The following is a 144,179-nucleotide window of genomic DNA, read 5'->3' as shown; positions in this document are numbered from 1 at the left end:
TCCCCTCTGCCTGTAATGGGCTGCTCGAGATATAAGTAATTCATTTCCTTGAACCTTGTTCATGCAGGCTGTCCCTGTGAGACCAGGGAATTACTTGAACTAGTCCTTGAACTCTCTCTAGGGAAGTGATGAGTAATGTCCTTTTTATAGCTTGGTGACCAACATTGCCGTCTTTTCAGTCTAATTTAGGATAACTTAACTTGAATAAGAATACCCACTTAAGAAAATAAATCAGTTTTATTTCCATCTTTGGTTTGCAATATTTCTTATTTCACCCCGCAGTTACCACTGCAGTTGTGGGGACCCCCAGATAGGGGGTGCTGTTGCAACTTATAACTTACACTGTGGGGTAGTGGGGAGAGAGCAATAGTTAGGCCCTGGATTCCAACCATGAATCTCGAAAGTTGTTAGTCTTCCCCTGTGCTCCAGATCAGCCTGCCACAAATGTTTAGGGGCAAATAATGTGTCACAAATGTAGCGGCCAGAATCGGTTGGGATTTATTGTTCAGGGGAAGCTATGTATTCATTCACGGATTGGAGTTAAACGAGGCGCTAAATTTGCTTTCATTGTGCATTAAGGGAAACGCGCTCACCAGCAGACTGTGTGTGACAGGGTTGTGTAATTGAACAAAACGCTTTCTTCTCCTCAGATAAAGACTTCATTTAATAAACTGGCAATATAAAGATAACTCAAAGCCTACAGAATTGAGTGGGCATCCTTTTAGTTTAATTTTTTTAGATTCCAGATATGCTTGCTATTTTGATCCAGTTTAACTCTGTCTCCCTGGCCAGAAAACAAAATAATTAAATGGCTTTGCTTTAATGAAAACATTAAAACAAAGGGAATATATAGGCTTGAGGAACCTCTTTGGAAAAATACTGGAGGTATAGGGCACTGGCTGTAAGTGACACAAGAGATGAGTTATGTTACATTTCTAGATCGGCTCACAAACTCAACATCCTGCAATCACACTCTTCAAAAACTGATTTATTTATCTTTTGTAGAAATGTAGCTTAATTGTGTCTCAGATTTTATTAACAGCAATGAATAGGAGAGCCATATCCCGATCCTTTCCACAGCAAAATTGTTGGATACCTATATTGGTCCACTTAAAAGCTGTCCAAAACAATAAACCCTCTTGCATCATTTTACAGTGTGAGTTAATAAAAACTATGTTCTGTGATTAACTTTGAAAACTGTGTGTGTGACCCCAACTTCGGCATATGCTCCGAATTAAATCTCTACACAATCTCTCTTCTGATTGGCTGAGGGAACATGCCAGTGACTGGACACTATGCTGACTTCAGATCCAGCACCTGTGTGGTTTGGCAGCTCAGTTACTCAGTATTGAGTCAGAAGGAGCCTCTCATTTCACATAAGGGTCTCCAAAGGGATCTATGAGAAATTATTATAGTTGTATATTTTCTCTTCTGGATTGACTTGAGGAGTTTAATGTATCTTTAATTTTCAATCCCAGCGATTAAAGCTCTTAATAAAGCTTTTTCCTTATCAGGGCCAAATTACAGTGTGCCAGAATGCTTTGGATCAAGGAGCTGGGATAATAGGAGCTCCGAATGTTTGTAATACAATTACAAACTGCACTAAACAAGCAGGGGGGTAATTTTCCTATTACACTGTCTGCAGGCTACATGACTTGTTTAGAAAATACATCTGCATGCTCCCGCTTCAGCTAGATACAGCAGCAGGTAAAAAAAAAAAGACAGCAACTAAAAGCACCATCTTTTTTGGGTGCTTTTCCCCCTTAAGGAAGGATTGGCATTTTGTTTTTTATGTTTTTTAAATCAATTTGTTTCAGCAATAGAATTCCTCCATTAGCAACATGCAAACCCCAGAAACTGTGCAAGTCCTATCAAATGATACAACTAGAGAAAACCTTGCATCTAGAAGCGTAGTTTGTAGGTCAATCCACATTATATGAGCTGTCAGTTCTGTGATTAGTCTAGGAGGGAGGAAGTGTGGCTGTAGTGGCCTCTTCTGGGGAGAGGCAGTACTGCACCTAAGGAAGACCACAGCACAAGCATTTGAATCCTCTAGTACCACTTGCAAAAACATACTTTTAAGTATTGCATAATGTCAGCCTCAGCTTTTGCCTGAAAAAGCCCATTGACTTGTGCTCAGAAACTGTCTGTAACATCCTTAAACTTTGGGGGACAGTTGGTCTTGAACCTGACTTAAAAAACAACAATCCCAAATTGTTATTCTATTTCTTAGCAGACTGCCTTATCCAGGGTGACGTATGCATTACATAATTTGTTCAGCCCTGGGGAGTTAAAGTGGCACAGGGGTTGTGATGTCATGGTGTTGGTGGTGCTGTCTGAGTGCACGGGAATCCCAAGCTAAGCTTTTTTCAGTGCTAGTTGAATTTTGCCTTTTTTGTGAAGTAATGATGGAATCTGGCGAGGAAAACAACCTGGATACAGATGAGCGATATTTATATGTCTGATAAGATATCTGTATGACTGGAATATGAAGTAGAAATCATGAGTGGAATCGTCCCTGGCAGGGTATATTTGGACATTTTAGTACTTTATTTATTTTGACTCGAGAGACCCTTTAAGTTCAGTTTTAATAATGAAATGATAGTGATAATATTACTAATCGCATTTATATGTCTTACAGCATTACCCAAAATAACTTGCGTTGACAAACACAGTTGCCTCAATTACTGTGTGAACATTTCTGTTGCTGTCTGTATCTTTGTCTTATTGTCCATTCTCCTACTAGATCAATAAGACCTGGCTTCCCCTGCCAGGAGTGGATTGTTTGTTCAAATGAAGCGATTGGTTGTCGTGACTGGCCAATCCACACTGTGTACCGTGCACGTACCCACCCCCTAAAACACGGTGTAACACATTTCAATCAGGCTGCAAGCCCATAAAACACTTCTGGGGTGAACTGGCATCAAGATCGCCTATACCCTGTGAAACACATAGGGAGCTTTTGGCTATTGTGTCTCTTCACAGTGTATCTTGTAAGCTCTGGTAATAGGCTTCCTATCTGAGTTGTGGAAGGCAAATCCGTAGCAACAGACCACAGATTCTAGCCTGAACCCAATGCAGTGACAGCTGCTGAATAAATTATGATGTGATGGATGAGGTTATTAGCTCAACAAGGGACATGGGGACTCGGCTGTTTTGTTAAACCCAGGTGATGTTTTGACTAGATGGTTCAACATTTTCCAAAGTCTCTCTCCCTCTCTCTCTCTCTCTCTCTCCCTCTCTCCCCCTCTCTCCGTCGCTCTCACTCTCCCAAATACACTCAAGCACACAACTGTGAAGCTGTGCCACATTAAACACATGACATCAGCTGAAGCCTTTTAGTCGGGCCGATTCAGTAAATACACAGCACAGATCTGTTTATACGCCAGTAATGGACTGGATTGATATCCTCTCCTGCGCTCTCCTTTGGTCTCAGTTGAAGTGTGTCTTTAGCAATACTCTTACTCTGTCATGGTGAATTTGTTCCGCCTTTAAACTTCACCCACAAATGCTGAAAAAAGCCATGGAAAAACATGTTAGGGTGGGGGGGGTGGGAAATACACGTGACGAAGTCTGAAGTCTGTGTCACACTTATTTGCTTCCCCATGACCCCATTTTGCCACCTTGTCTTTTTATTTATTTATGTATTTATTTATTTATTTAACTCACTGTGGTTAATCAGTTTCTCCTGATGTTCTGAGCAGAAAAATGAATAAGAAAACATTACTGACAATATGCAAAAGCCAGCCCTGTTATCTGTAGTTACACCGGGGATGTAATTTTATAGGAATTCATTTACCATTTTGTAAATTGTTTTAAGTGCACTTGACGTAACAGTGCAGTATAAATATTCATAAATGTTACCTCTACAAATTAATTAGATATTTTATAAACATGAATAAAGTTGACTTGTTGTACAGCTGACTGATATAATTTACTACACAGGAACTTGGGAATAGCATGATATGCCATGAGTTATATTTCTGAATAACAATTAATTAATGGTAAAATGCAGTAAAGGACATTGAAGGCATGGTTAAAATCATAGGAAACCACTGTAAAACTATGACACAACTTTAGTTAAACCACATTAAAAGGGCCACAATCCTATGGAATAAGTTCAACAGGCTAAACTTGTATACCAGTCAGAAGGCATAGCTAAGATTTTCTCAAATGTGAAGACAATTGCTGCCACCTAGAATATAAATGGTCTTAAACGCTCAAGGGTAAAATATATTTACTTTTTTTCTGCTTCTGTTTTTAAGAGGAGCATAATATGACCCAACAGGAGCCAGATGGTGACTTGATTGTTTTTCCAGCTATGTATGTTCCTTCAGTGAACAGGCATTTCTCTATCAGGTCTCTCTGAAGCAACCCCCAAAAAGTGCTTTCAGGTTGTACGTGTCCATAGAAAGCAAACCAGAGTACTGCATACAGGCTGAAGAAAAAAAAAGGTTATTGCAGACATACATGATATTTAGAGGGGATTGTTGGTATTTTAACCCACTGATTATAGACTTTGAAGAAGTAAACTTAAACTGACGGCAAGAAGTTGATCGTGAAAAGAGAGCAGTGTTACGCAGTCAGGAGGAAAAGCGGAAATCAGCCAACCCACGACCGATGTTATTCCCAGTGTCTCCGGAAAGCTGTCTCCTTTGCTGTTGTTTTCCTGGCTTGCAAGCGTGGGTTAGAGGCTGCTGTCTTTTCCACGGTGCTTAATAAGACACAACAAATTGCCTTCTTTGAATTCTATTTTTGGTCCGTCTGTTGCTGTCTAGACGTACTTTTTTCCAGTGGGGTGACGAGCAAATAATCTGATTGGCCACGCACTGGAGAACACATGGGAGCGGCCCATGCGCGTTTATATTCCCTTGTTGTGTGTTCTGGTTGCCCCGCTCGCCACGTGTTTCCGCATAGTTCGATCTGTGTTCATTTAACCGCCAGCAGCAGCCCGTGTGTGATTGAGGAGTGCCAGTTGCCAGTTGGCCTCCCTTCCCTAATTCATTGGAGGAAATCGTTGTACTGCAATAACAGCCTGCTGTGGCTGTGCAAATACACTTAATGTGCCGATCATCTGAAGCCAATGGACTGTCATCACTGTCATGACCATCATGTGTATTATTATTAATTTATTTCTCACTTTTATATATACAGTGGGGGAAAAAAGTATTTGATCCCCTGCTGATTTTGTATGTTTGCCCACTGACAAAGAAATGATCAGTCTATAATTTTAATGGTAGGTGTATTTGAACAGTGAGAGACAGAATAACAACAAAACAATCCAGAAAAACGCATTTCAAAAAAGTTATAAATTGATTTGCATGTTAATGAGGGAAATAAGTATTTGATCCCCTATCAATCAGCAAGATTTCTGGCTCCCAGGTGTCTTTTATACAGGTAACGAGCTGAGACTCTCTTAAAGGGAGTGCTCCTAATCTCAGCTCGTTACCTGTATAAAAGACACCTGTCCACAGAAGCAATCAATCAATCACATTCCAAACTCTCCACCATGGCCAAGACCAAAGAGCTGTCCAAGGATGTCAGGGACAAGATTGTAGACCTACACAAGGCTGGAATGGGCTACAAGACCATCGCCAAGCAGCTTGGTGAGAAGGTGACAACAGTTGGTGCGATTATTCACAAATGGAAGAAACACAAAATAACTGTCAGTCTCCCTCGGTCTGGGGCTCCATGCAAGATCTCACCTCGTGGAGTTTCAATGATCATGAGAACGGTGAGGAATCAGCCCAGAACTACACGGGAGGATCTTGTTAATGATCTCAAGGCAGCTGGGACCATAGTCACCAAGAAAACAATTGGTAACACACTACGCCATGAAGGACTGAAATCCTGCAGCGCCCGCAAGGTCCCCCTGCTCAAGAAAGCACATGTACAGGCCCGTCTGAAGTTTGCCAGTGAACATCTGAATGATTCAGAGGAGAACTGGGTGAAAGTGTTGTGGTCAGATGAGACCAAAATCAAGCTCTTTGGCATCAACTCAACTCGCCGTGTTTGGAGGAGGAGGAATGACCCCAAGAACGCCATCCCCACCGTCAAACATGGAGGTGGAAACATTATGCTTTGGGGGTGTTTTTCTGCTAAGGGGACAGGACAACTGCACCGCATCAATGGGACGATGGACGGGGCCATGTACCGTCAAATCTTGGGTAAGAACCTCCTTCCCTCAGCCAGGGCATTGAAAGTGGGTCGTGGATGGGTATTCCAGCATGACAATGACCCAAAACACACAGCCAAGGCAACAAAGGAGTGGCTCAAGAAGAAGCACATTAAGGTCCTGGAGTGGCCTAGCCAGTCTCCAGACCTTAATCCCATAGAAAATCTGTGGAGGGAGCTGAAGGTTCGAGTTGCCAAACATCAGCCTCGAAACGTTAATGACTTGGAGAGGATCTGCAAAGAGGAGTGGGACAAAATCCGTCCTGAGATGTGAGCAATCCTGGTGGCCAACTACAAGAAACGTCTGACCTCTGTGATCGCCAACAAGGGTTTTGCCAGTGTACTAAGTACTAAGTCGAAGGGGTCAAATACTTATTTCCCTCATTAACATGCAAATGAATTTATAACTGTTTTGAAATGCGTTTTTCTGGATTTTTTTGTTGTTATTCTGTCTCTCACTGTTAAAATACACCTACCATTAAAATTATAGACTGATCATTTCTTTGTCAGTGGGAAAACGAATAAAATCAGCAGGGGATCAAATACTTTTTTCCCTCACTGTATATATATACACTCACCTAAAGGATTATTAAGAACACCTGTTCAATTTCTCATTAATGCAATTATCTAACCAACCAATCACATGGCAGTTGCTTCAATGCATTTAGGGGTGTGGTCCTGGTCAAGACAATCTCCTGAACTCCAAACTGAATGTCTGAATGGGAAAGAAAGGTGATTTAAGCAATTTTGAGCGTGGCATGGTTGTTGGTGCCAGACGGGCCGCTCTGAGTATTTCACAATCTGCTCAGTTACTGAGATTTTCACGCACAACCATTTCTAGAGTTTACAAAGAATGGTGTGAAAAGGGAAAAACATCCAGTATGCGGCAGTCCTGTGGGCAAAAATGCCTTGTTGATGCTAGAGGTCAGAGGAGAATGGGCCGACTGATTCAAGCTGATAGAAGAGCAACTTTGACTGAAATAACCACTTGTTACAACCGAGGTATGCAGCAAAGCATTTGTGAAGCCACAACACGTACAACCTTGAGGCGGATGGGCTACAACAGCAGAAGACCCCACCGGGTACCACTCATCTCCACTACAAATAGGAAAAAGAGGCTACAATTTGCACAAGCTCACCAAAATTGGACAGTTGAAGACTGGAAAAATGTTGCCTGGTCTGATGAGTCTCGATTTCTGTTGAGACATTCAGATGGTAGAGTCAGAATTTGGCGTAAACAGAATGAGAACATGGATCCATCATGCCTTGTTACCAGTGTGCAGGCTGGTGGTGGTGGTGTAATGGTGTGGGGGATGTTTTCTTGGCACACTTTAGGCCCCTTAGTGCCAATTGGGCATCGTTTAAATGCCACGGCCTTCCTGAGCATTGTTTCTGACCATGTCTATCCCTTTATGACCACCATGTACCCATCCTCTGATGGCTACTTCCAGCAGGATAATGCACCATGTCACAAAGGTCAAATCATTTCAAATTGGTTTCTTGAACATGACAATGAGTTCACTGTACTAAACTGGCCCCCACAGTCACCAGATCTCAACCCAATAGAGCATCTTTGGGATGTGGTGGAACGGGAGCTTCGTGCCCTGGATGTGCATCCCACGAATCTCCATCAACTGCAAGATGCTATCCTATCAATATGGGCCAACATTTCTAAAGAATGCTTTCAGCACCTTGTTGAATCAATGCCACGTAGAATTAAGGCAGTTCTGAAGGCGAAAGGGGGTCAAACACAGTATTAGTATGGTGTTCCTAATAATCCTTTAGGTGAGTGTACTTTGTATAGTACATATAGTTTGTAACACATAGATTTAGTGAATTCCTACAATATATTTGTAAATCTATAAAATAAATGTGTGGATTCCAGGCCAAAATATGTTTCAAATATATCCCACATATTTCATTGAAAACAAAAAGGTGCCACATTTTTGGTTATTGAAAAATATAAGGATCTTACATTTCTACCATATAATTCAAATACATATTTGTTCCACATAGATAGCGCATGTGTGTCACTTAACAAATCTGGTCCTATATATCGCCAAGGCCAGAAACTTTACATCAGCGTTTGTCCACATGGCCTCCCTGCGGACCCTTTAGATTACAATTGGCACTTGTCTCATTCATAACTAATTGCTATTACAGTGCAGACTAATTGGAATTGTAGTGCAGCCACTGCACTCCTGCATAATCACCATCACTTAATCCCAGGGTTGATCCATTACTGTTTAATTAAACGTGTTAATGTCCTCTCTTTCATTGTTAATTGGATTAGCATACGCTATATTATGAGGTCAGGAGCTATGTAGAGGTGGTTGTTCGGTGCGACGACAAATTTCGGACATCTCCGGCCATAGTTCAGCCAGCACAATAATGCAGTCTGGGATAGCGTCACGTGGAGACCGGAGCTGATTGGCTCCTGCTGAACCCCCCCTGACTTGCAATTTTTACACAATATTACTTTTTAAATATTTTTTACATACACTCACCCATTTATACAACTTGGGTTTTTACTGGCGCAATCTAGATATAGTACCTTGCTCAAGGGTATGACAGCAGTGTCCACCACCTGGGACTGACCCCACGATCTTCTGATCCACAATCCTCTCTTATGATCTTATAAGTGAGATGCGGTTACCCAGAGTAACTTGAGCCGATGCTGGAAGGTGGTCCGGGACAGTGCGGTACTGACCCCGGTGGCTAGGTCGTCCCACCGCTCATGGCAGTAACAGCAGCAATTTAGGATTGACAGACATGTGTCAGCCCCATGTGTTAGAAAACAGAAGAGTGTAGGCCAGCAGCAGTCTGGAGGTGGGTGACCAGACAGTGTGTGCTGCCACTGACTAGTGCATGCTCCAAAAAAACAGGCTAATGGCAAGGATGCTGCTGTACTGCCTGGAACGGGGAAATCATATAAACCCCGTCAAATGAAGGCATCTGTTCCTCCCATTAGCAAAACCTACTTGCAATGTAACTAATATACAATAAGCCATTAAGCAGGGGAAGCTGAACATTTGCAGTGAGTGGCTCCTTGGCTACAGTGCCCTCGAGGGCCTTGGCCAGTTCGCAGTTAGGTCGGTGGTTTTCTCTTTAGATTTCCCATTCATACGGGTACTGCGCAGAATTTTTGGTATTTGAGCGAAAGAGAGAGAGAGAGTAAGAAAAGTTGATTGCATTCCTAAATATGAGTTCTTCCCAATGTGCAAGAAACATTGGATCTCCCTAACATTCTTCTCTCTTTCCTCAACCACTGGGCAGGATTCCAGAGAGGGATAAAATCGAAATGTTTGGCGCTTTGCTTACACATGCAGATTGCTTCTGGTGTGTGTGTGTGTGTGTGTGTGTGTGTGTGTGTGTTGTAAGGAAGAGATCAGACATCAAGTTAGGTTAGCATATCATCAAAAGGCAGCCCTCTGTGCAATTAGGCTGGTGCAGACAGGCTGCCATAGCAACCGAGCTCCGCAGTTCTCCTTTGCAATCTAACGCAGCGACGACAGATGCTTTTGTAAAGGAAGATCTGGGAAGAAATGGCAAGCAGGAAGTGTGGGTAGTGGGTAGGGGGTGTGGCCAACCTTGACAATTTACATCCACTTTACATGACATGACTTGCCTTTTACAGCTCGGCCTCGCTGGGACTAGAGCAGCATCGCTCTCTGAAAGCTGGGAGTGTATTGCGTCGCTTAAGTCTGTAGCCTGAGGACAAGACCGTGGCTTGCTTACTTAAAGGGAATCCAGTAGCGTCTCTTGGCTGGTGATGTGCTTTGAGGTTTATCTGCATTGCGTTTTCGTTTCGCACATATTTTCATCCTCCTGCTCCATAATCCACCAATGAAGGCCCCAGCATGAAGCACAGGTCTGGCCCTGTAGTTCAGAGATCAGTGCTTTGAAGGACCAGATAACATTATGGCAACCAGTGGTGTAGCCAGGAATTCACGAAGGGGTTGGCCGAAATGAGGGCGAAGAGGAATGACTCAAACATATCTTTGCTTCATAACCACATAGCACAATGGGACACATCCAGTGAGAAATCGTACATCAACTGACTTTATGCAGGAAACTAGACACAGTTTCTGGTGCTCCTTAATCAAAGAGATGTATTTCGGTGGAGCTCTGTATTTATTATTATTATTATTATTATTATTATTATTATTATTATTATTATTATTTTTATTTCTTGGCAGATGCCCTATGGGTGCATCCTCACCCTAATGGGTGAGGATGCACAGCTTTCGATTTGTGCGCCTGATAGAAATATGCGTTTTCTTTGGAAATCAGCTGTTTCTGCCGCTGATGTAGGAGTTTCTAGGACAATACAAGTTTCCTGTTTTGATGCTTGAATTCACCAATAACAACATAAAATAGTTTGAGGTCCTTATACAGGTGCACTAGCCCAAAGTCTTTCTTCTGTCATACTTTAGCACAAATATGTTTTGAGTAGTTTTAGCCACTGAATGATCACTCCCCTGTTGCTGTCATAACTGCTATGCTATATAAGCACAATATATGTAACATAACTCTCTGAAAAAAACAATAAGGTGTCTGAGGTGAGCAATCCATTCATACTTCTTTTTTTTTTAAATTGCCATGGTCCCAAGGGGGGGCCATGGCATCATGCCCCCCCCCAAAGTATGCCAAAGTTGCAACAAAGTGAATGTAGAGCAATATGAAGCTGTGGAGATCCCAATTCATAGACTCAAAAGGGTGTAAAATGTGTTTAGCTACATTCCAGATAAACAATATTCACAAATCTCAAAATACACAGCATAGAAAATAAAACTATACACAGCAATAAAAAGCTATATAGTGTAAAGTCTACACCCCCTGTCAAAAATGTAACCTTTTGTTGCCTTGGAATTAAAATGCATTAAAATCATTTAGTTTTTTTCATTAATTTACACATCCTATCCCACAACAAATATTCTAGAAATGTGTAGAAAATTAATTAATTAATTATATTAATTAATATAAATGGAAACAACTTGGTTGGATAAGTGTTCACCCGCCTTGTAATAGCAAATCCCAAACTAGAATGTTTAGTATCTGAAGATATTGTGTCTGCACGTGAGGGTATGTTTTGCAATACAGATGTTTGGGTAACACTTTACAATAGGTCTCCCTAATTACATAGCAGGTACTCAGTAACTACATCTTAGTTACTCATAATAACAGTGTTCTTATGCATTTGTTAACATGTAATGTGTAAAAATGATTAACGGTATATGAAGTACACATTTGTCTGGTCCCCCCCAATGTTGAGATAACCTCAGACTGTCCCCCTCAACATTGTATGTCGGCTCCAAAGGCATAGGGGACACATCCCCCCCGATATTGTCAGGGTCCCCCCCGATATTGACAGCGTCTCCCCCAGTTCTGAATCAAAACCTATGCCCCTGCCGCGCATGGTCCACTTTTTACAAATTAAGTACATGTTAACAAATGCATAATTACACTGTTTTTATGAGTAACTAAGATGTAGTTACTGAGTACCTACCATGGTAATACACTGTAATTATGGGGACCTATTGTAAAGTGTTACCCATACAATTCACGGACACAACAAAATGTGAATAAAGTTCAAAAGGGTGTAGACTTTTTATAGGTACTATATAACTGTGCTTGACATAACTTGTTGCTGTGTGACAATCAGAGAAATTTAATGATGCCGTGTGCTCAGGGTTAATACGTTTCTGAAGTTTGGACAACAATAAACTTGCCTCCAGTTGATGTAGTAAATGGTGAGGGCCTCACACATTTACAGACCCAATGACACATCCTGTTACAAAGCTGATAGAGCCACACTGCTTCGAGGAGATGGCATTGGCAACTAAAGGTGCTGCTGTCGACCCCGTAGAGCACCTCGATGACCTGGAGCCCACTTTCAGAGGAAATTGTCTTCTGCCTTTCAGGTATAATGACTTGGTACCGACCTTCGACCCTGCTCCAAACCTATGGATCTTACCCAATCGGAAGAATTCAGAAATAATTACTAAGCTCTTATTATTGAAAAAATGTGAGCCAATATTTTTTAAAATCCTTTTTAATAAAAACTCCTTTCCGAAGCTCTGCGTTTATTGATTTCTATAATTGCTGAAGTCAGAGGGGTTGTTTTTCTGCAGATATTAACTGCAATTAATCGTGCTGTTATTGGACGAGGTAGTCCTGGTCTCTGCGACAAGTAGGGCTTTCCCAAAAGAAATACAACCAAGATGACTGATGTGATCTGGTACTTGCAAGAGATTTTCTCTGCTCGGTTTGTCTTCCCAATCAAAGCACCACACTGCAAAAATCAAGCTGGGTAATGTGCACAGCTCTGGGGGATATGAGTCTGTGGGTCTCTGTGTGCATCTCTTGGGTCTCTGTGTCTCATGTCTGTGTGTGTGTCAGTGTGTGTTTCTCTATTACGACTCTCTGCATATCTGTGTCTCTGTCTCTCCCTCCGGGTTGCTACAGAAGTTAGAATGTGAAGCATTAAAGATGGGGGGGACTCAACGATAGACCAGGTAGCAGAGGACACACACCCAATCTACCTCCTTAAAACTCCACCTCCACTAACATCTCAGAAAGCAGCTTTTGTAAACTGTTGTTGATCACACTTACTTACTGACTTTGTTTCGCTGGGCCAGCTTTTATAGATGGCTTTCATTTTGTCTCATTTTGCCCTATGCCTGAACCTTGAGGGAGGCCGGCTCAGTGCTGGGTGGGCAGATGATTTATTCCACCTGCTTATTACCCGTCGTCTTCTCCCTTGGTGGTAGAAGGATACAGTTGGTTTGATAGCAGCCCATCACCTTGACACTAAATCCTAATTGTGGGCTGCAGGCAAAGAAAGGATTAGAGTCTGCATTTCATTGTTGTCTATTCCCTTATTAATTTACTCTGTAGGCCTCCCTGGATTACGAAATGCATGCCACTGGTTTAAAGGCTGCAAACAGGTATAATCTTTTAAGTATCTTCCTTTAGATGTGGTACCTTTTCTTTCCAAACCAAGCCCATTGACAATCTAAAGCAGGGTTCAGTAACTTCTGTGTTTCAATGGCATAATTTTAACCTGGTTTTGTGCTCAATTACATGTGGACAACAATCGTTAAAGGTCTTAAAATATTATTTTGATTGGAGGTTCCACCAACTGTAAAATAATCTGAAACGTGTAGAGAAGGGGGTCCTTGATCTAGTTTATCAGCTAATCAGATTGATCGAGCTAGTCTTGCTGACAAACCTCGTTCTGGAGGTTGTGGTTTGGTTTTGTTCAGGTTCCGACAAAGATGGCTTGAGAAAAGTCGTTAATGTTCTCTGTTGCACAATAATGTTGTCTGTACGTAACAATGCAACATTTCCAATTTACTTAAACTGTTTATTCTGTGTATTCTGGTTTCATCATCTGTGGATATTTTATATATGTCAGTGTTTAATGTTGTTTTGACAGCACCCTCCTGGATTTGACAAATTCCTGTTGCCACCACATCACTTCGTTCAGGGCTCACTTTATTTGCAATGTCTCCACAACATTATTGGAAGAAAGAAGAAAAGACAGGAGATACTTGTTGGAGATCTCTGATCTGACACTCTACAGTAGTCTTTGTTTTCTGAAGTCAGATCATGTAATAAGAGTGGCAGTAATAAGGGCACGTTACAAAAGGTGGGATCGATGTATATAATTTCTGAACTATCAGATTAATCACTGCACAAAAAATAATTCTCAGATGATGTTTCTGATTTAGTTTTTCTGGCAGAGATGCAGAGACACAGGGACTGAGGGGATTGAGATTTTAAATTGAAAAACAGCTGCGAGATGTTATGATATTGATCTGTAAGTCAGCAGCGTTCTGATATCCCTCCCCAGAAAACGCCCTCTGGTGCATCAATTAGTTTGATTTGGCACAAATCAGAACATGGGACCCGATTGAGAGTATAGTCTATCTATCTTTCTGAAGTCTCCCCACCCTACCTGTCCCACAGGGCAAACGGCAGCACTAGAGCATCATGGGACAGGACTGGTGCTGCACTGAGAACACAGACACAGAAGCCGAGGGAAACACCAACTGGATGCCCCTCCAACAAAATTAAAGCCCCCCCCCATCCTGTGGGGAATCCTGGTCCCAGTGAGGGGAGGCTTTTACTGGTTTTTATCCACAAAGCAGCCCCATGTCTTGACTTAAGGAGAACCAGACTCGCAATTGTTATTGTGGCTCCAATCTGCTTACATTATTACACTAATAAAAAGCTCTCCATTCAGAATGAATGTGCTTGCTTGAGGCCGATTCCATAAGCAATGCCTGTTTATTGCATTACTAGTCTGGTTGAGGGAAATCCATCCTTCCTCACACCAGCTTCCAAATCCAGTTAGATCAGACACATAGCAGCCGAGTCCTTCTGATGGTGTACATTAGTATAAAAAGAGAAATAGCTGTATTCTTTAGGCAGGAAATGTAACCCTTAAAGACGGTCTAGTACCTTTGAGCATGTGTGGAAATGAGCACATTTTTAAGCGGTTGTATTGGGAGGCTTGGTCACTTACACATAAAATTAAGGATCAACAACATTTTGAGATGTGTTAGTTTTAAAGGCGGCCATTTTATGACTTATGGTCTTAGTTGTTATCTTTGTCGGACCTGGGTTTCTAGGCTACGTCTGTAAAGAGCAGACCTGGATGCAACCTCTGTGATATCTCCTGTGTTCTTAGGCTGCGATCACCCAAAATGTATCGCAGCACACAATGAGAAAAAAAAAATCCGGTGTGAAAGTGCAAGGTTACCATAGCTGTGGTGCAGAAAAAACACAGCGGCACAATTGTCACTATAAAAAAAGAAATACTTCACCAGTTTCAAAACTACTGAAGGGCAAATTCAGTGTTAGTATCCTGCTTGTGTGTGGCTGAAAACGCATGGACACTTATTTGTGCGAGGTCAAGGCAACTGTTCTGCAATCACACACCGTTTTAAGCATAATAACGTTTTGGCGGAGCTGTAGCACAGCACAACACAACAAGTGATCCATCTGCTTCAATGTGGTGCCTGTAAATTGCTTTCTCTTCGCCTGGTCTCTTTAGGTGCCATCTTCCTGCTGCTCCTGCATTGAAGAGGGAATTTGTATTTCCATCATTATTCTTTCTTTCTTTTATGTTTTGTAACTCAATTCAGACTTTGCAGAGCGGTGCCATAGCAATTGATGCAGAAGTGACATAAATGTCAATTTAGACTGATGCATTTAAGGTACTTGCACTTTCGCCATTGTCTCCTCATCTTTTCTTGACTCACTGCTGGCTGATATATTGGAAGCTGTATTTCCACAACTTTAAACTACATCAAAAAGTTCATTTCTTCATTATAATTCTATGAGTATGTTTCTATCGCAAGGGTTTTCGGAAGCATTTCTTTGACAGTCTCTCTATATTGCCTGTGTACATTTTCAAACGGATTACAGTGTATTCCATCTGTGTTTCAAACAGCAAGGAAATGCAGATTGAGAGGTTCTACAGTATCAGGTTCAGGTCAAACCCTATAGGTTTAAGTTTTGTATGCGTTGATGGTCACCTGATAAATTCTGGGAGGAGGCTGTAGATATTGGAAGGTAGATTCAAGACATCAAACCACATTAAAATAGGAATGAAGGACACCCTCTAACACAAATTAGGGACACACAATGAGGTAACAATTGCAGTCTACAGGAAGAAACTAGGAGACATTTTAAATGAAATTTCTGAGCAGTGAGATCTGCCGATATGGGCATTGTAATCTAACAGCAGCGAGCAAATATTGCACTTAATAAAGGCTTTTGTTAAATATCCTCGGCTGGCACAGAGCGGGCAATGAAATCTGTCTCCGAAATGAAGGGAGTGAGTCTTTTTTGTTCCCCAGATTTGAATAATTTAGCGAAAAGCATTATGAAATGGGATCTCCATTTTTCATGGCACAGAAGATAATTGAATCAGAATCATGAATAATTCACTTTCACATTCCTGTTTGCAGAAGACTTTTAAAGACGTTCCTAATGACTTAACAAATACGCTAACATGACCCTAATTTGGTTTGGACACAGTGCCTTGTTCTTACCAAACTGTCCTACTTATCTTTCAAATAATGTGCTTGCTTAGGAAATCTGTATTAGCTGAGAGAAAGTAAAGACAAACTGGCATTTTTAAAACTCGGGTTCAAAGCCACCACACTCACTCACCATTTGGGAACTTTGCTGCGAGGTTGTGGTTTGCTTCTGGCAGACCTCACATCATTTCAAAATGAATAATCTATAATGCGATTTAAAAGGAAATAGAAAATGTATTGTTTGGTTAAGTGCTAGCAAATAGACTGACTTACACATTCTCTTTTGTAACGTTATTTTCCCAGTCTGAAAGAGATCAACCCTCTACACCATTGTCATCCTCAACCTTTTTATCTGTTCTGATATTCCCTAATGCCCGCCAATTATAAGTATTAACACACAGAACGGGCTCTAGCCATCTACTTAGAAACAGAAACAAATGTTTTGGAAAACCAGACTACTCAACTTAAGGACCTTTTGTTCTTTTTGCGAGTGAATTTTAATAACTTATGATTATGCCCCCCCACACCTGTATAGTGCTGTGGGATGTCACGTACACACACACACAAACCCAGACAGAATACTATTGCATAATGAATAAGTATTGTACTGAACAAACCTGTATTGTATTCAATTCCATTACAATCCCTGGAGCTCAGTTGCTGGTAGTGGAAAGGTAAGCCCAGGTAAACGAGGCTTTTTGCATAAGTAATCAGACCTAACTGGCAACACAATACTGCACAGTGTGTGTGCTGAATTTAAAATCGCGTTTAGTCTGTGGTGTGATTGCATATATGACACATTGAGTATAGAGTCATATCAGTGCTTTATTAAAGAGACTGACACAAAAAATTTATGGCTTATTAACAAACTTTGTTTAACTGGGTTTTCTTTTTTTTAGTTTTGTTTATTTGTTGTTGTAAAAATAGCTTTCTCTGTCTCTTTAAGCCAATCAAGATAGAGGGGAAACCTCAGTTTGTTTACCCCTGTTCGGTTGAATTTTCAAGTGGTCCTCAAAGACACAGAATAGCGCTGTTTACCAGCAGATCCCATAAAGCACTTCGGGTCTTACGTGAATAATTTACAAGGCCATGTTCACAATTGAATCCTAGCACACAGAACTCCTTTAAACTACATAAATGAATAAATAAATAAATAAACAAACAAACACACATATTGGAAAACATACATCAACTAAACATGTCTCGGTTCAGAGTACACTTAAAGCAAGTAATGTATACATATATCAGTAAAGTTTAAACCCCTTTGCCTTGCCTTATAATCTATTCATGAAGTCCTGGCAGTCTTTAAAGGGGATGTCGTGTTGCGGCCTAATCAACACCTCCCACCAAGCAAAGTGCTGAGCTGTGATGATCTCTTAAAGGGATCCTCCTGTGATGGTGTCTTATGTCATGTCTGCTTGTGTTGTCACTATCGATTTGTGTTTAGATAGTTTGCTAATAAGTCGAAGGCCTAGATCAGAACATTAACCTCCCCCACTGGTGAATTTCAAATTACAAACTTAAACCCTATCACTGCCCACCACCACCATATATATATATGTAAGCAGTAGTAAGTGGTTTCTGACAATAAAGAAAGAGCGATTGGGTTTGTAATTTGAAATTTGTAGGTGGGTCAGCGTTGAGAGGAAATAAAAATCTCGGGTGAGGGGTCTTTCATTTAAATGTGCTCACAACACTGACCACATTTTGCTTTTACAAGATGTATATGTACTTATGTATCTATCTATCTATACCTAATTTATCTATCAGGCACACACACAATCAGACTGGATACAGAGATTACATCTGTCTTGATTTACACCTTGCAAAGCTCTCCTGTTTTGTACTGTTGTCCTTTCAAGCTTCCTACTCCTCTTGAAGGCCTGAGGTAAAACCTGTTTAACCTGTCTGTTTATTTTAGATTTTAACACCTGTCGATCTAAATTGATCCATCATTTGCATGTGTTTTGATTTGGATAGCAGGCTGCCTACTAGTTTCTGCACCTGCTCAGTGGGCATATCCCTCCACAGCTGTTAGATATATGGAGTTAGCTGAAGATGGATATTTTGTAGATTTACTACCGTAAGAAAAACACAAACCGGAAAAAAAATAAAATAAAGAAGGTGCCGTCTTCCTTATGTTCCAACATCTTGTTATGTTGTGTTACCAGAGTTTCATTGCCGAGGGGAAGTAGTTTGCTGTGTTAGAGGGCAGGATGTGAGCTAATGTTTCCCCTATCTCACTCCACAGCTTCTGGATAGAGAGCTTGGTAAATTCCCCTTGAAGATGCCTTTAATATCCCAGGTGGTAGAAGCTGAATAAGAGTGAAAAAATAACACCAAAAGAGCAAGAACCCCCCCCCCCCCCAGATATCCTACCTTTCAGACCTCAACTGGATCTTTGATTAACCCCAAAAACCAGACAATCTTGCCTCAATAAGGGATGCCTCCACATCGCTCGGCAGGCTCAGCTCTCTCAACACAAATTGGCAGGGGGGGGAGGGGAGTTCAGCTCTCAGTGACGGATGTCAATAAGACACAAATTGCCATGGCGACTAGACTATTACGGGAGGCCTCCACATCCCCAGATAGGTCATTAATTCCTCGAAACAAACCTGCAGTTAAACAGGCAATTGAGATTCTTTATTTTCTGTAGCTTCACAGGTGTTTAGCATGTCCCTCCCCCCCCTCCTTTTTGTCCCTTACTCGAGGTCACTCATCTCCCGTTTCTCTTTTGTTTTTGTTTCTCTCATTTTCCTTTGATTGGGTTTGCCTCTTTTTCTTCTTGTTTTTTTTGCTTGTTGTTTGCTTTTGCTGTGCAGTCCTGCTCCGGTGTTTGAGCAGTTCCCAGGAATGGCATTGGTCTTTGAGCATTCTTTAACTTCTTTAACTTAAAGTCATTACTGGAGGCTGGGAGGCTCAGGTTGGGGAGTGGTGGTGGTGGGGAGGGCATTGGGGGGATAAAATAGAAATATGGGAAATAGAGAAAGGGAAGAATCAACAAGTGCTTAGAGTTTAAAGAACTGAGTGATGGAGGTAAGGAGGAAGGCAGTGGGGGGTTCTATCAGTTTGAGATTAAAATTGGACTGGTATTATAGGATTGAAAAAGTTTTTTACATGTTGGAGCTTCCTTCTTTCCAGGATTGTGTTTCCTGGGGGCCTTTTTAGGCGGACTGTGATTCTCCAAATGCCATATCTGCACCCAAATACAAATATGTGACTCATCCTGAAATGCTTCTCCAGTTCGTCCTTCCTACATGAGACCCAAGATCCTGAGCTAATCATATTCGTCAAATTTAAGGTGCGATGTCCAAATCTCCGCTCGACCACTGGGGTTTACACACAGATGAACACAACATGATTTGCCACACCCAGTACCCACAATGCATCTGTATTTTCCCCCCCCCACACCTTCTTTTGTCCCACTTCCTCTCATCAAATGTCCAGTTTTACCTTCTGCAGCCCTCCCTTCTCGGCAGGCAGAATGTGGAGTGGAGTGGGGTTGGGGGGGATATGTGATGGAAGCTGTCTATTTTCTTCCCAGTGTTGTTGTAAGCCTGTGTAATCCAACTCAAATGGGCTTTCTTGGGAGACAAATAGGCCTCGTCGGCATGGCAACCCACCTCACTGTAACGCTCTCACCAACTCTTCCGGGTCCGAGCTAATTTGGGATGTCAAGTTGGGGGGGGGATGGGGGTGTTGCAGGCCGACAGGTTGCAAACCTTTTAGCAGGACAGTGGAGGAACACACACAAACCTCTCACAAATAGCCTCACACAGAGTAAATGGAGCCGGAATAAGAGCAACACTTTTGTGTGTTGGGGGGGAGAGGAGCAAACAAAAAAGAAGAAAGAGCGAGCACGTTCTGTGGCCTACATCTCTCCACGCGCCTTATTATTCGTATCATTTCAATCTGAAGTTGCCAAGTGCCACGTGAGGCCTCCTATTTAAGGGTCTGTGATGTTGAAGTGCCTCTCAAACAGCCCTTCAGTGAGTTTCGGGAGCCTGCTGCTGGCATTGAGCCTTTTTTTTTTTTTTTTGCTGAAGGAGAACTTCTGAACAAATAAGGTTCCCCCTCAGGTCTGTAGGGTGGTAGAGAAAGGTTAAAAGGCCTCTCACACACACACGCACACACACACACACACACACACACACACACACACACACACACACACACACAGAGACACACACAGACACACACACCCTGGCTAAATAGTTGTTGAACAGCAGGGCAGAGTACCTTCCAACTGAGCGCACAATAAACAATATAGATCTTCTTTAATTGGCATCTTTTTAAGCTCAATCGAAAAAAATAATATACCGTGAGAAAAGCAGGATGGGAAACAGGTAGGCTGGTTTATTTATTTATTTGTTTATTTCTGTGCATCCAAGATTTGCCATTTGGTTTTTCAGATTTTCTACATCTGGCTCATTCTGTGTGTGTGTCTTGGTGTGTGTAGATGACACTTTTTAGTTTGATGCAAATATCCTCCTAAGTGTATGCAAAAGTTCATTTTATCCCCCCGTCCTGTAAATAAATACTCAATTTCAGATTTTGGTACAGCCATTTTGTGCTTAGCTTCTAGTCAGTGTTTGTTTGATTGCTGAGTGGTAGACTTGATTAGGAGGCTACTGGGTAATGTGGTGCCTGACCAGATTGTAGAGGTTTTTCTTGTGTGTTTTTTTTTTCTTTTCACAATGAACAAATTCTAAAAGCATTTTCCACAGACTTAATTAAGTAGTCTTTTGAAGTCTTGTGTGTCGTCCTTTTTTTTGTCCTTCCCCAAATGATGTTGTTGTTCTAGTATACCGAAGGACATGCATTACTTTGAGGGCTTTTGGAGATCTATAGAATGATCTCAAACCTGAAATTCTTGAACCTGAATATCTTTCACTGGCTGTGCATCACATTGATCGTATGTGTGGCTTTTTCTTTTTATTCATCGAACCATTTCAGTGACTTATGTTTTTCTATCCCCTGCAGTCTTAGAACCGCAATTTTACAAGACTTTGGGTACATATGAGGAGTTAAGGTTGGCAAGGAGAAGATGGTTGTGTGAACAAACAGAATTCTCACGATGTATCGTTCTTGACAAGCTCTGTACATCCTCAATGGATTACATTGGCATCTTCATCTCTGTGTTTATTGAAGACATGGCCCATGCTGTGTTTTACCTTGACATCGCTAAAATGGAGCAAGAGGTGTCTTCAGTTGCTGCACAGACTCTGCAAGACATACTGCAGGATTTCATTTTCGACAAATGAGGGGGACATATCAAACACTTTGCACTCAGACGAATGCATTTCCCGTTTCCCCTGGCCCTTGTAGTGCATAAATAATGCCATGTGGATAGATTGTTTTCATTTCATGAGCAACTGAATTTGTCCACGAATAAAACTATCACCCTGGAGTCGTGATTTAAATCCGATTATTTACTTTTATAGTTTATAGTCATAGCTCTGAAAGTCTTGCTAAAGTAGGTATTAATGTTTGGGGTTCTGGTGAAAAATAAATGCTGTTCCCTTTGGAAGGATCCCCTACAGATCACACCAGGAAACAGGATGAAATAGGTTAAGTCCTATTAAGAACTGAAAGCATTTAGCATATCTACTTAGCAGCCTATATAAACCATTTAGGGTATGCAGCATGGACACATGAACCAGGTTTATTTTGCATCCATGCATAGACAGGGGTGCACAAATGGACACGGCTCAATTTGACTTTTGGAAGGCAGCATGATTCTAATATTTGTCTCATGGATGAGATCTGGTCAAGGGCATCCCACACTTACTTGGTGGGGCTTACGTCCTGCAGGTTGCAGCCTGGCCACAGCCATGGGCGGCTGGTCTTTTGAAAGTTTATGTATCCTTATCATTTGCAGATTGCACACTTGCAGTTGGTAGAAGTAACTGATCCTGTCCACACAAGGTACTATGCTACTCCTGCTTTGCTGAAGCCACAGAAAACACTAATTAGTGCCTCATATTAGGAAAGAGTAATCTCTTCGGATTTTGGTGTCTGTTCCCTTAGATCTTGACTGTATGTGTGAAGTGTGCCTGTGCTTCTGCTGGCTTATTCCATTTGGGTTTGATAAGGGGTGACATTTCCATTTTACTAGCCTTTTTTAATTTGATTAGATTTTTTATTGGGTATTAGAAGAGTGTTCATGTTACATTTGTTCTGCTCCAGAAATGTACTTAATTGGATTAGAATGGCAGCATCATATTTTTTTCCCTTGTGATATAGGATTATGATTTTACACATTAATTAGAAATCCTCACAATTTGGAGTTGATTGAGTGTTGGACACACTGTAGTCATTTGCTTAAAAAATTGGTTATTTTGACATCAGCCTTGCCAAATGATAAAGGAGACATGATGGACGAAAATATCGTATCACTTGTAATGCTCTTAGATTGAAACCTCTGAAAAAGGTCCCACGCTTTTTGTCAGTTTCCCTTCCGGTACATTTGAAAATAGTTGCTCTGTGTGGTAACAGCATCTAGACAATCATGTCCCAATTTCATCAGTTTCCTAGAGGTTTCTAATACTGGGGGCAACATCAGATACGAAATCAAAAAAGGAAAAAGAAAAAGGAAAAATGACTCCTTATTCTATATATACAGAGAAAAAACGAACAAAAAATAATGGCGAGTCCTCTGTACATCTCAAAAGAAAAGTAAAATTTTCTTTGCTCTTTCATTTCGAGCCTGTGCTGTATTTCTGAAAAGGTCCCCCTGTTCCTTTTCGCACCGCAATTGTCCATGGCCTTACAGCTTCTTGTCAGTAACAAAGCGTTCGTCTCATCAGTAATAATGAAAGACTCGAACCAGGTTATCCTGTTCTGACATCTGTTATATAGGAAGAGACACAATACCAGTATGAGGATGGAGAGGATTACAAAAAAGGCTCTTTGTAAAACAAAATGAGTATCAGGATAAAACAGCTGCACACAATTACCTTGCGGATTTGAAGCCCCCATATTGCAGAATAAACTATTTGCGTTCTCAGTTCTTACCATCTTGTCCCCCTGATGTGGTGTGTGCACAGGCAGTGTAAGGTTTAGATGGTTAAATATATATACATATATACAGCTCTGAAAAAAATTTGAGACCATTTAACATTGACTTCTGAACTTGGAGTGGTCTCTTAATTTTTTCCAGAGTTGTGTATATGGAACAAATTAGTGTAGCATAGTGCTCTCCAATCCTGGTCTTGGAGATCCAGAAATCCAGCATTTTAATTAATTATTTGTTTGTTTCATTGTGATCAACAAATCGCTGGTTTCAATTCATTCGGTCACTTTGGGGAACCAGTTCTGTGAATAACTGATACTAGATGACCCTTCAATCTTCTCAGGGAAGTGGAGGTGCTTGTATTGAATGCTTCACTTCACTGACAAATACCTATGTGTTCCCAGTAGCTGGTAATGAAAGGGAAAACCTATAAATTTAACTGCCCTAGAAAGGGGAGGGGGAACACTCTTCCTGGATTGGAGGCCACTGATGTCTTGTATTGCCTTTCTCATCTTCTAGATAAATTGAATGACAAATCACATAAGTTGGAGGACCAGCCACCTGCATTCACAGGCTTGGCACTGTCTGAGAAGATGTAGGTCTGAAAGGAAGCTGCAGGCTCCTTATTAATGGGTTCCATTCACACACTGTACCAGGCAGTGCTGCTTTTGTTGCTGCTAGTCACCTCTGCCACTGACTGAAGTGTTTGCATGTCTTGGAGCAACACGTGTTCCTACTCCTGGCTGATGCAGGGAGATATGTCCTAAAAATGCATGATTTCCCCCAAACAAGAGAGAAAAACAGCAGTACAAATGATAGCCAGTGTGCATAAAAGTAAACTTTGGTTCTTTCCTACGGGGGAGCAGATGTGCTCTGGTACGGAAACGCACAGAAAAACGCTTAGAATTGCCAAACTCTCATCTAAAAACCCACTCCTGCGAATCCGAACCATCAGTCGGACAAGCCATCTGTCTTTTGCGTTCAAACCTCACCCAGTCCTCAACCTGCTTCCAGATAAAACTGTTGTGACTGACCCAGGGCCAGATTATGATGCACTGATGCCCTATGCTATATCAAGCTCAAGCAGTCCAGTAGCAATACCACAAAGAAAGGGTATTACTCTGACAGAAACAACTTGGGTTAACAACCATTGTTTTTAAACCCAAAGACGATTGTAGAATGCGAGTTTGTTCTTAATCGAATCATGCTTTCGTCTGATTGGATTACTGAACGACAACAGTGCATATTTGCGATGTAAAAACTGTCATTACTGTTCACGACTCATTTTAGTGTAACCGCTTACAACATTATAGTACTAAATAAGACTTTAATGAAACTTCTAGATGAATTATAGTTATTTCTGCTCAGATTTATGAACTCAATTTGACCAATAATTATGTTACCGTATAGGTTTCTGTCCAATCAGAAGGAAAATGTCTGCTGTAGAGAGCCTTTAGCCCGTCTCATTTGTTTTTCAAACGATCATGTAAAACTTGAAATGTAGTAATATTTTTCATATTTAGAGGCCCATCATAACGTGAAGCCTTAAGCTGTAGTTTACTTATGCCTTAATACAGGACTGGATTTATCAGTTAAACCCACTCTGTATCAAACAATGATCCAATACTCACAGCTGCATTATAACAGTGCTCCGATCAAATCCCAATATATTATCATATTAATCCAAACAGTAATCCGGATTTTCAGTCAGAAAATCTGGCTAACCTAGCTTGTATGTACAACATAAAACCTGGATACCTTGAGAAATCCTAACTGAATTACTCTTTTCTTTTTTCTCCTTGTTTCTTTTCTTGCTTCAGGCTGTTGAACAGACTGCAGCAGCCTAAGGTCGGTGAACGCGATCAGGGACCTGATTTTAATTACCCATTCGGCTCGCTAATTGGCTTTAATTAAGGATCATCATGGCGGCGTGGCGACAATCGGAGGGTCAGCACCCGCAATCAAAACACTCATTTCAGAGACTATAATTCAGCTAATTAAGACCGCATTAGACTTATCTTCAGAGCTGTTTTTTTTCTTTTTCTAAACCCTCATTATGCATTGTAGTCGGAGGGGGGGTTTTGATTGATTTGCTTATTTTTGTTATTTTTGTGCAGTGTGTTCAGTGTGTTCAGTGTCACAGTGCTGGGCTGCAGGGTGTTCAGCCTGGCAGTATCAGTGCTGGGCTGCTGGGTGTTCAGTGTGTCAGTATCAGTGCTGGGTTGCAGGGTGTTCAGTGTCACAGTGCTGGGCTGCAGGGTGTTCAGTGTGCCAGTGTCAGTGCTGGGTGTTCAGTGTGTCAGTATCAGTGCTGGGCTGTAGGGTGTTCAGTGTCACAGTGCTGGGCTGCAGAGTGTTCAGTATCACAGTGCTGGGCTGTAGGGTGTTCAGTATCACAGTGCTGGGCTGTAGGGTGTTCAGTGTCACAGTGCTGGGCTGTAGGGTGTTCACTGTCACAGTGCTAGGCTGCAGGATGTTCAGTGTGTCAGTATCAGTGCTGGGCTGCAGGATGTTCAGTGTGTCAGTATCAGCACTGGGCTGTAGGGTGTTCATTGTCACAGTGCTGGGCTGCAGGATGTTCAGTGTGTCAGTGCTGGGTGTTCAGTGTGTCAGTATTAGTGCTGGGCTGCTGGGTGTTTGGTGTGTCAGTATCAGTGCTGGACTGCTAAGTGTTCGGTGTGTCAGTATCAGTGCTGGGCTGCAGGGTGTTCAGTGTGTCAGTGCTGGGCTGCAGGGTGTTCAGTGTGTCAGTGTCACAGGGCTGGGCAGCAGTGTGTTCAGTAGCTCAGTGCCGGGCTGTAGTGCAGGAGACAGTGGGGGATTATAGTGATGAAAAGGAGATGTTAATAGCCAGCACTAGCAGTGGGCTGGAGTAAACTCAGAGGTGATATGCAGCCACAGCTATAGTGTAGCCGTGCAGTGGTGGTGTTTCGAGCTCATTGCTATGAAAGACACGCTTGCATTAAGTGTAGAGTGCAGACATACACAGCCATTCAGAGCAGGTCAGTCTGGGATTGTCTCAATACATGAGTTAAATACAAAGCACGAAGCACAGCGCGCCTCAAACTAGCTCTTTACAAGCCTGGCCTCCTCTCTCTTTGAAGATTATTAGGATCCATTATCTGTGCTATGATTCTCCTGCACCTTTTGCACTCCACACGCCTGATAACATGGAGCTGGGTGCGGGACTGGTGCCTCTTTGCATTGCTATTATCTGTGAGCCCTGGCGGACTGCATCTGTGAGTGACATGTAATGATGGCAGATAAGAGCTGGAATGCAGATCTAAAAATTCCTTTTCTTCTTCATTCCTCCACTCACGATCATAACATGCAAAGCCTCTGGACTCCTATATCAGTTATCACAGAACAACAGGTATATATCCTCACTCCACAGCTCCTCTCCTTCCATACTCGAATATCTGTGTCACCATGTGATTTTTATACAACCTTATTTTCCCCTCTGATACCCAGTTCACACATACAGCCACTTCATGTCGTCTCCCCATCCCATTCACAAACTGAAACAGCTTTATATAAAAACCATAGGTAAACCTTACGTCTGGAATATTCTTGGGACCGAGCTCCCAAAAATGCTGCCCTCAAAATCAGCCTAAAGCATGTTAATTTGCACTGTGGGAACATAATAGGGAACCAATTCTGCTCACAAATTAAATATTTGTATAAAGCAGCCCCTCAATTAGAATATAATGCATTTAGCTCAAGTGAATTAATTCCTCTGTTGTACCTTGACATCTGGTACACTGCAGGCTCCCCCCTCCTCCAAAAAAACACAGAAGGAGCTCAAGGGACAACAAATACATTTAAAAATCAAATGAAAGCAAGCCCCCCAGGTACCCCTGTCCTGGCTGGACAATGTACTGCGGTATTGGCCCTAGAAGTAGATGAATAAATCATGGCCTGCCTCCACTCCAGTGGTGTAGCAGAATCTGTGATGTGTCGCTATAGAAACAGTCAGGGCTCTTGAATGAGCTGTAGCAGGAGCTGGGGAAAGCCTGAGAAAGCTTGTTTACGAGTACTTAATCTGTCGGGGACCCCCATCGCCACAAGAAATGTATTTCCTTTGTTATTGTGTTTTTGTTTTCTTTATTTATTTCAGTGGCAGATCATCCTTTTAAACAGACAGTGGTGCAGATTTTGGAAGCAGCTCTTCTCTGTTTGAGCAGTGCTTTTTCCTTTTGCTGCGCCATGTCGAGGTTTAAACAAGTTTTCATCCTAACATCCTCCCCAGTTCAGATTTCCTGTTGTTAAAGGTCAAAAGCAGTATTAATTTGAAACCAATTATTTATAAATTAATGTTTTGCTTTTTGGTGTTCTGGAGCTACCTTTAATAATGAATGAATGCATGAATTAATGAATAGATAGATAAATGGAAAAGTATGTCACATGATGTATGATGGTATGATGTCACACACAGGGAGCAAAGTGGAGCTTCGATCACATATACAACACCAGCACTGTCTACCTGCTTCAAGTATAGGTATAGAGTATATCGATATTCAGTAATTGTATTTTCATGTGAAATCTGCTAATACTGGTTTCTGTGATTCTGTGTTCTGCAGTGTGCTTGCCCTGATTCTTAGGATCTGGCGTGACAGGCCGCAAACATACTTGAACATCGGACCTCTTGGTATTAAAGTGTTTAAATGATTGGGGCAAATAGACATAAAGTCCACTGTGTTTCTGTAATATTTGAGGAGTGCCGTATTGATTACAGCACAGTGAGCAAAGTGGTCTGTCTTCATGATGGAAGATGAGACCGTTGGGGATCATAAAGTATGTCTGGGCCCTGCATGAATGAGAGAGCGTGGAGTGATGTCAGTAGTGCCGGGCGCTGATGTCTTTAGTATTCATAGATTAATCACTGGCAGACTCAAAGCAACAGAAACGACCTGCATGGGAGACACTGGGGACTTCTGGGAGCTGTGGTGGTCCACACTGTCACTCTGTCCATGGTGCTGGCACCACCTCATCAATCACTGTGGCTTCGTTCAGGTCCTCTTTTGTCATTTTTCGCATTTGAAATAAGCGCTTGTTGGCCCCCGATTGGAGACAACCTATTGTCCATGTGTGTAAACAGGTCTTTCATTCTGCATTTGAGATGTAATTCGTCTCCTTTTGATTCTTATGATCAGCTCGAAGAACAGTAGAGATGGAGTGGATGGGAAATGTTTCCATCCGACTCGGGTTTTCAAAGGATTTGCAAAGACTTTTTTTAATACTGCTTTCACTGCTTTTTGTTGTCGGCTGTTCATGATCTTCACGACTGGGGGGTTACTTGATAGAACAGTGATTGAGTCTCCTGTTGATGAACAAGAGTGAAAACAAAACCTAAAGGTATTTTTTGGCCAAACCCAAATCTGGTGACCACAGTCTCAGGGAGGGAGATAAAATTTATGAAAAATAATGACCCTTCAAAGAAACTGTATGTGACGAGATGGGGGTGGTAATTTTTCCATCCTGGAGTGACTGTCTGATATCTATTAAAAGGAGGAAAGGACAAGACCAGACTGATCAATTCAAAGTTCAAGGTCAATACCCAGCACCGAATGCGCTGCTGATTACAATTGCATGTCAAATTTCTCCACATCAAAAGGAGACACGGCAGGCACGTCTCTGGGGGGGAATGCCAGTATGATGAGCAGGGTTTTCAGCCAGAGGAAAGGAAAGGAAAAAAGAGCAAGAAACTTTCTTCCAACTGCCAGAAAAGGCCCCCAGTGCCAATTTGCCATGAAGACTGTTCAGAAGAGCACAAGGAGCACAGGAGCCAGATTAAACCGATGTTTGAACTTTCTCTGCTCTGATATGAAACCGTGTCCATGAAAAACCAGCTGCAAGGATGACAAAATTCTTCTGGCGAACACGCTAGGTAGGCGTCTGATGAGAGGGAGCGAGTTGATGTTTTCTTTTTTTTTTTTTTAACTCCCCAAACCTGAGATGAAGGAAGAACAGAAGGCGTGGTTGTATGAGGAATATTATTATTATATATTGTTTTAATTGTAATTATTGAATTTAGCAGAGGCCATCAGACATCTGAGACAAGGCAGGACTGATGGACCTGTAAGAGACTGGCAGTAGGATGGAGCAGCGTGGGGAAGGGAGCGGTGTGTATGGACTGGGGTGTCAAATTTAATACAGGCAGTAGAGTAGAGTATAAAACAGAGGGAGAAGTATGAGAGAAAAGAAGACGGGTCATTCCTTCTGTCGGTTTGATAATGTGGCTGAAGCGTTTATTGTCTTATAATGCGATAATGGCCCTAAACAAACAGCCAACGCCAGATCTAAACAACTTTCCTCAGAAAGATTTTTATTTTTATTCTGTTATATAAAGTATGTGCAAATCAATTGCAAGGCTCAATGCAGTTCCTCTGCCTGTATAATACAATCTTATGAAAATGGACACCTGGGAATATCAAATGAGTTTCCTGAATTAAATGGCCCTGCAGTGTTTCTTTCCCAGAACTCAGCAAGGCAGGCGTCGCATTGGAGTCATTATGTGTGGACTCGCTTTGCTTCTCTATGTTTGTTTGGTTTCTGTATTTGGAATATATTCAACACAGGGAAGTGTGGAATATTTTGCCCAAGAGAAATGGACTAACATAAATGTTTGGGTAGGATTCAAGGCAAATAACAGCATTTTTTGTATAATATTTTGAAAATTAACTACAGTGTCAAATACAGTGTCCATTTGAGGCACTGGAGCAGAGCATACGAGTCCAGATTTATTGAAAAGCTATCTGTGTTTTAATAACCAATCAAGGGAGGGTCTATCCCTGTTCCTGGAGTGCCGCCATCCCGCAGGTTTTACAGGTTGCTAAATCAGCGATCTTTGGATACCTCGCAGCACATGGAACTGTGGACGAATTAGGCCCAACAACGGGCTCAATTGAGCAGCTTTGTTGAGTTGGTCAACACAATAAACAGATCAGCACCCCTGCTATAGAGGAAGCCTCCACTCCTGGTCAAGAAATGACAGAGTACTTTCGACTTTTTCCTCAGCCCAAGCCAGGAATTACCAGGGGATGATAAGGTTTTGAGATCCGCAGCCACCGTGGTTTGGTAAGACAGTACTCGAGTGGATTTGTTTGTTTCCCTGGAGGGTAGAGTAAAGAGTTAAGCAGCACTGCTGGCAGTGGAGTTGGTGAATGGGATAGGGGAGAAATACTCAGCGGATTGGTGAAAGCTAAAAGGGCATCTTAGCTTTTCTGCCTGCCACACAACAGCTTAAAAGGACTTAGGATAATGTTTATCGAAAAGAGACGAACGGGTAGATTATATATAATCATACTATTCGCCTACCTTTCTCTCTCTCTCTGTTCCCTCATCTATTCTCTCTCTCCCCCTCCCTCCATCTTGTTCCCTATCACTGTTCTTCCCCAACTGTGGGTGCTTGACTGCCGTTTGTACACGCGTCCTCCACCACCACTCTGCGCTCTTTCAGCTCTGACACACAGTGACAGGGCCTCCCCAGACGCAACACAAGTAAATTAACATCCTCTTCCAGCTTTGATGAGACTGATAGAGAGAGTGAGAGAGAGAGAGAGAGAGAGAGAGAGAGAGAGAGAGAGAGAGAGAGAGAAAGAGAGCAGTCATTATGAGTGTGTGATTTTGAGTGATTTGCTCTGTTTTTGTTGAGATGAAGTACATTTGGCTTATCTTAGAGGATTGGCAACTTGGGATTTGAAAAACATGTTTTAGTGTTTGTGTGTTTGCGTGAATTATCTCCTTAAATCAATCTATACCCAGCTGGGGATTTTTTTCCCTACTCGTTCTCCCTGCAGAAATTGGAAATTAATAATCTGCAATTTTGGATGCAAGGACAATTGTGGATGTGAGCTTCTTGATATAGCTGTCAGGGACTGTTCACAGACTGTATTTATATATCCCTCTGTTTCACGCTTTTGAAGGCCTCAGTTAGTCGCAAATTAGACATGCAAAAACTCAAACTGTATTGTTGTCTCAGTGGAGAAAAGACGAGTGCTATTTTCCCATTGTTAGGAGGGGATCTGTTTTGATTTTGCTTTTGTATACAAATCAAATCAAATCAAATAATAATAAAAAAAAAAAGTTATTGTCCATTAAATAGAATATCAATGGGAATTTGTCTTCAGCTCTCCATGACTCGGTAGAAAGACACCCAACAGTGTGCAACAGGATATAGATAGCAACAATAGATGGCAATCCATAATCAATAAGAATAATCAATAACACGTTATTATTATTATTATTATTATTATTATTATTATTATTATTATTATTATTATTTTATTTTTTATTTCTTGGCAGACACCCTTATCCAGGGCGACTTACAACATAAGTGCAAAAATACAGAGAAGTACAAGGCATCAATCATTACAAATTCAACTTAGCTAAAACATAGCAATTCAAAATAATACATTTTACAAATTACAATTACAATTTACACAAGTACAGTAAGTGACTTCCTACATCCTGGACAGTGAAAGCTAAGTGCTGTCAAGATGTAGGGTTACAGACAAGGGCTACGGGAAAGGGAGCAAGGAGGAAGACAATCAAGAACGCAAGGAGCATAATAAGCTGAAGTGCTATCTAACAGGGATAGAGGACTAATATTACAAGTGCTGTTGGAAGAGATGCGTCTTGAGTAAGCGCCAGAATGAGGTCAAGGGCTCTGCTGTTTTGACTTCAGTGGGCAGGTCGTTCCACCACTTAGGGGCCAGGGGTGAGAGTTAACAGCAGCAGCAACTCAATGTTGTCCAGCAACATACCATACACATACACAAACACAATCACACACACAACTACGCAATCAGTTGATCTATAAACGAACACTGATATTTCCCTGCTTTTCCCTTTTCTGTTTGAGAATCATATGGCTATATCTTGGCTTCTACCAAGATAAAAACCGAGACAAGTAATGCTTTGTGTTTTTTTTTTTTTTGTTTTTGTTTAAAAGAAACAACTTTAATATAAATACGAGACTGGATCCAAATCAAGCTTCCACACAAACAAGACTGAAAATGGTCATTGCCTGATGTCTTTCTGGGTTTGTTGTTACTAGCACAACCCCTGCACCCCCCAAAATAAATCGTCACCCACATTGTGGTATCACTGATTCTGTTTTCATACCCTGTTGACTTTCAAGCTCTGTCACCATTATGATTGACCAACATTGCTGCAATACAATATAATGAGGTAGGGACCTTTGATCGAAATCGTTTAACGTAAGCGTGACCTGACCGTGATCAACAAAAAGAGACGAAGCAGGTTCAGTTCACACCTTATTAATCCCCTCCTTATTGGCAAGAGGTGATAGAGTTCCCGCTTGTAAAAAAAAATATTTGTATTTAATAAAGGCGATATATTGAGTGAAGAGTGGATTGATTCTGGGAAGATATTGAGGCCAGCGAATTGAAAAGAAGAGGGGAGCAAAACAGAAAATCTTCCTTATGAAGACAGTTGTAAGAAGACAGCTGGAAAAATTGGCATCTCTTTAAAGATAATTGCACTGTCAATCTGCCACTGCTTTAATTAATCATACACATTTAACAAAGGATTCGAGCTCCATTTACCTGCTCTTTCAGTTTAGGAGAAGAGTTGAAAGCCAGTCTCTAATTGTCTGGGGGAGAGGGTGACCCTTTCGAGGGGAAGAACGAAACTTGACTTCACTGAATGGCACTAAACCCAAGAAAAAGACTGATTTTGCCGGAACCTTGTTGGGTTGAGAGGAATGTAATGTTTTACACCCCCCCCCCGCCCCTTTAATACATGTGATGTCAGCAATAGAGCTCTCTTTTTAAACTGCCACTTGAATCTGTGCAGTGTCTGAGTTGGTACAGTAGTGTGAAGAGATTCATTCAGGTCCACTGGAGTAAGTAAGTGAGTGAGTGAGTGTATGAATGTGTGTACGTGTGCTTGTGCATGTGCGTGTGTGTATGTGTGTGTGTCACCGCAGACCTGTCTAGGTTTTACAGAAGCTGGTGATTCCAATATAAGTAATTCCAGAATAATAATTGGTGAGTCTAAATTTAAGTAACGGAAGAAAGAAAGAAAAAAAAAAAAAAAAATATATATATATATATATATATATATATATATATATATATATATGACATGGAAGCTGTCTACGGTGTACTCCTCTTAAGATAGATAGAGCGCATAATTTCCTTTGAATCCCCCAGGCAGTGATTTGTATTAATATCGCTCCTGGTGAGTCTGACTTATTGGATACAGTGATTTTTTTGTAATGGCTCTTCCCTCTCTCCCCCTGCCTCTATCATTTGCCCTCTCACCACCTTTCCCTCACCCACTCTTTCTCTCTCACTCTTTCTCCCAATTCTCTCCCTCTCCTTCCCTCTCCTCTCTCTCTCATATCCTATCTTTCCTTTTCCCTCTCTCCCTCCCACAATCCCTCTCTCTCCCTCACACCCTCTCCCACTCTTCCTCTCCCTCTCCCCTTCTCTCTCACACCCTCCTTCCCATTCTCCCATCCTCTCACCCTCTCTTTCCCCCTCTCACTGTCTCCCTCTCCTTCCCTTCCCTCTCTCCGTCTCGTAGGGTGCAGGTCGAGTTCTACGTCAACGAGAACACTTTCAAGGAGAGGCTCAAGCTGTTCTTCATCAAAAACCAAAGATCGAGTGAGTGTGACCGTCCCTGTGATCCCACAAGACCATGGTTTGAGATGGGTGCTGGAATCAATCAATCAATCAATCAGTCAATCAATTTAAATTTATTATAGTCCCCCATATACACAAAATCGTCTCAGGGCACTGCACAAGACAGCAAGACGGTTAACAGACCTCCTGAGTAGTGTGTCAGTTGGTTTGCTTGTGGGGCTCTACTATTACCAGAGTGAGATACCTATTCCCAGCATGTAAAACAAAACATCCTAGGTTGACTTCTGTTCCCACTGAGATTTGGAAGGACTCTAAATGTGTCTTGTTCGCAGACATACAAAACATGCCAGGGGTCGGCTGTCCCGGCGCTTGTTTATGATGTCACTGTGGTGCTCGTGTTACTCTCACGTTGTTGATTGTTACTTGTTCAGAGTTGTAGTTTTGCAGATATGTTCCAGTTTCATCTTGCTTGGGGAAACCCCAGTCAAATAGGCAAAGTAAGTTTTCCTTTTAATAAGAAAAACTGAACCGGAAGTCAACTGCAGAAATTTTGTACACTGGGAATTCATATGTCTAATGCCAGATTTAGTCACAGGGGGTGGGCCCAGTGTATCAACGCTCATAGCTCATCACAGTGAGCTTCTCCAAGCTTGGCAGAGCGTTAAACCCCCGCGTCTGGGGACAGGTGTACTGGTGAAGTGGGTTTGTCTTTCTGCTGGTGAGGCTGTGTAGATCGGGCGCTGGGATGTCGGCCTGAAACGGCGGGTGGGATTCAAGTGGGGGGTCTGAGCTCACACGCTGTAGACGTGTAGCTGGTGCAGAGTAGAAGACAGATCTTCAGTGCCTCCCTGTGGTGTCTCGGGGGGGCCTGCTGGTTCAGGTCGGCAGTTTTTCAGGTTCAATTCCTCCGATTTGGGGAGGGCTGTGGGGTTTAATTCCTGACTCCAAATCGTTTTTTTTTTTTATCAAGAAATTTAGATTTCCAAATCCAACAAATGAAATAAAAAATAAATAAAAAAGTGAAGTGAAAGAAGCAACTGGCTGGGGACCAACACTGGATTTGCAGATGAAACATTTATTCTAAATATTAATTTGGAAATACATCTGAAAGCTTTTGACAGCAGGACAAATGTGAATAGTAAAAGTGCAGACTGGGTGCTGTCTTAACAGGGGTGTGGTGGGAGGTGACGTCTGTGTGTGTGTGTGCGCTGTGTGTTTCAGGTCTCCGGGTGCGACTGTTCAACTTCTCTCTGAAGCTGCTGAGCTGCCTGCTATACATCATCAGAGTCTTGCTGGACGACCCCCGGGAGGGCAGGGGGGGCTGGTGAGTGATCTGATCTAATTTATTAGGTCCCACATCTGGAATTAAGAACTGAGCACATTAAAAATGGTTGATCCCATTCTGGCTCTGTTGCTACATCCCCTCACAACTCTTTGTGTCAAGCAGCACCTCCTCTTGTCCTGTAAACTGTATTACCTCTTGTGACCCCCTCAGCCCTTGTTTGCATGGCTGATTTGACACTAACCCTTAGGGTTAATTTGACATGCCAGTTCCACACCCCCACAACTCTCCGGTGCCTTCTGTTCTCAGTCCTTCAATCATCTAATTCTTGATTTGTGTCTTCTGTTCAATGTGCCATGTTTAAAGCAGTCCTTGGGGTGGGTTTTGTTCACCCTCTTCAATATACGGCAGCCCAGTTCCTGTATTGCTTGTCATCTTCTAAAGGAAAACAAGATTCGGTTCCCCTTAATTGATCTACTTACGAGATTACATTAAGACGGAAATATATTGAGTCCCTCGTTTTCAAACTCCCGCCCAACATCAGGTCCAGTGAGACCCGGTAGCTCTTCCAGAATCAGGATTGGAGACCCAGTTCTTCAGGAGGCTATGGGTTGGCATTGTTAGCTTAACAGTAGAACTGCCAGTCACTCAGCCTTAAAAGGCCCCCTCACTCCACCCACACTGTTCGCACACACACATGGACACACGCACACACACCAGGAGTCCGCATCTGCTTAGACTGATCCTGATAAACAGCTGACATCAAAAAGAAGAAAAAGACAGCCGAGAAGCCACAGGGAGCAGGAGTGCTGGCTGAGCAGAGAAATCACTTTTATTCTTCTGCTGTTTCCAAGAGAAGAGAGACTTAGGAGGGTTATCAATGAATTTTTTTTCTCTTTGCTGTCAATGCCCCAAACCCAATCTTTTATTAGCAGCTGTCAGAGCGATCTGCAATATTCTGCATCGACCTGTATCCCGTGATCTGAAGAGAAATATAAGTACTGGAGGGGGGAGTGAAGTGGAGGATGGGGAGGGGGGGTTCAGTATCCTGAAAATGAAATGCGTAGGCAGTGTCTTCCTTTGCCAGTCTTTCAGGCTCCTGTGATTATCCTGGCTGCCTTGATTTCATGTTTCATTTTGTTTTTTTTAAGTGCTCAGAGTCTGCTCCAGCTCACATGGACTTCCAAAATATAGAGCAGGAGGGGAAAAAAAGTCTGGCGAGGAGTATTTTAGTGTCGCACAGAATGGGTCTTGGAAGTGTCACGCTATTTTTCTTCCCCCAATCCATAACACTTGCTGCCATTTTGTTTTCTCTGAGAACTAGCTAACATGGTCTAATGATTAGGCCTCAAAGTACAACCCTCCAAGTATTGTTTTAGTCTGTGAGTTTTCATGTCCTGAGCACCCAAATTTAAGCTTGACTCACTCCATGGATCATACTGGAATAAATCCAAATATAGGCAGAAAGACTGGGCAATCAGTAATGACTTATAGCTTATGTGTAGGGTTACCAGACATCCCTCCCACCCCACCACCACTCAAGAAATTGTCAGGTTAGAGATAAGCATTTATTGTCATCCCGAATAGGTTGAGAAACACTGATTTTAACAATTTGAGAGCTGTGACTGTCAGTTTCTAAAACTAAAATTAAAAAAAGTAAAAGTAAAATGCACATGGTGAACATTTCACCAGTACATGCATGTATCCATGTCTTTAATCTGTTATGGTTCCAAACTTCTTTTCACACTCCAGAAGTGATCTGCATAAACCATCTGTACCCCCCCCCAGAACTGGAATACCTTACATGGTGTTTTTTGGTTTGTTTGTTTTTTACATGTTAAGCTCTACACCTTTCAACCTAACAGCGCTGTGTGAAGTTTTAGTTTTTTCTGATAAATATGCTTGTAGAAATGTATGACTCCTGGAAACACATATATGTGTCATATATGTTCTGTGATTGTCACGAAGTAAAGCTGTCATGATTGATACAGACCCACCACCTCACAAAGAAATCACTGGATGCCATTTTGTAAATCTATTTCTTAATTAAAGGTGGGTTATTTTCAATGACATTAGATTGGGAGTAACGTAATTTAAACAGTATTTGTCTAGAAACAATCTGGGATCAATTCCGAATTATACGCTTGTGGGTTGGGAAACTGGTAAGTGTATCAACGTTTGTTAATTGAGGGGTGTCAGTAACGAATAATTTAATAACAAAATGGTGATTTCAGGAATAATTGTGGTTTCGTGTTCAGTCTGAGGTTTTAGAAAATAAATAAATACACAATTTAATGATGAAATCTTCAGTACTGGGAACAGATTCACCTTAATGGAAATGAGTCATTTTGTGTTAATTTAAATAATGTGTTTGTAAATGTTCTTATTCATTGTTGGAGACCTATATTGAGATTGCAGAGATTTTTTAAGTCTTGGCAATTATTTTTCCTGTAAACTGTGGGTTATATGGGTGAGCTACATTGTCAGTGAGGGGATGTACCTGAAAAGTGTGTGTATATTTTGGTCTGTCTGTTCTATGGGTAACTTTCTTGTTTGCCTTTGTTGCAGCTGGGACTGCCCCAAACAGAACACTTCTACCCAGCAGAGAAGTCAGTTTGACTGGTAAGTTAGCTGTTCGACAGCCACTTCCACAAGACAAGATAACCTTATTTTCCGTAAATGGATCCAAAATGGCTGCCTGACCTATTACCCACTCCTTTACCTAAAGATGAAGCCTAGAAAATCTTGTGGCTCCTTCTCCCCATACTGTAAACGCAATAGCTGACATATACACTATTGTAGAAGTTGCATTAGTTTCAGAGGATGCAAAACACACTGTTAATACATGGTAATCAAACTAATGGCACTTCACAAGGCTTTTATATGAGTGAACCTGCCTTTATATTACACCATACAGTCAGTCATTAGTAGGGGTCAGTCAGTGTCAGGTTAACAACACTTTATTAATAATCTCTCTATTTTTGGTTATGAAGTTTTTATAAATGTTGTATATTCTCCCTCATTGAAAGTGTGAATGTCAAAGCAAATAATAATAGTAATAATAATGCTGAGAGATTCTCCAAAAACATCACATCAAAAATATTGTGTGCTCTAGAATAGCAGTTTTGCATTTGAGAAGTACATAAAAAAATTAACTATGATACATTTCCTGGACATGTATTAATAGCAATACAATTCTATGGGCTGGGCCCTCCCTCAAGAACAGTATTGTTTTCTTGAAATCAACCTCATTAAAATCATTGCTAATCCCACAATCACATACTAGCTCTGTTTGACTTATGTCTCCTTTCCCCACACACTCAACTCTCAAAGATGCCTTCTTCTTTTGCCAATCAGAAATACATCTGACAGATTACTGATATCAGATGGATGAGGGAAGCCTGAGAGAACAGCATTCTGTTATTATGATGGGCATGATGCCTCCTTTTGTACTCAATGCCCAGTGTGTCATTTTGCAAAAGTGGTGTTCCTTACACATAGTTTTAGGGGTCTGGAACAAGCTACCTTGGCCAATGTAATTCAAATAGGCTTTTTTCAGGGAACCTTCAAGAACAAGTTGGACAGAATCCTTGGAAAGAATGTTTAAAAAAAACATTCCATCTGTACCAGCAGCTGGGTGGGATATTGGGGACAATGAGGACTGCTCAACATGTAAAAGCATGGCATAGGGAACCAGTCGGTTTAATGATAATGCTACTGGCATTCTGGTACTGTCAGTGATAATGCTCAATGCAAGGCATCCTGCCATGTCCAATTAGAATAAACTCAATGGTGCCAGCGTCTGGAAAGTACGCACTGTGGTGTAAGAAACTTCAGTGCTGGCACTTGGGTGTCAGGCATTGTTCCATGGAGGGCAGGCAAAAGGTAGGGAAAATGTGATTTTACGAAGCACAATGGCAGAAATAGCATCTGTTCCCCTACTGTAGCATTAGTTAATGAAACCTGCTGTAATCTGAAAAGAGGGGGAAAAAACTACAACAACAAAGCTGAATGGGAATCTGGAAGAGGTACAAAACCTATGATGTTGCCTGGTACCTAAACTGGGCAGTGGGGGCAAGTGACCGCCACAGGATTGTGTTGGCGTCACAATGGTTAGGGTGTTGGAAAGATCCCAGTCATGTCACATCATGCGCAGGCTGAGGTCTTGTTTTAATCCGCAGCGTGCATGCTACTGTTTGACCAAGAGAAGGCAGCTGATCAATACTTGGAGAGCTCTGTGTAAATTAATAAAGAGCAGAGAGAGAGAGACAGCACAGTCAGGCAGAACCATGTCTTGTCTCCAGTAATGGTCTGTCAATGGAGCCAAAGAAAAATACCACCTACCTTGAGCCCATTTATCAATTTGAAGATTTAAGATACCCTGCCTCGCTTCCAGTGCAGGACTATCTTAACCCTGGAGAGCTGCAGTGACTTCTGGATTTTATGAAATACACTCACGTCTGGTGTAAGGGAGGGGCTGGGGGTGAAGGGGGCATGATTATTTGTCTCCTCCTAAAAATGGTTTGGTCCATTATCAGACTACAGTTTGCCTACAATATTTTGGAAAGCTACCTCTTCTCAAATTTAAATGTATGCACCAGATTAGAGGTGTTGGCATGTTTGGGAAGGCTGCTCTGTGATTGGCTGCTTTCCAGACCATTCCAAGCACACCCAATTCAACTATTGGGCTTCATTAGCCACAGTGACCGCAATTATTATTTATTTCTTAGCATACGCCCTCGTACAGAGCAATGTCTTCAATGTGATTCAGTGATTTTTGATTTTGAGGGAGCTGTAAAGCCTGCATGATTGTGGCTCACTGGGATTGGGGTTGCCACTGCTGGACTATTGAAAGACCCTGGTGTGCCAAATGTAGAAGTGTGCTGGAGACTCCATGGTGACCATATACAACAGCACCTCCCTGTGGCTTCTCTGGCACCTGCAGGATCGGGTTGTCAGCAGTTTTTCTAGCTGCATCAAGTCCTCCGATTGGAGTTTCCTCTGAAAGCATGATTCAGAAAACAGGAGTTAAGCAAGCAACAGGTTCACAGTGTGTCACCCAGAGTGGATTTTCATGTCCCAGTAATGACAAACTAGGTTCATGCAACTTTCTCTTTCAATCCAGGTCTCTGATCATCTGGGTGAACAGACCGCTGCCACTCTGGGCACTACAGGTAAGAAGTAGCCACCAGCCACCTTTTTCAGAAATCGATTGGGTCATATATACAGGCTTGGTGCTCATCAGTGTTGATTTTTGATGTCCCTACTTGCCTTTAATGCAGTAATTAGTGTTGTTAAGCCAAGTATGTTTCTCTGCTTAATCACAGAGAATGACACACTGGCATTCATTACTCCTTATTACTTTCCATTTAAAGGATACTTAGGTGATACACATCAAAGCACCTATTTGTCATTGAATAGTCAGTGTGCTGTTGTGTAATTCTTCAAGTGAAAAGATAGACTCCTTACGAGCAGGTCCTGTCTGTTTACATTAAAAAACTACATCAATTTAAACACATTAAAAGGATTTGCTGTTTTTAAACTGGCCACGGAATGTTTGGATGCATGCCTCATTTCAAAGCTGTTATTCCTTCAAAGCGAACAAATGCCTGTGTTTGTATGACTGATTTTCACACTGACAGGCAGGTCTTTTAGATTAAAGGAATGGAGATCTAAAGTGGTCTGGCCAGCTGTGCCAGGCAATACATTTAAAAAAGAAGCATATAAACTAAAGTCTTCTTTGTCATCTAGGTGTTGGTGGCATTAATCAGCTTTTCAGAGACTATGCTACTGGTGTATCTCAGCTATAAGGTGAGTTTGGTTTGCACAACTGTCCTCACTCAATGCTGGACAATTCTCACCGCTCTCTGTCACTACCTCTACTTTCTGCTCGCCCAGCTCAACTCTCTCTAGGCAATTCCAGATATTAGTGTTTTGCGTTTATTTAAATCATCCAGAACTGAGCTTCAGAATGCGATACCCTCCTCAAAAACACAGACTGCATTCTGAAGCTGTATCAGTTTCTGTGCTCGATGTGTTATTTTGAGCAGCGCTATTAGGATGCGTACACTGTGTACACATTTTGAATCTCAAGGGGTTTTCTTTCAACACTTGTTCTAAGTAGATCACATCAAGCTCCAGTACAAAAGATAATTAACCTGAAAAACAATGCTTTGGAATACAATGGATTTAGTAAAAAAAAACAGAAAAAAAAACAGAAAGACAATCCAAAGCCTGGCATTTTTTAGCTGAAATTAATTTGGGAACTTGACTCCTTTGGCGAGCAGCTGTGTGTTTCTATTCCATAATGGACTGAATGCCTTTCAGTGAATTCTGATCATCGCTCTGGTTATTAATCGTATCACATAGCAAACTGGCTCACAGAGTCGCTTCCCCCAGGCTCCGTTTGGGTAAAGCTAGCCAGCCGACCTTTGACCCTTCCATCTTGACCTTTGACCCATGTGCCTGCCGTTTCCAGGGCAACGTGTGGGAGCAGGTGCTGAGGGTCCCTTTTATCTTGGAGATGATCAGCGCTGTGCCATTTGTCATCACAGTAAGTGATATTGATGTGTAATTCCCCACCCTAATTATGCACAACATTTCTGAACGTGGCTGTAATGTTCTGGCAGACGTAAACTTGTTGCATCATTTATGCAATAAATATAATATAATGTTGGATATAATGTTGCAGAAACGTAAGGGATTGCAGCTGTTTATGTCTCTCTAAATGACGTTACGAGTAGAGGCGTTTTAAACGCTTTACATCAACATAATTAACACTAATGTCTATTTATTTATTGATGTAATTGTGAAAACACATCTGTAATACATACCCATCTGTTAAAGTTGTTATATAATCAATCAATACTGTTTTTCATATTTCACAATATTTAAGATAATTTCAACACTAAGGGTAAATACTTGTTTTCTATTCATACTTAATACAAATACTTGATCTTTTAACTAACTGTGGCTGATTTTTCCAACATACACAACTTGATAGTAATGTCAGTGAATGACTGCAGAAAGATCTGTTTTTGTGTTCTCACTACGTTGGACTCAACCTTGTGCTGACATAGCTGCAAGTCTACGCATTAATGTTGCTGAAAAGTACTTTCACACAAGTGGAATGGTGTGACAGCATAGTGGCAACATGGAATTGTCTGGGTAGTGTCTGTATGGCTCAGTAGTCACCAAGACACTTTGAGAAGGATGAAATGTTGAAGTTGCCCTGAAATGGAAAGACACTAATGTGCCAATTTCGCATTCCATCTTGGCTGAGGTGAGTACTGGTTTGTAATCACCATAGCAAACAGGCAGCCATGATCAGCAATTAAATATTCCTGCCACCCATCAGACCGAGCGGACAGCTGATCAGCTCTCCTTACCCGACTGGGAAAGCAATTCGCTCTCCTGGTTGATTTATTATGAATTCACAAACAAGAAATAAACTTTATTTGACTTAAACTTATCCATAACTGCAAGCAACGGGAAAAAAATACACACAAGCAGTGCAAGTATGTTATGAGCCGTTTTTTCTGCGTTGCTCTTCCCATTATTTCTGCGCAGGGTACCTGAGTGCTGATACATAGTTTAGCGAGCAGTATATTACTTCAGTGCAATGTTAATGTCTTTCCTGAGCTCGCCGCTTGGCCTCAGTGCCTGCTGTAATCATTTTCAGATGTGATAAAGGGAATTGAGTGCTCTGCCAATACAGTGGACTGTCTCTGATATACATGCAAGCCACAATGCAATGCATTTTCTGGCTTCTAAGCGACTTCCCTGTTGTCTCTATACAGATACAAAGCACCACTGTAAAAAACAACAATGCATATATATGTATGACTGCTGTAATTGCCCTCCTGTCTAAAATCCAGTTTTTATTGGAATTGATCAGCACTGACTTCCAGATGTCATCTCTCCCTTGAGCCGTGATTGACAGTTCTCTAAAGGGAGCCTGTTAGGAAATCTCACCGTTTGGTTCAGCAGGTTCAAAAAAATCCACTTTATGTAATTTTTGCTTCTGCACAAGAAGTTTAATAAGATAGAGAGACATGGAGCTCGCGCAGTGAAGATAACCGGGCTGTGCGATTCGGAAATGCAGCAGTATATTTCTTAACCGCAATTACAGCACACATGCTTACATCAACTGGGTGTGCGTGGTAACTAGACAATTGTTAAAATTTGACCAGTTCCTTCAGATAGTTGTTACCATGAATACAGTCAAAGCATGTTTGTCTCTGAATAATTGTCTTAGGACGTCTTGCACTAAGTATCAGTGGCCTTCAAGACCTGCTCTAAGCTTTCCCAGCACTCTGTACAAAGATCACTCAACCTGCGACACTAAAAAACACACAATTAGCAAGATTGTATTTGGCACTCTACACTTCAGTTTTAGAGTGATAGAAAGTAAGAACGTTTAAAAAAAGCAAAATTACACATAAAAGATTTGTATATATCAGAGATAGTCCTCATAGGAAGAGGAAATGCTATATAGAATATATAATTCTGCAGACTTAAGATTAGGGTTTGGCAGTGGCAGACATAACCTTGTTGCAACATTTTATTTAATGTTGATGATTCAATTCAGATTTTTTATCATAAAATCACATCTGTAATCAATACCTATCTGTTCCAATCTATCATCAATCAATACTGTTGTTCACATTATTCAACAACATTTGCAGTCACTGAGCCATTGAGGTTGTTTTAAATGATTAAATGTCTAATTGCTTTTTATTACTGTTATGTTTGAACATATGTGTCCATCTCATGCTTAAAGTGTATTTCAAATCCTGGGCAGAACAGAAATATTAATTTTACAAAATACAAAACACTATATACTGTCTATGGCACCATGTACTGTGTATTTTTGAGTGTATGACATAGATATAGGATCTGTATGGAAAAAAGTATTTGGTTAAACGAGTTCAGATACAAAAATTATTTGCTTAGTGTCAGTACTTATTTGCAGTGAGCTTTTAAGTGTTGTAGATTTGTTTGTGCACTGAGTTGAGAGAGAGAGATCTTGGTGTCTAGTGAGCTGTGGAGAGCAATTATCGACAGAGGGAGGCAGGGGAAGATAACCCCTGGCTTCAGTTGGCCCCCTATCCCTCATGGACTTGAATTGAAAACTGTTTGCACCTTTTTTGGGAGGGAAAGTTGCACATTTTCAAGGACATCTTCACATTGAAACTTCACACAGTTTGTGTGAACTCAGTGACAGTTTAGAAATGCTTTGCATTACACAATAACCGCTTGAGATTTAGATATAACCTTTTTGATAGACATGTCCTAATTTTTTTCTCTGATTTCTCTGTAATTTACTCTCTCTCTCTCTTTCTCCCTCTCTCTCTCTATCTGTAGGTCATTTTGCCTTCCCTCAGGAACCTCTTCATCCCTGTTTTTCTAAACTGTTGGTTAGCCAAACACGCACTTGAAAACATGATTGTGAGTATACCATTAGTGTACACATTCCCAGCAATGGTCTGAGCACCCTGCAGCCCAGCATGGTGACACTGACACACTGAACACCCTGCAGCCCAGCACTGACACACTGAGCTACTGACAACTCTCTCTTCCTCTCACTCTCTCCGTCCTTGCCAAGCAAAAAGACAAAAAAAAAAGATTCAAACTGCCTCTGTACTCTATCCACCGACCCCACCAACCCCTCCCCTTTTCAAGGCCTCATAGTAGCAGTCATCTCGATGTAAAGTGCTTCAGGGACCAAGAGGTTGATGCACAAAATGTCAGACCTAATGAAACATTCACCTGTGGCTTGGCTCAGCAAAGTCTGTGTAATAAAATAATCAAATGAGATGCTGGGGGTAGCTGTATCACTGTCTGCATGCTTTTAGCACAAATCTAAAGGGCAGGTCTTAAGTTAGTGATGATTTAGCATTGGCCCTTCACAGGTAGATAAGATCAGGAACAGGAAGTTGATTGGGTTTAATTGGGAGAGCTGTGATTTGAAAGGGCAGGGATGTGACGGTCATGGCACATGCGTTTGACCCCCTCCCCCATTCTGATTATTGATAATTTAAACACAGATAATTACTCAGATTTCTCCAAATGATCACTACATGACAGATGGGCCAAATACCACCTGTTTTATAGATCAGAATTACATCTTTATCAAATCTTTATAAAACTGATCATTAATATGGTGACTATAAAACTTTCTGAATTTGGCCTCTCCATGACAAGGGTTTATTATATTTGATAAAACGACAGGCCCACTTTGCAATCCTGTTCTTGGAAACTCATTTATTTTCAGCTTTTTGCTCCATTTGAGCACCCAATTACTTTACCAATCCCTTAATCACATTCCCAGTTTGTGCTTTGCTTTACCCTTTTCAAACAGTGAGACTTCAAATGTGAGCCATTTATTTTTCTTCTCCTGCTAACTTGAAATCTGCAACTTTTTAGGACGCACAAACTCAGTAAACCTTTGGACTCCCCAGGACTGGGAAGGCTCTGTAATTAAAGTTTAGTCGCACACCTCCCTTAATTAAAGCGAGGGCGACGCAATGTCTTCTTTCCCACCAGTCCGACACCTCGCCTGGGTTTTTCCACTGGATTAGACTCCATAACCCTGCCAGCCTCTTTAAACAGAGACAAACGCTGTTCAAAAGCCCAATCAGAAAGTATACAACTCTAAATCGCGCTTTAATAAAGAAATAATTGGGACGTGTCACTTAGGATCCTTGTGAAATGCTCCTCTTTAGAATATGATAAAGAGCAAAGATCTTGTTAGCTCTTTCTTGGCGTCAGTAGCTGGAGGCTCTTTGCAGTCAAGGAGCAAAACCAATTAAACAGAACATGCTTAGCAGTTAATGGGCTTCTTTTGAGTTGAATCAGAAAGAAGAGGAAAAATTGGAACTAGTCATGAGAGACAGGTGGGTTTGTCAGGCATGACAAACTGAGAAAAAAAAATCTTTTGAACGCTCTTTTCTTAGTACCTGGGTAACAGGGATTTTTTTTTACAGCTACAAAAGCCACCCAACTGCATTTTCGAAGTACTGTCCTTTTAGAGGTTGACTGAACAGTATTTTGTGATACATGCAGTAATGATTAACAGGAAGCATTGTGTTTCCTTAGTAAGATTATGTAGTGTTTGTTTGGTGTATTGCCTTCTGGAGCTCTGAGCTCTTCTCTTAATGATTAAGGAATAAATAAATATTTTCCTACTAACCACTTTCTGTAAAACCACAAAGGGAAGGGGGGTGAGTCTAGAGGGATTAATGTCATCGTAGAATGCTAATTTTACACACTGTGAGTCCTGTTACACTAGTACAGACATAGTCATTATTAATAACTTCTTCCCAGGAAATACTAATATCAGCTTTTGTATACTTTTGAGTAACAATGTTGACTTGTTATTGTAGAGCGAACTCAGAATGAGGGGCACCAGTACAATTATTTTATTTATGTATTTATTTTACAGATTAGTCTTACAGACGATTTATATATTTTAAAATGGTTACAAAAATATCTACATAAAGCGTACTACATACACATAATTGATCTGTTTAAACTCACTGCGGCACACATTGGATTGTTAAACATATGTATGCACATTTAAAATATCTTCCTCTACGTAAACGCCCACAAATGAGGCATAACAGGAAAAATCAATGGGGAAGAAGAATGTGATTTGAAATGCAATTGACAGCCCCAGAAGAAATGATTATGGAATATTTCTTTGAAGTATTTTAAAATGCCTATGTTTTCCTGAGTAAATAATGATAATGATAATGGCAAACAAAGGAGGAAAGACATTAAAGTGAAGCGCATTTAAAGACAATCAAATTTAATATGAGCCTTTAGTCTCCTTGCAATGTATTGTAGACTGCATTATTAATAACCAGCAGGAGATAAAAATGCTATTTGATTCTGTTAATGCTTTAATACAATTTAAATAATGTGGTGAGCAGGGTGAGCAGGGAAGAAACCTTTGTGCAAGGGAGGAGATGGGGCACTGTGACTGGGAAACGATGCCATTGGTGAAAATGTTCTCTCTTATATTTCTCTCCCCTGACTCAAGGCCAAGTCCCTATATCTACCAAAGTGTTTTCTTAATCCATCCAGACTAGATGTGGACATTTCAGATTGTACCAGGTTGAGTTTAGGCCCAGTAACTTCAATGGCTCGCCCATTAGTACCCATAATGCTGCTTCTAAATCCTTTCACCTCTGAGCTTAATGTCATGGTAGTAACAGCTCATTGGATCACCACTGTCCAGGAGCATGTCTGAAATTAACTGTATCCTCGGGCCTACATTGCTCTTTGACAATACTCGCACCCTTTGTTGGAAACAATGTTATCTGGTGATTCAGCTGAGTTAGGATTTCTCCATTTATATCTTGGAGTTGATTGCAATTGATTGGTAGTCATATGTCAACACGACCCATTTACAGTTTCTGTAGGGTGCATCTGTGTCTCAGAAATTCTGAAAATGTATTGTGATGAATAGGTATAATATTTCTTCAGCTCAATGAAAGACTGAGTAACTGTTTCAACTGAGGGGTGTGAATACTTTGCAATGCAGCTTTATATATACCGTTAATAATATATTTATAAGTTTGCGGTTGTGCACCTGCAAGGTGTTTAGTAATTTTAGTGTATTAAAATGATCCCAGTACTCAACAATTACAGTATAATTGCTATACATTTTATATAACCCAATATAATATCATGTTAGATTGTGTGCTGTCATTTTTGTCATTACGTGGGGTATTAAAAATAGATCCTAACTGCCTCTTTTGTTTACCTGCTTGTTAAAAGAGATCATGAGTCACTTAACCATGAAATCCTGAATTAATTTCTCCCTCTAAAGCCAAGGAGAATCCTTTACCAACACAAGTAAAAATAAAAAATAGAAAGAAAAAACTGAAGCAGTACTTCACTGCAGTATTATTATTACTTTACTACTATACCAATGACTGTTGCTACATACAACCATGTCTTTGTGGTTAACCACATCCTCATTATAACTGCCAGAGTAGGATGGATACTAGGACATATCTTTTGAAATTAAAACCTGAGAAAATAGTAAAAGGGGTTCAATTTAAACCAAAGTTAAGTACTCCCAAATGTGCATAATCTCAAGTATCCTCCAGGGAATTAATCTGAAACCTGCCCATGTACAGAACACATGGAACCTTCTCCTGGGTCTAAAGTCTACAACCTGTCAATGAGTCAAATGATCCAAAAACATGTATTAACTGAGTGGAGGGAATAGAAAACTGACTTTAACCCACGCATCTCCTCTTATGTTGGGTTCAGTGCTAACTGTAGAGCTGTGCCCAGTCCAGTAACTTCCCTCTCGTTGATAGTTAAAATGACCAATCAATTTAACAGCTTGACGTGAAACCAGGTGAGATGTAGGAGGTGAGGGTAGGACAAAATCTGGATGGTAACCAATTTCACAATACGGTCTGAGTAGGATGCAGGAGCCTTCTGCATTGTGTGTCTCAAGAGCAGAGACATCTTTGATTGGAAAATGTGGGGTTGTGGGAATAGCCAGACTCAGCACAGCCCTAGTTGACAGCCCTTCTGGAGATGGAGCAGGTTCAGCCAGATGTCAAATCCCACGTGTTAATCCACATGTTCCTATGCTTGCGTGTCAGGTCGGTGTGTCTGTCTGTGTGTGTTTCAGAACGATCTCCACCGAGCCATCCAGAGGACACACTCCGCCATGTTCAACCAGGTCCTCATCCTCATCTGCACCCTGGTCTGCCTCATGTTTACCTGGTAGGTAATGGAAACCCTGAAGGTGTCAAGACCACCCCCTAAACTACATGGTCGTATCACTTATCTGTTAGTCATGAGTAACACCACATTGGTCTTGTTCTTTTGATAGTGAAACAGGTGGTATGAAATGGGAGCAGATCAGATCTGCCTGATGTTTGCCCCCTCTATCCCACTGTGACCTCTTGTCTTTTCCAATCTGAAACATTTGGATCTGGAAAGGTCATGCGAGGATGTCGTGTGGTTGCAGTTTGGGTTTGGCAAACTGAGGTCAGGAAAATGCAGAGTCCCCTGCCGAAAGCCACTGAACCCTGTTATCCTGATCACATGGTGTTGTTAATGTTCTCTGACTGCTGCACAGTAACGTTGTCTGTCCATTTCATAGGTCCATTTCAGGACACCTCACTGTGTGTGTATATAATCTCAAACTTTTCATTCTCTGTATTTTGTGACTAGTCAATATTTATTTCTCTGGAATGTAGTTATATCAATGTAAATATGTTATTTCGCTATGTTTCGACAACATCCCCTGGAGTCTGCAGATTTGCATTGCCGCAGTATTACATTCTGCTGTATTCACTTTTGTGTTTTACGATGATGCCACAACCTTATGTGTCTAGCTGGGCTAAAACCCCCCACCCACAAACTTAGCTCCCTCTGATTGCAACCACCCTTTCAAGGGGGGTGGGGGTAATTGTGTCAGCTTGGATATAGAGGTGACATGTCACTGCCCACCCAAAAAACAACCAAAACAACAAAACACAAAATCCTCCTGTCTGCACACACACCTTCCAGTCCTGCTTCATGCACACCCAGGGCACCTTTAGTTTAGTGAGTTGTGCATTTTGCAGAAGGAGGGGAAGCATAACTGGCTGCATTTACAGAGGAAGCATACCTGGAGAGAGAGGCAGCTTGACCTGTCTGACAGGGTTCTTGCCACCGGCTGAGTAATTGAATTAAACAGCCTGTAAAAGAGCCGGCTTCTCCCTCCGCCTGACCTTTTCAATGGGAGCAGCTGTGTGTTGACAGAGCAGGGAGCTGACAGTAAGTAAATATACCCTGTGAGCTCCCTCCGGCTCTGATCCCTGCTACACTAAACCCCCTGATGTGTGGGGCTGTCAGAGCAGGTGTGTGCAGCGTAAGGTACTTCAACAAGGGGTGTTTGAATCCATTAGTACTACTACTACTACTATCACTATTTTTTGGGGGGGAATCCAAATCCAAGATATTAGGTATGGCTTAAAAGTGCATCATAAGAAAAGCCAGAGGGTTTCTAGACAGGGCTTCTAAGTAAGGGTGATAATGTGGAGTTTTTGCTTTGATTTGTGTTGTCTGTTGCACTGCCTTCAAATCCAGGCCCAGGATATTAAAACTACCCTTCACGGTGCAGGATTACCACAGTGAATTTGCATGGTAATTTGACAGACTTTCCCCAGTCTACCCACGTACATTCTTGGCTCTGTCCTGGTTTTCCACCGTTTGGATCGTGTACTGCAGCTCTCTCTGCTTTACTGGCTTTTTACTATGCTTTCCTGCAATTTACTGCAGATTTGCAATAGCGTCACTCCCATGATATGTGCAGTGGTCATCTCTGTACACTTAATTTTACAGTGGCCACAGGGATGATGTGGGCACTGAAACTCGCAGTCTGACAAACTGGTCAAGCAAAAAGCAAAAATACAAACAAGACAAACACAAACAACATTTTCTTAGTCTGTAGGCCTAATGTGGAAGACTTTTCATCCAAGTAACCAGAAAGCCACAACCTACTCAGATACGAGGGCACTAAACCCAGTAACGGCGGTCTTCATGAGGTTCACTTTAGACTGGATTACAGTGGAATAACTTTGATCACACTGCAATGTTGGGAAGCACTGGCTCTTCCAATAATAATGAGTGCTGTTTAATAGACCTGCCTGTCTCTCTCTCTCTCTCTCTCTCTCTCTCTCTTCCTCTCGGTCTCTATCTGTCTCTCCCCACAGCATATGTGGGATCCAGCACCTGGAGCGAGCAGGCAACAACCTGACGTTGTTTGACTCGCTGTACTTCTGCATTGTCACCTTCTCCACCGTGGGCTTCGGGGACGTCACACCCAAAATCTGGCCCTCGCAGCTGCTGGTGGTCATTATGATCTGCGTGGCCCTCATTGTTCTGCCCATCCAGGTGATGCCCACCTCTTTCTCTCTTCGCCCATCTTTCTTTCTGTGCACAGTATAGCAGAATGGACATTTACGAGCTATTGCAAAAATCTCGCTCTAGCTGTCACTCTCACTCTCTCTCTTTCTCTCTTTCACCTCTCCTCTCTACACGCCAATCCCCCAATCCAAGGTAACTTGACCCGCAGACTTAAACAAACCTGGTGTAACAGGCAGAACCATTTGGGCAGGTTTGAGCCAATAAAGCTGGTCCCCACATTGTTATATCATCTCATCAAGGGTTCTCAGTAGATTTCTAATTCGCTTTCCTACTTTGTCTGTTTCCCCAAATGATTCAGAATGAGCCGAATATTTTCCAGCCACTGGCATAAGGGAGAACTATTTTGAACGTTTGCCAAAATGTGAATGACACCCCTTTCACATCTGAGGTCATCAACACTTGCTGTTCCCACATTATGGCATGATCTACAGTACTGTGCAAAAGTTTTAGGCAGATGTGAAAAATGCTGTAAGGTAAGAATGCTTTTAAAAATAGACATGTTAATAGATTATATTTATCAATTAACTAAATGCAAAGTGAGTGAACAGAAGAAAAATGTAAATCAAATCCATATTTGGTGTGACTACTCTTTGCCTTCAAAACAGCATCAATTCTTCTAGGTTCACTTGCACAAAGTCATGGATTTTGTAGGCATATAGTCAGGTGTATGATTAAACAATTATAACAAACAGGTGATAATGATCATCAATTCAATATGTAGGTTGAAACACAATCAACTTAAACAATGGGGCAATGTTTAGGACCATAGACGCAGTGGTCAGCCAAGGAAACTTACTGCAGCAGATGAAAGACACATCATGCTCACTTCCCTTCGCAATCGGATGTCCAGCAGTGCCATCAGCTCAGAATTGGCAGAAAACAGTGGGACCCTGGTACACCCATCTACTGTCTGGAGAAGTCTGGTCAGAAGTGGCCTTCATGGAAGACTTGCGGCCAAAAAGCCATACTTCCGACATCGAAACAAGGCCAAGTGACTCCACTTTGCATGAAAACACAGGAACTGGGGTGCAGAAAAATGGCAGCAGGTGCTGTGGACTGATGAGTCAAAAACGAAATGGTTGGCTGTAGCAGAAGGCAGTTTGTTCGCCGAAGGGCTGGAGAGCGGTACACGAATGTGTCTGCAGGCAACAGTGAAGCATGGTGGAGGTTCCTTGCAAGTTTGGGGCTGCATTTCTGCAAATGGAGTTGGGGATTTGGTCAGAATGAATGGTCTCAATGCTGAGAAGTACAGGCAGATATTTATCCATCATGCAATACCATCAGGGAGGCATCTGATTGGCCCCAAATTTATTCTGCAGCATGACAACGACCCCACACATACAGCAAAATGACATTAAGAACTATCTTCCTTGCAAAGAAGAAGGAGTCCTGGAAGTGATGGTATGGCCCCCACAGAGTCTATCCGAGTTCCTTCAAAAACTGTGTGCAAGTGTACTTATAAATAATTGATGCTGTTTTGAAGGCAAAGGGTGGTCACCAAATATTGATTTGATGTAGATTTTCCTTCTATTCACCCACTTTGCCTTTTGTTAGTTGATAAATATAATTTATTAACGTCTATTTTTGAAAGCATTCTTACTTTACAGCATTTTTTCACACCTGCCTAAAACTTATGTACAGTACTGCATATGACATGACAGTAGTTTAGATTATCTTTCCACAATTTCCAGAATGATAATATTAATACTATAATAATAATAATAATAATAATAATAATAATAATAATAATAATAATAAGTTCTTGTCTCTTGTCTTCCTGCTTGAGAATGTATGTGTACATACACACTGCATGCTAGAAGTTACAGGGGCATGTTTTATAAACTATGATGTACCTTCAGGAAGTACCTTCAAGTGTTTATAGCCTATGTTGAAAGTAAAGCTGTATTCTTCTTTTACCTATAATTTAGTCCACCAGCCCCAAAATGTTGATGCATCCTCCACAGTAAATCCTCTCAATCAGTCCACTTGACAGAATAATTTTTAATTACTACTGTAATGTACAGAATGTAATTCCCAGATTAGGTAAAGACTGTGGAAAATTCTTGCTTGGCTTTGAGTTCAATGACCTCCAGATATCAATCGAGCCACACCACTGAAACCGACGTGTAGGCCAACAACGTAATCCACACGCCGGTTAATTTTAAATCTGCTCTTAATGCAATTTTGTCTCGTTCTGCATCAGCGTCGCTTGCAAATACGCTTGACTGCAACCCAGCACCTGCTACGGGGTTAATGCTATTTTCAAATGCGGTATGATATTATTGGGGCTGGAATTTCGTTTACTCCAAAAAGGCTCTTATCCAGCAAAGAGCTGATTAAAAGGGCTTGATTAAAGCGATGGAGAGCTCAGGTGGAATGGAAACCTAGCATTAAACACGGCGCTATATCTTTTAACTGCTCGAGTGCCCATTAGGCAGGGAGTCCCCTGCTGAAAGCCAAGCACATTTATAAATAGCTCAGGGTGTACGAACTGGCCAGGAATGCTTAGAAAAACTCTCCCGATGCAATCCTTGCCTTTCACTAGAGTGCTGCACAGAGGTTGTGGCAGGCCAGATGAAAAGATATTGATATCTTGATTGAGTTCCCATGTAAATGTAGCGCTTAGGCACCAGGCAGATTGCTGGAGTCCAGGTTGTTATTATTTCTGTATATAAAATATTTGTATATTGTCTGCATTTACTAGTTGAATCGCATTTTTATTTTGATCATGAAAACATGATAGTACATTACGCAGCACAAAGAAAAGGAGTATGAATCACAAAGTATAATCCCTACTCCCTTTTACTCAGATTTAGGGACAATCTATTCCTAGCTAATCATATCTTTAATTTCCCCAATTCAGTACTAACAATTTCAATAAGCTGATGAAGATCCAACCCAGAACACTACATATCAGTATCATCTGCAAATAAAACCCATTGTAATAACTTTGATACCTTTTTAATGATGATCCTGAATATTATTATTATATTACTACAATGTTATTTAGCAGATGCTTTTCTAAGGTGACGTATTCACACACAGCAATATGCATATAAAAAATATTAGAGGGGTAACAATCGTTATCTGCACGTGGTGTTGAAAGAAATTCATTTAAAATAAAAGATTATTGAATCTTAAAAATGTGTCTTAAGGAGGTGTTTAAGCTGGAGAGAAACTGTGCCATACTGATGCTCAGGGGCAGCTCATTCCACCACAGTGGTGCGAGAGAGGAGATGGACTGAGCCTGGGCAGTCTGAGACATCTGGACTACTTGAAGAACAGAAAGAGATGAGCGGGAGGGGATGCAGGGGGAGACAAGAGCTGGGAGGTAGAGAGGAGCAGCGTGGGGTAGAGAGCGGTGTGTATGGACTGGGTTCTGGAGTTGGGTACAGGCAGCGTCAGGATGTCCGTGCTGCATATGATACAGAGGAGAGGGGCAGTAGTCCAGTGGGTGTTTTAGGTGTGATCAGAGAAAACGATGGATGCAGTCAAGGTTGTCTTAAAAAGCAGTGCACAAGGACTGGATATTAAGCTTCCTAGTTTACTACAGTATATGTCAAAAAACATATTTCTTTCACTAGAGGAGACACAGGAAAGTAGAGTTTTGAAACACAGGTCTCCCTGAAATACTGAATATAAAAGAATAATAAATCCTGGGGAAGTCTCGAGCATTGACAGCCTACGTTGATAATTGCTATAATTTTACCCTTTACAAATCAACTCAATTTAAAATAATGTGAATTAGAAAATGAATTGGGGGTTTTCTGGAGAAAAAGGCACACATCCTAGAAGATTTTAAGAATGCAAAGAGATGCAAGGTTAAAATAAATGCCACAACTTTTACCAATGCCAGACTACATAATTATTAGCCTTGCAGACAAATCCAGTACAGCTGTAATTTTTAAGCATTACAACATTGTCATATGTATATATATTCTCTACCAAGCAATAAATGAAAAAAAAATGTTGTCATAAATTCCCACAAAAAGCACATGGACACAAGGCAGTTGGCCAGAAGGAAGCTGTGCTGCAACCGCAATGCAGAGAAGTCTACAGGACCGTTCTGAAACCAGACTTTTGAACATGTGACACTTTTGAGAAATTAGACTAACAATGGGCTAATTAATAAATGTAATGGCAGGTAAAGGACCAGGAAAGGCAGATGGAGGAGGAGGGGAGAGTGAGGACAGTGTCCCAGGGTCGCCCTGTGAATCGGGGTTCTTGCGCTCTCATTAGTGCCCCAGTGTTTGATGTTCGAAGCTTATCTGAAAGCGATTTGCACTTCACAGCCCTGGCGGCTGAATGACTTAAATTGTAGCCCACCCACCAAAGAGCAAGGAGGGGGGTGGGCGTGTGGAGGGTGATCTTGCTTGCTTACTATTTGAATTTTTGAATAATGTTTAAAAAATATATATAACAAAATATCTATCTGGACAAAAGTAGGTAACGGAGGAAAAATAATAAGATTGTGAAATTGTGAAATGGATGGATATTCATATTCTAAAATCCAGTAAGATAGATTTGGGCTGTGTGCAGTCCAGGGTCACCACGCTACGAGAAGGATATTGCTGCTCCGGGGAAGGCTGAGGAAAGAAGGATTAAAATAGACGGTTTTGCAAAGACAGTGTCAGAGGAACTGAATCTCTTTAGTCTTAAATAGAGGTCATTGCAGGCAGAGAGGAGATTTTGATCCACGGATTCAAAATCTTGAAGGGTGGACAAAGTCAAGTCCCAGGGACGATTTCACAGATGACAGGGCAAAAAGGCCCAAGGGGACACAAGTAGATATTACGTATGGTCTAGACTGGACATAAGAAGCACTAAGAGCGGCAGGGGTCTGGAACAAGCAACCCAGCCATGCAGTTGATAACTGGCTCTTCTGGATCAGAACAACTGGTTGAGAATTTGGGGTCGGTGAACTACTTACATTGAAAATGAAAAAAACACAATCAAGGCTGTAGGACTCACCTTTAGCTTATAACATTATGGTCTTTGAAGCACTGAGACCAGCTGTTTGTAGCATTTTTTAATTCCTTATCAAGTCTTTCTTTTACACATTTTGTTTGAGCGGTGTGTATAGTCTGAGTGCTTTAGATTAAAACAAAACTTGTCTTTTACTTGGCAGCACTGTTCTCTCTGCTTATCTGTAGTTAGAATGAACAGTTATTAGTGATGGGATTTGAAAGTTTGAAGTGAAAAAAGATGAGATGAATAATTGTCCAGTTAAAAGCTGATAACTTGTTTTGAAGAGAAAGTGCACTGGAGTCTCCAAACAACATAACCTAATGAATTATGAGTGGAAAACCACTTTTCAGTTGAAACGATTGGGTTCAGAGAGGAACATAAAGGGACACTTCTCTAACAGCTGTACTGTCTAGCTCTTGTTCTTCAACAACCAGAACAGATTTTAGATTTCACTTGCAATGTAATATAACTTTGTCTCTGCCCTTCCGCACCATGTTTACTGAAACCTCAGACAGTTTTATTCAGTTATTTATTTTCTGCTAGAAGGGTATGCTCCCTAAACTTTCCATTGAGAAGCATCCCATTGTTAGAGGAAATCATCATACTCAACAGGCTCCTCTCACAGATTTAATTGAAATAGCAGCTTTACACATCTCCATACATTAAGTTGCAGATTTAACAATGCAAACACCATTTGAATCATTTTAATTTAGTTTAAAGCTGGAGTTGGTGGTTTTGTTTATTTTTTGTTTGTTTTTTCTCACTGTGACATCTTTGGACCCCAGTGTTTGTGTTGTTCACACCGCAGTCATGGCATTTCAATTTGGATACTTGATGAATTTAGATTTTTGAAGAACAAGGAACAGAAAGGCATAGGAGAACCTGTACTAAGTCAGATTTTGTTCTTGGTTTGTTCCCATGGTAAAGGCAGGGCCCACAATAAAGCAGAAATGGCCATGAAGACTTGCAAGCACGATATCAAAATGCTGATTTCTGTACTGAATGAATCTTGAAACATTGAGTATTTGATTTTCATGATTTATATTTATAACGGGCGCTATCAATAGACTTCCCTCCACATGGAGCAACAATGGGTACATTGGCTTTGATGGCTCCCCCTGAAGACTTGGTCTGTGCTATTCGAGATGCCGATGCGGCATCCCCTCCCTCCCACTGTGATAACAGAAGGGGGCTGTTATTGATTCGTGTTTGAGCCCAGTCAGGGGAATCGCCACCCAGCAGTCTCCTTTGCGTTTGTCGCCTCTTCTTTAATCATGAAAGAGAGCACTGACATTTTGCCGGAGTGACTAACCCACCCCCCTACTCCACCACTTCCCAACCGTTCTGATGTTATATGATGTTAAACTCCCGGCCTACTCTTCCGCCCCTCGCTCCCCAGCTTGGGGAGTGTGCTGCAGTACAGGAATAAACCGAACACTGCTATATGCCAGACTGGTGTATACCAAACACTTGACAAGTTTCAAGGTTGTTGAACATTTGAGCAACAGGTTACGTAACACGACTATGAAATCTGCCAATCAAAAAATGGATCCCCATAGCAGTGTTTCATTGGGATTGATATTAGGATGTCGTGGATGACTTGGCCAAAGTTTCATGGACACCAATGTCCAATGAATTAATGTTTGAGGTCCACAGTCTCCTGGGTGTCTCATACACTTCCTCTGGATTCTGATGTTAAGCCCATGTTTAACAGTTAGTCTAGGGATATGGATCAGGTTACATTCTAGGCTTTAGGGCTGTCTCCTGGTTTCCAGTGTCTCCTGGTCTCTTGACTGCTTGTCTCCCCTCCATCTCCCCCATTCTCCAAGTCTCCCAATCCCCCAGTCTCTGTGCCTCCCAGTGTCTACCCACCTCCCTGCCTGATCGCTGCTTGTCTTTGTGTCACCCAGTTTGAGCAGCTGGCCTTTCTGTGGATGGAGCGCCAGAAGTCCGGAGGGAACTACAGTCGCTACCGCGCCCAGACTGAGAAACACGTGGTGCTCTGTGTCAGCTCTCTGAAGATCGACCTTCTCATGGACTTCCTCAACGAATTCTACGCCCACCCACGACTGCAGGTCAGTACGGCTGTGGGCCTCTTGACCGTTTGTCCTCCCACGCAGCGCAATTGCCAATGTTCAATGGACTCTTGACTGGGTTATCTGTAACACAGACATTTTCAGTTGAAAGTCCATTGTAACCTACTGAATTTACTGTGTGGGTTTGATGTAGGGATCTGGGGTGAGAGCCTGACCAAATACAGTAGCGTTACATGACCACAACAAAATCAGCATAACCACACATTCAATTTTGCAGTGATTTTCTGCGATGAGTGATGTTTTGGGGAAACTTAACCATTCTGTCACCTTTGCCGTTAACAAACATAATTTCGCTGTAGATTTTTTAAGGATTTCGTAGTACCCGGCCATTGCTCAAACTGAGACTTTGAAATTTAGGGCACAATCTACCCAAAGAGAGGACTATAAGTGAATGTGTTGAGTTAAACAATCCACAATATGTGAGCCTAATTTCATTACATGTTATCACAAAGGGTGATTTTGCAAACCTCTTTACACAGTCAGAGTACAGCACAGAGCAACATGATATAGTGTAACAATATTAAGTTGCCCTGGATAAGGGCGTCTGCTAAGAATTGTTATAATAATAATAATAATAAAAAAAAATACTGCTTGTGGTCTAGTCTAAATGTGATTAAACATGAAGTTGTCTTGAATACCATAGCAATAGACGTGAGACTTGCATGCTGTGGTCTGTTTAATCTAGAAATATATATATATATATATATATGTGGGTTTATGTATTGAACCCACATTGTGAGTATGTAAGTCTGCCTAATTGCCTTCTTGTTCTCTACTATGAACAAGTCTGGCCCTTATGGCATTATATATATATAGATACGTTTGCCCACTGACAAAAAAATGATCAGTCTATAATTTTAATGGTAGGTGTATTTGAACAGTGAGAGACAGAATAACAACAAAAAAATCCAGAAAAACGCATTTCAAAAAAGTTATAAATTGATTTGCATGTTAATGAGGGAAATAAGTATTTGATCCCTTCGACTTAGTACTTGGTAGCAAAACCCTTGTTGGCAATCACAGAGGTCAGACGTTTCTTGTAGTTGGCCACCAGGTTTGCACACATCTCAGGAGGGATTTTGTCCCACTCCTCTTTGCAGATCCTCTCCAAGTCATTAAGGTTTCGAGGCTGACGTTTGGCAACTCGAACCTTCAGCTCCCTCCACAGATTTTCTATGGGATTAAGGTCTGGAGACTGGCTAGGCCACTCCAGGACCTTAATGTGCTTCTTCTTGAGCTACTCCTTTGTTGCCTTGGCTATGTGTTTTGGGTCATTGTCATGCTGGAATACCCATCCACGACCCATTTTCAATGCCCTGGCTGAGGGAAGGAGGTTCTCACCCAAGATTTGACGGTACATGGCCCTGTCCATCGTCCCTTTGATGCGGTGCAGTTGTCCTGTCCCCTTAGCAGAAAAACACCCTTAAAGCATAATGTTTCCACCTCCATGTTTGATGGTGGGGATGGTGTTCTTGGGGTCATTCCTCCTCATCCAAACACGGCGAGTTGAGTTGATGCCAAAGAGCTTGATTTTGGTCTCATCTGACCACAACACTTTCACCCAGTTCTCCTCTGAATCATTCAGATGTTCATTGGCAAACTTCAGACGGGCCTGTACATGTGCTTTCTTGAGCAGGGGGACCTTGCGGGCGCTGCAGGATTTCAGTCCTTCACGGCGTAGTGTGTTACCAATTGTTTTCTTGGTGACTATGGTCCCAGCTGCCTTGAGATCATTAACAAGATCCTCCCGTGTAGTTCTGGGCTAATTCCTCACCATTCTCATGATCATTGAAACTCCATGAGGTGAGATCTTGCATGGAGCCCCAGACCGAGGGAGACTGACAGTTATTTTGTGTTTCTTCCATTTGCGAATAATCGCACCAACTGTTGTCACCTTCTCACCAAGCTGCTTGGCGATGGTCTTGTAGCCCATTCCAGCCTTGTGTAGGTCTACAATCTTGTCCCTGACATCCTTGGACAGCTCTTTGGTCTTGGCCATGGTGGAGAGTTTGGAATCTGAGTGATTGATTGCTTCTGTGGACAGGTGTCTTTTATACAGGTAACGAGCTAAGATTAGGAGCACTCCCTTTAAGAGAGTGCTCCTAATCTCAGCTTGTTACCTGTATAAAAGACACCTGGGAGCCAGAAATCTTGCTGATTGATAGGGGATCAAATATTTATTTCCCTCATTAACATGCAAATCAATGTATAGCTTTTTTGAAATGCGTTTTTCTGGATTGTTTTGTTGTTATTCTGTCTCTCACTGTTCAAATACACCTACCATTAAGATTATAGACTGATCATTTCTTTGTCAGTGGGCAAACATACAAAATCAGCAGGGGATCAAATACTTTTTTCCCTCACTATATATATATATATATATATATAATGACATAAGGGCCAGACTTGTTCACAGTAGAGAATAAAGGCAATTAGGCAGACTTACATACTAACAATGTGGGTTCAATACACAAGGCTACCTAAAAACCCAAGGACCCAAGGAGTAATTGGGATGTTGCTGGTGTGTGATTACCCATTGGAATTATAGCACTGTAATCAGTGCTTTGTTATTCATGCTCTACGATCTAAATCTCAGGACCACTACTGAAGATTTATAATACAATGTTAAAAACCAAGATTAAAATGATTTGAGTACATTCTGCTGGCCATACATGCAAATTCTTCCATCTTCAAGTTGCTGCAAATGTTGTCTAACATTCTTGTTTGCTTATTTGTGTAAGATTTATTTTGTTTGTTTATGTTTCGAGAATCAGTAGATTTTGAGTCTTCTCCCCTGGTTGTAGATAAGGTGCTTTTTCCATGCTGATAGGCTGGATCTGTCTGTGGCATTGTACCATCATGTTAGTTTGATTTATCCTCTGATATAAATACCTACAGAAATATTTTTGTGTGGTGATTTTGCTGGATCAGTGCATGTTGGCGACATGGGATTTCTCTTCTCCGATGAGGATTTATGTAGACTTGGAAAATGAGTAGTGAGATTTTTATTACATGCTCTTATGATCTGTCTAGTGCTCCACTGTAATACATTTACAATATTTCTAACTCTTGGCTGGAGGGGAGGCAGCCACTAGGCCTTGAACTCCCCGAGATGTATTTCCATGCATTTCTGCCCATAGGCCTGCTGGTATATCTACTGACCTACATGTATACCTTGCATATGTATCTATGCTCATTGTGTACATGAGCTCCTTATTGTGATGGAACCCCTCTGTAAAATCAGAGCTGGTCTTTTGTATAGCGGGCTTATCACTCTGTTGGGTCCGTCCAATAATAATGACAAGCAATTACAACTCAAGAACTCCTTCAGACCAAACAGGTGTGCAGGCACTGTAAACTCTAATGACTGTAAGACATTGATACTGGAAGCATATCTTCCCTGTCTGACCTCATGCATAGACTACATCCTCTGAAAAATAACTTTTTTCAGTATAAGGCTCAATAGCTCCACCAAATCTCAAACCCATGATCAACTGGCATGTTGGTCAGTGTATGTATGGCCTCTTATTTATTGCCCTGATAGCTGAGTCCACGTTTACCAATCAATTTTACTATGTTGGCAACACGTTCTCACACTTGCCTCATCTGGCACTCTTGTCCGTGATGTACTGACATTTGATTGGAATTTAGCAAACTAGTAATGTCTGCCCGGTTTGACCATGAAATGTGCACTTACATTTGCGATTAGAATCATCTTTGCGGTGGAAGGCTTCCTTGTCTGTTTCTGCATCATCCAACTGATTTGGGTGGAACTTAAAATAAGGACAATATATTTGAATCTGCCCTCATCTCCACAGCCTCAGTAATGTTACCTGCACTGCCCTTGGCTGCAAATGTCTCGCCAGCTTTTCTCTCCGATTTCAGTGCCAGCCTCATTAGCATTTCAGATTCAGATGATATTCCACTGTTCGTGTCTGAGTCACCATGATTAGCAAAGCTAGCTGAAGCATCTGTGTCTCTGTCTGCAGGTCCAGTAAAATCATCAGCACCACTTGATCCTCCATGCCTACTAAATAGATCTGTCAATTTTCGCACATTTAGCAGCATCAACCTTTAGAGCTGACTGGTCTAAAAATATATAAAAAAAAACTCAAAACAGAAACAAAGGATTTGGGGCCTGTAGAAAGTTAGGCTAATTACACCGTAGGCTAATTAACAATTATTATTATTATTTTGTTCCTGGGTAGTAAGTGTTACTTCCTCTAAAGTATAGAAAATGGCTATTATTCCCCACAAAATTTGTTTTTGTGACTAGGACAGTGATATTTTGAAATGTAACTATTTCCAATGAGAAAACGGTCAAATGTGTGTCTTTTCGTTCACACAACGTCTGAAAAAAACAACATATGAATCCAAATTAACATGTATTTATACTAAAGTAATACAAAAATGACTACAAAAGATTTAAAAGTGAGTAGTTTTTCGAGATTTACGATTATACTGTATTATACAATTATACTGTAAATACAGTATAATTGTAAATCTCGAAAAACCACTCACTTCTAAATCTTCTGTAGTACTGTAAAATGTCACATTAAAATTATTTTCTTATTTTTTTGACCAATCAAATGGCCCGTGACCATACATTTAGGCATTTACCGCTTGTTCCAGATTGCCAGTCCATCACTGTATACATTAATCATGCAGAGCACTTTGAAGTGTTTTGCCAAGACCACTGTATCTACTAAAGATTGATTGGTTGATTTGATTGGTTCTTAATTTAAGGATTGCTGCATTGTGATTGGCTATGAACACTTAGGTCCGAATTTACCACTGCCTGCCCCCTCCCCTTTTCTCTGCAGGATTATTACGTGGTCATCCTATGTCCTACGGAGATGGATGTGCAGGTGAGGAGAGTGCTGCAGATCCCTCTGTGGTCCCAGAGGGTCATCTACCTGCAGGGCTCCGCACTGAAGGACCAGGACCTCATGAGGGCCAAGTAAGTACTGGACTGTGGAGTAAGAGCTTGCATGCTTGTGTCTCAAACCTGGGGCTCATGAGAGTTTGTACTCAATGCCTGGATTTAATTGAGATCTCTCTGTATAAGATGCCAATGTATCACAGGTCAGCCCCCCACCTACTAGACATAGGTCCTCCAGGGGGGTAATGGGAACTTGAGGAGTTATGCAAGCTCCTGATGATAATCAGCATTAGGCCACCATGTTGTCCCTTCCAGCAGCCAATATAATTTTATTTGTCCTCTTGTTTTAGTTCCATCCCAGCTCTCAGCTCCTTATTTGGTTCTTATTAAATCGATCAAGTTTTTAATTGGTATAGCACTATTTGCAAGGCTGCCAAAGAGCGATTTACTGATTATTTAAAACAAGTTTGTGATGTCAGAGTTATCCATTATGCACGGAGGAGAGAAAAACAAAGACTCATCTAAGATGACAGACTGTAATAGGGATAATAAATCTCTGAGGGTTCAAGGCTTCAGGCCTAGGTATAATGATTAACTGGATGCATTTGGCTCTTCTCTCCAGACCAGCATGCCTTGTGGGTGCAGTATCTTCATATTTAGAGTTACCAGCAGTAAAAATAAAAAGGGAAATTCTTAAAAATTATTAAATTAATTGAATGATTGAGGGCTCCTGCTGGAATGAGACCAAGCAGACACTGTCTGACAGCCCTGCCTGCGAGGCTCTCCCAGCCAGATCCTGCTTAGCTGTCTGAGATCTGGTGAGATCTGCTTTCAAGGTGATTCAGTCCTGCCAGGGCACTGTGATTAATGAAACAAAGACCCCAAGAACACTGTAGACCACTGTTGCATTTTTAACATATTGCCGGCTGCTTCCATTTGTTATTGAGGCTCCAGAATGTGTCCCAATAGCAGCTAGTCTCCAATTCCAGCTGCGCTTTGTTTCTGGGGTAGGCAGGTAGGAGTCAGACTGGAACTCCTCAGATCAGCGCACACTGACAGAGCCTCCCTTTGGCATCTGAGGTGCCTGCAAGTTTTCCAGAACCCTCCTGAAGAAACACATAGTCTTAGTGGTTGTCGGACAAATTGGTATTTCCAAAGTAGACAAACAATAATTATAATTACAGATTCCAAATGACCAAATCAATAAAACATTTATAATTGAAATTCTGGATTCTGACAATTGGGCGGGAGGTGAAGATTTAGATCTAAAGTAGACGATGAACACTGAATCAAAGAGCGTAGAAATGATGCCAGTGAATAACTCTTTAAGGAAGATTAATTACTGTAGTCTGTAATTATTGAAGTGGGCTCTGGGGTATACATACAAATACAATACAAATCACAATTCCTTTTCGATGACTCCCCAGGATTACTACATAGCACAGATGAGATTTGAAAACCCATATCACTTGACAGGAGAGGGATTGATTTGTGTGTCTGTTTGTCAATATTATTCAACACAATTGTCATGCAAGTCATCGAACAACCACTTTTAGAAATTTTTCTATGAAAATGCAATGCAGAATGTATACTAATGATAAGTATATTGTTTAAATAAATGTGTGTGTATGAAAAATGTTATGCTATGTAGTGTTGTAAAAAATAGACTGTGTGGTTTTATAGTTTCTGATGTACTGCATAATGTTCCACAGAGTATTCAGAAACAAATTAGAACAGTTTCATAATGGTATGTAAACAAAATATAGTTTTTAATGAAATGTTTTATATTATGGTTGTCAATACGGCCAAATCCTTTTTTGGATGAATTTGGACCAGCTGGCCAGTTGCTTGAACCAACTTAATTTTCCAGTTTGTTTTCCATTTAAGTGTCCTCTGTGTTTAAATGTGTTGCACAAAAGTAATTACAAATCAAATCAAATTACAAATAAATTTCCCATTTGAGGGAGCGGATGCATTGTTTAATGCCTGCATTATTCAGTACTTACACAGCTGTCTGCAGATCCTTTGTAAGCCCAGCTAAATTTATCATCAGAATGGGGTGATTGGAATGTGATGGTTTGCCAAAGATAGTCTTGATTTGCTGACTGTGTACTAAGCTAACTAACTCCCTATCCTTTTCTCCCCATCCCCCACTAACCTGCTGTGGCCCCACCCCTTCCTGTCCACGCTGTCTTGCTATTGGCTGGCTGAAGGATGGATGATGCAGAGGCCTGCTTTATCCTTAGCAACCGATTTGAAGTGGACCGCATTGCTGCTGTATGTCCTTTCTGCTTATCTCATACCCTCAGTTAATAGCACATCATATGTTGGTGCAGAGTTGGCTCTTTCCATTTAGAAACCACATCATAATAATCAACGACTATTTTGCCAATCAGAGCGCTGCAGGCAAGGGATGCCAGGCATGGTTGGCTTTGAATAGCCATATCTCGGGGGATGGATTCAGTCAGAACAGTGTTTTGAAGCTTACATTCTCAAACTGTGGTCACTGAGACTCAATTTGGTGGCCTTGTGTTACTTATTGTAAGAATTCCAAATTATGATCCAGCTCAATCTTCCCTCTTTGCTAGTTGAGTTCCCATTGGCTTCATGACTTCATCCCACAGTGGATTGTTACTGCTTTGTTGAGTTTTCTACGTTTAGTCAGTTCACAGAAATACAATGATTTTACAGACACAGAAATGGGGGATAAGTAACGTCAAGGAAGGCCCAAGAAACTTCAACTTTTTAGTTTGTCCCATTCCTTCTTGTTGGTCTTGAAAGAACTAAAACTACTTGGTTGAGAACTAAATGTGCCCCCCCCCCCCCCTCTGAAAAGTGTCATCTAGCTGTGGGAAGGATGGTTGCACAGTAAACTACTGCTTCCTTATTTCCATTGACTTGCTTTGTGGTTCTGAAGCCTACAATCAGTTTTAGGTATTAGGTCCAGCTGATTCATAGATCTAACCAAATCAATGGAAGGCATCAGAGAAATGTCGGGGCTACCTACCAGAGTATTGGTAGGGCTGTGTGACCAAAGAAACAAGACAAAAGTGCAAAATATTCTAACCCAGCGCTAAGAAACCAATACATCCCTTGTATTTACGTTTCTAACAGGTTAGGTTAACCTTCAGTATAATTTAATGGGTTCAAGTTTCTCTGATGTAATCAGTCTGGGTGTGGTCAATGAAAAAATAGGAAAACCCCCCTCCACACCACCTTTCCGATCACCTTTCCTGTTGGGATTTCCAAGGGGGGGTGCTTTTTGCCAAGCACAGTAGCTGTGTCTTGCTCTGGTCTTTGCAGTCCTATGCTGGCCTATTTCTCATTAGAAAAGAGCAAAGTCACACCTGAGTTGTAGGTCCAGCTAAATTGTGGTCCCAAGAGGGTCCTTTAGCCTGAATCCTGCTGGTTACCAAAGTCTACACTGTGGGCCTATCTCTGGAATTACAATACATATTAAGTGTGATCCTGTTCTTTGGCATGCACGTACACAATATATATATATTTTTTTTTCTCCTCTCATTGATTTCAAAATAAACTTTTAATTCTGTGCATTGTTGCCATTCTGAAAGTGTTGCTGGAATGTCGTTTATTATAAACCGATATTTCTATTCTTTTGTTGCTGTGTATCTAAACACCACAAAGTGCCTAGGTGTATATATGTATAACTATGTGCGATAACATGTAAGTGAGACGGTGTTTGTGTATTAACTGTATTGTGCCTGTTGGTTGCTGATCAGACACAAATAAATGCCATCTTCTCCAAGACTCCAGAGACACCCAAGAAAAGAGGAGGCCCCTGATCTCAGGGAATATAAACCATGGCTATCTCTTCACTGCAGCTCTGTTGGGGTAGAGGGTAGTTTGTGAGTGCGTGAATGAAATCACCCACGTATTTCACTGAGATGATTGCCTCCGAATTAGATTACAGAAAGGGATTAAAGAAACTCGTTTTTCTCTTAAGGGAGTGTGAGAGAGAAAGAGAAAGAGCAGGATCTGTACTCAAATGCACATGGAATCCTAAACTGCCTGTTTGTAAGGGGAGTCCCTTTTATTTTTAAGGCCAATATCATATCATATGATTTTTTTTAATTTTTACATATATTTGGATAAATGTTTTTAGTACAGTTTCTTTTAATGCATCAGTGCCTTCAAGGAGCTTTTTTGAAATACCAAAAGGCCTTTTCCTTCTTTCCATTCAGTACACAATTCATCGTGTTAAGGGAATAGCATTATATTTATCGGAGGACTATTGCTTTTGGTTCTGTAAATTTAGCTTGCATGTTTGAAGACAAAATAAAACCAAAATCAAAATGCCCTTTTCACATGTTCAATCTTCAGATGCCTTAGCTGGAGTTCAGAGAGACTGGAGCTTTCAACCATTGCCAAGATGTTTCTGCAGATACACTTGAGTGTTTTACTGACATTTTGCTCTTCAACATTTTAAAACATAAATTGACTGAAAACCGGCTGAGTGGCAACTTATCTTTAAGAAGGCACCCTGCTAAAAAAAGCTCCGATAATGTCAGGATCACAGATATGATAGGTGGAATTCATCGCTATTGGCACCAAATTGGCCCAAGATTTAGTGAGAGGTACAGTATACCAGTTACAATTAAAGCAGGACTGGGTGTTGAGAATACAATTCCACTTCCACTATTCTGTTCCCTTACAGTTATATATACAATTATGCTACAGTAATTAAAATGATAATGACAAGAATGTAAAAGTGTAATAGACAACTACCCATGGCACAAATGGAGCCATTGGGTATAATTCTTTAGCCGTTTCACTTCTTTTGGAAATAGCTTACGTGTGACAGGCAACAGAGCTTGTAGTTTACATGTATTTGCTTGGTGTCATTCCTTTAGATCTGAGAACTGTGTGGAGAAGTTTTCCATGTATCCAGGTTAGCAGCTACTTAGTAACTGGAAGCTTGGCTGGAACAAAAGCCACAGACACTGAGACCCTTTAGGGGTTTAGTTCATGACACTAGATTTTAGTTGCAGGTCTCTTGTCAAGGTCCTGTTTGGTTGTTACTGTTTGCCAGAAGCGTTTACATTGTATTGGTTGAAACGTTGTCCCATATCGGACTGCCATGACGTACATTTACCCTGGACAGTAAAAAGTAAATCTATAGCACTGGGGGAGCTTGTCTAGTGGTAGCCAAAGCAGCGGCCTTTGTTCTTCACCAGTTGGTCAGTTCATCACATTGATCACACTACACAATCCTGAAACAATCACCAGGAACCAATAGTATAATTGAACTGTAAAAACATTATAGTTTCAAGTACAAATCTAGTTTTACAGGTCTTCCGGTTACTCGGGCATTGCACTTACAAAAGTAAGTAAATTAAAGTAAAGTAAGTAAAGTAAAAGTAAATTATGATAGTAATTACCACATGATTGTAATGAGTTACCATTCATGCGTTTACAATTGGAGTTTTGTGCCGTTCAATTGTAAGGAAAAAGTTTTCCCTTTTTCCTTTTCAATAATTTTCTTTGAATGCTGGAAGAGTGAAACCGTTTTGGCGTGTTGTATTCTGTGCACGTTTTTTCCTTTTTATTTTCTTGTCGTGGCTGTTTTGTTGTTATTGTTGTTGTTTCCTTCCCCTAGACATTATTACTGATCTCAGACTTGAAAAGGGCAACTTTTAACACATCCCAGTCATAATGGAGGCTAATTGGCGTGACCTGGTACAGCTCTTCAAACACATGGTTTGCCAATTAGCGTGGTCATATCTCTAGAGAGGTTTGGAAAACGAGACTCGCCGAGAAGGCAAAAAAGAGAAAGAAAAGAAAAAGTGTCATTAACCTCGTTTGTTTTGTCAAAAGCGAAGCGCGGGGGGGTGGGAAGGGGGGGAATCAAACATTCACACTGTTAAACTTGACACACGCTCTGTGGGGACTCGAGGAAAGAAGCCTTTTTTATTAATTTTATTTCTCCATCTGCAGAACATGCAATCCTGCTGTTTACTTGCTTACTTGGCCTGCTTGCTGGCTTTGTTCACATAGTTTAAAAATAAAAATATAAACCTTGTAGCAAACCAGCTAAAACTTGTTGTTCTGCCAACGTTGTGCGAGGTTCTAGTTTGGATGTAATTAGACTCTGACAGATAAGACACAAGACTAAATGATATAGAAATTTATTACCCCAGAGACACAGTGTCATTTATGTTTTCAGATTGTCGCAAAGTAACATTGTCTGCATGTTTCCTAGATCTGTCTGGCACTTCAATACATATCATGTGCAATTTTAATGTTTTGAATGAATACATATATTTTGATATTATTTCATTTTACTTCAACCTTTAGTCTAAATATTGTATTTTTGAATATTGTTTCTCTGAAATGCAGTTTTATAAATGTTATTTTACATCATTTTGACTATATGCGCAGGAGTACAAATTTTTGCTGTCACAGCTTCTTCTTAATATGTGTTCCCTCCATTGTATTTGCCATGTGTATTCCTTAAAGGTGCTAGTATATGATCTGAAATCAGTTTTATTACATGGGGTTTGGTTTTAAGAAACATACTATTTTCTTCATTCTCCCAGTCATTTGAGGTGTGATGTATAGGATCTGAGTCACACACTCTGTGTATGTCCCCTTACTATGTCTTCCTTTACTCGTAGGATCACCAGACAATACTGCGAGCCTGGGCTGTGAAGGATTTCGCTCCCAACTGTCCCTTGTACGTCCAGATCCTCAAACCCGAAAACAAATTTCATGTCAAGTTTGCAGGTAAGTGGATAATATGTCATATGAATTATCTATTTACTTTTATGATTACTATTTACTATTTTTTGTTGCTTTGAATATGTGGAATAGCTTGTGTTTATAACACATTAACTTCAAAATATCATGACTGACAGCTTTAAAGCAACAAAGTGTGAAAACTGTGAGAGGGTCTGAATACTTCTGCAAGGCACTACATATATGTGTATATATGTATTAGATTCACTAAATAAACTTGACTCAATTCTTGCTTTTTAATGCTTTGTAAATGTAATAAATAAAGTTTATGGTATCAGTCTTGTGTGAGTGTTGACTGTGACCTGTGACTGTGATCTGTCCTGCCCACGTATAGCACAATTAACTTCCTCATTAAGGCCAGTTTATGTGGCCAGTCTGATAAAATAATAGCTTTACACAAAGAGTTGTGGGGGTCTGAAACCCCACTACTGGCATGAGCCCAGTTCTTTTGTCTCCATTGTGAACCGGGCACTGGTCAGTCACTCTGAGAGCAACTAGTAAGTCTCCTGTCTTTTCCACAAGGTAGAGGGAAGAATCAAACTGAAATTGTACAACAAAGAGCTGCTGACTAGTGCTGGATCAGATTGCTGGATTGCTTTGATCTGGATAGGAAGGGCGGAAGTTAGTCATTTAAAATGGCAGAAATGAATCAGAAATGACAAGACTGATCCTCTGAATTTAGCGTCCTTCCTGGAGAGCCCTAATTCGTAATGCATCCAGTGGCTGGCTGTGTCTGTCTGTGGCCTATGGTATATGTTCCTGACATTTTTACCTGCATATTTCAAGTGGTTTTGAATTCTCCATTCAGGAAGGCTCATATACAGTGTCTTGCATGACAATATTTAGTTTTTTTATCCCCCACCATGAGTATTCTTCATGACTAAGCCTTACCCAGAATCCCCTTTGAGCTCTACCGTACCTGTAACGGGCTATGTTATCTGATGCATCCTTGACAAACAGTGCTCAGCAATGGTCTCGGTGACTCAGCTCATTTCAGATGTGGATTTCCGTGCAGGTGGAAATTGCAGGTCATTCTCTAGTGCGTGGGAGCAGACTGCTCGTCTGTGAACTACCAAAAGAAAAAATGAAAATACACTGCCTGCTTAATTGATCAGTATTTAAGTTGTCCCAGTTTATGAGATGATGATGCAAGGGGAGCATGGCATGGCAAACTTCACTGGACACAGGCAATCTTGCTCTACTGGACTGGGGCACTAATCCAGGCTCGATTGAGAATACCGAGCTAACAAACACAAGGCACCATCATTAATTTTAACTCAAAGCAGCTGGGCTCCATTTATTCTGCTGTTCTAATAGGTTGTAAAACAAAAACATGTGTCTAATGACCTTCTCAGGGCTGTCTGTCATTTTGGACTGGAGAATCCACCTTAATCTCCGGTGTGAGTGGCATCCCATTCCTAATTTATCATGTCTCCCTTCCCCCACCTACATCCCCACCATCCCCCCGCCTTCCCATTCAGGCGCACGGTCACACACACACACGCACACACACACACACACCAAAAAAACGCCACATTTTATCATTAGTTTTCTTTTACCATAAACAAGTGAAATTAAATAAATCAGTGAGATGAAAAATATGTGGTGGTAAAATGAAGCATGGTATGTTATTTTTTTCCATTCTGAATCACCTGGCATATCAGCCAACGAGCAACAGCGCCGTTCCGCAAAATCTCAGTTGCCTTTTTTTGTCCCTTTTTTTTTTTGAGAACCGGCCTTGTGAAGACTGACTTAAAAAATCGACTGTGTGCAGACGAGCAGCGAGGAATTAACTTTAAAATCCCACACCAGACTCATAGAGCAGTAGTCAGACATTTGAAAGGCCTGTTTCTTTCTTGTATTTCAAATTAGTTTTCCCTCTCCCTCTCTTTCTTTCTCTCCCGCTCTGTCTTTCCCTCTTTATGCCCTGGCAGTGATGTGTGTATAGGAGTACAATTCTGAAGCAAAGTCATTTCATACAAAGAGCTTTTGTTGGCTTCTCATGAAAAGGCTGTAATTAACTGCTTTCTTGTAAATCGCAATAACACTGAGCAAAAAGCAACGGTGTAGACCTGACAATGTGTACCGCATTATTGCTAGTTCCTTGTTATTATGTTCCAGCCATTCAATTTCGTTATATTTATTTTTCTGTGCTAACAAAGACGAAGGTTATTTTTCTTTTCTCCGGGATCAGTTTTTTTTCTTCTCTCGCTTAATTTATTTCCCTTTCTTTCTTTGCTTTATCTGGAGCATTTCAAATAAATAAAACCAGTCTTTTAGTGTGTCTTTTTTTTTTTTTGAATTTGTAAAGAATATCGCCAGCTTTCATCAAGGCAGCGTACTTGCGTTTTAGCTGTGGCTGAAAAGAAATGAGGGAATAGTTTATCACAGAGAGTCCAAAGGTTGACTCTAAGCAGGCCTAATTGGAAAGGCAAAGTGATTCTGAAAAGCGGACTGTGGAGGAAAGATGCATTATCTGTTTGGCCATGAAATTTTCCCTATTCGTTAAATCAATTAAGATGCTCTATTCGGCTGTGGTCCTATTAAGTGCTCTGTTTGTGCTTCAGATAAATACAATTTGTTTATGTAGTGTTTAAATTGAGTACTAATGTGAGAACGATAACTGAAACTTATTGAGAATAGTTTGCAAAATATTACAATATATATATATATATATATATATATATATATATATATATTGTATTTTGCTGCCTTGGAGAGAGTTCAGACCAACAACAACAGGAAACATTGCCCGTCTCAAAGAAATAAAGCTTGCGAGGACTGAATCCCTTTAGTCTTGAATAGGGGAGCGGGCACTAATACAGTCAAGGATAGCTTCCAGACCAATTAAGAAATAAGGACAAGAGGTTACTTTTAAGAGTGTAAGGGTGGACCTAGAATGCATGTCTTTATGGACAAAGTTGTGGGTTGAATTTATGTCATTATTAAAGAATGTGTTTGTTTGTTTGTTTATTTACTGGCAGACGCCTTTATCCAGGGCAACTTACAGGATACAAGAGCAATACAAAAGTGCAATAACACAGTGCAACTTTACAAATCAAAAATTCTAAAATTACAGGTTCAAATCACAGACGTGCATAGGTAAAATATAGTTAATATAAAATGCAAGTCCTACATTCTAGTTCTAATAGCAAACAAGTGCAGACAGGATGCACTGAAGTCTAAGAGCTAAGGGAAGGGGGCATCAGGGAAATCACAGAGAAACAACACAAGTACTAGCAATGTAAAAGCATGCAGTATGATGACAGTTGTAAAAAGTGCAAAATTACAGGAGAGCTGAGCTGCTCAGGGGAATAAACCACTAAATTACAGGTACAGTCTGAACAGATACAGTCTTGAGTAATCTCCAGAAGGAGATGAGGGACTCTGCTGTCCTAACCTCAGTGGGATGAAAAGGAGCGGCTCTGGAGGAAGGGGAGTGGAGAGGGGGCAGAGTTAATGAATTGATGGATATTTATTGCATCTTATTCAAAATTAGCTAAAACAAAATCAGTAACTGATCATTTCTATGAAATGCTTACTCACCTTTGGCCTAGACCTAATCCACACTTTGACTTACCCAGGATTCATGAATTGCAAACCATTACTTATCCTATTGCAAACCCGATTATATTTGTATTTTGAATTAGTAAAATGTGGCATTAGGGTACAGGTTTGTAATTTACAGGGGGGGTGGGGGGGGGGTTGGGGATGGGAGATGTGTAGATTGTGGCACCATATAGCCAAAAAATAAAATATTTTAAAAAACAATCTAATGCAATTTTAAAATTCATGCTGAGTAATGACTGGATGGTTAAACTCTCCCTGGACCTGTTTCTTTGCAGCTAGACAATATTCATGAAATGATAATGGATAGGAGAGAGCCTATGTCCTTAAAGCCTATTGTGTAGCACAAAAGCACAGCGATGCACAGGAATCTTTGAAATGGTGGACATCACTTGGATCTTGACTCCACATGTTTCAGTAACATAGAACATAACACAAAAACACAATGAAATAACACATAACAATAATTGAGACACAACCTCTGCCCACACCACATGCAAACATAAATAGCTCTGAAGGATCATGTGTTTGGTTTGTCTGTTAAGCTATGGAGGGGTTCCAGTTTACATTGACTCATAAAATAATCTTAGCGTTTGCTCGCTGCCTTAGACCTACCTGGTCCAAACATCAGGCTTGCCCACATTTTTCCTTTTTCTTTCTTTATTTATCTGTTGTTTCCATGGGGATTCATTAATAAGGGAGACCAAGGAAACTGTAAGTAGAAGAAAATCTAAAGTGAAAAGTGATTCAAGTTATCATTTGCTATACAAGGAGTTATCAATTTTTTTATTTTATTTTAAGGAACAATATAAGAGTAGGAATGAATCATAATAATCATAATCAGAAGAATACAGAATAGTGAACATCGATTTATTATCCTCCTGTACGTTTCACAAAATTGTCTTGAATAGCGAACAAAACGCAACCGACCAATGGAGCACCTCATTTGATTTCCACAAGTGTGACAATGACTTACACAGTTTTGACAGCTCTTTCATGTGTCCTTTCCACTCTCCTGTGTAAATCATCAACACAATTCAGACACAGACAGTTAATCCCCGCTAATATCGATCAGTCAGCCTAATAACAGTTTTGTTAGAAACTTGATTAAATATTAAGCGTACTTGCTACTGCTGATCTGCAACCAGGGGTTATTACTTATATTATGACTTATAAGCCATCTGTGCTCTTTTTAAGACTTATGACTTTGCTTGGATCTCAGAGTCAGTTGTCAAAGCATTAGGCTCGTGAGGGAAACCCTTCCTCAAATCCATCTGCGATTCACCTCAATGTGCAGTCACGAACGAACAGCCAGAAATTTGGCTTGCCTGCTATTTTAATTTCTCTGGATTAATGTTAATTGGAGTGCCCAGGGTGACAGTGCTAAGCAGTTAATTTCCACCACCAATCCCCCCCCCCTTCCTTCCACCTCCCTCTAGTCTCCAAGTCTAATTACAGCCCAGGGACCCACAGCTATTGAATATGGAACAACAAACAGACACATTTGAAAACAAACAGAAACAGCAGGAGTAAGTAAAGAGTTTTCCCTACAGAGGTGTTACCCGCCTCCAATCAGCACCCCATACAGACTGTTTACAAGGGCTGCTGAACTCATCTGTCACCCCCCCTCCTGTTTCTCCTCCCGCTGCCTCACCTCCCAAATACACACGATTAGTTTACAAATGCCTTGCAGCCCATCTGTAGAAGAGAGGCTGCCATTGAGAGGAGATGATTGACTTTCTTTCTTTCTCTCTTTCAAATGATGGGATCTGGAGTCATATTTTACAAATTCACATTTTGAGGTTAATTGGTATATACCTATTATAAATTAATAGTATTATGATTTTCTTTTTCTTCTTCTTAATATTTTTTTCATTATGATTATTGTTGTTGGTCCAGGCGGTGGTATTCTTCTTATTATTAATAGTAGTAGTAGCGGTAGTAATATTTATGTTGTTAATCATTTCTATGTCTTACTATTGTCTTTTTTCCCTTTCCAGAATTGATGGCCAGTCTTATTTTAGCTTTTGTTTGTGAAGGCGGTCTGGGCAATGGCTTTTGAAGTTTGTTTTAAGTCTGGGATTTTTGACAGTTAGATCTTTTCAAAGGTTAGACAACTAGTACGGTGCCATTCATATTCTTGACATGGACCTGAGGGCCGAGTTTTGTCCTTTTAAAAGTGAGTGTGCCTTAAGTCTTGAACAATTTTGGATAGGTATCTTTTTTAAGTGACTTACATCCCAATGTGAAATGAAGGTGAAAGTGGGGAGACAAATGTGAAAATGCTGATAGATTTGAAGCATTTGTTTGGGTGAGATAGCCTATTAACTTCTGAACTTCAGTAACAAAGACCTTTGATTCACCCCTTTAATCAAGCCCTCGCACTGTGAGAATTTTATTTGATTTAAATTTCAGAAGCACCAATTGTCCCCCCCTCCGCATTTGCTAACCGACAAGTTAGTTTCATAACGCAAGTGCACTCACGTTCAAACTAACAATGGAAATCCAGACGTCACATTAGAAACCAGTTTGAAGTCTCCATTTGCTGATTTGCATTATAACTTTAAATGTATGACTCTGCACTTCTTTTAGCACTGGGAAATTAGTCAGTAGAGGGGGTTGGGGGGGATTTCATAACTGTGCAAGTTGATCTGAATATATAGAACAATCCACCGGTCCACTATAGTACAGCAGTAAAGAATGGAGAGAAGTTGTCCAATCGGACTACTTCCAATCGGGTCTACATCTGCATGTGCAGATTTTTGTATTTACCCATTTGTGGCCTTATCGAGTATGTTGACTGAATTCAGACATTCAACTGCTGATGCAAAGCAAAACAAATAACATCCGATTAATATTATTTAAACGAAAACTGAAAAGTATATAGCGTTAGCATTTCAGCACGTTACACGTTACCTACTTTAGGATGTGCTCTCAAGAAGTGATTATATATTGCAGCCATTATTTCACTTGAGCCAACCTTTAGGAACCATTTCTGTCGTATCTGAATGACTGGTTACACATAAACTTACTGGACACCTGTGATTTTGTTACATTTTTTGTACATTTGAAGCACACACATTAACACATTGGCAAACTGAAGAAATCTACCAACTCTCTCAAACTAGACTGGACAGTGCGGTTGTTGCTGTACTTTGTAAGTGAACTTTTAAACAATATTAAAAGCAAAAGGTGCACTTGGAGGTTTCTTAGGCCTGTGTGGTCATAAGAGAGAATGCTCTAAAACCAACAACACACAGGGAGATAACTGCGGATAACTGAGTCTTGCGGGAGCTCAGATGAAGGATCAGAGACTGAAAGGACAACCAGAAGATGCACAGAGTTGACATTGTAGCCAGTCATCATGCAAGCCCACAGAGAGGCATACTGGCAGAGGGAGACCTCTATGAGAGGGACCTATGATACGCGTTGACGCGGAGAACATTAATGACTCAGTGTGATCAGGGTTTCTGCAACGTTTTTCTCAAAATGTTTGTCAGAACCAAAATACAACCAAACTTCAATGTAACACAAAGTTGTCAGAACAACATTTGTTAGCTGGGTTGCAGCCCATTGTACAGTTAAGTCAGATTCCCAATATCAGGCTGTCACTGGACCTTTGAATTGACTTGTTCATTAAAATGTGTATTTATTATATGTAAATATATATATCAAATAGATTAAGTCATTTTAATTTTTTTTCTCAACCCAGAGTAAATTCAGCCCACACAGACTGACTTGATTCTTATTGAAATAACTTTTTTTTTTTGTGAATAAACATTTGGATGCATTTGACTACGTTAGCATGTTTGCCTTTTTCTGTTCTTTTTCAGAAATTTGTTTTAAATAATGCATGAGCTTAAGCTTTGTTGAATAGGTGTGTGTGTGTCTGTACAACATAAATTACAAATATGTTCTTGACGCAGTGATGGATGTAAATTTGATCAAAGCAGAAGAGGTCACCAGCTCTGCTCATTTGGGTCAGTTAATATGATCAAGTGGAAAAACAAATACCAAACAGATGTCTTCGATTGAGACAACAGCCTAATCTTTGGGACAATGGATGTGGTTTGAAAGGGGTAAAGCTGTCTTTGGGCATTTCATTTACATGTCTATTACCTCTGTTATAGACATATGGAGCCTGAACCGGGAACCTGAAAAAAAAAAAAAAAGAAAAAGAACATGTTCCAAATGAGAGGAGGCTAGCGATGTGGAGATCCTGGTCAGTTCCTTGATGGCTCCCAGGGAATTAACTTGAATAGCATGGCTTGGCAACTTGTTCCAGACTCCCACCACCCTGTGTGTAAAGTGCCTCTGGTCTTCAGTCCTTAAAAGCACACTGTCTTTATTTTCATCCTTGTTTCTCTGGGCCAAGTAATGTTTCAGGATTATAGGTACTTGTAATCAGTAGGCATGTAAATGATGCACAGTACTGAACTCTAAACCAACTTGAATTCTTATGTCTAAGGGGGTCCACACACTGCATGTGGGAAAAGCTGCTGAATTGAATGCTTAAGTTACTATATGCAGCAGGCCACAGGTGGTGACCTGATCTTTACTCCAGTGACCACTGTAGTTATATTCTTTGTGGACATGGTGACCACAATCATACCATAGAATTAGCAATTTATATAAAGTAAAGATTCAACAGAAATGCTATTAAACTAACTGTATTCCTGAGCAAGAAGGTAACAGCTGAAGTAGGCCAAATAAAATCTTCCTTTTGCTGAACTCCATTTGTGGTGTCTTAAATCTCCTCTCTGTAAGGAGTCCAAGGGGTAGGATATATAACAAACAGCCCCACTAACAATTCCCTCAAATGACCATGCCCCCTCTGCTTAAGTGAGGGACCTCAATGCATTATTATTGGTGGGCACTTCAGCAGCAAGAGTGCAAGAACACCAGGTTGCAGTAAAATAAAGTTTTAAAATAAACTAGATTTTTAAAAGACAGCCAAGCTCTCACACATGGGGAAGGTCCATATTGCCCCGAATATATATAATTATAATTAGATAGTTAGTCCCTACTAAATACAATTAAAGTGCCAACAAACATCCACACTATATGTATCCACCAAAGATGTATTACAACAATACAGTCAAAAAATCAAAGGTTTCTAAAACACCAAAACAACCTTTGTTAAAATAAAACATCAACAAATCTACCTCAACAAAATTAAAAGAGTAGAGACTTTCTTGTTCTTAAAACATTCTATAAAACCCTAGCTCGAGCCTTTCCCCCATGTAGCAATCAATAAAAGATCTAGTATAAAATACACATAAAGCATAAATACCAATGGTTTAAAACCAATAGTTAAAAAGAAGAATATGTGAGGTGGGAGGGATGGCACATAACACACATTAGTCTGAATGTATACTTCTCACCCAGCTCCACAATACAACTGGAGTGAATTCAGCAATCTCCTTTAAACCTCTCAATGTCAGTACATTTTTAAGTTTCCTTTTCATTTTCGTTTTCCTTATCCTTTTCCTTTTCCTTCTCCGAGAGCCGCTCTCCCAGCTCACAACCTCTTGTACAGCCGGGCTCCTTCTGTCCTCATTCGGTCTACATTTAAATGGATGACGTGCCTTCAATTTGTCCAGCAACCAGGAAACCCCAATGAGCACAGCGCAAGATACATTTCCATGGCAATGGATGCACGGAAGCACATGGAAAGAAAACAATATGTAAACAATTAAAACCGAGACCTAAAGCACATTCTGATAAAATCTAAATAATCATAAAGTAATAAAAACCATTAAAACCACTCTGTTACATCTCCCCCAACTTTATCATAGCAGTGTCCTCACTGCTCGTCAAGATATCAAGCTGAGCGTTTTTTGCGTAGCTCTGTTGGATCTCTGAAGGCTCTGATCATCCACAACAGGGAGAGTTTCTGGTCAGGCGATGACACGTCTAATCCTGAAGCAATGCCAGTCAGAGGTACGGCAGGGCCTGTTGGACAGACAACACCCCACAAAGGACCCACTCCTCTATTCTCCATCCTAGGAGCCTCAGGGATAACAGGTTCTTCCACAACAGGTACATAGGACACAGGACAGCAAATTCCTATGAAGAACCTTCTCGGGGCCATCTTTACCTTCAGGTTTAACTACGTAAACAGGTATTTCAGTATTAGGCTGCCTAACCACAAAATAGGGAACTTTCTCCCAATAGACTGAAAGCTTAACACAGACCTTCACTCCCCACTGATGTAGCAGAACCCTCTCTCCAGGCAACAATGGGGCACTCTGGGATACTTTATCGTGGCCTTGCTTCTGATTTTGGCAGGCCCCCTCCAACTTCTCTCCTGCCTTCTGATGAGCATAGCGTAGTTTTTGATGATGTTGTCTTACCCAAGCTGTCTGGGGTTCGAGATTCTCTGATACAGGAACTCCCAGTGCCAAATCCAGAGGAGGCTGTGTATGCCAGCCCGGTAATAGGTAAGAAGGGGTCTGTCCAGTGCAGTAGGTCTGTTCATCACTGTGGGGAAGGTTATGGGTTAAAATCCCAGGTGGGGCAATGCTGTTGAGCAAGGTACTTCACTTAGATAGCTCCAGTAAAATACACAGCTGTATAAATAGGTACAAATGTAAGTCACCCTGGATAAGGGTGTCTGCTAAGTGATGATAATGTAATGTAACTATGTATGGTGTTATTATATAGAAAAACAAGCTCTCTAATATATTGGAGTGATTTACAAACCTCTTGCAAGGTCCCAAGCAACTACAGAAGGATATGATTGAAACATTCACATGCTCCATTCCCTTCAGGGTGGTATGGGGTTGTATGACTTTTCCGAGCCCCATAGAGCTGACAGAGCTCCTTCACAATAGCAGACTCGAAATTGGGCCAAATTAAATCGCCGTGGACTCCCAAAGGTCTGAATCACGTGGTCCCAAAGGGCCTGAGCAGTAGTCTTGGCAGTCTGGTCTCTTGTAGGGATTGCCCATGCATACTTTGTAAAATGGTCTTTTACTACAAGAACATGCTGGTAGCCGTCCATAGAGGGATGGAGTTATGAGCTCCATGGGGAAAGCGGCCTTGACAGACAGCAAAGGAGCCCTTGTCTGTTTCACAGGGGCTTTCCGGAGGACACACCGGGGGCACAAGGAGCACCAAGCTTGAACATCCTGGCTCTGTTTAGCACAAAAGAAATGGCTGCTATGCAAGGCCAATGTCTTCTCAGCCCCAAAATGCCCTGCCTCTTTATGGCACGCCTGCCACACCCTTTTCCTCCAGATGGCAGGCAAGACAAGCTGGAACCTCAGCTCCAAGCACCCTGGCTCCCTCACCTTTTGATAAAGGACACCTTGTCTCAGTTCAAGCCACTCTCTTTCTTTTAGGACCCTAAGGCTCTCAGCTGGCATCCTAGTTCCCTCCTTAGCATTGGGCAATGTCCCCTCCTGCAAGACTAATAACTCAGGGTTAAAGGCCAAATCACTCTCTTGGGAACGTCTCCAGTCTTCACGAGCCATCCCTGGCCACGTCTCACTCCCCACCTGAACCGCATGAGCGTCTGCCTTCCTGTAACACTGCTCTTCAACCCCCATCCCAGTGCAACAAGCATTTACCATTTCGTTACTCACAGTATGGAGGGCAAAGACTCCCTGATCGCTGTCGTCTTCCACTGGTCTAACAACCCCCACTGGCACCAAAGAAAGGGCGTCTGCATTGCTATTAGCTTTTCCAGCACGGAACTTGATGTCAAAATTATAGCTTGCCAGACGTGCTGCCCAGCGCTGCTCTACACTCCCCAAATTAGCATTCTGTAAGTGAGAGAGAGGATTATTATCAGTACGTACAGTCAACCGTGGCCCCAGTAGATATTCATGAAACTTTTCTGTCACAGCCCACTTAAAGGCCAGAATAACTTGAAGGAGCTATAATTAGCATAATTCTTCTCCGAAGGTTGCAGGCTCCTGCTCGCGTAGGCTATAACCCACTCTACTCCATCTTGTATCTAGGGTAACACAGCTCCCAAGCCCCTATTGCTGGCATCTGTATAAAGAATGAATGGAGATCAAATCGGCAAAAGCTAGAATTGGGGCTTGACTCAAGGCCTTTATTTGGCTGCAGAAATGCAGTCTCGCATGCAGGAGTCCATTCTTTCCATGTCATACTCACCATTATTGTATCTTTTTTTGGGTGGCATGGAGAGGCACAGCTACTTTTGAAAAGTCTTATATCACCTTAAAGTCTTAAATCACCTATAATAACCTACCAGGCCCAGAAAAGACCTCAGTTCTCTCACAGTCTTTGGCCATGGCCAGTCGGAAACTGCTTGCACCTTTTCCACCACCGGAGAGATTCTTTTCTCCGACACTACATGTCCCCAATATTGAACACTCTCCTGAAAGAGGTGGCATTTGGTTGATTTTAATTTAAGCCCATATTGAGCCAAATGCTGGAACACATGCTCTAGATGTTGAAGATGGGTAGCAAAATCTGGGGAAAACACAATCACATCATTTAGATAAATCAGGAGAGTTTAAAAATTCTGGTCCCCCAAGCAGGACTCCATCAGGCGCATATGGTCAAGTTCATAGAGTCCTATGGGTGTGATGAAGAGCTCGCAGAGTAAAAGCTCTTTTCTTCTCCTGGTCTTGGAACAAAATCTTCCAACAATGGTGAATGATATTCATCCCAAGCAACCCTGGGGTATGGGATAGACAGTGGTATCTAACTACTATAATGCCACACTGGGGATGTCCAACTGCTCTAACCTGCACATCCATCTCTAAACAGCCAACATAGGGGATACTCCAGCCATTGGAGACACTTCTTCACACAGAGAGTTGTGACAATCTCGAACAAACTCCCGAGTGATGTGGTTGAATCTGAAAATGTGGGAACATTTAAAATCAGACTGGATAGTATCCTTGGATCATTGAGTTATTAATGGACACCAAACGAGTACGATGGGTCGAATGGCCTCCTCTTGTTTGTACATTTTCTTATATGTTCTTATGTTCTTATGTTCATTGGCAGCCCGGAGGGTCAGCCATGCAGAGGGGTCTTGAAGTCTGGCTCCATGGGCACCAGAAAGCTGGTTGAAAACACTCTCCCGAAGCATTGTTACTTCAGAACTGGTGTCGAGAAGATAGGGAATCTCCTTGCCAGCCATCTTCACCACAATCACAATAACTTCACTGGGCTCTCCCCAACCAGGACATCTCTACACATCTTATCGGTGGATGTCCCCCCTACTCTCCCCACTGTCTGGTCCCAGGCAGTGGGCCCAGCTAGTTTAAAGGCTCCAAGCTGAAAAAATTGGGTCGGCCTCTCTGCCAACAGTACCATTGGATGTGTCCAGGCTCCCGGCATTTCTGGCAGATAGGTCTTCCCTGGTCATTGTATTCAAATGGAGGCTTAAACACAGACGAAGAGTGTTCTCGTTTTGCAAAGTGATGGTGGACAGCTGGGGAACTAAGTTGAGGTCTCGGGGCATCTGTGGGGCTATGAGATTGACCCATGGGGGCAGCTGGGGCTGGTACTGACAAGTTCAAATCGGCTACTACGTCCTTAGTCAAACCTGACTTCTGATCTCCGCCGCCATCCAATCCCACAGATCTTTCTTTAGCTGTTGTAAATATAACTGGGTAGGGGCAGTCAGGGACACTTTTCCTATTGAATGACAATGAAGGACAGCATCCTCTCCGTCAGCCTCCACTCAAATCTGTGCTTCCTTAAAGATGGCTGCAAAAGAGGAAGTAGGATGGGTCAACACTTGAGTCCTCAACTCACGACATAGAGCTCTTTCACTAAGGCCATCAATTAACTGCTCAAGAATGAGTTGATCTCTGGCTCCCAGGCCAGTTGGGTCTTTCTTCTGCAGCTTCTGGAAGAGCTCTTGAAGTGTCAGGGCAAACCTTTGGATTTTCCTTTTCCTTTTCCTTTTCCTTTTCCTTTTCCTTTTCCTTTTCTTTTTCTTTTCCTTTCCTTTTCCTTCTTCTTCTCTGCAAGCTGCTCTCCCAGCTTGCAACCTCTTGTACAGCTGGGCTCCTTTCATCCTCATTGGTTCTACATTTAAAGGGATGCCATGCCTTCAATTCGTCCCAGCAACCAGGATACCCCATTGAGCACAGCGCAAGACGCATTTCCATTGCAACGGAAGCACAGAAGCACATGAAATTGAAATTGAAATTGAAATAATCATAATAGTAATAAAAAACATTAAAACCACTCTGTTACATCTACAATAATCCATTTGGATAGAGATTAGTGGAAGAGTCCTGCTGGGGTGGTTGTTGGAGGACCCCTTACTCTTAGTTGATGTAACTCTGAAGACTGAAGCTCAAACTGTACAATGATTCTTGAACTGTGTGTAATTTGTGACAACTGTAAGTCCTTCCAGTTAAAAGCATAATATTATTATTATAGAAGATGTGTATATTGTTTGCATTAAGTAGTTATGCAGTTTCTTTCTTTTTGTGAGTGTATTTGGAAACTGCTAACAAGACCATGATGAAATCTTTTTAATTTGGTCCTGATTAAGTTATAATTTGATCTGGTAGAGGAAATGGGGCCGGTGCGGAGGTAGAAACTGGAAATGTGATCCGTGTTCCTCGTTGGGTGCTGTTCTCTGCTGTTGAAGCAAACTGGTTGTTTCCTTTGTGCTGTCCAAATCCAGGGGAACATTTTCTGAACTTGTTAATATGTCTGAGCACCCTCCCACCCACACATGTCCGGAAAATAATCACGTTGGATTTTTAATTTGTGAGGAGTTTTGCTGCGCATGGCAACTGTTGGGCACGTTCAGTAAAACAGACATATACATATACAGTACTGTGCAAAAGTTTAGGCAGGTATGAAAAATGCTGTAAGGTAAGAATGCTTTCAAAAATAGACATGTTATTAGATTATATTTATCAATTAACTAAATGTAAAGTGAGTGAACAGAAGAAAAAAGTAAATCAAATCCATAGTTGGTGTGACCACCCTTTGCCTTCAAAACAGCATCAATTCTTCTAGGTGCTCTTGCACAAAGTCAGGGATTTTGTAGGCATATAGTCAGGTGTATCATTAAACAATCATACCAAACAGGTGCTAATGATCATCAATTCAATGTGTAGGTTGAAACACAATCATTAACTGAAACAGAAACAGATGTATAGGAGGAATAAAACTGGGTGAGGAACAGCCAAACTAAGCTAACAAGGTGAGGTTACTGAAGACTTACTGTCAAAAGTCATACACCATGGCAAGACTGAGCACAGCAACAAGACACAAGGTAGTTATACTGCATTAGCAAGGTCGCTCCCAGGCAGACATTTCGAGGCAGACAGGGGTTTCCAGATGTGCAATCCAAGCTCTTTTGAAGAAGAACAAAGAAACGGGCAATGTTGAAGACCGTAGACACAGTGGTTGGCCAATGAAACTTGCTGCAGCAGATGAAAGACACATCATGCTTACTTCCCTTTGCAATCGGAAGATGTCCAGCAGTGCCATCAGCTCAGAATTGGCAGAAAACAATGGGACCCTGGTACACCCATCTACTGTCTGGAGAAGTCTGGTCAGAAATGGCCTTCATGGAAGACTTGCGGCCAAAAAGCTATACCTCCGATGTGGAAACAAGGCCAAGCCACTCAACTATGCACGAAAACACAGGAACTAGGATGCAGAAAAATGGCAGCAGGTGCTCTGGACTGGTGAGCCAAAATTTGAAATATTTGGCTGTAGCAGAAGGCAGTTTGTTCACTGAAGGGCTGGAGAGCGGTACACGAATGTGTCTGCAGGCAACAGTGAAGCATGATGAAGGTTCCTTGCAAAGTTTGGGGCTGCATTTCTGCAAATGGAGTTGGGGATTTGGTCAGAATGAATGGTCTCCTCAATGTTGAGAAGTACAGGCAGATACTTATCCATCATGCAATACCATCAGGGAGTCATCTGATTGGTCTGTAATTTATTCTGCAGCATGACAATGACCCCAAACATACAGCAGAAATCATTAAGAACTATCTTCATTGTGTAGAACAAGGAGTCCTGGAAGTGATGGTATGGCCCCCGCAGAGCCCTGATCTCAACATTATCGAGTCTGTCTGGGATTACATGAAGAGAGAGAAGCAACTGAGGCTGCCTAAATCCACAGAAGAACTGTGGTTAGTTCTCCAAGATGTTTGGGCCGACCTACCTGCCGAGTTCCTTCAAAAACTGTGTGCAAGTATACCTAGGAGAATTGATGCTGCTTTGAATGCAAAGGGTGATTACACCAAACTGTTTACTCACTTTGCATTTTGTTAATTGATAAATATAATCTATTAACATATCTATTTTTGAAAGCATATTTACTTCCCAGCATTTTTTCACACCTGCCTAAAACTTTTGCACAGTACTGTATATAAATACCCCTATATCCTCCCAGCTGAATCCTAACAACCCTCTCAAGCCATTTGTATTGTTTCCCATCTGAAAGCATGCTACTGTGTGCCTGACAGTCTTGTGTTCACAGCTGTGTTAGCCTTCTGTCTGTGCCACTGTTTAATGTACACAGTGTTTTTTTATTTTGTTTTTTGCAATGATAAGGGGCATCAAAATGAATATTGTCAGTTTCTGGAGAAGAAACAGTAGCTACTTGCTTCAGCTTACACATTTTGATGGGGTCTCCCTCCTTTTTGTCAACTCCAGTGGGATCAGAGCAGAATATATTGTATAACAAGGGCTGGAGGTGTATAGAAAACCTCCCAGTTCTTACATCATATCTCTCCTTGTGGCATGAGGGGGTTTCAGGTAATTTTCTTGTGAGATTTTCACACCAGCCACACGGTCTTCAGGTCTTTATTAACTCATTTCAGCATGCACAAGGTATACATACTCTGCATACACAGAACTGGGTGGGCAGCTGGAACAAGTGAAAAAAGAATAGGACACCAACCCAAATTCACTCTTTGAAGACAGCAGAATCTATCCTGCACCTTGCTCAACCCCCAGAAACACCCTCTTCGTTCGAGGAGACCATCTGGTGGTTCCTTCCAGACAAGAGTCACCATCTTATACTGAGACATACTCTCTTAGACTTAAAGGGTGGAAGTTGGAACGCATTGAGATCCCACAGTTTCTCTCTTCCCATCTGTGGCTTAATCAGGCTCTTTAGGTAAACACAGGGGATGTGACCTTCCTCAGAGATCCCCAAATAGCTTCTTTCTCAACAGTTTCTGTCTTTCCCATGGGAATCCACTCTGGGTTGACTAAGTTAGCATCTCAGGAAAAGACAAGGATCTCTCAAAGCTGATGGCAAACTTGTGACCAGAGCAGAGATTGTAGTGAAAAAATAAGCTGGAGACAACAGTCAGTGATGCAAGAAATGTATTTCAAAGATAAAACAAACAAATTGCAGGGCCCCGAGCTCTCAACATCCGAGACTGAGAACTGGGGATTCATGAATATATGTTAGTTTTGATACGCCAGAATAAGGAAATTGATTCCATCTTAGAAAAAAGATAATTCCCCTGACAAGGTGGTAAATGGTAAATAATTGCTGACAAAAACAAATATATATATATATATACATACATACACTGTATATATGAATGAGGTGCACAATGTCCACAGATATAGAATATTTTATTTCTTCAAAGCTTATTATTATTACTCAATCTATTATCGTTGCTCTGATATCACCTGCTGCAGCCAGACATTCCCTGAGCAGGGCAGTTTTCAAAGCGACAACAGAGGCATTATGGGTAGAAGTCTTGGGTGCTTGGAGGTTCAGGTTGTCAGTTCTACCAGCTGCATCTACGGGGCATCCTGGGTTTACAAGTGCGGGAAAATTGTGGATGGAAAAAGCCTTTATTATGTGCATTTCAGAGGGTGCATGCAGAATTGGTTCTTTCAGCAGGACAAAAATGACTTCTAAATCCTTTGCCTTAATTAAAAGTTAATTGTTTTCTTGAAGCCGGCCTGGACAGCTGTAGTCATTGTGTCGCTCAGCTGTCCAGGGAAGTGTATCTATTAAATATGACAGCTGATAATTCTCTATTTATGTTTTCTGGTGAATTAAATGCTGTCAGGCCAACAAAAATGCCCTCAAAAAAGAGTCTCAAAGGGGAAACGATGACTTAATCTGACCAGGCATTTTGTAATAAAAACCTTACTGCAGTGTGCATCACAGCATACTAGTAGCCGTGAGCCTACAGCAGGTGCAAGAACAAATTGTAAACCATCAAGCCACGAGATGGACCTGATAGTCAATGGAGCCCAAAGGTAAAAATTAAGAGAAAGGCATCCCCACCCCAATCACACACACACCTTTTTATTTCAGTGTTTTTAATATCAAGCAAATACATAAAGGTACATCTACCAGAGAATAGAAGTGATGAGAAATAGAATTTGCCTCTGTGTTTGGAGCTGAAATGTATTCCAGCACGCAAACACGCTTCACCTGATCTGCAAACAATCAATTCCAGACGATTCCGGCACACAGCTGTGTAAAGAGTAATTGTGGTTTTGAAGAATGGCAAATCTACACTGCCACCATAGATACATTCTCAGCATCTGAGCGCGGTCTATTTTCTCTCCCAGCTGGAAGTCTTGTTCAGTGATTGAACTGCCTCTCACTATCAACATGTCACTGGCAGGAAAATCTGGATGATTGGGAAGATTGAGGTGATGGGCTTAGGGGTTAGAGGTTGATCATGTCAGTAGGTGGTCGTGACGGTGCGGGGTCAGCTCTGTGGGATTGCGGTGAGCGCTCTGGACCTGTAACATGTGTTAAACTCCTGGGTGAGATGCTTCTATAACCCAGCTTGTTCCAGATAAAAAGATAAATAACACAGGGATACTTATTTGAGCTAGGGTTTCTGTTGTGCTCCTCATTTGTGGAGCTCTGTTCCAGTTATTTTCAGCCAGGTATGAAACCATGGCTGCTTTTAAATCAAATTTTTAAAACACATATGTATTATTTTTAAATGTTGTTACTGGAATGGGATTTATAGAGGAGCGCTACATATATATGTGTATATATACTATATATATATGATATTGTATTGTGTTCTTTATTTATTTACATTAACATTCATGACCCCCTACTCTTGTCATCTTCCTTTCAGATCACGTTGTTTGTGAAGAGGAGTTCAAGTACGCCATGCTGGCCCTGAACTGTGTGTGCCCCGCCACCTCCACCCTCATCACGCTGCTCATCCACACCTCCAGAGGCCAGTGCGTACTTTCCCTACCCTGCCCATCCGGCCACCCAGCCTTCTCTTAGGCTCCCATTTCCCAGTTGCTGTTGTGAGGTTTGCTCCATCTTGGCTTAACCATCTCCTCAGGGCAGAGGTGTGTCGTTTCGTTCAGATCACTGTCTTGTGTGGTGGGCTTCCGCCTCTTGCCACCAATCCAGTCTGCATTTGTGGACTTTGAGCTCAAATATTACAATATCCCAACTTAATTAGCTGGGTAATGTCTCCCTATCCCCTAAACAACTGCTCTTCATATATGCAGCTCCATTCCAGCATGGTGAAATATAAATTTATTTAGATGCATTCAAATATTTTTTTTCCTTCATTCAATAAACTGTAAAGTAAGTCACATAATGCAAAACTTATACTTTTTGGAGGGGTTTAAAATAAATCTATCAGAAAAATAAATTGCAACAATATTACCATGAGCTTTCATCGCCTGATTGCAGTTTCCAGATTGTCCTTTTCTCTGGAAAGTCATTATGAAGTGCCTCTGCTTCGTCATTAAATCAGATTTAATTGAGAAACACGCTTGACTTAACAATCAGATATGAGCATAGAGGCAAGTGGGGAGAGCAGAAGTAATGGTTGAGAACACTGAGCTGAACTATGAGCTAAGTGCTTGTTATGCTAACCTTCTTGATTTCAGAACAGCGCCCCCAGAGGCTTTCAGGCAACGGGCAGGAGCTTTCCAGCCGCTCGGCAGGTGAGTACCCAACGTGGCACACACACCCACAAAGAGAGATAGAGAGACTACCAGCTTCATCAGCCATCCCACTCACTCTGGCATGGATTGGGCCCACAGGGTGTCGATACATCTACTGGGGAAAGGAACTCTGCAGTCAGTCTGACAGTACTGCACACGGACTCAAACTCAGATCTCAAACTGTTCCTGATATCACGACTGATGTGATTGTTTTGCTTGTCATTGCTGCTTGCATGTTTGTTTCATTTTTGAAAAGAAAACAGGAAGAAAAAGAAGGGGCTACAGACACAGCTTATATCTGGGGAATGTGAAAGCGGGCCTCTAGTGAGTGAACCCATTTCCAAGTGTTGCCTTCTTTTAAAGAGGCGGCACTCCACAGAGCCAGCTGTTCTCCATTGCCTCTGTTCTTCTCACCATGCCAGTTAAATATTCCAACAAAGATACCTATTGACACCCTGTCTGGAATGATTAGTTAAAGAAAGCTGGATAAAAAATTGGCAGTGAAAAATTCAAACTGATGAACAAAACCAACCAGAAATAACATGACCTCGACTTCACTTGTTTTATAGTGTCCCTTTCTGCAGCTTCCAAGAAATGCAATCCTTCTTGCTGTTTTACCATCTGTACCTGTTTTTCCATTGTTGCATTTACGACCAGACTGTTTAATGTGGTGTCTAATAATATTATTATTAGTATTAGTATTAGTATTAGTATTAATACATTATTAATAAATCAGTCAGTTTGTCTTAATTAGAGTTATGTGGCTTTAACTACAGTGTACTGATCATAAGCCTAAATAAATGCTAGGTTAGGTTAAAATGATCTTAAACTATGGATTGGAGAAAACAAAGAAACCTGGATGGATTGGGCACTTCAATCAAAATATTGACTACTTTTTTTTTTTTTTTAACACTACAACACTACAGAATTACCATGGCCTTTTCCCTCTCCCCTGCTCTCCCCCTTTTAATTTCTCCACCTTCCCGTTGTCTACCCCCTCTCTCATTTCTTAGAGAGTCTGGAGCTGGGTCGGCTGACCAATGGCATCGCATGTACAGCCGCTGTTCGGCCAATGAGGTGTACCATATCCGGCTGGAGGAGAGCAAGTTCTTCGGGGAGTACCAGGGAAAGAGTTTCACCTTTGCTTCTTTCCATGCCCACAAAAAGTGAGTTCCGAACAAGCTCACTGTAAGAGCACACAATACACTGACTCCACTTTCCCGTATTTTCCCCACCCCATTCTTTAGCTATCCCATCTAAGAGTGTGTATCTCTGATTGTCCCAAGGTATGGCGTGTGCCTGATTGGTGTGAGAAGAGTGGACAACGCTAACATCCTCCTCAACCCTGGGCCCTGCCACATCATGGGCGCCTCAGACACCTGCTTCTACATCAACATCTCCAAGGAGGAGAACTCGGCCTTCATATTCAGCCAGCAGGAGGTGCTGCGGGGGGGGCCCGGGCTGCCCCAGACCATTTACCATGGCCTGACCCGGCTCCCAGTCCACAGCATCATCGCCAGTATGGGTGAGTGTGTCCAAGCAGAAATTGACAAGCTGTGCCTTTTCTTTTCTTTTTTACTGAGATGCGCGCCCTAAAAGAGCTCCCGACAAGAGAACGTCTGAGTGAAGACACGTGGGAGGTGGTGGAGCAGGTGTTGTACGGACAAGCAGTGATGTATGGGACAGTAATGGTGTGCTTAGATTACATGCATCGTGACAGGACCCAGCATGGCTGCAAGGCGGAGCAGCGAGACACCAACAGCGAGGAGGTCCGGCGAGAAAGAGGAAACTCAGCCGGAAAAACAGAGTCTGGGGCAACCGCAACAGCCAGGCTGTGATAGCGAGGCCCTGCCAGAAGAGACCTCCACTGAGCCCACGAGACCTACGCTGGAAGATGGAGAGCAGAAGCGGAAGTGCAGCCATCCTGTCAAGGATGTAAACAAGATGGCCTCTGGTGCTCTGCGGGAGAAAGAGATGGCATGCATGGCCCAGATACAGCTCTCCACAGACGAAGAGGACACTCATGCGGGGGAGCAGCACCAGGGACACTCGCATCAACCCGGCTGCAACGAAGAGACTCCGCTGGAAGATGCTGACACAGTGCCAAAGTGCCAGGAGCAGCTGGTGACGCCGCAGTTCACATTACAGCAGCAGATTCTATGTGCCCAAAAAAGGGGTAAAGCAAGAGAGCAGATGCGTGGTAGCTAACTAAGAGCACCACCCCAGCAGAAGATGGGGATCTGCTGCGTGGGGAGTCCACTCCAGCGCAATGCAAGAGACATCCAAGGATGCAATCCAGCACGGCAGCGGCAACAGAGGCAGCAGGGTGTCGATGTGCAGACCCCAACGATCTGCAGAGAAGTGGGAGCCCAGGCCAGCCTGTAGAGGGAGAATTGCCCAGCCAAGGTTGCCGGGTGGGCTTAAAGGGGCCTGCTGGAGCTTGAGTTACTACCATGGTGCCCTACCAGTCAGAGGCAGACTGAAAGAGAGCTTCTACAGCATCGTGGCTGGGTTTGATAGCCGCGGCCTGGATACTGGGGTGGGGGTTACTGCCCAAGGAAGGCATGTGTGTGTGTGTGTGCGTGCTAGTTACTCTGTGGCGGGGAGCAGTTCTGGGGTGAAGGGTTACACCCGCGTGGGAACCAGAGGGTTTAAATAGGGGTGCCCGGTTCCTGCATGGGAGTTCGAGTCATGCAACATTCTGCATTTTACACTAGATATTAACAACACAAAAGGACATGTAAATGAGGCTTTGTATGCATATAAAGACTTGCAAATGATATATTCCAATCAATGAAGCAGCAACTATTTTGACAAGTTCTGAATTTTGGAGCTCATTTGGACCAAACTGTGCTGCCCACATACTTGCTTACTTAAACATTAATTAAGATGTGTTCTCAGCCAGTTAACTAACTGTACCAGACTTCAGTCCCCCTGCAAAAGGACCACCAGCAAAAGACAAAGCATAAATTAGGAGCAAATACAATCTACAGTGCCGTGAGTGGAGGATTATGGGCTTTCATGTGTTTAATTTCATTTTGGGACTCAAAATACTGTGGTGATCCCATAGGGAACACCCAGAGAGTGCCCAATAAATCTCTCCTTGAAAATAAGTATGTTTTGTCTATGGCAGCTTGGAGTGTAAGAGTATGATAGAGTTCATTATGATAATGATATTTATTATTATTGTTATCAGTACAGGTGCACTCCATTTACAAATAAAATGGGGGTGGGAGTTTGGTGCCAGTAACATCAACAAAGACTCTCAGCCTACTACTGCAGGACAAGCATGAAAGAAAAAAGAAACTAAAAATGCTCTGCATTGGGGGGGGGGGGACAACTTCAAGCAGCAGAAGAATGGAGCTTACTGGAAACTATAGTTAAACACAATAATGAAGAACACAGAGACAAGACTGTCAGGCAGTCTGAACAAGGCAGGAGCAACTTTTACTATAAATACTATTCATACCCTTATACCTCTCCTCTGTTGTTGATGACATTAAACTAATACAGTTCCTATTATGAATTTTGCTAAAATAACAGCATTTATACCAGGATCACGTTTGATGACAACTGATTTATCAGACGGGAAGGGTAGGGGCTCTCCTATCCATATGGCAGCGATCTGGGAGGTATACAAGAAATGTCTTGACTCATAGATTTCAACCACTGGGTGCGATGACTGAGTTTAGATGACTTAGCCTTTGGTAGGCTTCATTTCAGTGGCCTCCTATCCTTCAGAGAAGGGAAAAAATAAAAGAACAAGACAAATGGAAATATAAGAAGACCAAATAGAAAGATTGTGGATGAGAGGAGAAAAAAAAAAAAAAGCCCACCAATGTGTCCCGGATAGAGGCTCAAATTTGTGAACAATAGTGCAATTCCGCCCTCCAGTGGCATGTTTGATTGCTCTTCCTATGGTTTGGTTTTGAGGTGATAGATCAGTTGACAGATTTATTTCGGGTCAGCTCAATTGTATTGCTGTGAATACTAATTGTTAATCAAAGTTGATCTATTTCCTCATCAGCTTTAATATTAGAGTTTCACTTTTTATTAATTGGCAAAAAGCAACAACCCAAGGAATAGAACATAGCATTCTCTCTCGCTACCTTTGCACAGTATAGCAGAGTGGAAATGTATGATGTTTTGCAAAAGTGTCAGCTGCTTTCTATCAAACCACTTCTTCTCCTTCTACTTCATTATTAACAGTAGTAGTATTATTAGTGATGTTGTCGGCAGTGTGTTACTGATTTCACAGTGACGTCGAGCACCAGGTCTGTTCCAGGCTGAGCTGGGCTGAAAACCGCACGCAGAATGCCTGCAGCACTGGAGTGTGTGCTTTCAGATTGGAAAGCAGGGCGCCTCTGAGACACAAAGGTGTTGTGTGGGAGTGTGGAACACGGTGGCCTAGATATATTGTGGAAGCTCTGTAGCTCCAACCCACCTCCCCCTTCCCTCAGTTCCTTATTCTCTCACACTTCAGCCCAAAGGAGTCTTCTCGTGCTTCTCATCGGCAACGCGAGCATAAGCGGCCAGGAAGTAACAAGAACACACAAAAAAAGTGTTATCAGGTGCTCATAATCAGGGCAGGTAGGGACAAAATATAGCATGGAGACCCTGTTCAACAGTTGCTTTGGGACACAAGTGGAAATGACAGACCAGTGTAGGAACCTGTAACCTCCCAGCATACACACATAGCCTTCCAGTCCCAAATCGAGTTTATTGTTTTTGAAATAAACTTGGAGCTGTTATACATGTTTTCTATGTGAATGCAGCTTCTCTTTATTCCTTGCTGTTAGACGAAGTTGGTGAAAGAGTTAGATTTTTTTCTACATGGGCTCTCATCTGTCCGAGTACAAGACTTGCCAGGGTGGTTTTCTGGCACCTGTTTATGATGTCATTGTGGTGCCCATGTCAAAGTTATGTTAATCACCTCAGCCCCGAATAATGAAATCACCAGTGGATACACAAAGATGGTCGAGGGTGTGAAACGATCTGTGCCCTAGCATGACTGAAGCAGATTCCTAGGACCCTTCAGTAAGAAATGGTTGGATGAGACCCACAAAGCAAAGAGCAACTAAAAAAGATGGGGGTGGACTGGTCCCCTTTGATGTGTAACTGTGACAGGTTTAGACTGTGTTTGCACAGGGGAATGACACAAAGAGACCAGGGTGTGCCTTTCATTCTTAAAGACTGTCGGGAACATTTTCTAACAGGCAAAAAAAAAACATGTCCCTCTAGCTTGGGGAATCTGCAGTTGTGATCGAAAATAAATAAAATATTAAAAATCCAAAATCACCAAGGTTAATAAGGAGAACAAAGGCAAATCCAAGGGGTCAGATCGCTTCGAGTCTTGTAAACATAGGCAGATACAGGTGCAGTGCAGTGTGATGTGTTGCCCCAGCTTCCAAGTGCAAAGGGGTCACAAACCCGCATCCCCTCGCAGCGGAGCCGGGAGTGGGCCGTCCCACCACAGTAACCTCTATCTCGTGCTCTTTCAGGCACGGTGGCCATGGATCTGCACGATTCCAGCGGAAGCAGCCCGGAGTCCGCTGGGGGGGGCGCGGGCGAGGGGGCCAACACCCTGGCGCTGCCCGCCTCTGACCCCAGCAGGGAGCGGCGGCACAGCATCGCGCCGGTCTTGGAGCTGATGGACGGGGTGCCGCCGCCCTCTTTCGATCTGCTCAGTGACCAGTCAGAGGACGAGGGGGGGGCAGAAGAGGACGACGAGGACCCCGACTCAGACACTGCCAGCGAGTACGCCTGCTCATAAGCGGGGAGGGGGGGGTGCTTACGGTTAAGTCGAATGAATGTTCTATCCAGGGATAGGCAATCACTGTCCTTGAGGGTCTGGCATCCTTCCTAGCAGGTTTTAATTGTGAGTGTGTTCCTTTCAGATAGAAGCCGATTTATACCTGGAAGTGATATGGTATGTTATCCAGATACAGGGTGATTTAGTTGATTTGATCATCAAACCCTTTTGTTTGCTTTTCTTACCTCTGAATTTAGGAATTTAGGTTGGCATAAGATGGCAGTTCTGTGAACAAACAGAATCATCACTGGACTGCTAGAAAAGTTAATAAAAAAATTTGAACTGGCGGTGTTTATTTTATGAGTAACTGAAATGGTTTGATGAATAAGAAATTCACCCTGTAATGACTCCAGTTAAGTAATTCAAATCTGGTGTGGAATGAAAACAGTGGCACCCTGTAGTCCTAGTTGCCCATCCTGGTTTCATGGATTTGACCTACAAAACTTCCTGGATTGCAGGGGGTGTCTCTCCTGTGGATTGGGTCCCAATGCCCTCTTTAAGATTGTGAATCACTTTCTTCGAATCACAGCCCCACTTCCAAACTGTCCCCTCTTCAAAGGCCAATCCGGTCAAGAACTGCAGAACCCTAGGTGTAGGATCTAGGGTGAATAGGATGTGTTCTACATTTGTGGTAGGCAGGGGGGTCATAGTGCAGAGTTGGGGATTGTTTTGGTAACTGTTGGCATTTATTATATTCTATTTCTGGCAGGTGGGTAAAAGGATACCCCTTGAATTCTCCATACATCGGGAGCTCACCCACCCTGTGCCACCTGCTGCAGGAGAAAGTGCCATCCTGCTGTCTACGCCTGGACAAGGTAGGGGGTTAGATGACCTCTGGGATGTGGTTCAGACCATTCGTGTGTGAACTGTGTGACCCTTTTAAAGTGTTTAGATTCACGTCTTAAAGTTGGTGCCTAAAATGATTTCAGTGCTCAGTGTATGTAACTATCGATTTTTACATTTTACATTTAAAAGAGTAACAATAATACAAATGTTGTGAGCAGCCTTTTTTCACTCCCCAGATCCTGACCCTAACTTTGTTCAGCAATTCCTTAGATGTCTGTCCTCCTTCCTTCCCTCTCTCCAGGCTTGTCAGCACTTCCCATTTGAAGACGCCCGGGCATATGGCTTCAGAAACAAGCTGATCATTGTGTCGGCGGAGAGCGCAGGGAACGGCCTCTACAACTTTATAGTGCCTCTGCGGGCGTATTACAGGCCCAAGAAAGAGCTCAACCCCATTGTGCTGCTGCTGGAAAGCCCGTGAGTGTGTGTTTGTCAGTATGCTTCACCAATAACAACGTACAAATTGGAGTAAAGTAAAAAACACCAAAAATAAATATACGTAAGTTGCCAGAACAATGTTTTAGCTGAGAAGAGACTGGAGGTAGGACGGAGCAGAGAGAGAAAAGGCTATAAGAACAAGGGACTCATATGTAATACATTTGGTGAAAGGAAGCTAGTATTGATTAGTGCTAGTTTCAGTGTGTACATATGCTAAAGGGATATGTCTTATTTAAAACCGTAGGTGGTGTGTCTCCAGTTACTGACTTTTTCAGACAGTTTTCATGAGCCCTGGAATTCTAATGCCCATAGAAACACACTGACTAAACCTCAGAGCTTTGATCAACCATGTCTGCTTGTGTCACACACATAAATGCTTAACTTTAAAACCTGTTCACCCCTCATCCCCCCTTCCCTCCATCCCCCCATCCCCGCCAGACTCTCTCTCCCTCTTTTTCTCACACACTCTTTCTGCTTTTTCTCTTTTCCTCTCTGTCTTAGACCAGAAGCCCACTTTCTGGAGGCTATCTGCTGGTTCCCTATGGTCTACTACACTGTGGGGTCCATTGACAAGTAAGAAAGGGGGCTGGCGGGTTGGGGAGTGTGTTCTCATCCCTGAATCAAGGGACAGAAACTAAACGGTTGCCAATGGCTTTTCTCTCCTACAATCTCATAGCTGGGTAGCTTGATCCAGATCCCAAATAACCATAATAATGCAATAATAATATGTTTTAAAGAAAAAGACAGTACAGTTAAGCTCTGAGCCTTTGAGATTGCTGAAGATGGATGGCAGATTAACATTAGGATCATTGTGTCAACCTGTTGGTCACAGTCGATCTATCCTGGTGCTTTACTGGAGTGCTGCTTGAAATTTAAGCAGTGTTCACCTGTACTTCCTCTCTCCCTCTGTCTCCCTGACCCTCTCACCCTCTGTCCTTCTTACCCTCTCTCCCTGCCCCACTCCCTCCCTCTACCTGCCCCTGTCTCTCGCTCTCCCTCTCCCTGCCCCTCTCCCTCTCTCTGCCTCTGTCCCCCCCTCTCTCCCAGCCTGGACAGTCTGTTGCGAAGTGGGGTGACATTTGCAGCCACCATGGTGGTGGTGGACAAGGAGAGCTCCATGATAGCCGAGGAGGACTACATGGCCGACGCTAAAACCATTGTGAATGTGCAGACACTCTTCAGGTACGGTACACCTGCCCTTTGTCAGGCCAGAGCTTCCCACACCAGGGTCATCGGAGTCATCTAGTGAATCTTGAGCAATGTCCACACACTCACTGAGTGACCTCCTATCATCAGTAGTCCTGGTCCTGGAGAGAGCCGCAGTGCTGTTCTGGTTTTTGTTTGATCCATATCATTAAAATGCTTAATTGTGCCTATTATTACTATATATGTATTTATTTATTAGCAGGTTATAAATCCAGGGCAACTTACAGTTTACACAAGAAGCATTACAAAAGTACCCTAATACAATCAGTACAACATACAATAAACATACATCCTAGTACAAGTTACAAGTTCAGACATAATACAGTCAATTCCTAGGTATGTGCTAATGGAAGGGGGGGGAATCAGAGAAGTCACAGTAACACAATATAAGAACATAAGAAAGTTTACAAACGAGAGGAGGCCATTCGACCCATCATGCTCGTTTGGTGTCCATTAATAACTGAGTGATCCAAGGATCCTATCCAGTCTATTTTTGAATGTTCCCAAATTGTCAACTTCAACGACATCGCTGGGGAGTTTGTGTCCCTGGATCCGTGTGTCCCTGCAGATCTGGAAAAGCTCCTCTGGTCTGATGTGGTCAATGCTCTTCATGATCTTGAAGACTTGAATCAAGTCCCCATATAGTCTTCTCTGTTCCAGCATGAAAAAATTCAGTTCCCTTAGTCTCTCCGAGTAGGACATTCCCTTCAGACCTGGAATAAGTCTGGTTGCTCTCCTCTGAACTGCCTCTAGAGCAGCGACATCTTTCTTGAAGTGTGGAGCCCAGAACTGTACACAGTATCCAGATGAGGTCTAACTAGTGCATTAACTAGTTAACATTAACATTACTGCCCTTGTTTGAAATTCTACACTTGACAATATACCCTAACATTTTGTTTGCCTTTTTATTGCTTCCCCACATTGGTTGGATGGGGAAAGTGAGGAGTCCACATAAACTCCTAAGTCTTTCTCATGCGTTACTTCATCTATTCCTCCCATAGTGTAATTATAGTGGAAATTTTTGTTACCTGCATGTATTACCTTGCACTTGTCCACATTGAATTTCATCTGCCAGGTGTCAGCCCACACCTGAATATTATCTAAGTCCCTTTGAATAGCCTGTGCTGCCGAGATTGTATCTGCTGAGCCACCTATTTCAGTATCATCTGCAAATTTGCAAGTTTGATAACTATCCCAGAGTCCAGATCATGAATACAGATTAGAAAATACATAGGCCCTAGTACTGATCCCTGTGGAACTCCACTAACAACCTCACTCCAGTTAGAAGCAACTCCTCTAATCGACACCCTCTGTTTCCTATACATCAACCATTTCCTAATCCATCTACATACATCACCATGAATACCTACAGTTTCTTATTTTAGGATCAGTCTTTGGTGTGGAACCTTATCAAAAGCTTTCTGAAAATCTAAGTATATCATATCATATGCTTTCACATGATCTACAGCTGCAGTTGCATGTTCAAAAAACTCAAAGTTTTACAGACAAAACTCTTTCATTTTACTTTCATTTTCAGCCTTTAGCTATTCCACTTCCTTCTTTATTGACCTATTTCCCTCTTTGCTTTCCTGATCCCTCTCTTAATATCTCTTTTCATTTTTATATATTCCTTGTATTTTGTTTAATCTCCATCCCTTTTGTATGTGCTATACAGCATTTTTGTTCTCTTGATTTTTTTGCATACTTCTATTAAACCATTTTGGCCAATGTTTTTTGGTCCTCAATTTGCTAAGTTTTGGTATAAATCTCTCCTGAGCCTCTAGTAGTATATTCTTGAAATATAACCATCAATTTTCGACTGAATCTGTATCCAGTCTAAATCTTCTAAGTGCCGCCTCATACCTTCAAGGTTTGCTTTTCTAAAATTGTAGACCATTGTTTTAGACTTGGTCCTTGATTTTTGAAAGTATGCTTCAAAGCTAACCTTGTGATCACAGTTTGCCATTGGTTCTCTAACTAGTGTCCTTCTGACTCCATCTTAGTCATTTGAAAATATCAAATCAAATAATGTGCTCTCTCTGGTTGGTTCCCTGACAAATAGAAAGCAGTCATTTACCATCACAACCATTTCTATTTCTCAGTCTATGTTTGGGAAAGTGAAATCCCCCATTATAACAGCCACATCCTTGCAACATGCAGTCCTGATTACATTGTACAATGCAACATTTTTTTGAATATCTGTATTTATTATTATCATTATTTATTTCTTTATTAGCAGACCTCTCCTTGTCCAGGGCGACTTACAAAATATAAGTGCAATACAAAGTGCAAAAATACAGTGTAATTCAAAGCATAATACATTTTACAAATTCCAATTTACACAAGTGCATACAATATATGAGGTCTTACATCCTGGATTGTAAAAGCTGAGCGCAGACCAGATGTTAGGTCACAGTACTAGTAATGCAAGGCAAGTAGTATGATAAAACATTGTAAAGTGCTATTTTACAGGAGAGTAAATGACAAAATTACAAGTACTGTCTGATAATATGCATCTTGAGTAAGTGTCGGAAGGAGGTCAAGGTGAGGTGAGGTCCGGGGCGGGGCGGGGGTTCTGGTGTAGTGAGGTCCGGGTGGGGGGGCACTGGGGAAATTACAATGATGAAGAAAATAATCCCCCGTTTTTTACTTTAGCCCACTATTTCATATGCTTTCCCCCCACGTTTCCCCCCCCATGCAATATTTCCCCCATGGCTTCAATTTCCCCCCGTACATGGGGAGTTTCCCCCCAAATCTGGCAACCCTGAGCCAGTGGAGGGAGCGGAGCAGTGGAGTAGCGTGTGCGAATACCAGGGAGAATACCAGACAAGCCACAGAGTTCTGGGTTAGCTGGAGTGGCATGTAGTAGTTGCAGGCAGGCCGGCCAAGAAGGAGTTGCAGTAGTCCAGGCAGGAGAGGACCAGTGACTGGACAAGCAGCTGAGTCGAGTAGTTGTTGAGGAAGGGTCGGATTCGGCATATGTAACACATTCCTCCCACTATTCCTCCAGATATTATATTCAAAACTCTAACCCACAATGATTCACTTTCTTTAGCAGCATTTAATTTGAGTTCTTCAGTCTCAATGTCATTTCTGGAATGCAACCCCACCACCTCTTCGATTATGCCTGTCTCTCTTAAAGTGTGTGTCCTTTCAACTTGTATTCATCCCCATCATTTACTGGGAGCCATGTTTCTATCACTCCTATAACATCATAGTCACATGTCAGCACTGTGGCTTCTAGGTCTAGCATCTTGTTCCTTATACTCCTGGCATTGAGGTACAAACATTTCAGGACTTTCCTACTGTTTTCTTTCCAGAGTACAACATTGTCAGAACTCCCTGCCCCCCTGGTCCCTAGTTTAGAAGATCCTCAATTTCTCTGCACATATGCTCTCCCAATGCATTAGGCACCCTTCTGTTTAGATGTAGACCTCCAAGTTTGTACAGGTCCCATCTATTCCAGAAGAAAGAACAATGCTCCATAAATGTAAAGCCCTCTTCCCTACATCAGGATTTCAACCATGTGTTGAACTTCCTAATGTCTGCCTGTGTCCCTGGTCTGGCACGTGGTACTGAAAGTATTTTGGAGAAAACTACCATGGAGGTTCTGCTCTTTAGTTTCTTTCCTAACTCTTTAAATGTGTCTTGCTGAACCTCTGCCCTACCTTTTCCTATGTCATTGGTTCCAATGTAGCCCATGACCAGTGGATCCGTCTTGGCTTTAGCCAGTAGCCCATCTACTAGTTTAGGGAGATATGCAACCTGAGCACCAGGCAGGCAACATACCATTCGGGTCTCCTTATCACTAGAGCACATTGTGTGATCTATGCCTCTAGGAATCGAGTCTCCTACTATAACTACCTCCCTGTTCTGGGGGGGAGTGGGCACCATGGTGCTCTGGTGCTCAACTGCCCTCTCATCACCCTCTGAGCTGTCACTGTCCAACTCGGTGTCCAGCAGTTGGAACCTGTTGGGCATTTCTAGCCCTTGGGTTGTCTCTTCTATGGTGTGTGCACGCCCTTTTCTGTGGTTACGACCTATTGTAACCCAGCTGTTCTCTACACTTCCCTCCTCTAAGGGCTCAACCTTCCTAGGATTTGGCATGCACACCATACACCAATTGACCAGTTCTTCCATATCACTAATCATAGACTTTGATCTCTAGAACCTCAACATGCCTTAGGTAAAATCTTCCTGGATGAGTTAATGAGTTAACAGAATCCCTGCTATTCCTTGTCTAAATCACCTTCCCTTCAATCTATTTACTTTAATTAACTCAGCAGCTGTACTGAATTGTCTTAAATTAAGGGAAACTACAGACAAGATTAACTTCAGTTAAGGCAGAGTTCAAACAAACTGAGGAATGCTAAGCTAAAAACTAGGAACACAACATGATAGCTGCCTCTCACCTGACTTGTGTCTGTCTTTGGAAACTTGTAATTACTTCTGTTTTATTCTGTTAACTTTATTAGTCAAAATCTCCTCGTGTTCAAGATATCCAGATTGGCCATAAAAGTTCATGGATCACAAAGAGGCTAAGTGAAGAAAGAAGCATTGTATGTCACAATGTTAGAGGTCAGACCCATGAACATAGTTATTAGCAGGTCCCAATGCACTGATACTAATTCTTTACTGTATTGAAACCCAATTCTGTGTTGCCACTTTGTGATTTCTCTATCGGCATGTAAAATCCATCAACCTTCTGCCTTAGAAGAGATTGACTCGAGGGTCTTTGGAATGAGCGTTCAGGAGAAACCGTCCATTAGGACCAAACACACGGGGGAAAACCCTGTGCATGACCGTCCTCTCAACAATGTTCATTTTAGAACAGCATATTTCACACGTGAGCCTTATGGACCGGCTTAACTGTCACTTCACTTGGATTTCCTGCACTTGTTCCTGGTGTTCTACAGGAAACATTTTATAAGGGCAGTGTCACTGTACTACCTATTCCACATGCAGAGTTACATTTGGAGCAGTTATGTCACTAGATATAATCGTCCTTCTTCGTGATGCTCAAGGGTGATCCGAGTTGACCTGCCTGTGGTGTCTCTCTCCCCCAGGCTGTTCCCTGGTCTCAGCATCATCACAGAGCTCACCCACCCTGCGAACATGCGCTTCATGCAGTTCAAAGTCAAGGACCATTACTCCTTGGCCCTTTCCAAACTGGAGAAGGTAAGGGAAGCAGATTTCTTTTCTAACATGGCTTCTAACTTAGACGTCTTCCCCCTTTTCTCGGTCTGATCTGATTTTGTCTCTGCTCCTCTTTTTCTTTTTTCTATTTAAACTATTATTTATCTGCAGAAAGAACGAGAGAAGGGATCCAACCTGGTGTTTATGTTCAGACTGCCCTTCGCTGCTGGGAAGGTGTTCAGTGTCAGCATGCTGGACACTTTACTGTACCAGGTAACCCACAGTGGCCCTTCTGCACCCCTGCTCTCTGTGAGTGAGATACAATAGGGCCCAGGCAGGATCTTAGACATCCCTTTGCTGCAGAACAACTCAGATCTTGCGTCTTGACTAAGGGCTTTAGAGAATATTGTGCTTGTATTTTGGGAAGGGGGGATTAAGAATAGATGAAAGAACTACACTGATTGAATTTGTTTGATATTTCTTTATGTTATGCTGCTCCTGTTTAAGGTTGTGTTGTGGCCATGACCAAATAATATCAAATAAAAGGTCTTTATCTAGTGATGACTCGATATGTTTCTCAAGACTTTGATCATTCCCTTTCCGTTTGTCTTGATCACGATACATTTACTTCAAGATGTCGATATATTACATCATCTGGTTATCTCCAAATTCCCAAATCATTATTCATTATTCTGTGAGCCCACGACCATGCCTCCCAACAATGTTTTTCAGCTGAGCCACTGTATTTCTGGGATTGGTGCACCTTCTGGTGATAGATCAGTACATGTGCACCCACACTAACAGCTAACAGGACAGCATGCGAAAAACAGAGGAAAGGGGAAGAAAGAGAGGAGGGAGAGGACAGAGACAGAGTGGTGGATGAAGGGCTGAAAAAGGGAAAGAGGTTCAAATGGACAGAGATAAGGATGTCAGACCACAGCAGATAAGGAAGGAGTAAGCTGGGACATTAACCCGATTGAGGAATTTAATGTTAATGCTGAATGTTCATGTTTTTGCAGTCCTTCGTCAAAGACTACATGATCTCCATCACAAGACTGCTGCTGGGGCTGGACTCCATGCCTGGCTCTGGATTCCTCTGCGCTGTGAGTATGGTCTCTCTGCCCCTATCCCGCCTGCACAGTCTTTTATGAAGTGCTCTCTGAGAGATGTGTTCACTCTACCTTTTATCAATTCATCTCACAGGATCTTTCTCTTCTCTGAAAATAGGAAAAGTAAGAAATTACCAACCTAAATTGTTTTTGTCAGACCACTGAAATTGTTACTAATCTGATTTTTAAGAGGTTTTGAAAATGTAATTATTTTTATTTAATCTCCTATTGACTACTGCACCATTTCAACTATGATACCAATACACAAGTGATGCAGGAAGCTAAGACACTCTTTCTCACACAAGCACACACAAAGCCTGTGGCACCCTGCTACTCCCCGCCCCATATCAAACATTGTGGGGGAGGACAGCGGAGCTCACAGCCCCCACCACCCCCACCCCCATCTCGGTAAGACACAGGAGCCACTGTTGGGGCAACAAGCCAAGGAAACCCTAGCCGACTGGATCCCATCCAACCCATCCATTGAAGAACTCAACCTTTTTCGATAACATCTGGAACAAATACCATTCTGCCCTCCCTCAGTCTCCTTCTCTGACTTCAAACCTGTCCCTTTCTTCTTTCTTTCTTCCTTTAGATGAAGATCACAGAGGAGGACCTGTGGATACGTACCTACGGCCGTCTGTATCAGAAGCTCTGTTCGTCCACTGGGGACATCCCCATCGGCATTTACCGCACAGAGTCCCACACGCTGCCCATCTCTGAGGTTAGAGAGTGCCTGGACCTCCCCCTATCCCTGCTGCATTGTGCTGTTCTACGATATCATCACATTTTCCCTGTCCATTAACCACACCAGTCCAGCGTTTCTCAACCATGTTCAAGCCTACGTTTACTAGGTACTAGGGTTGGCAGTGTTCCGGGTTTGCTGGCTCCAGCTCCGGAGTGGCTCCAGAAGTTCAGCTCCAGCTCCAGGCTAGCTCCGGAGCTGATGGAGACCCCCTGCTCCAGCTCCAGGCCGGCTCCAGCAGCCCTAGATCCAGCTCCGGAGTGGCTCCGGTGCAGCTCCATACTGCTGCTCCAGCTCCACCTGCTTTTAACCAGCTCTGGCTTCGGAGCCACAAAAAACAGTGTAAACTAGGATGCGATCATTATTCATAATGTTTCCTTTTTTACTTATTTTATGTAAATAACTTTAACAAAAACAAAATCTGTTTAACCATTCAAACATAAAAAAGTAGAAAATTGTAAAGATGTCTGTGGCAAATAGGGTTGCCAGCTGGCCAGTATTTTAGTGGACTGTCCGGTATTTGTACACTACATAGCCAACAGTATGTGGATACCCCTTCTAATTAGTGTATATGGCATGTGAGAGACTCTGAGACCAAGTAGAGGAAGATTATATGGTCTGATGAGACCAGAATAGAGCTTTTTGGCCTCAACAAAGGTAAGTGCGACATTTGGTGCAAGCCTAACACTGCACATCTTCCTGAGAACACCATCCCTACTGTGAAGTATGGTGGTGGCAGCATTATGCAAAATGGATGCAGCAAAGTACAGAGAAATCCTGCAAGAAAACCTGCTGAAGTCTGCAAGAGACCTGGGACTTGGTAGAAGATTAATCTTCCAGCAGGGCAATGACCCCAAACATACAGCCAAAGCCACACTGGAGTGGCTTAAAAATAAAAAGGTCAATGTCCTGGAGTGGCCCAGTTATAGCCCGGACCTCAATCCCATTGAGAATATGTGGAAAGAGTTAAACATTGCTGTTCACCAAAGGTCCCCATCCAACTTGATGGATCCTGAGCAACTTTGCAAGGACAAATGGGCAAACATTGCTGTGTCCAGATGTGCACAGCTGGTAGAGACTTATACACGTAGCCTCATGGCTGTAATTGCTGCCAAAGGTGCCTCTACCAACAGCTCAGCCGCGAAGTGGTGGGCCACACAAGCTCATAGAATGGGACTGTTTAGTGCTGATGTATGTAGCGCATAAAAATAGTCTTTTGTTGGTTGCAACAATCACTTCTGAGTGCCAAACTGCCTCTAGAAGCAAAGTCAGCAGAAGAACTGTTTGTCGGGAGTTTCATGAAATTGGTTTCCATGGCCAAGCAGCCGCACAAGCCTAAGATCTCCATCAGCAATGCCAAACGTTGGCTGGAGTGGTGTTAAGTTAGCCACCATTTAACCTGGAAGCAGTGGAAGTGCGATGTCTGGAGTGATGAATCATGCTTCACCATCTGGCAGTCCGACGGAGGAATCTGGGTTTGGCGGATGCCAGGAGAACGCTACCTGCATGAATGCATAGACCAACTGTAAAGGTTGGAGGAGGAATAATGGTCTCAGGGCTCGGCCCCTTAGTCCCACTAAAGGGAAATCTTAATGATACAGCCTACAATGACATTCTAGATGATTTTGCACTTCAAAATTTGTGGCAACAGTTTGGGGAAGGCCCTTTCCTGTTCTTATCTTATTTTATAACCCCCAACACAACAATACCTATGAAGTTATATATTTTGTTAATTTAAGAAAACAGGACTTTGGGTGAGTTTAATGAAGGGGGGAAAGAGTGGAGCAGCTCCATGACCTCAGCTCCAGCTCCAGGCTCTGGAGCGCTCCGATGAGCTCCATTCCCGCTCCATCACTCCCAGCTCCAGCTCCGCTCCGGCTCCGGAGCACAACTAACAAAAACTGTCCAGCTCCGCTCCGGCTCTGTGTCCTGGAGCTGGCTCTGGGCTCCGGAGCTGGTGTACAGCCAACCCTACTACGTACCATCAATAATGTGTGGCACTTCATCTCCTCCCACCCCTTTAAGAACTTGAACAGCCCCCGTAGTACAACTGGTCCACTCAACGACCCTGGCACACTGGATGGGAAACACTGGCACTGGTCTCTGATCATGACATATCACTTCAGTTGAAGCATTCTCTTTAATTTGATGAATTATTCATAATAATGTTATTAATAGTTCATTATTAATCACATTACTAATATCAGTGGTGCCGTAATGAACCAGAGTGAAGAGGAAGAGAGGAAGAATATTAATATATAAGTGTTATTAGTATTACTATGAGTATTTCTTCTAATAATAATAGGAATGCTTCTGGATCAAAAACCTACCGTAATCAACAACTCAGGGTAAACAAATAGTCAACAACAGGTAGTAGTTGATCAAATGAATAATGATGATGATGGTGGTGGTGTTGGTACCTTGGATCACAGGATCAAATACAGACCAATTGATTTCAGATAATTAATCAACAACGTCAGTCCACTGAAAAGACCCACGAATGCAATTTCCCCCCCTCCCACAGTCCCAGGTGTCCATCAATGTGGAGGACTGTGAGGACACCAAGGAGCCGCGGGAGCCCATCCTGTGCCGGGTCAGCCACCGCAATTCCACGTCCAGCGAGCAGTCGGACCACCCCCTCCTGCGCAGGAAGAGCATGCAGTGGGCGCGGCGCCTGAGCCGCCGGGGAGCCCGGCACCCCGGGAAGAGCACGGCGGCAGAGCGCATCAGCCAGCAGCGGATGACCCTGTTCCGGCGCTCCGAGAGGCAGGAGCTCAACGCCCTGGTCAAGAACCGCATGAAGCACCTGGGCCTCTCCCCCTCGGGATACAGTGGGTCTCCACGTCTCTTGCACACTCAGGACTGCCGGCCCCCACCTGTGTTTGATTGTCCAGCTCTTGAATTGGACCTCTCAGTTTGCACCTTTCTCTCTCTCTCTCTCTCTCTCTCTCTCTCTCTCTCTCCCCCTCCTCTCTTGATCTCTATCTCTATTGATCTCTGTTTTCAATGACACCTGTTTCTCTCTACCTCTTGATCTCTGTTGATGTTTCTCCCTCTCTCTCTCTCATTACCTTGACACCTTTCTTTTTCTCTCTCAATCTACCTCTCTTGATCTCCGCTAATGTTGACACCTCTTTCTACAGTGCCTTGCAGAAGTATTCACACCCTTCCTATGGTGTCCCATTTCATGAAACTATAATTAATAAATAATATATAAATAAATATAAATAATAATATAAATAATAACTACAAAGTTCAATTTTTTTTTTTAAACTTAAAATCCTGAAACTGAAGATAAGTTACAGTAAATGTCAGCAGCAAAAACTGAAGAGAAACACAATGAAATATGTTGATTGCATAAGTAATGAAACCCATCAACTCAATATTTGGTGGAAGCACCTGGCAGAAATTATAGCTGCAAGTATATTTGGGTAGGTCTCTACTAGCATTGGATTTTTCCATTTTTATTGCATATTAATTTACTTCCTTCTTTTTGTTTTTGAGTATGTGGAGTTGGTTGTGTATATAACAGATTAATCTCTTCTTCAAAGTGTTGCTTTTGTTGCTTTAAAGCAACAAATTGTGAAAGTTGTGAGAGGGTCTGAATGCTTTTGCAAAGCACTGTATCTCTCTCTTTCTCCCTTATTAACTTGATACCTCTTTCTCTCAATCTCTACTTTTATTTACCTTCACACCTCTCTCGCTCCCTCTATGTATCTATCTCCTCCTCCCTTGATCATTCTTGACCTTGACAGCTCTCTCTCTATCTCTCGCTCGCTTATTTATCCCTCATTTATCACTCTGTGGTTCTGCCTCTTGCTGGCTATCTCTTTTGCTGTCTCGACCGCATCTGTGTGGCCTCTGGTCTGCGCCCTCGTTTCCTCTGTTCCTCGGCCTTGCTTGTTCCCTGCCATCTGTCTTTCACAATCTCTCTATTGAGTGCTTCCCTCTGTCCATCTCTCCCTCTCTTTACCATTTATTCTTCTCAATGTGTCCTGCTGTGATTAAAGCTTCAGTATTGTAAAACCTAAAACCATAACACTATGTTACATTTACACCCAAATGGTCCATGATAAAATAAAATAAAATTCGATTTGGCTCACTGGTCTGTGCTTTTACCGGCGGAGCCACTTCCCCACACTTTTGAGTAGTTTCTTTTCCCACTATTACAAACAAGTAGGCGTTCACTTATCATGACAGTAGAAGCAATCAGAAGATGAATTTGGCCCTCAGTGTGACCACGATGTAACCAATAAGCATCTAACTCTATATTAAGTTCACTGAGAGGAAACTGAGGGGGAAAGTTAATGGTAATCAGTAACTCTCTGCTTTTCCAATTTCGTTTCTGTTCATTTCAGATGAGATGACTGATCAAAGCAACACGTTATCATACATCCTCATCAACCCCTCCCCAGACAGCAGGCTGGAGCTGAACGACGTGGTGTGAGTATCCCTTTTCCATTTTTGAATGCAGCGTCTTCACACACCAACATCTCAATCCCCTGACCACTATTCTTCAAATACATTAGTAGTTTTCTTTACACTCAGGAGTTCATTAAGTAGTTGGTGAGTGTGCTGTCACAACCTCTTTGAGTGGAATGAAAGCCTCATTGAGAGAAAATCTCATTATTTCAGTTGTTTTTGTTTTCAAAATATAGACTCCAGCAGACACTATTTAGAAAAATGAGTACCAGGCCTCATAAAACACTATAACATAGAAGATTATGTAAAGATACAAAGAGTCATACAGTAGTGCAGTTAAAGAAAAAAGTGTGGAGCAATACAATACAAAAATTAAAATCCAAATTGACCAATTAGCAAGAGTGATTCAATGGCACAAATGGCAGTGCATTTATACAGGCAGTCAGAAACAGGGGAGAAGATTGGCAGTAATATCATTAGCAGTCTGAGAAGTTCTTGCTCTACAATTACATTGTCTCTTTTGGTCTCGGGCAGGTATCTGATTCGACCGGACCCGCTGTCCCTCGTGTCCAGTGAAGGGGGCAGCAGGAAGGGCAGCATGGGGCGATGCGATGGGCACAAGTTTGACACCCGGGACAGTACCCACTTATGAGAAGAAGAAGAAAGAACGTGAGAGAAAATAAAACCCAACTCCTGGGAGATTGGGAAGAGACGGGCTGGAGTGACTTCAAGGGAGACAGGGAAAGCGAGAGACAAATGGAGCAAGAGATGACCACTGGAGAGAGGAAAATGGAGAAGGAGGATGGAGGGTGAGCAAGTTAATCTCGGTAGCTTAGTAGTGGGAAGAAGAATATCTCTGTACCAACGCTGGGCAGATTTGAATAATTCCATTATTATTTGATCTTTATTTATTTCCTTTTCATTGTACATATCATTTTTTAAGGGGCTGCCCAGTAGTTCTCCTGAAATGATCACTAGAATGTGTGCCTTGGTTGCCTTTGATTGGATTGAAGCACTGAGGTGTGGGGGGGAGGGGGGTAGAGGGAGGGACTAAAGATGAAGAAATATATCACTGCCATATATAGCAGAGCTGCCCAACAGATACTGTTGCCAAACGTGTTCTGGAGTTGCGGTGTGTACAGGGGACAGGACATTGTTATCTAGATCCATCAAGCTTCAACGTCACCTCTAACTGGATTCAAACACACGCCTGCCTGAAGCTATGATTGGATTGCCTGCTGCGATTTTCTAACACCATCTTCTGGAATGAGAAAAACAATGAAGCAACAATGACAAAATAAATGTCTTATCCTGTTTGAGGCTTTCTGGAGTTGAGATATGTGTGTGTGTGTGTGTGTGTGTGTGTGTGTGTGTGTGTGTGTGTGTGTGTGTGTGTGTGTGTGTGTGTGTGTAAAATGAAGTAAAGAAATTTGCCAATCATGATCCACCACAAGAGAAATGGTTAATTGCTGATTTAAATTAGAGCGGAACTCTGCTATACCGTATTTTACAGCTCACCCTGCCCATCTGAATAACTAGTGGAGAGACCCAAGGTTTTTACAAAAGCTTTCAATCAGAGACTAAAGATTGCCTTAATCTTGATTTATTTAAGCCACTTGTCACTTTGGTGTAGTAATGAGAAGCTGGTCAGGGATCAGCAGCTCTCTGGGACCAGGGTTGGAGACTTTCTCAGCCTAGATTATTTGATGCAATGGCTTACCTCTGTTTGGCTCTCAAATGGAGTTTTCTTGTTGGCCATGCTTGAGACCACAAACCATAGTTCAGCGATCATGCCATGGTCGTGGTTGAACAGGGACCAAACGGCAGTAACCTAGGACTGGGTCCAAGACATGCGTTGTTTTTCTTACAGTCAACCACGATCTGTTCTTGTCTGACTGTAATATCCAACTCTGCTCCTGGAGATCCCCATTCCAGCTAGTCTTACAGGTCACAGTAAGCAACAGATTTCTGTAGACTGGAAACAATAGCCTGGGATGAATCAATGAAGCCAGGGACTTTGGTCAATTTACACAAATTCTGGTCCTTGAAAATTTAAAGGATTCAAAATAATTGTTCCAAATATTCTCTGAATGACTGGACAAAAAAATCCTTCCTGCTTCATTGATCTCAATAGAAAGATACCAAGTCTTAATAAAGACTTTCAGGGTGACCTAGAAAAGCTGCTGCATTGGGTTGCTGAGCCCTGGTATACAATGATCCAGCCCTACACTGTTGAATGAGTGTGTTTATCTAGCACACATGATTTGAGCAAAAGGTATCCAGGCGTATAGCTGTTGATGCCGAGTCATGTGGGTTAAACCCTACAGAAATTGTGCCAAGAAAGAGAGAGGAACCAAGTGCTCTGTTGTATTGAGGAGAAAGGACTACCCTCTATAGTCTGGGAAAAGAAGCACTATGTATGTATGAAATTACACTGTGACAAAGCTGCATACTGTATTTACAATGAACTGACATCAACATATTTGAGAATAAAAAAATGTATATATATAAAAATGTGGTTTTGTTATTATTTTGGATTAGACATTCACTGAGATTTCTTAAGAATTATTAATCACTCATTCAGGTCTGGTATAGTTAAAACGAGTCTTTAAATAAAATGACACATTCTATCTAGGCAATTTTATTTTAACTGGGGAGGGGTGGTGGTGATTTTTTATGTCATTCTTCAGTCCTCCTGTCTGATCTCATACAGCCACACTCACACCCCACTGCACTCCTGATTGAATCCACAGCAATACAATCGACGCAGGACTGAAACTATTTGCTCAGTTTCAAAGTTACTCTTAGATATTCTCTCTGGTGACAAAGATATTTTTTTTCTGTCTCTCCTTTTGGCACTCATAATGTGCCCTGAGACACTATTATATGTATGCTGAACTGTACTTTTTATATCATAACCTGCTGGACAATTAAATTCGACTTCAAACAAAAGGTTTATTGATGAGTGGGGGGCTTTATTTAAGATGAAATATATTGGGGCTCCCATGTGGTCTCCTATACCAGGATAATCCAGGAATTAGAGCTGATTGAACTGTTTCAGTGGGTTTACTCCTGGATAAAAACTCGATATCAATATTATTTAAACTGTCTATGAAAGCAATAGACCTGCCACAGAAGAGCATTCCTCTCCAATGAGTCAATAGTGCAGTGGAAGGATGAGTCCCCTAGTGGGCACTGTAGCTCTCAACCTCAGCTGTGTCCAGCAGGAAAAGGAAATTATATATATATATATTTGAAGTTCTTGTGGGATTAGCCATAGATCTAAGTATGAGCAGTTTTCAGTGTTTAATGAAGATATTTAATAACATGTGAGAAACACAGTTAGACCTGCAGTGTCACAGGAAGTGCACTCAGCCTGCAAGTAAGTGAAAGTGAAATTAACTGAGAATGGGAACAGAAGCCATTACTGAGAGCAGGACAGGCTGGAGCTCTGTGGAGAAATGGCAGCAAGTCCTTCTGAAATGGAAGAGGAGCTCTCCTGTCCTGTGTGCTGTGACATCTACAAGGATCCTGTACTACTGACATGCAGCCACAGCTTCTGTAAAGCCTGTCTGGAGCAGCACTGGGTACAGAAGGGCTCTCGGGAATGTCCAGTGTGCAGGAGAAGGTCTTCTAAGGATCAGCCTCCCCTCAGCCTGGTTTTAAAGAATCTGTGTGAGTCCTTCTTAAAGGAGAGAAGTCAGAGACCCCCAGCAGGGAGTGCAGCGCTCTGCAGTCTGCACAGAGAGGCACTGAAGCTCTTCTGTCTGGAGGATCAAGAGTCTGTCTGCCTGGTCTGTCAGACATCAAGAAAACATAAAAATCACGAGTTCTGTCCCACAGAGGAAGCTGTACTAGATTGTAAGGTAAGAATACAGTATTAAAAATATGAATCCTATTCACAGGCTTAATGAACTGTCAGTCCTCTTACTGTGTGTCTGTGCAATAATCCACTGCTCTCAGAGCCCTGTATGGACCCCAGTAATGAAGCCTAACCAGGCACTGAGACACTCAATATAGTTTAGCACTTCAGATAAGATATTTTCAGGCCTCTTGACAATTCACAAGCAGAGGCGATTCAAGGGTATGTGGGGGCCCCAGATAAAATAATTCCTGAGAGTGATGCCACCGGGGGGGGGGGGTGTTGTGGCCGAGCTTTCTCCCATGAGAGCGCGGGGCCCCAGGCAATTGCCCAGGATGCCTACCCCCTTGCGACGCCCATGTTCACAAGTGCACCTGATGTACTTTTTCGTCTCAGGAATGTGACGTTTGTGCACTAAGATAATCCCATCTGTGTTTTATATTAAACAGACAGTTCAATCCCAGAATCCAGTTCAGATAGCTGGGTTAGTCAGGGAGCCACAGGCGCCACTGTAAAGTAAATTATCTGTGCTGTACGATTGATATAATTCAACTTAATAATCATCCACTCACATATTAAAGGTCCTGTGTGTCTGGAGTCTTTATTTGCCTGAATGGTACATCACAGCTTCCCTGCTCTCTCTCTGAGGGACAGTCCTGCCCAGGAGAGTCACACCCAGACAATGTTTTATTGATGTTTTATAATCTGGTTTATTAATGCAGTGTGTATGTATGGAGTTTCTACTTGTGTCACCAGTTAATGAAGTGACCTGTCTACATTTTTTTTCTATTTAATGACGTTAAGGAATTGTATAGTTTTCTTCATATCGGACAGTTAGGGGAGATGATAGAAATTATTGTCCTAACCTGACAGACATTCACTTGTGATGTGACATATTCATTAACAGGCAGATTCATTTTCACTGTTGGCAGTGAGGTCTGTTGTCAATGTGTTTCTCCAGTTCAGTGTGAACTCTGTCATTTCATTCCAGGAGGAACTCAAGACTGCACTGGAGCCCCTGCAGAAGAAGCTGAAAGCCTTTAATACATTTAAAACTACCTGTGATCAAACAGCAGAACACATTAAGGTAATCCTGCCATAATAAACCTGTCTAAAGATGACACACTGACATGATCTAAATGCTCTCAATGTTTTCCATTGCAGACCCAGGCCCAGCAGACAGAGAGGCAGATAAAGGACGAATTTGAGAAACTCCACCAGTTTCTACGAGATGAAGAGGCGGCCAGGATAGCTGCACTGAGGGAGGAAGAGGAGAAGAAGAGTGGCATGATGAAGAAGAAGCTTGAGAACTTGACCAGAGAGATATCATCCCTTTCAGAATCAATCAGAGCCCTAGAAGAGGAGATGGGAGCTGAAGACATATCATTCCTGCAGGTGAGGACTGTTTACTCTGTGAATGCAGACTGACATCACTGCTTCATCACATTCACACTCATGTCAGTGTTTGTGTGGAAATATTTAGTAACCGGTCATGTTGTTATTTTCCAGAACTACAAGAAGACAAAGAGCAGGTATGTGAACTCCAGCCCGTCTTCCTCTTTTCTATTGTATTGAATCCAGAGCCACAGCAGCCCTGACTCCTGAATATTATTGCAGAGCCCAGTGCGCAGTGCAGGATCCAGAGGGGGTTTCAGGAGCGCTGATAGATGTTGCCAAGCACCTGGGCTCTCTGAAGTACAGAGTGTGGGAGAAGATGCTGGGGATTGTTCACTACAGTGAGTACTGGGGGCAGGGCCACAAGGGGGAAGGAGGGATTTACAGACTTTTACAATACAGGAGCAACACTGAGCAGCATATTGCCAATTAAATGAACCCAACTAAAAACTAAAAAAGAACTAAAAAATATAAATAAATAAAGTAAACTCAACTCTATGAATTAACGTAGTGTTTTTAAATTTCCAAATGGCAGAAGCCTATTAAATTCCACTCATAATTCACTTTCAACTGATCAATGATTATTATGCTTTTTATCAGTAAAACGTGTCCTCGCCTGCCCTTTAAAAATAATACCATCGGCGGCACGCACCCCTTTAATTAACCAACATGGCGACGCACACAGACCAGACGTATAGGTGAACTCCTGTAACTGAAACACAAAGAAAATACAAGAAATAAATAGAAATCTGCATATTGTCATTGGTTGAGGACTGAACAAGATGTTACTGAAGTGAAACAGTGAGAGGAACTGAGCACAGCGCAGTGTCTGATGGTTATAAACGAGTCTCTGTTCAGGACGGATCCGTGATCAGCGACTCGCCTTCTGTATCTGGACAAGTTTCTGCACCAACAATGACTCTGCATTTTGACATGACAATCCCAGAAATTATTTTAATTTTAAATTCCATTCACATCACAAAGTGAGGATGTATTAATTGTATTTATTTAACTATCATTACAGTATATGTAAGATGCGTGTGAATGTGTCTGTGCAGCTCAGTGTTGGTTTCTAATCCTTTCTCTCTTTGTCTGTCAGCTCCTGTGACTCTGGACCCCAATACAGCAGACCCCCATCTCTCGCTGTCTGAGGATCTAACCAGTGTGAGAGTCAGAGCTGAGAGACAGCAGCTTCCTGACAACCCAGAGAGGTTTGATCGGTATTGTGTCCTGGGCTCTGAGGGGTTCAGCTCAGGAAGACACTGCTGGGATGTTGATGTGGGGGACGGATATTTCTGCTGGTTTGGTGTGAGCAAAGAGTCCAGCAACAGGAAAGGAGTCTTGACTGTGAGCCCAGCAGGAGGATTCTGGACTATATGTCTGTATAAAGAGCAATACACAGCACTGACCTCACCAGAGACAGCACTCAGTGTGAAGAGGAAACCCCAGAAGATCAGAGTGCAGCTGGACTATGACAGGGGGGAGGTGTCATTCTCTGACCCCAGGGACAGCACACCTCTCTACACCTTTAAAGACACTTTCACTGAGAGGCTGTTTCCAGTCTTCTGTCCTGGTGTTAACCCTGTTCCTGTGCGAATGTGCCCAGTGAAGGTGTCTCTCTCAGTGCAATAGCACAGTGTTGGGGTAAAGATCAGGCAGCGCTGCTGTGAAGAACACACTGAGTGGAGCTGAGACCCTGCTGGCCACTGCAGGCTGACAGGATGTGTGAGAGGAGGCCAGTCCAATGGAAACCTGAGACAATGAAAGAGTTACAATCAGTGACTTCATTATAGTTTATTACATTAAACTTGTTGTCACAGGGAACTGATTTTTTTATATATATATATATATATATATATATATATATATATATATATATATATATATATATATATATCCAGTTTTACACATTTTTGTTCATTTAAATTTAGAATGTGCTTATTAAAATAAATTGCTGATCATAAGATAAAGAATGGGGGGTATAAATATATATATATATATATATATATATATATATATATATATATATATATATATATATATTGCTGACACATATACTATATATACACTCACCTAAAGGATTATTAGGAACACCATACTAATACTGTGTTTGACCCCCTTTCGCCTTCAGAACTGCCTTAATTCTACGTGGCATTGATTCAACAAGGTGCTGAAAGCATTCTTTAGAAATGTTGGCCCATATTGATAGGATAGCATCTTGCAGTTGATGGAGATTTGTGGGATGCACATCCAGGGCACGAAGCTCCCGTTCCACCACATCCCAAAGATGCTCTATTGGGTTGAGATCTGGTGACTGTGGGGGCCAGTTTAGTACAGTGAACTCATTGTCATGTTCAAGAAACCAATTTGAAATGATTCGACCTTTGTGACATGGTGCATTATCCTGCTGGAAGTAGCCATCAGAGGATGGGTACATGGTGGTCATAAAGGGATGGACATGGTCAGAAACAATGCTCAGGTAGGCCGTGGCATTTAAACGATGCCCAATTGGCACTAAGCGGCCTAAAGTGTGCCAAGAAAACATCCCCCACACCATTACACCACCACCACCAGCCTGCACAGTGGTAACAAGGCATGATGGATCCATGTTCTCATTCTGTTTACGCCAAATTCTGACTCTACCATCTGAATGTCTCAACAGAAATCGAGACTCATCAGACCAGGCAACATTTTTCCAGTCTTCAACTGTCCAATTTTGGTGAGCTTGTGCAAATTGTAGCCTCTTTTTCCTATTTGTAGTGGAGATGAGTGGTACCCGGTGGGGTCTTCTGCTGTTGTAGCCCATCCGCCTCAAGGTTGTACGTGTTGTGGCTTCACAAATGCTTTGCTGCATACCTCGGTTGTAATGAGTGGTTATTTCAGTCAAAGTTGCTCTTCTATCAGCTTGAATCAGTCGGCCCATTCTCCTCTGACCTCTAGCATCAACAGGGCATTTTCGCCCACAGGACTGCTGCATACTGGATGTTTTTCCCTTTTCACACCATTCTTTGTAAACCCTAGAAATGGTTGTGCGTGAAAATCCCAGTAACTGAGCAGATTGTGAAATACTCAGACCGGCCCGTCTGGCACCAACAACCATGCCACGCTCAAAATTGCTTAAATCACCTTTCTCTCCCATTCAGACATTCAGTTTGGAGTTCAGGAGATTGTCTTGACCAGGACCACACCCCTAAATGCATTGAAGCAACTGCCATGTGATTGGTTGATTAGAAAATTGCATTAATGAGAAATTGAACAGGTGTTCCTAATAATCCTTTAGGTGAGTGTATATATATATATGTGTCAGCAATGAATAAGGATTTTAAAATGTAAAAAAAAAAATGCAACTTACAGCTCTTTCTACCTTCATTAGAATGTTATGTATACATTTGAAAAAGTTTTATTTCTGAAACTAATAATTTATATATTTTTATTATAAGTCATGATTTCTAGTATCAAAAATGTCATACCTGATAAAAATGATAGATTTGCAAATAATTTTACCTTATTTTTTGGGGTTGAGTGGGTTATAGGTATTCATAGTTTAATCTCAACACACATTCAGCCCATAAAAAAAAATCATTTCACGAATTTGGGCTTTTCTATTGACACCGGCACATTTTTTAGTCACCCAAAACAGGTAAATACTGAAAAATGCCTGGAAATGTCTGAAAATGCTATGTAGTAAAAATTATATGATTATTGTTGTATCCTTAACTCAAGGATGTACTTAAAAACTGAGAGCGAGAGTCACTAGATGTTTTATTTTTTTTAATGAATAGTAAATAATCAGAAGTGAGCAGTCACTTTGATGTATTACAGTTCCACTCAATGCATAGGCTATTTGATAAAACAGTAGCAGTAAAACATTTTAAGATTTAAAAACATTAACTTAATCATTTTCTGCACATTAACTATTTTTTAGGTTATACAGTAAACATATGCTATTTAAAAAAAAAAGTAAACCTTAACAACAATGTAACTCATGAAACGAAGTCAATTCAATTAAATGTATTAAAATTTTAACAGCTTAAAAAGTATATTGAAAGTTTTGATATCATAACATTTTAAATATATAGGAATTATGCTATTTTTGAACTTGGATTTATATATTCTTTTAAAACTTGCAAATGGCTTCATGGCATCAACATAAATTAAAACAAAACAATAATGACCATGTTGCGACCTCGCTTGTTATTTAAGGACATCCACACATACTACTTTTGCATTAAAACTACAGAAATAATGTTATAAATATGTTGTGTTGTTAATACACAATGTATATAATAATGGCAATTGTAAATGTGATGCCTACACACTTAAAAATACTCCTGAAAACATTACCATTATAAGCAAGTCACGCCAGATAATGAGTGACATTGATGGATAACAGAAAGTGATCCTTTTCCAGTATGACAAAATTTTAAATACTCATGAAAGATACTCCTATCAGTGAATAAAAAATAATAAAAAAATGTAATATGCTTGGGACACCAAAATCGTGTTGGGACATGTCATTGACCCACATATACTTGTGTCTCTCACTGGTTTTGAGGATTGTAGTGGCGTATGTTGCTCTACTTTTTGGAATAAGGGGTTTTAACCAGTCTCTCTCTGTATACGTGTATATTTATGTGTGTGTGTGTGCTCTGAGGGAGATGTGATTGAAGGTCAAAACCTCAGCTTTGCTGTCCAATGAAAATAACATCCTGTCTCTGAGTTTTTGCACACATTGTCTCTGTTTATTGCTCTATTTAATGTATTGTGTGGACTATAAACTCTACTCATGAGGTAACTGTTCTCACTAGAAACCAGACCTTGTTATTAAATGTGAATGTTTGTATATTTGGCTGTTGTGTCATTTCAATGCAGTTTGAGGTGATTATGTGACTGTAGGGTCCCAGATTAAGATCATTACTCTAGTGTACAGGAGGGGAAGTTGTGGTGTCAGTCCATTTGTGTAGGATATCAGACCTGAAAATATGTAGACTAAGATTGTTTCTTCTGTTAAAACTCTAGTCAGTAGTGGAGCAATTCACTTCAATGTTTAGGATTGCTTGTGTAGCATGGAGGATGAAACTGCAAGAATGGCTAAGAATCAGTTGACAGGTTAAAAACACTGAAGACTTGAATCTCAATCGCTGTTCATGATTTACAAACCAACCTGCAACTTAAATGCTCAGCACAGGATCCTTTATTGGGCCTATCTTGAACTATATTTGCGTGTTATGGAATGATGAAAGAAAGACAATAAGGGTGTTTTCACAATTGGTTCATTTCAGTCGTTTTAATTAACTTAAACTAGCAAAAAGTACCACGCATATGAGAACGCTCCAATCAAACTCAGACCCATCGAAAGTGAACTGAACTCAGACCATCTCAAGCATCAAGAGTTATTCCATAACCATTACAGGCACGAAAATGCTCAGACGAGTTTAACTATAAAGATAATGCATAGATATCACCACAGCAATTCAACAATATATAAACGAAACTCTGAGACAAACATATTCCTGTCTTATTCCATCACTGTACTCAACATAATAAGCTGCAGAACCACTAAGTGTCATGGCACACTTATTCCACTAGGAGCAGCACATGTTTCACAGCTCTTTCTGAGAAACACGGTCAACTGGAATGGGCTGATCTGGGCTGAACCTGTCAGTGTACATTTACAATGGGGACTATAAATAACATACACATACTTACTGTCTCTCAACTATTCTTCCTTCATTCTTCTTACTCTGAAAAAATATCAAAAAGCAATAATGATAATATTAATTGACTTACTGACTTATTTACGTATTTCTAAGCAAAATCCTTTACCCAGAGTGCCTTACAGTTGTGACACTGTATAGACATTTCAGGATCATCATACAGGAAAATACAGTATGCGTTTTTTGTCAGAACTGCATTAAAATGAATTAAGAGCAAGTACAGCATACAGTGCCAGTGTGTTTGGGGGCAGATCAAAGTAAAAGCAGAAATATGCTCATAGTCACATCAGTGCTGTGTGCAGTGGGGTCAGAGCAGCAGAATGACCAACAGCACAGATACAGATACAGCTAAAGAAGAAGACGTACAGATATAATAGGAGCAACAGCAGAGCATCATGGTGGGGAGCAGGTAAGTGGGAGAGGAAATGTGCATTAAAGGTTGAGGGACAAATTGTCCAGAAGGGAAGGGTTGAGGTAATACAGGGGGGGTGAACATCTATCACTATAGACTTCTGTGAAGCTGCTCAATGAAATCTAAAGCAGCAGACAGAGCTGCACACAATCTGAGGGTGAGAGAGCCTCTGCTGCAGAAGAGAGGAGAGACACAGGAGCTTCAGAGTCCTGAGGGCATTTACACCAGTCAGAGATGCTGCCAATCTCAGCCACAGAAGGACGGAGTTGCTGTGAGTCAGTGGACGCTGACTGAGGGACCAAGATAACTCCAGCCTGATAATGACAAGAACTGGGATGTGTGTCAGGAGTCCACAAATCAGTTCAAACTACATTTTAAAACATTACAAATGTGCAGTAATTCAATCAGTACAATATACAATAAACATGCATTGGCTCTCAAAAGTATTCACCCCCCTTGGACTTTTCCACATTTGATTGTGTTACAACATGAAATCAGAATGGATTTAATCAGGAGTTTTTGCCACTGATCAACACAGAACATGTGGAGGGGTTTAAAATAAATAAGAAAAATAAAATGCAACAATATTACCATGAGCTTGCATCGCCCGATTGCAGTTTCCAGAGTGTCCTTTTGATTTAAAGTCATTATAAAGTGCCTCTGCTTCATCATCAGATCAGATATAATTGAGAATCACCCATGACTTAACAATCAGATGTGAGCATAGAGGCAAGTGGGGAGAGCAGAAGTAATGGTGGAGAACACCGAGCTGAACTATGAGCTAAGTGCTTGTTATGCTAACCTTCTTGATTTCAGAACAGCGCCCCCAGAGGCTTTCAGGCAACGGGCAGGAGCTTTCCAGCTGCTCAGCAGGTGAGTACCCAACATGGCACACACATCCACATAGAGAGATAGAGAGACTACCAGCTTCATCAGCCATCCCACTCACTCCGGCATGGATTCAGCCCACAGGGTGTCGATACATCTATTGGGGAAAGGAACTCTGTAGTCAGTCTGACAGGGTGCCTACTGCACACGGACTCAAACTCAAATCTCACACTGTTCCTGATATCACGACTGATGTGATTGTTTTGCTTGTCTTGGCTGCTTGCATGTTAGTTTCGTTTTTGAAAAGAAAACAGGAGGAAAAAGAAAGGTCTACAGATACAGCTTGTATCTGGGGAATGTGAAAGTGGGTCTCTAGTGTGTGTGTGGGCCCAGGCCAGCCCGTAGAGAGAGAATCACCCAGCCAAGGTTTGCGGGTGGGCTTAAAGGGGCCTGCCGGAGATTGAGCTACTACCGTCACACCCTACCAGTCAGAGGCAAGCCGAAAGAGAGCTTCTACAGCATCGTGGCTGAAATCGGAGCTGGGTTTGACAGCCGCAGCCTGGACATTGGGGCGGGGGTTACTGCCCAAGGAAGGCATGTGTGTGTCTGTCAACACAAAAGGACATGTAAATGAAGCTTTGTATGCATATGAAGACTTGCAAACTTAAACATTAATTAAGATGTGTTCTCAGCCAATTAACTAACTGCACTAGGAGTACCAGACTTCGGTCCCCCTGCAAAAGGACCACCAGCAAAAGACAAAGCATAAACAAGGAGCAAACACAATCTACAGTGCCTTGAGTGGAGAATTATGGGCTTTCATGTGTTTAATTTCATTTTGGGACTCAGAATACTGTGGTGGTCCCATAGGGAACACCTTGATAGTGTGATATTACCCCTCGCTGTTCCTTGATTAGAATCCAAACCAGTGATTGAGCCCTGGTCTTAATCAAAGCTCAAACAAGAGAAGCACAGATTTATGTGGGTCTCAGTGAGTTCCAGTCTGCAGAGCTAAAACCCCCACAGGAGAGGCGGCACTGTGGAATAGTGGTTACGGCTCTGGACTCATAACTGGAAGGTTGTGGGCCCAAATCCTGGGTGAAGCAGTGCTGTTTTACCCTTGAGTAAGGTACTTCACTTAGATTGCTCCAGTAAATGCCCAGCTGTATAAATGAGCACAAATGTAAGTTGCCCTGGATAAGAGTGTCTGCTAAATGACAAATAATGTAATGTACATTTACATGTAGGCACTTCCTAATACTATGGATATGTTATTACTAACATAAACAATATGATTACCACGTTATGCCCTGCACATAATCCACTTAATGTTAATATCTTAATATTAATGCTTAATATAGAAAACGCCTAACATGGCTTACACTACTTAAAAAAATAATTTTTTCATCAACACTTTATAAATGACAAGCCAGGCGGATATACACAACATCTGAAGTTATATTAAAATAGGGTTGCCAACTTTAGCAATAGCAAATAAGGACACTTTAATCCTAGGGTGGTCTGGGGGCATGATTCCCCCTTTTTCTTTTACGGGGAGGAGTTAACAGCATTTAAATGCTTGTTTCTTGTGACATTTCAGGGGGGAATAAGCATTAATAAAGCAATACTGGTCTGACTTCCTAAAAACTACTTCCTATCATTTAAGAAAATAAAAATACACTGCTTACATAAGGACAGTGGAGCTGTACTGAAAACAAGGAGCTGTTTTACTGAAACACAGTATAGTGCAGCACAGACCAGGAAAGAGCCTCCCTCAAACACATCAGACACAGCCATTACGATCCACCTTAAGAAGGAACTATGGCTAAAAGATATATTTTCAAGGTAATATTGTAAAAAGAGACAGGTGCCTGTACTGGATTAACCAGTTCACACACCTGCCCCTACAGCTCAGAGCACACACCCAACTGAAAATAAATCCCTATCTTAAAGGTACGGTGTCTTTATTCTGATTATACTTATGAGCATGTTTATTTTCAGAATGTTTTATTTAATCTGGGGCTTGTGTTCAAACACTGTCTTTTATTTATGTTTGCTTTTATTCAAACAAATTTCTTGAGGATGACAAATTATGTGCAGGAAGTAAACAAAAAGTATGTTTTGGCAAACACATTTTAAATGTCGGATCATCAAAATAAATACAAAGCTTAGATTACAGTAAATCACAGTATCACAATATAATCTTTTTATGTTTCCAATGGTTTCTTTGTGCACAATTAAACTGTAATGTCGGGATCGCCAGGTACAGAGCACAAGAGACAGGTCAGGTTGGATGAGTCGTCGACAGGCCGGGAAATGGGAACAGTAAGGTCAAAGCAGAACTCGAGGTCAAGGGAACTAGCGGTGGTCAAGAGATCGGGCAAACAGGTTGGTCAGGAGAATCCTAGGGTCAGAGATCACAGGACAAAAGCAAAGGATTACTACACAAGATGACATTACTAGACGAAATAAGGCTTGGAATTGTGACTAGAAAGACAACAAGACCACAATAAAGGCTGGGAACAAAGGGCTATATATACACAAGGGGATAATGAGTAGGGAACAAGGTACAGATGTGGTGAGAAAAGAGGGACAGGAACTAATAAGTCAATAATGAGGTGAACAGAGGCACAGAGCCTAGGAAAACATCATGGCAAGGGCGGTGGTGGTGATGGAACTGTCAGGTAGTGGATGTTACATATACTTACTTACATAATTGTTTTGTGTGTGTGTGTGTGTGTGTGTGTGAGTGTGTGTATTTATTATTTCCAGATTTTAACTAATTCACTCCCAAATATAAATACCGATTATTTAACCCTTAATATGCAGAATTTAACTGCATTGCAAACTAAGTGCTATACCATTACAATGAGAGTTCAGATTATTTTTATTAAGGTTAGGAAAAGCTTCTTTAGGAATGATGTCTCTGTCCACAGAAGCATCTGGGGAAAACACAAGGAAGATACCAGCAGAGACCCAAGCAGAGAGAGAAGGACTTGAAGACACAGAGACAGGCTGTGGAGTCACTCAAGGTGGGTACTGACAAGAGGAGGAGACAACAATAACACACAATAGCCCCATTCACACAGAACATATGCCGCCTTTTTGGTGGCATTTTGTTGCTGGCAAGGTCCCACCTCGGGACCTAGTCTAAATGCCAGCATTATAACGGCAACACATCTGTGTGAATGGAGCAGGATTAGGAATGCATATAGCGCACCACGTCCTTGTGTTATCGATGCAGTACGTTAACTACCTGGCATAAAAAAATCAGAATTGGGGTGCATTTTTGCATAACCAGGTTAAGCCACCTTTTATAAAGAACTGGTGAGCATGACCGTAATAAAAAAATGGCATTAAAAATGGTTTGTTAAAAATGGTGGAATTAATGTAGTCGCAGCGCAGAGTGTTACTGATGAACCAACAGGTTGGTGATGTATATAATCCTAACTATTGTCACACATATGTCAGAAGTGTGTCAGCAAAATATAATATCTCTATACCGGCAAACATGTTAGACTGCATTACAGTGACACTGAGTTATTTAATTAGATTTTAAGGCAGTAATGTCAAACTTTAAAAAATGAAAAAGAAAATAAGTCGTTTTGAGCAATCAATCAATTGCAGATCTGCACTCGCAGACTTTTGGTAGAGATATATACACACAATGTCATGTCATGCTTTATTTTTTATTTTTTTTTAGTTGATTTAAATTTGTTTGCAGTATATGTCAAGACCCCACACAATGCCTCTTGTTATGCGACCATGAACTGAGAGCTGAGTCTCATACTGGGTTCAATGGTTCGAATGATCTGTGACCACTGGGTCCAGTGACCACACCACAAAAAACACACAACCAGACAACCTGATGACCGGGCCATAGTGTGAAAGCGCACCCTAGACTGATGTATCATCTGCATTTCCCTCCTGACTATTTGTTCTTGGTAGTGAGTACGAACCTAACTGGCACCCTGCTTAGAACCACTAGCCCATTAAACACAATGGAAGGAAACTGGCAAAACGGGGAAATTATCAAACTTTTATAAACCCGTGCAGAATATCGGTCCGTGTCTCCTCTCCCGAATCCACAGGCTTCTGTATCGTCTCGTTCCCAAGGTTGCAGCGCTAATGCCGGCTTTCTCAGTTTTCTGTGTGAATGGGCACAAGCCAGCATTTTGCCGGATTTCAAAGCTAGTGTGAAGGGGGTTGTTGAAGAAAACATGACATGAAGAACAAGTGACTCAAGAAGAGTCCAGAGTTGCTCTGCCTTCATTCTAAAAGCCAGAGCTTTTTATACACACAGAAGACAAGGATCTGGTTATAATTAGAAAGTCATTACTATGTTATCTTAAAATATAGATAAGCAGGATATATATAATTATAGAACAGAGTTCATAGGTCAACACATGGATTTAGGGAACAGGCACTTAAATCATACCATTTGACATTGTCTCCAAGGTTCTCATCGTAAATAACAAACAGAGGACAAACTACCTTCTGGCTTGACCTTCTAGCTTGACCTTATCTTTCTTAAGTATACAATTAAGTAAAACAGGTGTGAGCAAGGAATTTCTAGCTTTCTTTCCACAGGGTACAATAGGAAAAAGGCAGGCATTTTGCTGGCATTTCAGCGTGAATTGGGGCACCACACACACCAATACACTGGAGTACATATACTGAGGTATAGTTCAGTGTAAGTGCTGTCCCTCTGTAATAACCCCTTTGTGTCTCCTCACTCAGAGCTCTACACAGACAGCAGGGCAGGACAGTGAGAGGATCTTCACTGAGCTGATCTGCTCCATTGAGAGAAGGTGCTTTGAGGTCCCACAGATAATCAGAGCTCAGGAGAAAGCTGCAGTGAGTCAGGCTGAGGGACTCATAGAGAGACTGGAGCAGGAGATTGCTGAGCTGAGGAGGAGAGAAGCTGATCTGAAGCAGTTCTGCCTCACAGAGGATCACGTCCATTTCCTCCAGGTAACGTTGCAGCTCCGGGACAATCTTCAGGACAGAAGGGGGCGTCTTTCTTACAGTTCTCCAATGGACTTGCTCCTGCTGAGACTGGAGCAGGAGATTGCTGAGCTGAGGAGGAGAGAAGCTGATCTGAAGCAGTTCTGCCTCACCGAGGATCACGTCCATTTCCTCCAGGTAACGTTGCAGCTCTGGGACAATGTTCAGGACAGAAGGGGGTGTCTTTCTTACAGCTCTCCAATGGACTTGCTCCTGCCTTCTCCCCAGGAATGTGTGTTGGAGACCCATTGCATTTATTTGGAAACTCTCTCTGCTGCACAATTTCCACTCTACCCCTCCCCCTTTCACTAGTTTAGTTTAGTTTCTCTTTTACTGCTGTAGAATCATGTCTCTCTCTCTTTTGCTCTCTCTCTCCTTCCTTCTGACATCCTCTCTAGAATTACCAGTCTCTATGTGTCCCTCCTGGAGTTGGACATTATCCCAGAGTCAGTCCACACTTCTCTCCTGAGGCTGTGTGGAGAGCTGTCTCAGAAATGAAAGAACAACTGGAGGATATCTGCAGGGGGGAACTAGTCAAGATCTCAGAGACAGGTTGGTGGAGAAACACATTGTCACAGGTTTCCAGACAGCAGCTGACCTCACTGCCATTGTCTAGCTCTGGAGGGACCTGACCCCTCGCTGACAGAGAGCCTGGAGGGTTTTTCAGAGCAGCTTTTGTGTGAAAGATTTGAAACTCTGTCTCTCTTTAGGAATTGGACAGAGTGATTTGTGTGGATTCATCTACAAGGTTCATTTGTCTTTCTCTCTGTGTGTGTCTCTGTCTGTCTCCCCAGTGAAGACAGTCTTAGTGTGCAGGCTCCAGAGCCCAGGACCAGGGCTGAGTTTTTACAATGTGAGTGTTTTCTACTGAAACTTTCCACTGACGGATGCCTGACTCCTTTTAGAGATGAGCTGACAGCACAGAACAGACACACTCACATTAACACCCCTACACTACAATACACACACAGACACACACTAACAAACATTGAGTAATATACATCCAGCAAAGTCAACAACGCTGAAAATGTAATGGATATAGACACACTCACACACACAGATACTTGCACAGAGATTGTCAGCTTCCTGACCTTGCAAAGAGAGATACATAGTAAGGCAGACAGATATAGTGACAACAACATAACGCCTCCATAAGCGGCTGAGGAAAGTGTAGTGAGAGGAGCGAGTAGTGGGGAGACAGATGGGGCCACGGACAATGGGGTAAAATAATAAATATTTATTGTTGACACAACAATACTGAATACTGGGGCATGACAATTAAACCACAATAATGAACAATAACACATATCCAAAGGGAGAACGAACACTCAGGTTCCAAATCATAGAAATAAACAAAACCCCAACCTATTTAAGCCCTTACGGCAGAACCAAAAATACACATTGCGGCACCCTGCGATGGACTAACCTGGTGTATTACAACAAAACCCAATCCTGCGTGATGAATATGTAAGCCCTGGGCAGTCTTGCCTACCTCGCCCTCCCCAGGCTTACTACAGGGATGGGTGACAGTGGGATTGACACAGATAAGATGAACACAAACAATACACACAAAACCTGCAGGTATGACAATAGCAGCTGCACAAAGCTCTGGACAGCACAGACAACACACTTAGAATGACGAGCCTCCAGCGGGAGGGAACGGGAGGGTTCAAGTAGTCAGGGATCCTCCTCTGATTGGACGACCCAGGACAGCACGGGAAACAGACGGACCAATGATGAGTGACGATGGAGGAACCCGGACCTGAGAGAGACAGCGGGGGAAACACAGCGCCAACAAGAAAACAACGACACCGTACAGACTGCACAAGTGCGGGGTCGTAACACAAGGCATCAGTAATTCAGTAAGTATTGCAGTCAGTCAGTCAGTTGTGTCAGTAACTCAATATGTCAGTTTAAAAATCAATAAGTCAGTCTGGGTCTGAATATAAGCAATTGTGTCAATCACAGTCAGAATGTCAGTAAGTGTGTCAGTCTGTTACAATTTGTCCTAATTGATTTGACACGTTTCTCCAAACTCAGGTAACTGCTCTCAAAACAGTTAACACAGCAAACTAAACACACTCTTATGTTGGCAAAACAGTTCAATATTCACTGCATAATGAAGCACGGCATTTCATTCTAGTGATGCATTTATTAAAAATAAATAATAACAAAAACTACAAGTGTTGATTTGATAACAAATTCAGCTGTAGATACACAAATAAATGAATGAAAATACATGTTTTTCGTGAAGTTCTTTAATGAGTTTAGTTATATAACAATGAGTTTTTGCCCCCCAAAAATAATAATTACGTAAATAAATAAATAAATAAATAAATAAATAAATAAATGTACTGCAATCAATGAATCAATTAACTTTATTGATCTTGCCTCTCAATTACATCTGGCCAGAGAATTTAATCAACATCACAGCATATATTTTCATGAGTCATGCATCGTGGGGAAAAAATGCTGTGAATGCTGGTTCCATCCTTGACATACTTGCCTCAATTTCTCCACAGGCCTCTTACTTGGTTGTAAGGGTTGCAATCATATACTTTCCTTCTCCAAGAGGAGAAGAACTCCTCAATTGGATTCAGGAAAGTAGAATATGGTGGAAGGAACACCATCCTGAAATGTGGGAGATGCTCAAACCACGGTGGAATTAGACATTGTCCCAAACAATTACAAAATTCTGCTCCATTTGCTCCTGATCACCCTGCAGAAAGAGGATTTCATTGAGGAAGTTAAAAAAAAATTAGGAGCCTTTCTGTGTTGTATGGCCCCAAGACAGCATTGTGTGCCACAACACCAGTGGTAGAAATCACGGCACACAGAGTGATGTTGCCTCCTCGTTGTCCAAGGACATTGACTGTGGCATGATGGCCAATCACATTTCTCCCTCTTCTCCTTTTTTTGTGAAGATTGAAGCCAACTTAATCAATATACAGGTACTCATAATGAGTTGCACTGTTATCCAACTCCAACATTTTCTAGAGTAAAAAGAACACAAAGTACAATACAGTAAGTTCGTTTTTTACAGTAATGGCATTGATTGCAAAATTTATACTACTGTAAACTGTTGCTGAAGTCTGAGTTCCCACTTTGATGCAGCACTATGCATAGAGATGCCTGAATCTTTTCACTTAGAGTGGAATAGTATATGGACACATACATAATATCCAGGAAAAAAATATTTTTGTGTTTACAGTAAAAGTGCAGTAATTGGCTTGCACGTACTTGAACAAACTGGAATTGCAACTCCTTCACTCTAACGGTGTTCCTCTCAAAGGGCATTTTTTATACCTGCTTCATTCGGATGGCATTTCGCCTTAGAACACGATCAATTGTGGAGAGACTGCATTGATGAATATTGTGGAATAGTTGTGTAGCGTTAAAGGGGGGGGGGGTGTATTTTGATAGAGCATTTTAGCTCTGAGCTGAAGCTCTGATCTAAAGAAGACCTCTCCCCCTAAGTTATCAGATTTCCTGAGCTCATCGGCATGTGAACTGTTCTATATCAAAGTGGCAGTCTTGGGAGGATGGCACCGAGAAAGGGCCAAATGGCTTGGAATCCCTGCTGTGAAATGCTTGGGGAATAGGGCCTGGAGGTCATAAAAAGTGGGTGAGAGCCTGAAATCCTGACACAGAGCTACAAACCCAGGCCAACCTGCATTTCCAAAAGATGGCATGGATTGACATCAGTCATAAATCGAGCCTCCTCCAATGGGACACTGGGGGCTGAAACCGAAATTCAATCTCACAAACTCAAGAACCAATCACCTATTGATCTGACAGGCGTATAAAGGGTAGCGCATGGCATCTATCTCTCTCTTTCTCACCTGAACCAGTAACCCCCTGCCACAGCTCAACCTGTAGCTCTGTTGCCAGAACTGGAACCAGAAACCAAGTCTTTGCCGGCAACAGAAGAGTTAAACTGGGAGAAGGAGATTGAGCTGTACAAATAATTATTTTAAAGGACTTTATTAAGTAAAGAACTTTAGAAACTGCGCATGCCCGCCTGTACCCATCTGATCAGTGGAGTTTTACAGCTGGACAATTGACTAAGTCGACTGTAATACAGAAGTGTTCAGTCATTTAAATAGCTCTTGAGTCTTAAGAAACTTGACCCTTGGAACGAACAGGGCCTGCTTTCCTCAAAGACTTTGTCTTCAAGTAACTATGGTGGAAAATCCTGTTTGCAAAGAAGATTTTGTGCACAACCTTGGAGCCTTCAAACCAGTGGAAAATCTGTTTGGAAAAGACTCTACTTTCGCGAAACCCCAACTTCCAGTGCAGCGACTGAGTGGAGGTTATTAGACAAAGCCAAGCCGGACTGCCTTTGTTCCAAACCACACGGACCTCGTGCCATGTGCTGTTATCTGATCCCAAAGACAGAAAGGCCTCTCTGCGACGAAGTTCAGATAAGTTTAACAGTTTGGAGTTTATTATTCATGACATTTGAGAAATCAATTAGAAATGTTATTCTGTGAGTCATAAACTTTAGAATGTGTAATATCATTTAGTATTTTCTTAAATATAAATGAGTGTTGCATTAAACTGTTTTGTTTGACAATTTTAGAAATAAAATCTGTCAACGCCGAGAAATATCTTCTCATTCCTGTTTAACTGTTTAGTCTGAAATTGGCACGTTAATAGACACTAGATTATAGGTGAACCTGTCTATCCTTAATCATTGAACAGTAATCAATTAAGGAGAATTGTGGTAACAAGAAATTATAGGATCTTTCTCGGCACCCAAATGTAAACGAGACTGATATGTGTAACGAGAAGTTATTTGACTTAAATACTAATTTGCATTCGTTATTTAATGTCCGACTAACAATACTAATGAGAGACTCACCGTCGTCTTACTAACAGGTATTGTAGTCAAGTCAATGGGTTTGTAATTTTGTTTTACGATTTGTGTGTTATCATATGCGATTCCATGGTCTTTGATTTGGTCACAGAAGTGATTGTTCTTTGATTTGTTGATCTTGAGTGAATTTTAATTCGTTTTTCCCTTTTTGTATAACTAGTGTGGTGCTACATTTTATCTTTGTTTTTAATACATTTGAGAATTTATATCCTTGGAATTGGTGTCTGGGTCCAATTATTGCAGAAATTGAGTTCTACAAGATTCTAGGATTCTTGATAAGGTGATACTTAAATTCACTTCTTTAACTGAAATTTATAAGTGTACCTTACGCTACAGTTGATTGTTCTGTATTATTCTTTGCTGAATTCCTTTGAGGCAGAGGGTGTTGTTCTGGACCACCATGTCAACAATGGCATACTCTTATTCAATTGAAAATAGTCTTGTTCGTCCACCTGAATGTTCTCGACCTTCAATTCTGAAAAATTTTTGGACAAGCAGGAACATTTAGAGTAGAAAACTAGAACTACATAAAACAAGAATACATAGACTCTCACTGTAGAAGTAAAATGGTATAATTACTTACCGGTTTTCCCTCTGAAATGTGCAGATAATTGAAGACACTGTGGATCTGTTTATATTGGGCTGAACTCTGCCCAGCTTCTCTCAAGGAGAGACGATGATTTATGACATGTTCAATAAGGGTGGCTCTGATTTCATTTGAAACACGTTTGTACCCTATCCTTCTACCTTTCCTCCCTCCTCTTACACCTTGCCCTACCCTTCCTCTCTGTCCATGTCTTCTTATATTTTCTTCTCTTGCTTTTTCCTTTATACCATTGCCCTTCAATCTACCAATCTCTTCGCCCTCTACTCCTCACTCTTCTCCTCTTCCTACATCCTCAGCTCTTCTTGCTTCTTCTCCTACATCCTCAGCTCTTCTTGCTCCATCTCCTACATCCTCAGCTCTTCTTGCTCCATCTCCTCTTCCTATACCCTCTACTCCTCTCCCATCATCTCTTTCTACCTCTTCAACTGTTCCTCTCCCTCTCCCTCTACCCTGTCCACCACCTCTCACTCTTACACCTCTTCCTTTTCCCCTTCTCATTCTTCTTCTTCTTCTGTGTTGTTTTTCTTCTCCCCTTTTCTAGTTGTTGTAATTAAGACAGCTGTGTAAACAATTAGGACATTTGCATTTCTTCTGTTGTGTGTATTACTAACTCATCAGATATCAATTTGGGGCTAATTGAAAACATACCATGTGCAACTGAGTTTTGTTTGTTGTGTTTGGAAAATGGTACACAAATGTTTGTGATTTTTGTAAAGACAACAGAAAGAGCTGCAATAGTTTTTTCCTGATATATTAAAGTTTTGGTTGGCTGTATGAACTACTGTGAAAACATTTGAGAATTTTGTGCAGTGTTTTGAGAAAATTATGCATGTGATTTATAATTTGTATGTGAAGAGCTGTTATTAATGTTTCATATAAACTGTACTATGTTTTATATTGATAATAATATGCAGACCGAGCAAAGTACATTTATTTAACTAAGCAACAACCACTAAGGCAGTTGTTCAGGGCATATCCTATAGACATTCCTGTCAATAATAAAAGGATCAAACAGCAGAGAGAGAGAGGGCATACAGCTGTTTGTTAACAGTATACCCATTGTGGACAGGGACAAGGAGGGTGGTTGAGTAGCAACGAGACAAAGACAAAGACAAAAGACCCCTTGATTTCTGTTTTAAAAGACACGCAGCCAGCAGTTGAAGCCTGAGTCGGTGGACTTCTCCTACTTGCAACCACTCATACAACCTGCTGGCACATAACTCAACCCCCCACTGTGCCACACTGGTGGAGAATGCGGGCAACTTCCTTGTGAAATACCAACCCAAGGAGCAAGCATGGAGAGTCTTCTTCAGCAATTGGCGCAGGTGACCCTTGCCCAGCAGGAAGCAAACAAGCAGCAGGCTGAGACTAACTGCCTACAGCTTGAAGTGCAGCGCAAGGGACAACAGATGATGAGCCTGGAAATACAGCGCCTCACTGCCTCAATGGCCGGAATAAAGGCTGCCCAAGCCCCCACACTTGCCCCTATTGCCATGGGGCAGTACATCCAGAAAATGATAGAATTGGATGATGTGGAGGCCTTCATAAAGACCTTTGAGCGCACAGCACAGAGAGAGGCATGGCCAACTGAAATGGGCCATAATCATTGCTCCCTTCCTCAGTGGGGAGCCAGCTGAAACCGATGACTATGAGAATTTGAAGGCTGAATCCTGGTTCGACTGGACCACAGCCGTGAGAGCCCAGTGCTTCCATGCATGGACTTTCCAGTCTGAAAGAGCTCCCCGCTCCCAGATGTATGACCTCATACAACTAGCCAGGAAGTGGCTCCAACCTGAGACACTTACTCCAGCAGCCATAGTGGAAAGAGTCGTTCTGGACCACTTCATGAGAGGGCTTCCACATGAGGTCAAGAAGATGGTCTGCCAGGGAAACCCCAAGACAGCTGAAAGTCTGGTGGATCTAGTGGAACGATTCCACGGCTACTGCCGCACTGCTCAGAACCAGCTGGGTGGAAAAGTCCAGTCCTGAGAAGAGAGGCTACAAAGAACAGGACCGGTGCCCCCCGCTGACCTCTACGAATGGAGGAAGAGAGGGAGCAAGATTCCATGAAGCCCCCAGTAGAGGGAGACAACCATGGAGCCCTACACAGAGGCTGACGAAGAGAATAGGGGACAGTGACAGCAGAGCATGCTTCATCTGTGGGGAACAAGGACATCTATCATGGAATTGCCCCCAGAAAGACGAGTCCATGCAGACTGAGTACACACCAGCCCAGCAGTGTCATGTCATCACTGTTCTGATGGGAAAACATAGCCAGCCCCCAAGCAGTAGCCCAGTGCGGGTGAATGGGGAAGAGGTGGAAGCCATCTTGGACTCTGGCAGTATGGTGACCTTGATCTCTCCCACGCTTGTCCGCAACTGTACTGTTTACCCACAGACCCCAATCTCCATCACGTGCATACATGGAGACACAAGAACCTATCCTATGGCCTGTGTCGAGATTAACACCCAGAGAGGTCCCTTCACTGGCATAGTGGGACTGGTGGAACAGCTTCCCTATCCAGTGCTGCTGGGAAGAGACTGTCCAAATTTCAAGGAGCTGTGGGCTGAACTGGAAGAACAAGAAAAGTCAAGGAAATTATGCTCATCTGCCGCACAGGAGGTGGAAACGCCTTTGCCTATGGCACGGACATTGCTGGGAGAGGAAGAGAGAAGTGAAAACACAGAGTTATTGCAAATAGAGGTAGAAGAGGAGGGGAATGGAAAGCCCTTCTACAACCCAGACAGCCCAGGAGAGGGACCAAAGAAGGCCCCCGGACGTGGACATACGGCAGTATAGAGGGCGTTTTGGGGCAGCACAATGGGATGACCCAACACTGCAACATGCCAGAAGAAATGTGCAGGTAGTGGATGGGAAACCCCTTGACACGGACTGACCACTTCCCTACCCCGATTTCTCGCTCAAACAAGACCTCTTGTATCAAGTAAGGAAGACTGGGGATGTTGCAAGTGAGCAACTACTGGTCCCTTGTCCGTTCAGAAGAACCGTTTTGAACTTAGCACACAGCTACCTGTTGGGAGGTCATTTAGGGATGAACAAAACCAAAGAATGGCTGTTGAAAAGGTTTTTCTGGCCTGGGGTACATGCAGAGGGAGAGCAGTACTGCTGGCCCTGTCCAGAATGCCAAGAGACCACCCCATAACCCTCCTACCGTAACCCGTTAATCCCCCTTCCAGTAATAAAGAATCCATTTGAGCGAATCGCCATGGATCTTATTGGGCCCTTACCAAAGTCTGCACAGGGATTTCAGTACATCCTAGTGATACTGGACTTTGCCACCAGATATCCTGAAGCCATCCCTCTGATAAATGCTACCAGCAAAGGTATTGCAAGAGAGCGGATTCAAATGTTCTCCAGGGTAGGAATCCCGAAGGAAATCCTGACCGATCAGGGCACCGCATTCATGTCAAAGATTATGACAGACCTGTGTCGCCTACTGAGAGTCAAGCAACTACGGACCTCGGTCTACCACCCCCAAACAGACGGTCTTGTAGAGCACTTCAATAGAACGCTGAAAGCCATGTGTAGCATGTATTTAGCAACTGACCAATGGACTAGGTTCGGGAAAAGCAGTGTGAGATTACAAGAGAAAGACAGACCAAAATCCAGGATGTAAAGTTTAAAGAAAATGCCGGCTTGTTTATTTAAAACAAATAGTAAGTTGTTGTTCAAAGAAATAAAAAAATAAAATGAAAAATAATGTAATTCAATAGTAGTATTTTCACAATAGACAAATTCACAGTATTCAAATACCCTGGGTAAGTAGTCTATACACACACACACACACACACACACACAAAATACCAGCGGTACAGTTCAAAATAAAAAAATATATATAATTTAAATACACAGTCAGTATTTCACTGTCCTACCACATATCCTGGGGTGATCAGTCCCAAACAACATAGCAGAGCTGTGCTGAATAGTATGATTAAAAGAAAAAAAACATCTTGAATAAACGTCTTTGGTGTCCTCCCTCTTCTGCACACAAGATGTCGATCTCCCGGGTCAGGCTCGCCATCCCAAGTGGACCTGGACTCCAAAAAAAAAACCTGGCCTGCAGGTCAAAACTTACTTACTTACATACTATGGAAAAGTAACCCGATAGCGAAAGGCACTTCAATAAAAACAGTTCACATTTGTTGTACAGCAGTGTCTAATATCTCTTCTCAAAAAAATAAAATAGACAAAACACCTCAAATAGTTCTATCCTAATATTCTTATGTTTACTTCACATAAAATAATAACTGTACAAACAGCATCTGAAACTGCTACGTGCATTTAAAAAAACATGATGAAATAGCATCTAACTTAGCCTGTTTAAGCCAATACAATGTACGTTTCAATGCTTAACGACTAACAAATAGTCTAGAAGAAAAGGAAATAAACAAAAATATACTTCTCCAAACACAACATATCACAGATACCAAACAGATTCGTTCAATATAATCTTGTTCACTTGGAAAAAGTATAACTACTTCTACAAAGGTTTTGTTAAGAAATTAGTGAAACAAATGGTACAATTTACATTCACTAGCATATAAAATGTTAGCATTGGCCTACTAAACAGCGCTAGTACATTTTCCTCATTCAAATAAGAGAAAGGAAAAAAATTAAACTCACCAATTAAATGGTTCATAAACTCATTCACGCTTTCTTTTCAAGAATGTGACGAAACGATCGATTGATCACCAACCTTTCTTCATAGGTAAATTCAGGTTTTAATTATTATTTCAGACTCTATGATTCTTTTTTTCTTTTTCTAATTATACAAACCTGAGAAAACTTCTCTCAAAATGGCACTTCCACTAATAAAGCCTTCTCGAGATTGCAATGATTGAACTGTCAGTCAAAGGCGTCACCTTTAGATTCACATGCTTCTGATTGGCTGATAATCAATCTGTTTGCTTCTCTCATATTCCACAGAAGATTTAACCCATTAATTGACCTGGGTTACACCTGCTTCGGAAAACTATGGAGAAGGATGGACGGAACTGGGACCAATTGTTGCCATTCCTTCTCTTCGCCATTAGAGAGGTGCCACAGGCTTCCACGGGCTTTTCTCCATTTGAATTACTGTATGCCCATCGGCTCCTCGACATTGCAAGAGAAACCTGGGAGAGCCAGCCCTGCCCCAATCAGACAGTAATGGCATGGTTAAGATGATCATGCCGATTGTATGGGAACATTTGCGACAAGCCCAAGAAACTCAACGAAGAGCACCCAGAGAGTTTGCAACACGATATTGAGTCTTAGTGTTAGTGCCCACATCTGAATGCAAGTTCCTGGCCACTTGGAGGGGGTCATATGAAGTTATAGAGAAGGTCGGGCCAGTGAACTATAAAGTCAGGCAGCCAGGGAGAAGGTAACCAGAACAAATATACCATGTCAACCTGTTAAAAAAATGGGTGGACTGTGAAGTCTATTGGAGTGACATTTGAACCCCAGTCAAGGAAGAACAGCTCAGAGACATGATAACCGTGGGAGATCTCTCACCCAGGCAGAAACAAGAGTTATATGAATTTCTAGAGAAGAACAAGGAGGTTTTCTCTTCTCTGCCAGGTCATACACACCTGGCCACCCACAACATCATCACCGTCCCACGAAAGAAGGTGCACCAAAAACCCTATTGATACTTGAAGCTCGCAGGATTGCCATTCAACAGGAAGTGGAAAAGATGTTACAGCTTGGGGTGATCGAAGAATCCCATAGTGACTGGTCCAGTTGCATTGTCCTCATTCCCAAACCTGATGGAAGCATCTGATTTTGTAATGACTTCCGGGAATTGAATTCCATCTCGAAGTTTGATGCTTACCCAATGCCTTGGGTGGATGAACTAATTGAAAGACTGTGAACTGCACGCTTCATCAGCACGCTGGACTTAATGAAAGGATACTGGCAGGTTCCCCTCAGCGCAACTGCCAGGGAGAAAACTGCTTTTGCCACCATTTGGGGGCTGTACCAGTACCGGATGCTCCCATTTGGCTTACACGGGGCCCCTGCTACATTCCAGAGGTTGATGGACCGAATTCTGTGACTACACTGCCAGTATACGGCAGTACTATATACTTGGATGATGTGATCATTCATAGTCACACCTTGGAGTCCCATTTGGAAAGACTGCAAGCAGTTATAGTTTGCCTTACTGCAAATCCAAAAAATGCACACTTGGGCCAAATATCTGGGGTTTTCAACAGGAAGGGGGCTGATCAAACCACAGGAGAACAAAGTGACCGCCATCCAAGACTGGTCATGTCCTGTGACCAAGAGGCAGGTGAGAGCCTTCCTGTGACTGACTGGTTATTATAGGAGGTTTATTCCTAACTTTGCTACAATTGCAGCACCTCTCAGTGACCTCACTAGGAAAAGCATGCCGAATATGGTAAAATGGAGCCCAGAAGCAGAACAGGCCTTTGTACTCCTTAAAACTGCATTATGTTCAGCCCCTGTGCTTTCATCCCCAGACTTCTCCAAGACCTGTATCGTGCAGACAGATGCCTCTGACACTGGACTAGGAGCAGTGTTATTGCAAGAGACTGAAGGTGAAGAACATCCCGTTCTATATTTAAGCAGGAAACTACTGAAAAGAAATATGCCACAGTAGAGAAAGAATGTTTGGCAATCAAATGGGCCCTGGAGTCCCTGCATTATTACTTGCTGGGTCGGTCCTTTACCTTGATTACAGATCATGCTCCTCTTACCTGGATGCACCAGACAAAGGAGAAAAATGCCAGGGTAACCCGATGGTTTTTGAGTTTGCAGCCCTTCCATTTCCAGATCCAGGGTCTGATAAGAACCAGTTTTCACCAGTAATTTGGGCTTGATACATTGTACATACCCCCCTTATATTAAACATTACATATGTCTTACATTTTCCCCGGTTTAACCATATATGGGTTTTCCTAACGAGTTGTCAGCCAGGAACCGAACTTGCACTCATCACGGGACATACAGTGAGGGAAAAAAGTATTTGATCCCCTGCTGATTTTGTATGTTTGCCCACTGACAAAGAAATTATCAGTCTATAATTTTAATGGTAGGTGTATTTTAACAGTGAGAGACAGAATAACAAAAAAAAAATCCAGAAAAACACATTTCAAAAAAGTTATACATTGATTTGCATGTTAATGAGGGAAATAAGTATTTGATCCCCTATCAATCAGCAAGATTTCTGACTCCCAGGTGTCTTTTATACAGTTAACGAGCTGAGATTAGGAGCACTCTCTTAAAGGGAGTGCTCCTAATCTCAGCTCGTTACCTGTATAAAAGACACCTGTCCACAGAAGCAATCAATCAATCAGATTCCAAACTCTCCACCATGGCCAAGACCAAAGAGATGTCCAAGGATGTCAGGGACAAGATTGTAGACCTACACAAGGCTGGAATGGGCTACAGGACCATCGCCAAGCAGCTTGGTGAGAAGGTGACAACAGTTGGTGCGATTATTCGCAAATGGAAGAAACACAAAATAACTGTCAGTCTCCCTCGGTCTGGGGCTCCATGCAAGATCTCACCACGTGGAGTTTCAATGATCATGAGAACGGTGAGGAATCAGCCCAGAACTACACGGGAGGATCTTGTTAATGATCTCAAGGCAGCTGGGACCATAGTCACCAAGAAAACAATTGGCAACACACTACACCGTGAAGGACTGAAATCCTGCAGCGCCCGCAAGGTCCCCCTGCTCAAGAAAGCACATGTACAGGCCCGTCTGAAGTTTGCCAATGAAAATCTGAATGATTCAGAGGAGAACTGGGTGAAAGTGTTGTGGTCAGATGAGACCATAATCTCGCCGTATTTGGAGGAGGAGGAATGACCCCAAGAACACCATCCCCACCGTCAAACATGGAGGTGGAAACATTATGCTTTGGGGGTGTTTTTCTGCTAAGGGGACAGGACAACTGCACCACATCAAAGGGACGATGGACGGGGCCATGTACCGTCAAATCTTGGGTGAGAACCTCCTTCCCTCAGCCAGGGCATTGAAAATGGGTCGTGGATGGGTATTCCAGCATGACAATGACCCAAAACACACAGCCAAGGCAACAAAGGAGTGGCTCAAGAAGAAGCACATTAAGGTCCTGGAGTGGCCTAGCCAGTCTCCAGACCTTAATCCCATAGAAAATCTGTGGAGGGAGCTGAAGGTTCGAGTTGCCAAACGTCAGCCTCGAAACCTTAATGACTTGGAGAGGATCTGCAAAGAGGAGTGGGACAAAATCCCTCCTGAGATGTGTGCAAACCTGGTGGCCAACTACAAGAAACGTCTGACCTCTGTGATTGCCAACAAGGGTTTTGCCACCAAGTACTAAGTGGAAGGGGTCAAATACTTATTTCCCTCATTAACATGCAAATCAATGTATAACTTTTTTGAAATGCGTTTTTCTGGATTTTGTTGTTGTTATTCTGTCTCTCACTGTTAAAATACACCTACCATTAAAATTATAGACTGATCATTTATTTGTCAGTGGGCAAACGTACAAAATCTGCAGGGGATCAAATACTTTTTTCCCTCACTGTACGAATAAACTTTCTGATCAACGCTCAACACTCTCTCTCAGCCTGTTTCATTAGAAGGAAAATATTCATAAAGAAGTTTGATTCAACAAGTGCGTGGTAGTGTGGTGAGTGGGAGAGGAAGAGCCAGAGGAAGGCAAAGGCACAGAGCAATCTCAAATGATATACAGGCAACAATTATAGACCATGAAATCAACTATGGCCTAAGTATGACAGAGGCAGGTCGGAGAGTGCAGCCTAATGTGTGCCAGTCCACGATGTCATCACTAATCCAGACATTCAGGAGAGAAAACAGGTGTGTAATCATATATTGTACTGCAATATTCCTTCACATTGGTATTCCAGTAAGCTTAGCCAATGCATGTTTCAGAATTCATGAAGAACACATTGACTTTACTGTACTGTATTTACAGTCTAGGATTGAGAGTCTACCCCATTGTGGTGGCAGAAGTGTAGTTTTCACTGCTCAACAAGAAATTGAAATCTGTAATATTGTCATAGCAAACAATGCTATCAGACTAACAGAAATTCAAAGTGCAGTCATACAAGATGACGGCATCTTTCAAAATGTCTACACCGTCAGCTTCTCCACAACTGATAGGGTACTGAAGAGATATCACATGAGACTGAAGCAACTATCCATGTACCTTTTGAGAGGAATGGTGAGAGAGTGAAGGAGCTGAGGTACCAGTATGTACAGGTAACAATTCATCATTGTACACTACACACTACACAGTGCTGTCATCTTGTTTCCTTTCATTATTTACAAGTACAACCTGTATATGCAGAATATGTTACACAATGTGGGCTGTAATTGTATGAATTACAATGTCTACTGTCAATTATTTCCTAAATTGCTTTTGTATCTCTTATAGAGAGTGATGGATCTGGAAGTTAATGAATCCCCACACATTTTTGTGTATGTGGATGAGGCAGGATTCAACTTGACCAAAGTCAGGAGATGTGGCCGTAATAGCATTGGTCACCGAGCCACTGTTGCTGCGCCAGGCCAGTGTGGAGGAACATTACAATGTGTGCTGCCATATGTGAGAATCGTGTAATCACCCACATTCCCATCATTGGGCCCTAGAACACACAATGTCTCCTTAATTTCCTGGACACTCTTTACAGGGATGTCATTCCTGAGAATGAGAGGGGGTTGGTAAGAAATTACTTGCCAACTTATGTTTTAGTTTGGGACGTAAGTTTTCATCGTACCAATACAATAAGGGAATGGTTTGTTGCCCACCAACATTTTTTGATGGAGTTTCTCTTCTCTGCATGGAGATGGAAGGTATATGATCACCATCCTCATGACCCGTTATCCTTACTGGATGCAATGGATACTGGTTGTGAGGATATCACAGCAGATTGTTTTAGGGAGTGGCTGTGTGATGCCAAATGATTTTTCCCTAATTGCATTGCAAGGGAGGATATCAGGTGTGATGTAGACTAAATGTTGTGGACAGAGAGGAGAGATTGAATGACCTATGAGGTTGATGAACTTCTTCTTTCTTTTTTCCTTTACATATACAGCAGTTCCTAATTTACATAATTGTGCTGTTGTATATTTCTGTACAAGCTTTTTTATGTTCTGTTTGCTCTAAAGGTAGCTACATACAGTAATGACAAATGTGTGAATAAATGTTTTGTTGAAATTACAGTGTGTGCCATGACTTTTTGACAGCAATACTATTCAGTTGGCTACATAGGCAATGTTAGTAATTTGACAGTATTTTATAGTGGGCAACTACTTTCACACTTTCAGAGTACACTGTCATTTGATGATATGTCTTAGCATTTTGACCGTCTTGGTTTAGGCAATGATAAAGGAACCGTTTGTTTTAATGACAAAGATTTATTCATTGATGGATTTATTTACATTTGAAATAGCAGTTCATGGGCAGCATGGTGGCACAGTGGTTAGCACTGCTGCCTCACAGCTCCAGGGGTCCTGGGTTTGAGTCTTGGCTAGGGGTACCTGTCTTTGTGGAGTTTGTGTGTTTTCCCCGTGTCCGCATGGGTTTCCTCCTGGCACTCTGGTTTCCTCATACTGTCCAACTGACATGCAGGTTAGGTTAATTGGCTGTGCTAAATTGCCCTGTAGGGGTGTGTGTGTTGCTCAGCAATGGTCTGGCATCCTGTCCCAGGAGTAGTCCTGCCTTGCACCCTATGCTTGCTGGGATCAGCTTCCCTGCAACCCTCAACAGGATAAGTGGTCTTGAAGAAGGATGGATATCCACCTTTTGCAGGTGAAATAGTGTTGCGCTGAATGTACCACGTGATGTGAGGATTGTACTTTGAGTTTTGAGAATGTTAATAGACCTTAATCCCATAGAAAATCTGTGGAGGGAGCTGAAGGTTCGAGTTGCCAAACGTCAGCCTCGAAACCTTAATGACTTGGAGAGGATCTGCAAAGAGGAGTGGGACAAAATCCCTCCTGAGATGTGTGCAAACCTGGTGGCCAACTACAAGAAACGTCTGACCTCTGTGATTGCCAACAAGGGTTTTGCCACCAAGTACTAAGTGGAAGGGGTCAAATACTTATTTCCCTCATTAACATGCAAATCAATGTATAACTTTTTTGAAATGCGTTTTTCTGGATTTTTTTGTTGTTCTTCTGTCTCTCACTGTTAAAATACAAATACCATTAAAATTAGAGACTGATCATTTCTTTGTCAGTGGGCAAACGTACAAAATCAGCAGGGGATCAAATACTTTTTTCCCTCACTGTAGTTGCAAACCAATTGCAAGCTTTTTTAATTGATAATCATCTTTATGAAAAATTTCAATCAGGCTTCCGTTCCAGCCATAGTACAGAAACGGCCCTTTTAAAAGTATTAAATGACGTGTTTCAGTCCACCGACTTAGGGCACACCACTGTTATTATTTTATTAGACTTAAGTGCAGATTTTGACACAATCAACCACAAAATCTTGTTACTCTGCTTAGAAAATCTTGTTGGCCTGTCTCACAATGTGCTGTCATGGTTTAAATCATATCTGTAAACAGACTCCAATATGTACAGATTAATGCTCCCTTTAGGTGATATCATTCGACGACATAATATTAACTTTCACAATTACGCAGACGACAATTATATCTGTCAGTACATCCTAACAATACCATAGACCTAGAAAAACGAATCTGCTGTCTGTCCGAGATAAAAACATGGATGACAAGACATTTTCTTATGCTTAATTCTGACAAAACAGAAGTCCTAATTTTAGGGGACAAAAATCTAACTGTTCATCATGCACTGACAAATCTATTTACTAATAACGTTGATTTCTCCCCTAAGGAGATGGCACGAAACCTGGGTGTCATCTGTGATCTAAATCTATCCTTTGAACCACATATCCTGAATGTGTTGAGATCTTCATTCCTCCAGCTTAGAAACATTGCTAGACAGAGACAATTCCTCTCGTTACAGGACACTGAGAAATCGATACACGCATTTGTTACATCTAGATTGGATTACTGTAATGCCATTCTGTCAGGCAGCACAAACTATTTCTGCACTTCAGTCGAAAACGCTGCTGCAAGAATCCTAACAACAACAAAAAAACATGAACACATCACTCCAGTATTGGCTTCTCTTCAATGGCTGCCCATGCACTACAGGATAGACTTTAAAGTGCTCTTATTAACATCTAAAGCACTAAAGTGACTGGCACCTCTCTACTTAAAAAATCTCCTTATCGAATACACTCCAGGTCGGCCATTGAGATCACAGGAAGCCGGTTACATAGTGGTCCATAAAATACACAAGAAAGCATTTAGTTATAGGGCCCGAAAACTGTGGAACGACCTTGCTGCTGTAACAACTATACTGCCTGGAGGGGAGGCAACCATTAGGCCTAGGCCCTAAACCGCGGACCCCCAGAGATTTAATTTTTGTCCTATATGCCATTCATAGGAGTATTTAGTTTTTCTCTCCTCCATGCCTAAATGGTTTATTTATTTAAATGTTCACTTACTTTACTT

At 41.8% G+C, this 144,179-nt stretch overlaps 3 protein-coding genes across 3 annotated transcripts in view; all 3 read left to right on the top strand.

The window, feature by feature from the left end:
- LOC136753800 (potassium channel subfamily T member 2-like) overlaps window positions 1–51,418 on the top strand; it is a 76,203-nt gene extending 24,785 nt beyond the window's left edge. The window contains exons 2-11 of the mRNA XM_066710191.1: window positions 33,799–33,878; window positions 35,079–35,181; window positions 37,708–37,761; window positions 40,265–40,313; window positions 40,891–40,950; window positions 41,618–41,692; window positions 44,506–44,589; window positions 48,800–48,894; window positions 50,874–51,054; window positions 51,386–51,418. Coding sequence (XP_066566288.1) covers window positions 33,799–33,878; window positions 35,079–35,181; window positions 37,708–37,761; window positions 40,265–40,313; window positions 40,891–40,950; window positions 41,618–41,692; window positions 44,506–44,589; window positions 48,800–48,894; window positions 50,874–51,054; window positions 51,386–51,418 — 814 coding nt within the window. The remainder of the gene's footprint in view (window positions 1–33,798; window positions 33,879–35,078; window positions 35,182–37,707; window positions 37,762–40,264; window positions 40,314–40,890; window positions 40,951–41,617; window positions 41,693–44,505; window positions 44,590–48,799; window positions 48,895–50,873; window positions 51,055–51,385) is intronic.
- Window positions 51,419–57,782: 6,364 nt separating this feature from the next.
- On the top strand, window positions 57,783–111,428 carry LOC136753799 (potassium channel subfamily T member 2-like). Its single transcript, XM_066710190.1, has 21 exons — window positions 57,783–57,791; window positions 57,885–58,130; window positions 62,975–63,111; window positions 65,247–65,310; window positions 69,669–69,777; window positions 88,404–88,512; window positions 90,252–90,404; window positions 90,525–90,763; window positions 90,959–91,414; window positions 94,740–94,995; window positions 95,760–95,865; window positions 96,138–96,310; window positions 96,833–96,904; window positions 97,379–97,513; window positions 102,604–102,715; window positions 102,845–102,946; window positions 103,693–103,776; window positions 104,378–104,506; window positions 107,052–107,358; window positions 108,886–108,970; window positions 109,484–111,428. Exons 1-21 carry the CDS (start codon window positions 57,783–57,785, stop codon window positions 109,599–109,601), a joined length of 3,201 nt encoding a protein of 1,066 aa, XP_066566287.1. The 3' UTR covers window positions 109,602–111,428.
- Window positions 111,429–112,250: 822 nt separating this feature from the next.
- On the top strand, window positions 112,251–116,020 carry LOC136752603 (zinc-binding protein A33). Its single transcript, XM_066708082.1, has 6 exons — window positions 112,251–112,815; window positions 113,803–113,898; window positions 113,976–114,206; window positions 114,321–114,343; window positions 114,429–114,547; window positions 115,306–116,020. The coding sequence occupies exons 1-6, from the start codon at window positions 112,411–112,413 to the stop codon at window positions 115,836–115,838; spliced, it is 1,407 nt and encodes a 468-aa protein (XP_066564179.1). The 5' UTR covers window positions 112,251–112,410; the 3' UTR covers window positions 115,839–116,020.
- Window positions 116,021–144,179: the final 28,159 nt, after the last annotated feature.

This window comes from Amia ocellicauda, chromosome 7 (assembly GCF_036373705.1).
Source record: "Amia ocellicauda isolate fAmiCal2 chromosome 7, fAmiCal2.hap1, whole genome shotgun sequence".
NCBI lineage: Eukaryota > Metazoa > Chordata > Actinopteri > Amiiformes > Amiidae > Amia > Amia ocellicauda.
This window is presented reverse-complemented; position numbering and strand designations above follow the sequence as displayed.

Coding starts and splice junctions, on each gene's coding strand:
- LOC136752603 (XM_066708082.1), top strand. CDS start 112,411: ATGGCAGCAAGTCCTTCTGAAATGGAAGAGGAGCTCTCCTGTCCTGTG. Junction 113,899..113,975: donor AAACAGCAGAACACATTAAG/GTAATCCTGCCA, acceptor TTTCCATTGCAG/ACCCAGGCCCAGCAGACAGA. Junction 114,548..115,305: donor GCTGGGGATTGTTCACTACA/GTGAGTACTGGG, acceptor TTTGTCTGTCAG/CTCCTGTGACTCTGGACCCC.
- LOC136753799 (XM_066710190.1), top strand. Junction 107,359..108,885: donor CCTCTCCCCCTCGGGATACA/GTGGGTCTCCAC, acceptor TGTTCATTTCAG/ATGAGATGACTGATCAAAGC. Junction 108,971..109,483: donor CTGGAGCTGAACGACGTGGT/GTGAGTATCCCT, acceptor GGTCTCGGGCAG/GTATCTGATTCGACCGGACC.